Source organism: Falco biarmicus, chromosome Z (assembly GCF_023638135.1).
Source record: "Falco biarmicus isolate bFalBia1 chromosome Z, bFalBia1.pri, whole genome shotgun sequence".
NCBI lineage: Eukaryota > Metazoa > Chordata > Aves > Falconiformes > Falconidae > Falco > Falco biarmicus.
The window spans coordinates 69,687,157-69,809,052 of NC_079311.1; the positions used below are offsets into that span (position 1 = coordinate 69,687,157).

Genomic DNA, 121,896 nt, shown 5'->3' on the forward strand with positions numbered 1-121,896 from the left:
TTGAAATATTTGCATTTACTGGACCTACTTTAAAAGACAGTCTTTGATAATTTTGTTTACATCTCCCAGGTCTTCGGAGTGCGTGTTATCTTGCATCAGGTTCTCTTGGATTCAACAGATCAAACTGAGAGATTATGAGATGACAGTAGTCCTCTCCCAGCTGCTTACTGTGTTTCATGTTCGGGTTCCTGTGCATTCTTTTAGGAATTGAATTAGAAATAACTACAACTAGTCATTCAATCAAAAAAAAGCTTTCTTCCCTGTTATTGGTACATGAAGTATCAAAACCACACTTGAAAGGTCTACTGTCTGGTACAGTTTCATTTATCCCTGAACCCTGACATACAAAAAACATTAAAAAAAAACACCTTACAGTTTCCAGACCTTCACTTGAGTGACTTTACACTCTCCGTACCTAAGCATTATTTTTGACCTTTGCTATTTTGTACCTGGCAACAAAATAAAATCAATACTTTCTTTTCAGTAAAGTCATCTCAACATCTTATTTTGTGGAAGAGATTACTACGGCACATGGCTTTGTTTTCCCTGAAAATGTTGGCTTTTAAAGCTCTCTTTTCAATGGGTTTAGGTGCCTAAAGATGTAGCTGGCTGCATCTGAAAACTGATTTGAAGAATCAGTCAGCAATATGCAGGCGAGCAGAGGTTATCTTTATTCGGCAGCGCTGGGTGCGTGGGGGATCGCTCCACCAAAGTTATGCACACAGGGGGGACTTTTCAGTCCCTCCCCCTCCTTTACACAAGCTACTCATATGTTGGAAGAAGGGTTCGCCGGAGTCAAGAAGACGCTCAATATGAGTTATGCATCTTGCTCAACTCTGACACTACTTATATAGAACCAATACACATGCATATTTGTAAAGCAGAAATATAGTTGGTTAGTAGTCTCTAAGCGCGCGGTTTCACACCCCTAATTATCATGACTAAAATAAGCATTCTATCCATGTAGCTAACTGAGTTGCTGTGCTTCAGCCTTGTAGTTTGTTACTCCCTATTTTCCCATACGGGTCCCCATCTTTCTTGGCCCTGCACCTGCTTTCCCAGCAGCTGTATCTTGTTACAGCCACGGCCTGTTGGCACAACATAATTACTTGGTCTCAGGATTCAAGAATAGCTCAAGGCTACCTTTCTTGTTAACTTCAGCACAGCAACTTCAGTGCAATTCTGATTACAGGCCTGTTCTAATACCAGGCCTGGATTGTGCAGATCTTCAGAGATTCTAAAGCCATGCTTCTGCAGCCATTCTTCTGCACTCATACCCATTCATTAGTTTTCTGGGAAATAGTTTACATATTCATTACAATTCTGAGAATTCATTTACATATCTCGTGCCTGCACAATGTCCTTGAGGAGTTGTCTCTGCGCAGACTCTATTCCTTAGTGGCCATGTTTAAAGTCTTCATCTTCACCACGTTGCATGTACAACAGGAATCTAAGACAAAATGTCCCTTCTAAAGATAACCAACCCAAGGACTTAGCAGTCTGTGCACCCATCATGTGGCAACAAGCGTCCTTGGACATCTCCTGACTTTTAACTAAACACAGGTGCGTCATCCTTTAGATAAGCGGTACAGCATTCACTATTCAAAACACCAGTGAGTATGTCAGTGACTTAGAAGTGTAGCTCCCATTGAATTAAATCCAAATTAGGCCTGTAACTAATATTCCTGAAAACTGCAATAAATTCACTCTTAAACGGTTTTAAGAAACATCTGGCTGTTTCATTTAAGAGTTACTAACTTAACCTAATATGACAGTGTCTCTCTCTCTCTAGGAGGCTTTATAAAACAAAGTCACAGAATTGCTTAAGAATTAATGAACAGAAGCAAAGCATTTGTTGGGTCTATTGAGACAAAACCAGCACCCTAAATTTGATACACTGGCTTAAAACTAGAAGGTGAGTCATCAGACTGCAAACACTTGTCTTTCAAAACAGTACTGGATTAGGAGATCCAACCCACTTCCACACAGCTGAAAAACAGTGTCAGGGGCTCAAATTCAAACCCCTTTTTTTATCAAAAAAGGCTAGATTTTAATGAAGAAAGGGGAAGTGTGTTTGTCCTCTCACTAGCAGCATCTGAGCAAGTTTGAGCATGTTTCTGCTGCAAGGTTATTCTCAGTCATGCTGAGGTTCTTTGGTAAAACAATTTTTATTAAACTGACCTCTCCTTTCTCAGCTTTTCAGTTCTAAGGTTTCCAAAGCGCAGCATCCTTTTTGGTTTATTAATCCAAATTACTGAATACAGTCTTGACTGAAAATCTCACCGGACAGATTGGTTAAACTCTAGAGCCACAAAAGGAAAATGACGTACATCCCCACAAGCTGGGCTAGGAATAGTAGCAATCACATGTCTGGAGCATAATTTGGTTAGAAGACTACAAATTAATTACCTGAGAGGTTTGAAACCAGATTCACCGACAACTTTTATGTTATTACTGCATCTTTCTAAGAAATTAATATAAACCAATTGTAGTCTGTTGCAATAGCACTATAGGCAGAACCTTTCTTGTGAAGAAATAATAGTAATTTTTTTCTACAGTGTTTCCTTGCAATACACTCAGTGACAGCAAAAGCAGATAGGAGCCTCATAAAGCTGAATAGAAATAATGCTATTGACAGCAATTATAAAATAGATTGTACTGATTAATAAGAAAAAGTAGTAGATCTTAGGCTATAAAAAATTAGTCATCAAACTCATCTGCAAGAAGAGGATGTCTGGACTCGATGTAAATTTAAATTAGTATCGGGATCCAGAAACATCCTGAGGAGGCAAATACATTGCTTTTAGCAGCATAGATTTGATAGCTGTTCTCTGAATTTAACTTCAGATATTTATTAAAAAATTGGGACTGCACTGTGTCCTCAACCACAGTTTAGACTTCTCAAAATCCAGCAACTGTCTGTCACATTGTACCTTTTATCTTTCCTTCATCATCTGCAGGCTGTAATCTTTAAAATGCACTTCAGTACTGACACAATAGGAGAGTCTGGTTAGAATTTTATTGGCTTTAGGCAGTTAATTTGGTGGAGGGCTTTTTTGCAAATACATGATTTTAAATTAATAGCAATGATTTCATGCATGTCTATGTCATACTATTTTCTACAACACAGAAAGTTAATGTCAAAGACTATGAGATGTCATTCACCACATTGTATCATGGGCCATGGTAAAGAGAGCAATAACATGGATTATCTCCCCAAGCTAATCTTAAATCATTTAGGTACCTTTTTTGATCAGATCTGTGAAGATGTAATAGATAAGAAGACTGCTATTTGCAGCTGCATTTATTGTTGTCTACACACCAAAAAAAAAAATTGCAAAAACCAGTTGTGCCTTGGCCATTATGAAAGAAAATATGCCATTTATCATAAAAAACCCCACCACTACCATGTAAATGCAGGCTCAAAGGTGAGCAGATTTAAGCTGTCAGGAGCAGCAAGGGCAGGGTGCCCTGCAAGGGTGGGTGAGCCAGGAGCTGAGCACAACAACAACAAAGCAGGCAGGGCAGTGACCTCGCCAACAAGTGCCCAAACTCTCACAGTGTCCAAACAAAAAAGCAAAGCAGGTGATGGCAAGCAGGGTCAGCCAAGAAGGCAAGTTTCCGGACAAGTCTGTAATCATGAGCAGGTCAGAGGTGAAGCTGGGAAGTCAAGTCACTGGGTCAGGATCAGCAAGGAATGTAGCCAGGCACAGGCACCCCCATGGTGCCGCTCAGGCAAGGGCCCAAGTTCAAACACAGCTCCCAAGTGAAGGGGAAGAGGCTACTGTGGAGGCTCCTTACACCTCCTTGTCCTCCTCATCACACAGCTCTTTTCACTGCAGCCTCATCCAAAGCTACATGAGCACATTGTACCAGAGCCAGCCTAACACACAGGCAGCTAAGCCCCCAGGGAGCAGGGAAAGGGTTGCAAGGTCTCAGCGTACACTTGCAGCTCTAACATGAGCTCCTGCAAAGTCAACAAGATGGACTGTTTTATCTCCTCCTGAGCATCTGTTCTTTGCTAAAGCTGGAACAGTCCAAGTACCCTGATGTCAGGAAACATTTTTCTACCAAAGCACATAATGAAGGCTGGCATTAGGAACCCATTTTGAAGTCCAGAGGAAGGACACAGTTCTGTTTTGGGGTAGGAAGGGAAAAGAAGGAGGGATTGAAGTTTTAGCTTTCCAGAGCATAAGTTCCACTCTTCTAACAAGAAGTTCATTTGGTCTGCAAGCACAGAAGATAACAGTGTGTATACATGATGTGACTATGCCATCACCTACCAAGTTTACATTTTGTCAGTGTGCGTTTCCAGCATTACAAATCAAACTGGCTTGTACACAGGCTGGCATAAGCTTATCAGAAGACTGCAGGGTAACATCACGTGCAAACAAAACTTCTCCCAATTTCTCTGTAGTATTTCTCAATCCTTGCACTACAAAGAGTTACACAAGAAATCCCTGATTTTACATGAGGATAGCGTAACAGTTACACGTTCAAAACAGATTAAACAAACAGGGTAGGAGTTAACACTTTCAGTGACAGTTTTTCCCTTTCTTTTGCCTTATTTTTACCTGCCCTTAAGATGGTGGAACTAACAGGGTTATTTCCTGATACTGTGGGAGGTGAGTGAGGTGGCATCTTCTGCTAGCTGTAGCAATCAGATGTCACAGAACCCGATACCAGCTGCTAAGGGAGTATACTTCTTTGACTTGAGCAGCGTTCTACGACCAAATTATGCAAGCTTTAAAATTTGAATGTGATTTTAATTGAGCAGTTTCCCATATGCAACAAAGGTTTGTACTCCCGGTACCGGTAGGGAGGACTCCTCTGGGGACGCCCAGTATCTTGCGCAGCAATGGATTAGCTGGATACAAATCATCACAGGGCCTAAAGGCTACAGAGGCTGGCATGAGAAACCCATACATTAGCTAACTGTCGACTTGCCAGATAACAGTAACGCCATGAGACAGGGCTTGGCACACGGTGGATTTAACAAGATGGGAAGAGGCTGCTCCAGGAGGATTTGGGGCAGGCAGGACAGGGCACCGCATCCTCCGTGAGGCAGTTTCCCCAGCACGGCCTCCGTGCATGCCCCAGTTCGAGAGCCCCGTCCGGGCCGGCCGAGAGGCAGGGCTGCGGGTGGGTGTCACAGGCAACGGGGGGGCTCACAGGCCTGGGCCGTGCGGCTGAGCTGCCAGCGGCGCGCCACCTGCCCCACGGCCTCCCGCTGGCCCGCAGGCCCCTGCCCCGGACTGATGCCACCCCCAGCAGCCCCGGGGCTCCTCGCGGCCTCGCAGCTGCCTCCCGGCCCCTCACACGCGGCCCGCCGCGCTCGGTCTCCCCGCCCTGGGCGCCGCCGGGACCCCCGCGCCGGGGCCGGGCCGGGCGGGCCTCGCCTGCCGTTGCCGGGCAACCGCCTCCTCGCCTCGCCGGGCCCAGCCACCGTCCTACTCTCACCCGCGGTCGGCAGCGCGCTCCCATTGGCTGCCCCCGCGCTGCGCTCGGCTCCCATTGAGCGCCCGCTGCCTCTGCCGCGTCCTCATTGGCGCGCCGCCCTCTGGCCACGCTGCGTCACTTTCTCACACCATTCCCCCCGCCTTCTCCGCCAGCTGCGGGCCGGCCGGTGGGCGGGACCTGGGCGGCTGCGGCTGTGATTGGCGGGGGAAGCTGCCGCTCAGGGCGCGGGCCGGCGCCCGGGCGGCGGGGCTGTTTAAAGGCGCCGCACGCCGGCACGCCGTACCTTGTGCTGTGTGTGCCAGCGGGTGAGCGAGCGAGCGGAGCGACACCGGGAGCCATCGCCTCCGACAGGTGAGGGCGGCTCGACCCCTGCAGGCCCTCGGGCTGGGCGGCGAGCGCTGGTCCCGCCGCTCACCTGCACCGCGGCGGGTGTCGGGGCGCGGAGCCGTGGGGCCCGCACGCGTGGGGCTGCGGCGCCGCTGGCGGGTGGGTCGGCGCGGCGGTGTGGGTGCGGGGTGCTTTTGAAGTGCCTGCCGCGCGGCGGGGGGGGGGGGGGGGGGGGGGGGAGAGAAATAAGAGGGGGAAAAAAAGGCAAAAAAGAAGAAAAAAGCGCAGAGAGGCGTGTCTGGGTGCCTGTTACCGTAGGTGTTAGCCCGCAGGCCCCGCCGGGCGCTGCCCGGAGCATCGTGGAGCATCGCCGGTGGCGCGGCGCAGCGCTGCCTGCTCGGGGCAGCCGCCGGTGCCGGCCGCCTCCCCAGAAGACCGGTGCGGGGGCTCCGGGTGCGTCCCGCCCTGGGCGAGCCCCCGGCTGGGTGAGCTCTGCGGGGCTGCTCTGCCCCCGGCTTGGGGGCCTCAAAGAAGCTTGGAAGCGGCGGCGCCCTCTGCGTGGCCCTTAGTCCCCTCTCAGTGTCGCGACAGAAGCGCCCAGCCAAGCCGGGGAGGGCGGGGCGGGCGTGTCCCCTGCCGCGCACATCCCCACCCCGCCATCGCGGCGGGCGAAGGGCCGGTCCGGACCCTGCGTGCGGCCCCCAGGGTGCGGGCATCCCGACAGCCGCCGGGTGTAACGGAGCCCCGGTCTCGGCCGTGCCCGCGGGTGGCGCCCGGCATCCCCGCGGGGGGCACGGCGGGCGGGGCCGCACGGCTCACGCACGGTGCGGGCTCTGCGGTTTGGCGTTGCGCGGTTCGCTCGCCTCCCGCGCAGCCCCGGGACGGGCAGAGGCAGCGACCCCCCGCGGCGTGCGGGGGTCCGGCACGCTCGGTACCTGTGAACCCTCCCGTTCTGCGGGGATGTCATAGCAGGCACCGCCGGGTCATCACGGTTTAACTTCTGAAAAGCCGCCTGAAGTGGCCCAGCGGCCATCAGCAAGGTCTGTTCCGCGGGTCCTCCAGGGGCGAGGCGCGGGAGGGAGTTACCGGGTGCGTTGCTTGTAGCAGACAGTCGGGGGCTTATTTTCCAACTTTCAGTCAAGTGTTCTATATAACTGAAAAACTGAAGCAGGAAATAACGAGGTCAATTTATGGACAGTACATTCTCAAGTTCTTAACAAAGACAATGAAAGCCACCAGTTGTGGGAGAATGTATTTCTGGCAACACTAGCAGAGAGCAGGGGCTGCTCTGTGGTGCTCATTCATTCCCTACAGGATCCTAAGTGGGCATGAAACAAAGCAAATTTCTCACTTCTTTATATTAAAGCATTTGGGGTTCTCTGCTTTCTAAAAGAACTCGTGCTTTTGAGAAAGCTTTAGTTTTTGGTAAAAAAAAAACAAACCAATGATGGAATATTGTTTGCCATTTGACCAGGAGCACAAAAGTCTGTTTGTTTTATATCAAGTAAAAATTTTTTTCCCTGTAATGACTGACTTTAGTTATCATATGCCCTATTTCTTTTAGTGATCCAACCAAGCTTATAGAGCAGTCTTTTTTTTTTTTTTTTTTTTGGCGTGATACAGCCTGACACCCCGACTGCCACTGTATGAGACATATTTAGTGAGCCATACACTGTAGACAGAGCCTCCCTTTAGCTGTCCTCTGCAGAAAGTTTTCTGACGAGAGAACTGCAGCAAGTAGGATGAACTAAATGCTGATTTTGGCCTCTTGAGTTCTGTAAAGACCAAGGGCAGAGCAGAGTGTTTGCCTCAGCCCTCACCAACAGTGCAAGTCCTTTCGGCACACTGCATTTCCTAGTAATTCACTGACTGGTTAAAAGCCACTGCTGTTCTATAGCTATTAAAGGTCAAGTCCATTATGGGCTGCATGCATTGCCTCTTAGTATGTAACTTAAATAAAATTAAGCCCCTAAGATTCTCTGCAGCCTCTGCTTTTCAGCTTTCTGGCTCTGGCAGCAGAAATGAGCCCTGCTCTGGGGTACAAGGCTCGCCCTTGGGGTGGCTGCCAGATGCTGAGCTGAGCTGGCAGCAGTCTGTACACCCTTTTTGTCCACTTCTTTCAAAAGTGAAGCATTTTGTGCTGGAAGGAGCTGGACCCCAAAGTCCTTTTCCCAGCTGATACCTTGGGATCTCGCTGTTGGTGGCGTACCTGCATTCTGGAAAGCATCTGCCTTCTCCCCTGCAGTGCCTGTGCAGATTTGGGGTAAAACGCAGCTCTTGGAAGAAGTTCTGAATCCCAGGACTGCTCTGTGCCCCCAGGAGATGTGTGTGACTTGCTGCTTGTACTGCCAAAAGGGGATGTGAGTTTGTCCTGCAGTTCTTCTGCAGCCTGCAGACCACCGTGCGCTGTCCCTGGCTGTGGCTTTAGGAAAGCAATGATGGCCACCTCATTTCTAACAGTGTAAACCTTCTGCCATGCCATGGCAAATCCTAGTGCTTGACCACAAGATTCCCAGAGGCAGAAATTTTCGTTGCTTTTTTTTTTTTTTCAATCCAGATGATTTAAAACAAGATGTGGTACGGCTCGCTGTGGTGTAGGCATGCAAAAAAATTAAAACTTACAGCATTGGAGAAATGCAAAAAAAAAAAGCAACAGAAATGATGTGCCACCAGGATGCCCGTGGCCAGGGATTGTCAAAAAAAAAAAAAGGTCGAAAAACCCCTCAGACTGGGGGATTTTGTGTGCTGGTGGGTTTCCTTTGGAGGGGTTTTTTTTTTTGACTGTTGGTTTTGGGTGGGTTTGGGTTTTTTCTCCGTCACGGTGCTGCTGCGTTTCATCGCGCAAGGCGCTGCGGGCGGGGGCGCGGGCGCGGCGGGGCGGGGACGGGGGGGTGGGGCGGGCTGCCCGCGCCTGCGCACTGCCCCGCCGGGCCCCGCGCGCATGCGCGGCACTCCGCGCCGGCAGCCGGCGATGGGCTTCCGTAACGTGTAAGGGCCGGGTCGCGCTCGCTGGAGACGGGGTGGCAGGGGGCGGCCGGGCGCCGCGGTGGGCTCTGCGCCGCGCTCCGCGCTGCGGGTGGGACGTGGCGTGCCGCCGCCGTGCCGCCCCGGTGGCTCCTCGCCGTCTCCTGGGGCCGGGTCACGGGTAACCTTGAGGCGTTGGCGAGGGGGCGCTCGGCGCCCTCAGCGGTGGCGGCGGCCGCCTGAGGCGAGGGGCTGCGCGGCAGGGCGGGTTACGGGAGCGGAGGCGCCGGCGGCCCACGGGCCGGGCGGCAGGGTGCGGGGACAGCGCAAAATCGTGTTTTGTTTAGCTGAAAACCATGGCTGTGCCGCCCGGCCGTACTGCAGCGCCCCGGTGCGCGGCCTCGAGCTGCCTTTTTCTCCTGTCTGCGCCGCCCGAATATGCACGCAGGCTGCAAGAGAAATACTTCACAATTAAATAGGTTAATTCAGGTACATCGTAGGCATGTTGAAAGATCTTCGGTGGTGATCGGAATGAATGGTCAGCCGCGTGCTCGTATTTTAGGCCTGGCGTAAGGCTACCTGTAACAGAAAACACTGCCAATGTCTTCCTAATGTTTGTCTTTATATACATCGTGTAAAGGCACCAGTCCTGCAGCAAAGGGCTCTGTGCCGCTATCCACCTGACTGGTTTGATGGGAGAAGTTGGGTGCTTGCAGCTGGGCACAACGGGAGAACGCTCTGTGAAGCCCTGAGTGAAAGTGTAGGAATGCGGTGCCTGCCTGGGTGATGGAGTTAAAGTAATAGAGTGTAGTGACAGTAAAGTTACAGGATTGAAATAAGAAAACTTGGTCCACCAGGGAGGATCCCTCTGTATTCATTTCAGCCTGTGGAATGTTTCTCTAGGTCTGGTGTTAGGAGTTCCACTGTTCTGGAGTGGCAAAACAGTATGCTGAAGACAGACAAAAACCCCAACCAAAAATACAAAAAGAAACAAAAATAAAAACACAGCAAAAAAAATTGCTATTTTTGTTCCAAGTGTAAACAAAATGGAGCAACTTAAGTCATTTAGTTTAAAAATTAAAATAATTTTGAAAAGTCCTGGCCTGTTTCAAGGCAGAGCTTTCCTGGGAAGGATAAATTTTAAACTTAGGTTCTCGGTGAGCAACATTCAACAAAAAAGCCCCCAGTGTTTCTAGCTTGGCTGTATAAACTTGAGACTTTGCATATAAGTGAAAGTAGAACAATGAACATTGAGACTTTTCTTAAACACTTAACGCTTGTTAAGCATGAAATAACTTGGGTTTAACCTACATCTGTTCGCTTCCAGAGCTGAAATCTGTATTTTTGCTTAAAAGTACTCCTTAATGTAAAATGTTACAAAACTTCTCATGATGTTTACAGTATACTTAGACCAAAGTCTCCCCAGGGACAAAGGCTTACCTTTTGCAAATGACCTTGTAAAATACCTGAAATTTAACTGTTTCTGTAAACCTACAGAAAGTGGAAGTAGGTCTCTTCAAATGGATGTGAATAAGTCAGCTTGTTTTGTGGTTTTTGTTTTTTTTTCTTTTTTCTTAAAGATCTGCCACGATGCCTGGGTCTCTTCCAGTGAATGCTGAATCCTGTTGGCCCAAAGATGTTGGAATTGTTGCACTGGAAATATATTTTCCCTCTCAGTATGTTGACCAGACAGAGCTGGAGAAGTATGATGGTGTGGATGCTGGGAAGTACACCATTGGGCTAGGCCAGTCAAAAATGGGGTTCTGCTCCGACCGGGAGGATATCAATTCTCTCTGTTTGACTGTGGTTCAGAAGCTCATGGAGAGGAACAGCCTTTCCTATGATTGTATCGGGAGGTTAGAAGTTGGAACGGAGACAATAATTGATAAATCAAAATCTGTAAAGACTGTCCTGATGCAGCTTTTTGAAGAATCTGGTAATACAGATGTGGAAGGAATTGACACCACCAATGCATGCTATGGAGGCACTGCTGCTCTTTTTAATGCTGTTAATTGGATTGAGTCCAGTTCTTGGGATGGTAAGTTGAGGGTATTTTCCTGCTCAGCTCCAGACTTTCCTCTTTTTCCTTTCTTTCCTTAAGCATACTTCTTTGTGCACCACTCTCATGAAAATCGCAGTAACCCATAGTTACCATGTATTTGACCTTCTTATTGAACTCTTGCAGGGATGTTATCAAATAGAGATATGGTTCAGTAACTAGCGGCATTTCTAGCGGGCTCTCCTTAAAAGTATTTGAAATAAAACTGACCATTAAAAAAGAGACATATTTTCCCAGTAACCCTCAGCAATTTGTTGTGCAATATTCATGTAACTGAAATTTCCAAGTCGTCACCTAATCCACTTCAGCAGTTCAACAAAGCTCTGAGAGGTTAGAGCAGAAAATACATTACCAATAGAAACAGGGTTGTTGGTTGGTTTTTTTTTTCCTTTTTAACATACCTTCATTCTTCCCTTGTTTACATGCTGCATGTATTCAGAAAGATCATTTTTTGGGGGGAAAAAAAGTTGCAGCTATATTTTTGGAATTTAAGTTTTAATATAGCAGTAGAGATGAGAAAAACCTGTAGCAATTCAGCTTCATGCCCAACAAGTGGGTTTTTTTATGTCATCCTCTGGTTTTGAATAGTCTGCCTTACAGCAGTGACAGTGTTGATGTTTAAGCATGTAACACCAAGAGGGTAAACTTCTTTTCCAGAGTCTTTCTTAAATGCCATGGCTGTTTGCCACTAGTTCAGTTACACTGAAAAAATAATGACATGGCTAATGATCACTGGTCTTCTGTTAATTTTGGTGGCTGCCAGGAAACTGAGATGTGGCAGAAAAGACAGGATTCAAGAGCCCCATAATTTTTGCATAATCTCCTCTGTAACTAAAGCCTAAAAGTTGCTGATGGTATTAAAATGTGCTAGATTCTTGGTTATTTCTCATTGTTATTTCTGTGTGTTTTTCACAGGGCGCTACGCACTTGTTGTTGCTGGAGACATAGCTGTGTATGCCAGTGGAAATGCCAGGCCAACAGGTGGAGCTGGTGCTGTTGCTATGCTAGTTGGTCCAAATGCTCCGTTAATTTTTGAGAGAGGTTAGTCCAGTGAGAAAACATACACCATTCAGCCAGATAACTGGATCTGCCCTGAAGCCTGTCTGCTGGTTTTTGTGCTTTGCTGGAGGGCTGGATTAAATCCCACGAATGTCAGAAATTGTACTTTGTCTCCTCTTGCTCTGGGTTAATTTGGGCAAGTCCTGTTAATAGGAGGCAGCAAGGAACAACTAGAGATGATCCTATCTGTTTATTTCCTTGGGCATTCTACAGCAAAATTGACAAAAAGCAGACTCCGAGCTGAATAACAGAGCACTGTACTTTCAAGGTGAAATAATGAAAATAATTTGTTACTTGTGTTTGTCCTGCTTAGTCCTACCGTGCTTAACAAGCAGTTGAGAACTTACGAAATGTTACCTTAAAGGGCCTGAAGGGCTATGAAAACCTGCTTGACTAGAGCCAAATATTACTTCTTTCCCCACAGATGTTAAGTGATGCATTTAAATTCACTCAAAGCAGCTGAATAAACTAATTCTCAACTTTTCGTAAATTTCTGTTCATCAGGGTTACGTGGAACCCACATGCAGCACGCGTATGACTTCTATAAACCAGATATGGTCTCTGAGTATCCTGTAGTTGATGGCAAACTATCTATACAGTGCTACCTCAGTGCATTAGATCGCTGCTACACTGTTTATCGCAACAAAATCCACGCCCAGTGGCAAAAAGGTATGTAGCTTCACCTGATACTGCAAGATCTAGCAAACGCTGAAACATCTAACTACACAATGTATTTAGTGTCCAGTCTGAAGACTAGTATATGGGTCCCTTTCTTCCTGTTTCTGTGTTCTTTTGATTGAAAGGTGTGCTCTCTTGCGTAAGAAATGTGTTACTACTTTTCTGTTGTCACTAAGTACCTGATAGTAAGCAGTAGTCTCTGCAGCTTTTGTTGGTCTAATGTATAATACCTTGCTTCAAAGTGTGTCATTCCCCCCTCTACTCAGGGTCTTAAGTTACTGGCATTAATATTTAAATGTTATGTAACGATGCCAATACTGATTTGTTTTTACCCTATGTATTTAGTAGATGCTTCACTTCATTTAACTACCTGCTCGTCATACCTATGCTTCTTAATAGAAGTAGACTATTTATTACGTCAAAATGCTGGGTAAAAATATGAGAGTCTTAATATAAGTTAAGCTTGCAGCTTTCTCTTCTAGAAGGGCAGACATTGTTGGTGCAAAAGATCAGTAAGAAACCAATTTTTAAAGAGAAGTAGCAGCAGTGTTTAAAATGAACGGGCCAGCAACAGTTAGTCTTATGGTTGTCTCTTGTATGCTGATCCATTAGGATCACGATATCCTGCCACCCTCATACGTTACTTTCATAGTTGAAGCAAGTACTAAACAAAAGTTGTAACACAACATTTCTTCCACTTCCAGAGGGGATGGACAGACATTTCACCTTGAATGACTTTGGATTCATGATCTTTCATTCTCCCTACTGTAAATTGGTACAGAAATCTGTGGCTAGACTCTTGCTGAATGACTTTCTCAGTGACCAGAACCCAGAAACAGCAAACACTGTTTTCAGTGGTCTGGAAGCTTTCAGGTGAGAATGACTGCTGTCTTCCTTAATTACATAACCTTAATTTGTTGCACATCCAAGGTGTGTTTTCACTTCCTGGTATTTTAGTACCTGTTTCTGAACTACTGGGTTTTTTTTCTTTCTTATTAATAGGGATGTAAAACTTGAAGATACGTATTTTGACAGAGATGTGGAAAAAGCTTTTATGAAAGCTAGTGCAGAGCTCTTCAACCAGAAAACCAAAGCTTCGTTACTCGTATCCAATCAGAATGGGAATATGTATACCCCTTCAGTCTATGGTTGCCTTGCCTCGCTTCTAGCCCAGTAAGCATATAACTGGAAAAAAAAAGTCATAGCCCTTTATATGTAAGGTCATAAAAGGTTTTTGTTTCAAAAAGTCTTTTGTAAAAGCACCATCTAGCAAACCTTTTCCTGCCGGATTGCCTGAAGCAGAAAGACTAAAGTTAAATTACCCTGCACACACAATCTGTTCAAGTGACAAGGAGACTCAAAATTTCTATCAGAAGCTGGTCTGAAACAACTTGTTACTGCCTTCCAAAGTAGGATCTTATTTGTAAGGTGGTGTCTCTTCCCAGCCTCAAACCCTTGTCCCATCCCATGTCTTCCCTGCCCCTCCACAACTTCTCCCTCTGTCCGCAGCCTCCCAAGAAAAAACCCAAACAAAACAAACAAAAAAACCCCACCAAAACAAAACCACTGTAGTGGATCAGAATGCCTTTTTCTCTGTTTTGCTGTAGTAAACAAAGCCAAATTAGATCAGTATTTACATAACTTTTTTTAATGACAGACTTTTAAAAAATCATGTTAAGTTTCAATTAAACTATTTCTCTTGGGTCCTTTTTTCTTTATTCTGACTTTGCCTTCCAATATGTGGTCATTCATTTTAGGCTTTAGGTGACTCCAGAATGAAAAATGGCTGCCTTCTAGATAATCATATTCTGGGCAATTCTTTGCTCTGTTTTCCTTAGGCAGCTATTACAACAGTGTTAGAATCTGTGGTTTTAAAAGTCATAATTTATGCATTTAGCATGCTAAATGTGTATTGTCAATACAGTTTGCTGGCTGCTCTTTTGAAGCTAGCTCCACTTTCTAGTTAATTAAAATTGGTGCCTTGGCTTCATTCTCAGTTTAAATAACTGTTGCTTGATTGGCAGGTACTCCCCAGAGCAGCTTGCAGGACAAAGGATTGGTGTGTTCTCATATGGCTCTGGTTTTGCTGCTACGCTGTATTCCATCCGAGTTTCACAGGATGCCACTCCCGGTGAGTGAAAGGAAGAGATGACAGTTAACTCCTTTGCACAGCTCACCAGCATAAGTAAACCTGCAGAGCAATGCCTAATGACAGTAACGCTGAAGGGAAGATGTTCCTGCTCCAGGAACATTTAAGTGTCGCCTTGGGCAAATAATATTCTTCAAACTCGGTTAATGTTTCGATTGAGTAATAAGGAGTATTTTTAAATGACTAAAAGTTTAGCTTCTGTAATTCAAATTATTTTGAATGGGCTTGAAATGTGAACATGCTAGTGTGCAGCTCTCTGCACTGGTGCTACCTTACATGATGATTTTATATTGTAGGTTCTGCATTGGACAAAATAACTGCCAGCCTTTCTGATCTCAAGATAAGACTTGACTCAAGAAAATGTATTGCTCCTGATGTCTTTGCTGAAAACATGAAGATTAGACAGGAAACACATCATTTGGGTAAGAACTTCATTAATATAAGTCATTCCTAGTCTTACAGCAAAATGCTTATCACTTAATTCACCTGACTTTAAATGACTAGGGTGTAGAATGAAGAAAATATCCAACCCTTTCTGCTTCTGAATGGTTTGTGTTCATTGGCCCAATGAATGTGGCTGAAATGAAAATGTTTTTTCTGTCTTACTACATCCAGATTGCAAAGGCCTGTGTTGTGTAAAACTCTTACCAGGAACCAACTAACTGTATCTGTTACTGGCTTTTTTACAGCCAACTATATCCCACAGTGTTCAGTAGAAGATCTGTTTGAGGGAACATGGTACCTTGTGCGTGTGGATGAAAAACACAGGAGAACTTACGCGCGGCGCCCACTCATGGGTGATGGACCACTGGAAGCAGGAGTTGAAGTTGTCCACCCAGGCATTGTTCATGAGGTGAACACTCATCACTCTTTTAAAGTTTGATATAGGTGGTGGAACAGTTATGTGTTTGTCTTAGCATGTGCATGTATGTTAAGAGGAAGCGGTTTAACAAGTTACATGAAATACTTTGTTAACATATGTAACATAGCAGCCAGAAGTAAAAAACTGAACATGAGACTTTTAAAAGTACATTTCATCATAACAAGAAAGAAACTGCGCAAGACTGAAACAAGAACAAACTGGCTCTTTTCACATAATCAGTTGGCATGAAGCATGACCGATTTGATTGACTTAAGACCAAGCCGTCCAAGTGTAGCATGAATTGTTTTGAGAGTTGGACTAGCCTTGAAGTATGAATGTCTGATCTAGAAAATCTTATTTAATGATTTTTTTCCCTTCTTCTTAGCACATCCCAAGCCCTGCTAAGAAAGTGCCAAGAATCCCTGCAACAACAGAATCTGAAGGCGTTACTGTTACTGTTTCCAATGGGGAGCACTGAGATACCTCTGTGAGGTGGGGAATGAAACAAGGTGTGAGGGTAGGGTGAAAGAGAGGAAAAGGATTGCAGTAGCGCTGAAGTTTCAGTGTATGGTAGTGCTTCATTGGAGTATGGAAAAATTGTTTAAGCTCCTTGGAAAGATTTGTCACAATATGGTATGGTGATATTTATAGTATTTTCAGAACACTAAAATCATGAATATACTGGAGGTGGAGGGTCTTTCTGGGGTGGTGTAGATTCCTTAACATGTCTGAATTTTTTTCAATTGCTGAGCAGTACCTGTAGTCTATTACAAGGTCTTTGTACTTAGGGGGAATCTTCTGTTTGCTCTTTCCATGTAAAATGACTTGAAACTTACGCTGTTAACTTCTACTTCTGCCACACACACCATAGTCCAAGCTTTTAATGTTAGGGTTCTCAGTGCCTTGACAGTAAGCAATCTTCTCAATACTGCACTTCATTTTGTCCCCTTTATCACCTTCCCTTTCTCCTCCCAGTCTACCTCCCACCACCCTGTTTTGGGAAAGGTTTAGAACAAAGTAACATTCATTGGTGGAATAGAATCTTTCTCCCCTGTCAAAATGACTGGATTGAGAATGGCTAGACAGGCAGGTGGTTTTCTTGCAAGAAGCTCTGTGACCCACCGTGTTGATTACTACATAATTGCTCCGAACATCCATATTACTGGTTTTATACCTGCATTATAAATCACAGCAGCCTGGGAGGAAAGAGGAAGAGGGGAGGTAGTAATTTTTTCTTTCAAAAGAAATGGGTTCATGGATTTGGCAACTTTCAGGATCATTTAGTAGAAGCATCCAAGGCAGCAGACTTTGCAAATAAAACTTCTGGGTATTATAGAGCTGGTTTAATTGGCAAACAGAGGAAGGGAGGAAGATCACTTTGGAGCTCTGGCCTCTTGCTATTATTTATATAATACATTTCTGAAAGACGATAATTTTGGGTTTGGCTTTGTACTTTTGAAGTCTTTCTCGCTATTGGTATTACTGTAGGAGTGGAGTCTTCTTTTTCTCTTACCCCCACCCCCCCAACATGCAAGCTAAAAGCTATACATTTTGCAAGTGGTAGAAACACAATGCTAATGGGGATTCCATTCTGGGAGTTTTTTTTTTTAAAGCCCAGAATGAATATTAACTATGACATGAGCCTTCTAAGCTTGTAATATATATTTAAATTGAGCTAATGTACAGAATGAAGTTTTGTTGAATTTATTTCTTTGCTAATTCTACAAAGCTACATTACCTAATATAAAGTAGCAAAAAAAAAATTGTCTGTTAAATTACAATCTTTTTTGTGTGTAATGAAGTGTTTGTGTTATCTGTCACTAGGATTTGCTAACTTGCTGTATTTGTACAGTCAAGCCTTGGTAAAAATGGTTGTTTATTATAAACTGATGAGTACTAATCTGTTCTGCTGAAAATGATGGAGCAATGATGCATGATGATAGTGTTTGCAAGTATTTTGGTTTAGGTTGCCCTTGTGAAACTTACCTTGGCACCAGGAGACCAAAGTGCCATGGAACAAAGTCCATTGCTGGCAGTGGACAAGCCGGGAAGTGAGCTACTGGCACAAAGTTAACCACAGGGACCTCACAGGCTGTGAGGCTGATCCTTCATTAAAATAAAGTTTGAGATATTTGAGACCCATTGGAGTAGTGCTAACTTGTTGGGTTTTCAGGATGCATTTTTCTTTAACAGGAAAGAAAAAGGAAACTGGCCCTGTGAAGACCTGAAGTTGTGGGTTCACAAACTGTATGGACCTTCTTTCTTTATATCATTCCATTGCAAAAATGGAAAGAAAGGGTTGCTTAGGCTGGTGCAAAACCATTGTTTCAGGGCAGTGTTTCAAAGTAACTTAAATGCTTTCACATGGAAACTGTTTAAAGAGGAGGAATTGATTACCAGCTTATGAATTTCAATTTATCTTCATTACTGTCTAATAAAAGCTGGTATTTTTTTATCCCCCTCAGAAAATCCATGAAGGGGGATTGATTCTTGCTTTGTACTTGCCTGAGCCTCGATGAGTCCTGTTTCCCATGGCTGGCTTGTCATTCTGTTGCTCACTTACGTTATTTTCTCCCTTTAAATTCATCATGATCTCTTCAGTCCCCACAACAGATAAGGCATCCTGCCCTTAAATTTGAAAGCACCAGCTGTACCTCTCAAACTTGTATTGGATTACTTGCCTTATCTAAGACTATGTGGGCTCCAGCTCTTAGCTTAGTCATGTTAGCTATGCCTGTTCGGAGGACAGCTACTGCACTTTTACACTGTTTGCATTGGTGCTGATGGTGTTGAAGATTAAAGTATAAAATAGTCAGTTAAAGCTGAAAATCAGAGTATCTACATCTTGTTGATGCTCAGAATAACTGGAGTTGTCAGGCTATCCAACTTTCAACTTGTAGTGGTCAAGAGTGTCAAAATCTGCTTTGTGCCAGCCTTTGCCAAAGTAGTATGGCAGGAGTTAGTACAAGCCTGTAATGCGCAATGTATAAATGGATTTTGTTACAGGTTGTGTTCCACATACTGATGCCTAGTGCTAAAGCAAGAATTTAAAACTACGTGAGTTTTGGAGTATGCTTAAATCTTTACAGGAGTGCAGCTGGAGTCCAAGCAGTTCTAGAGTGTTATAGAATCATGCAAGTAATGGAAAGTGTCAGAAGGTTAGTAGATGGTAGCCCAGCCAACGATGCACTGGGAATTGCAACCACATGTGCAGGGTAAAAGAGCATATCCTAACTTGCTTCTCTTGAATTGTGATGAATGGGGAACTGTGGTTAACAACAGCATTGTTGTTTCTTCAAATAAAACTAAAAAAAAAAAAGCTGTGATACACACTTTATCATGTTTAGTTTGCTGAAGAAACTTTAAAGAAGAATTTGGAGTTGTTTAGATTATGGTCTGGTTTCTGCTTAAATGTAGTCCTCTGCAAAAATGGTCCTGGTTTGCAGTGGTAAAATTGTGTCGAGCTGAGGTATGATTTGTTCAAGAAGTCAGCTGTCACATGCCTGTACTGAGAACCTTCTGTGCGTGAAATGCAGTATTACTTGATCGTTACTGAAAGGTCACCTCCAACTAATGATTCCTTACCTGTGTCACTTACTGGGGTTCTTGCAGTGCTGTACTGTGCCTCTGGAGCAAGGCACAAACAAACGCATGAGGGCTCTGTATTTGAGTGCTTCAGTGTGACTTGAGACATACAAAGGAGATGAGGCATTTTTTGTTTATTCAAAAATTACAAAAAAAGTAACACCAGAACTTGCGAAAAGTGAATAAAACCCTTTGTTAAATGTGCAGAGTAGAAAGCCTGCAGCGCAATTTATAAAATACAGCACAGCTTGGATGTGTGCTTCACCCTGCTATAAGAATGGGTTCCTGTCCTCAAGTCTTGTTCTTTGGGGTCTGGATGGGACATGATAGGAACACATTCAAGTGCCCTTTTCTTCTGGACTTTGTGTAAAACAATCCTGTAGACCCCTGTTATTGAGCTGTGTGCATCTCTTCCCCGGTTATTTTGAATGTGTTCTTCTGTGATGCCCAGATCTTCCAGAATATTTTTCACTTCAATTTCTTCCTCTTTGAGTGTACTCCTGTCTGATAAATACTTTGGATCCAGTTTAAACGGCTCTAAAGGTTTGGGGTACTGTATTCCTTGCATCCATTCACTGTTCATAATAAGTTTGACAGAATATCTTTCGGTTGGTACTGGCTGAAGGACTCCTTTTATCAGATTCTGGCAATCTTCTGAGAGGCAGGGAGGCAAACTGTATGTCCCTTCAAGAATGCACTTTTTCAGTTTGGCCACTGTATCTGCCCGAAATGGCATGATACCTGTTGTCATAAAGTAAAGCAGGATCCCCAGTGCCCAGATGTCTACATAAATACCAATATAGTTTTCATCTCGGAAGAGTTCAGGAGCAGCATAAGGAGGAGAGCCACAGAAGGTATTTAAAGTTTCATCTCTTTTACTTACTGTGCTGAATCCAAAGTCTCCCACCTTAACACAGGTGTTACTGGTGTAGAAGATATTTTCTGCTTTTAAGTCCCGGTGAATGATATTATTCTCATGCTGTAGAACAAGAGGGAAATCTGGTATTAGCTTGTTTACAGGAAAGTTAAGTGACTAATTAATTACCATGCAGGAGAAAGGGAGTTACCTTGGACAAAGTCAGAAATAAGTATTGCAATGAAATTGGGAAGTTAGAAGTATTTAAACACATTTTATCTATATTTAAACAAATATTTATCTCAAATATCTCTACTGATACAAAAACAACAGAGTAAGTGAAGACGGGAAGAAGGATGCTGGGTGTTGTCTTAAGAATAGCAGTCTCAACCTGTTAACCAGTATCAGCTACTGTCATGAAGCAGATCTGTGATGGCATTGTAGTTAATCCTACGAAGTTAGATAACCATGCACAAAACCTTTTTTCAGGGTTCAGAACACTTGCTTTTGCAGTTACTGTAATTCTGTAACGATACAAGTAACTATTCCATTTTTGTATACATCGTAAGGTTGTGGACTTAAGAAGTGAAGGTCTTCAGTTCACCCAGTGAACTTAGATAAAGTAAGAAAGTTGCAATTCTGTTGTGTGCTCTGGTGTCCTATGAGGAGCTGGTGGTGGCAGGAGAAAAGGAGCACACACCTGTGCCTTGTGGTATTTCATGTTGTTGCAGGGCACAGAGTTCAGTCGTGTCTTCTAGTTTTATAAACCTAAAATAAATACATGTATCTTGTACTTTTTTTTTCTCCCTTGGAAATGGTAGTGGTAACTAAGGACTCAAACTGAATTTGCTTTGCTTAGTGGCAATATACCTGCCTTGACTAGTTAAGGGTTTAGCTTCATCTTTTAAATAACTGGGAGGAGTAGACGTGTTTGAGCACTCTGCCCAGGCTTTTAAAGTAACCAGGTACAGTATTTGGAGGTAATAAGGAAACCTTTCAGCACCCCAAGATTTTTAAACTCATCAGTAACAGGCAGGGATCTTCTGGTTGTGTACTGGTGGCAGTGAGATGGGATTTCAGTAGCATGGACCATATGGTATAGCAAAAGTAAAATGTTTTGCAGAGGTCTTTGTGTATGAGTAAAGATAGATGTGGGCTGGCTTGGTAATCTGGTTTTAATGCTGAGAAACGGATGCAGTCTTGGAAGTGTAAAGTTCATTCCGGTAGCTGTAGAGTACCTGTCCTATGGAAAACATGTTGAAGTTAATCCATCACTTAGAGGACATATGGTGATTTTATTCAAAAGATGTAAAAAATGCAATGTTTATATATGCCATGAGCAGTCTATAATGCGGTTTCTAGATGTGTAACCTGGGAACACCCTGGCTTTTGACTTTGCCTGAGGCTATTACGTGGCAGGAAAACATGAGCCACTGGAGGGCACCCTGAGCCAACTGTAATGAATGCTGCTATTCTCAGATTTCCAGAACAGTCTTCCTGTGTTTTTATGCTGTTGTTTGAAGTAGCTGTAGTTAACTGTGCAAGGTTCAGAGGAGGTGGTACTGAAGTAGTGTAGCTAATTGCCCCTTTTCTGCCTTTACAAGATGCTTTGGGTTCTGGTAAAATAGCAGCATCCCAACCCTGAAGACAAGGCAGGGAGAATGTGTTGCTGGGTGTTAACTTCACAGATTTGTGCCAAAGCAAGGACCAGGAATTAACTGTCTTTAAGTGCCGGTCTCCCACATTCATTAATAAGCAAGTGGCTGCACGTTTGCAACATTTAACAAGCCTCTTCTCTGAAACACTTTCTTCAAGGAAAGGAGTGACTGATCCTGTTTTGAAATGGCTGGAGGGAAGAAACGAAGCCTTGTTAATGGCTGCCTACAGCAGCTCAAAGCAGACAGGAGAACGTTAAAGGGATCGTTCCACCTATGAGGTGTTCCCAGTCCAGTCTCCTCCAAAAAGCTGTCAACAGAGAGGCAGTAACTCCAGGTGGATGAGAAAGCTCTCTCGGATGCTTTTAAGACAGCTCTTGATCTGTTTTGCTCTTCAGAAATGTGAGCCTGAAATCTTGGTAACAGTTAACCTGCTAGGTAAAAACCAAAAGATACATTGATGAGTAGTGAGGGGCAACATGCCTGGGGAGGAAAAGGAACTTACCATGTGCTTCACAGCAGACACAATCTGGGAGAAGATTATTTTACACTCTGTTTCTAGCAGCTTCCCTTCTGTACTGATTTTAGTGAAGAGCTCCCCACCTCCTGCATACTCCATCACAAGATGCAGTTTTGAGAGTGTCTCCACCACTTCATACAGTCTGATGATATTTGGGTGGTGCAGTTTTTCCATGTTGGATATCTCACGAGATAGCAAACGTTGAGTCTTCCGGTCCAGCTTTGTCTTGTCCAAAATCTTAATTGCAACTTTCTCTGAAAAGAAAAAGACTTTTCCATGTTGTTAATGCAATAGGTACAAATGATGATACTACTTACAACAATGCTTGGTTAGAGTAGGGCAATAAAATTTCACCTCTGATCAGTGCAAGCTAAGCTGCAGAGGCCTACTAAGCCCTGCAGTCTTTCGCACACCCCTGTGTCCCTTTCCATCTACAGCATAAAGGCTGCTCGAGTTATTGCAAGAGCTAATGGCCTGCTGTCTTAGTGTGCTCTGTTGCCACCAGGCTAGTACCTGTCTGATGGCAACAGTTAAAGCAGCTGCTTTTGGTGTGTAATGCTGGTAAAGTCTGCACTTTCCTTGCTAACTCAGTGCTCTTCAGGTGGGCTAGGTCTGAGCCTGGTGAGTCTGGTACTTGCAGACTGATGGAGGTGTTAAGATTAGGTGCTTTGTTTCAGAGCAGATAGACAAACTGGGGGTAACTTAGGGGCTCTGGCTGTAGTCCTGCAAGTAGAGTGAATAAATGCATCACAGTTGCCTTTACATTTCTGTATCAATTGGCAGGTTATGGCTTTTCTCTTCACTCTAAGCAATACAGCTGGTATTTGAAGGATTAGTCTGGTTAAATTAGGTTTATGGTGGCTTTGTATAACTAGTCAGGACAGTAAAACTGGATCATGGCAATAAAAACAACTGTTTATTCCTGGGAAGGTTTTGTTTTTCCCCCAAGAATATCTTAGTCAAACACCCCGAGTGTTTGACTTTTATCATTTTTATTGAATCTTTCAGAAAAAAACTTCAGTTTCTAGTACATGGGAGTAAATGGAAAAGTATTGTTTACTTGTTGCATAAGAGAAGAGCGAGAAGGCTATTATATTTGTACATGTGTTCCGGTATAAAAGGATTTAAAATGTTTTTACTTAATATTACAAAGGTATTTAACTTGAGTTTAGCATGTCAACATACCTAAAGGAAGTGTTAAGCATATGTGTGCATACATCTGTACAGACCAAGAAAACTCCATGTTTAGTATATTTACCTTAATAACATACATAAGTTGATTTCCCTACTGAAATGCAGCAGATATTCCAAGCAAATGTGATTCTTGTGGAAGGTGCTGAATTATCCCTTGACGTGCCTATTTTCAGAAGGAGCCCGTGCTGAGTATAGGGCAGTCTTCCCCACACTGCTTCTCTCTGACCTGTTTTGTACTTCCTAGCAAGCCCCTTAGAAACGCGGGAACCCACTCTGGCGTGGTGTGGATGGTGGCATGGTGGATCGGGAGGAAGTGTAGCTATTGCATGGTAACAGCATGTGACACTGATCGGTGGCAGAGCTCTGACTGCTGGCCTGGGCGTGAAAGACTAAAACCCTTGTCATGTCGGTAGCATATTGATCACCTAAACCAAGAGCAAAGAGCATCAGCTCGCAGTAGGTAACATTTGCACAACTAAATATTTAGATATTGCAGGGATAACAATTGTTACAACGTTAACTATGTAATTGCATCATTACATCTTAATTTATAGAAGTTGGGGGCATTTGGGCTTTAAAAAAAAAAATCTAGGTTAAATTCCTTCCCTTTCCTTTTGCTGGACTTCAGTATTCCTCCTGGTTGGTTCTTCTGCAGAGTTTTAAAGGAAAGAGGGGAAAATATTGCAAATGGTTTAGCACTGAACCATAAATCAGGACTGAGCTTTAAATCTACATCACTGCAGTTGCATATGTGTGATATGCAAAGAAAACCAGCCCACCTTGAAGTGTGATAAACCTGACACTCTCCTTTTCTTTTTTTAAACTTGTTTCCCTCTGCTTCCAAAAAATGCTTGGTTTATAGATCCTGTACTAAACTTGCATGGCAGCAGTGCTGAACAGGAGAGCATTTTTAGCAGACAGCTCATTTACTAAAATATTTAAACTGAGTCGTGTGGGATTTTGATTGACTATATGCAGTGTATGCAGAGGTTTGGGGAAAAACTAGCAGAAATCTTTATAAGAGAAGTCAGAAGGTTGAGAAGTCATTTCAGGAAGAAGTCGTGTATGCTATGATGGCAAAAGGAACAAAATGCAAATGGAACCAAGTTAAAAAGGCTTAAAAAAAAAAAGATGTCTGAATACTTCTGCCTTTGCCATTGATGTTTCGTGTTAGGCTGGCTTTTTACTAGCTGTAAATTTTGGATGCTCTTAGTTGCATCTATTCAGCTCTGTTCTCACGCTACATTTGTCAGCTGGCAGGTATGTAAAATAAAGGTTACAAAGTGCTTAGGACCATAATAACCCTTAGCATGCAACTCTGCAGGTCTCTGGAGAAAATATCTGCCAAAATTGAGGTTAATAAAGTGGGCAACACTCCTGCATAACCCAATACATATCACAGCACCAACGATTTTCCTGTATTCTCTAAGCAACCGAGATGGCCTTATGAGAGAAACAAGGTGCTCTATCCAGTTTTTTCCTCTCTCCTTCTAGAAAACTTTGGTCCCTCTAGAAAACTTGTCCCGTGTTCTGCTGCAACATCACAAGGGCTACAGAACAGCACACATGTAATTGTTACAAAAACTCATCTTATAAACAGCAAAATTGTTACCTTTTTTAATATAGTGACATTTAAGAAGAAAGACCATACTTAGAACTTAACACTATGACAATAACTGAGGAGCTGAATATCTGCCAGACACATACACCTACCCCTACAACAGGGACCCAAACAGCATTAGAAATACAAAGGCTTCATTAATATAAGCAGGAGGGGAAAAAAAAAGGAAAAAAAAAGCTTGTACTCATTAGCACCGTGCAGGAACATCATTACCAACACAATGATGTGCATCTACTGGAAAAAAACAATCTTCTTGGTGGGGGTGTGTGTGTGTGTGTGTATGAATGTATGTATGTATGTATGTGCACATGTGCATGCCTATTCTTCTGTCTACATACTGTATTTCATGAGGACAGATAAGCTCAGAGGCAGATAAGAGTCCAAACATGTTTATCCTTTATCCTTCCTTTCATGTGATGGTTGCAAACTTAGTATTGAGAAATTAACTCCTTGCCTGGTGAACATTTTAACCAAAAATCTACTAACAAACCAAAAATAATTTGAGAGGTCTCTGGTGAAAAAGAACCTTTTCAAGAGAAAAAAAAAATATCATAAATTTGCCCAAGCTTACTATATTCAGTGACACTCAAAATTTTTCAGTCAGCTCTATTCAAATGCTAAAGTAACCTGTCAGTTAAGTTCAAGAGGTCAAAGTTCATCCAGATCAAATCTGTAACTTCCTTTCCCTAGCATTCCCCCCTGTTCCCAGTACAGGAGCAGCATTTCCTCCAACAGTAAGCACAAGACAGTTTTCTCTGGAAGAAAAAAAAAATTGGGGAAAAAAAAAACCCACAGAAGAGGAAATAACTTGATATGGGCCAAGTAGAATAGACATGCTTTTCTGAGACAAGCAAAACCAAAAAATCCACACCCAGTTAGGCATAGGCAGACTTAAATTTAGGAAAAATAAATACTGTCAGTTCCCTGCTTTTATTCCCAGTACAACAACTGCTGCACACGAAGGATAAATGTGAGTTCCCACAGCTTTGCAGTCTGGGCTGAAAGAGGTGGTTAGAGAAAATAACAGATGATACAACATGAAGGCTTTAGGGCATATCTCGTTCTCTCACCTATAAGGTGATGGAAGAAAAGACAGTCAAAGACTATAAGAAAAAAATCAAGGCAGTAGTGTACAAAGATGCAGGGAATACTCACCCCGGGGGAAAACAAGAACAGTTTCTATTATTGTCAGACAGAGACAGAAAAAACAGGACAGATGAAGACCAGTTCTCAGTTATAACTTCTGTCTTCTCTTCATGCTACCTAGCCTTTCTAGTCCTTCCTAGAAGCGGATATAGGGTGCTTTTCTGTACTTAGGTAGTTGACAATTCAGCACAAACCCTGGTTTGGCTGTACCTGAGCTGCACTTGCTCAGCAGCCACGTCTCAGCTTTTTACAGTAATGAACCACCTGCAAATGGGTCAGTAAAGCAGGCATAAAATTTCTCACCAAAATGACTGTGATCAAATGAAAGCTTCATCCATACTAGTAAAATCTGTGATGAAACAAAGGAAGCTGTGCTAACTGCAGGCAGCAGCATGCCTAACCAGGCTGCCCTGGGGGTTTACAACCTCTACCCGTGCAGTCCATGAGCTGGGGCAGGGAAGAGGAAGAGGCAGAGGGACAGGACGAGTTGAGGGAGGGGAGGCACAGCACCATGCTTGTAAGTGTGGAGTGTTTGAGCCATGGGATGAGATACATTAACTCCATGAAGTGCGGAGATTAACTTCTCTTGCAATAGGTGCCATCTAGAGAAAATGTTTCTGGTTTCTTTAAAGCCTAATCCAAACCTAAGCATTTATCTGTGACCATGCCTATAGATTTTGCTCAACAACAAAAGAAGGACACATACAAACTATATGAGTAATTAAAGTTCAGACTGCATCTCTCTTTCCAAACAGGGCCATATGTATACCTACAGAACTAGGGTGCTCAGCATGCAGGTGACCCACCCACCCTAACCTACCTTTGGTTAGGGAATGAATTCCAAGCTTCACTTGTGAGAAATTCCCACTTCCTATTTCTCCTCTGACTCGATAGAAGCCAAGTCTCTTTCCCAGGGTTAATTCTTTCACAACTTTTTCATTCTGGGACATATCCTGCATTAGTTTCTCAAATGGGGTCAGCCTGTGCTGCCTGCCCTCTTCATCGCCTCCATAGCACTCTGGATGCCCATCGTCTTCTCCACTGTCCTCACGATGCCACTTGGCATAGCGATGTTTTCCAAGAATTCCTCCATTCACATATCCTGTTGTCATAGTCTGTACAGTAATCACTTATTTCCCCATTTAACAAGATGGCTGGATAAGGAGTTTAAATGAAATAATTCTGTATGAATATGCAATCCTGTGCATAATGGACACAGTGACAAACTTAGCAAAAAACCCAACCAGCTTACTGAAGGTCCATCTTTGGAAGTTATTTCAAAAACAAATCCAGCATATCTACATATTGCAGTTCTGTTCAAAGCCAGAGATAAAACTGGAAACTGTTTACATCCGTCCCTGACTAACAGATTTAGTATATCAGGATCTTAATCTACAAGGTAAAAAAGGCTTTGCAATTAAAACTGTAAACTTTGTGCAAGAAAGCGCCGAGCTGCTCACTGTCTATGCAGTACATTTGACACATGCAAAACATTTGACATGAATTTTCAGCCTTTAGCTTGCTGCTTTGAAAACTAACTTGATATATAAAGGTCAAACAAATAGCTGATTAACTATGCTGAATAAATCCAGATGCTTCCAGTTCATTTTGAATAGCTGACCTTAAAAGGGTAGTCCTTCTTGACTTTGGTACCAATCCAAGAGCCGAACGTAAGGTTTGCCTTTGATTCATTCTTCAGCCTGTGAGCTTGTCACTGTGCCTTGGAAATGTCACTGTGCCTTGAAGCCTTGCTGTAAAAGGTTTGTTGCTGCTCTGTTTCCTCCTCAGGGCATGTTTAACAAAGCAACTGATCCCAGAAGATGACAGGAAAAGCATACTCTGTGCAGCGGGCAAAAGAAATGCTGTGCCTCAGTATCCCTGCCAGTCACATGGCAGGACAATACAGGATTAAGTAACTGCAATGTCACATTAACCCTCCTTTATTTAGATGAGCTTTCTTTAACGCCTTGAGCCTTCTCAAAATTTTGCCAGACGCATGGTGTTCCTAAGCAGACAGATGAAGAAAGTCATTAAAACATTTACATAACAGCATGACAGCACACCACATACCATTTCACCAACTTAACTCTGGCAACACAGACGAAGAAGTCTTCATTCTAAATACACAAGCAATCACATTTAAAGCAGTAGACTATTTTTTTCTTTACCTTCCTTCTTTAACCTTGAAAAATAGGAGTTGATCAGCAACTGCTAATCATGCAGCCACGTGCCTGAGGGTGGTGAGCTGGGCACGAAAGCCGAAGGTTGCAGTGCTCACCTCCCCTGCTCTCAGCACTGCCCAGCTGACAAACTGAAGGCACCTCACTGCCACCCTGCACAGATTCGCCACACTGAGGGGAAGAGAATTAGACAAGTAACTCAATGCCTGGAGCTTAGGGAAGGTAGACAGTCACCTAAGGTGCCACACTAGAAGAGGGCATGTGACACTGACAGGTGGGGCTGCCCTCTAAACCCCAATATCCAGTGTAAGCAAGAGGATGAGAGGCCAAAGGCACTGCATACACAAAGAAAAGGCAGCCGGTGGTGATTTCATTAAATGGGAATTGCTGCTTCTCCAGAGGGGCCGAGGCAACAGACCCAGCCTCTGGGAAGCTCCTCCTTGTCCTGATGCATGTGAGTGATTCTGCAAGTCACTTCACCTCTCCATACTGCAGCCACACTGCCAACAGCTCTGCCCAGTGGAGGTAGAGAACCTGGCTTCTCCTCATCCTCAGGGTACAGGAAGGTCCGTCACTTTTCCCTGTCACTTCCCTGAGCCAGGGATGCTCCCTACCGTGCATACTGCAGACTTACAGCTAACACAGTTTATAAGTGGAATGGAAGGAGAATGTACTTGTTCCAGGATGCCTTTGAACTCTTAGTTACTCTTTTTGGTTTACTCTCGTTTGAAGAAAAACACAGTTTTCATGGTTGACAGAAGTATAAAACAATATTAAATACTCATACATTATTCTGTGGCTTTAAATAGAGTCAAACTCCTGACAAATACTGTATGTGTGCAACAACTGTTGGCCAAATCCTGGGGAGGGTGGCAACTGAACAAAGTCTTGATTATTCTGCCATCAAACCAGCCTCACTTAGCACCAAATATTCCCTCTAACTTTTCCATTTGATGCCAGGGAAGAAACATCTATGTGGAAGGATACCCCCTCCCCAAACAAACCAAAACCTCACCTAAATCCAAACCTTACATTCTCTATTTGTTCTCCTCCATTTGGAGAAAGGATGATTTCTTGTAGGATTGTCTAAATTCTGGCCCATAGTTGTTTTCTGTTTTAACCAGTCTCACGTCAGAATTTTAAGGGTGTTTTAGGCAACAAAAAGCTTGTTATATGAAAATTAACTGTATTTCACAGTTTTAATGGAGGCCAGCATGCTGGCAGAGCAGGGCTTTTGGAAGCCACTTGTCTGCTGTACAGCACCACAGTGGTTCAGGTATTAAAGAGGCTGAGTTCTGTTCCCATTCTGCTGTTTGGTCTTCAGGAAAACTACAGAGCTCAGGTTGTCCCTATGAAAAATCTAGAAAACTCCATAAGCAATGTCAGATGTTACAGTTACAAACAGTTACAAACTGTTACTTAATTATCTTTGGATGGGCAGAGACATCCTCATCACCTTACTAAAGAAGAGGTGTAGCTTATGGCTATAGCCTGACACTCCAGAGTGCCAGGTATGGACAATTCTGCTCTTTGCAGAAGCAGAAACAGAAACACAAAACTGCTACTAATGGTGGGGGGGAAAAGCCCCCAACAAACACGCCAGGATGCTCTGGATAGCTGTTTTACAAATGCCAGCCTATTCATCATTAGAAGTCACCCAGCTAAAGACCATCTTCTTCAAAAATCATCAGAGCCTTTGCAGTTAACTGGCTGTACAGAAAGGGCTAACTGCGTAAGAAGGATTTCCTTCAAACAGACCTATACAAGCCCCTCCTGAATACATTTGGCAAAGGCAGAGAAGGCAGCTAGCCCAGTCTATGTGAACATTTAGTATCACAGAGACAAACACACCACATGGGAATGCCAGGACCTTGTGGGGACAGAGGTGTCAAGAGAAAGGCAAAACTGCATTAAGACATCAGCACATGGTTCTTCCAGAATTTGTCCCTGCCAAATTTCTCCTGGGGCTCAACATGCTCTTTTTTAGGGCACAGCCTACCACTAATCTCCCTTTCAGGCTTCCCACTAATCGTCAACCCTGCAATCTCCTGGCACTTGGCTAACTGGCTAGGTTTCCCCTGTCTTTTAAGACGAGCTATTTCAGTAATCTTGGTGTTAGCAGAATGTATACCATCTATTTATGGACTGCATTCCTTCCTGTAATCTAAACCAGTACAATCCACCCTGATATCACACAAAAGGGCACCGACTGCAAAGGAAAATAATTCTAAGACAGACAGGAGAAACAAGGAAATCAGAAGTCATCCAAATACAATGATTATATTTTTTTCTCCAGTCTGGCTGGCTGGTGACCTGAAAAACTTTAGGAGAATTTATCTGACCAAATTATTACTTTAAAAAAAGAAAAAAGCAAAAGAAAAAAACACTTAAACAAGCAACATAAGACAGAGTGAATAGATGTATCAGTCCTTAAGACCTCTGCCAGCCCTGCTCGTGTTTAACCTTGGTTTTCAAATATTTCCAGGTACTGACATTCTGGTCCTATTCTACAAAGTGCTAAATACCCTCAGGCTTCAGATGCAGGCTCAGCTTAAACCCTGGATCCTAGCTCTAAGGAAATTTAGAATGAAAGGAAAAAGGATCAAACCAAAAGAAGAGATCACTGGATATACAGACTTTGATTCCTAAAATCCCATCTTGGCAGGTATATAAAAGTGACCTGGTTTTAAGAAGCTTTGAATGGAGCACATGGAAACATAAAAACAGCAAGACCAGGCCTCCCTCCAAGCACTGCGCTTTGCAATTTGGTCTTTTTTATTAAGCCTGTCTATCGGAGAGGCAAAATAACATTCAGCTTTGTGTGCTTAAACTTCTGCAGTTCCTTTTCCAGTGAAAATTAAGGAAGTCACACTGGATGGTCTCCTACTACTCAAATCCTGAGTAACTGGGGGGTTTATGAGGATGCCATTGGGTATTGCAACACATTCACTAGAGTTCCCTTTTCAGCCCCTCTGCTGTCTAGCCCAAGGATTTTGGAGTTATTTCCCTAGGGTAGGGAATTAGCTTGATTTGTTTGACTCCCCTTGAAGAACAGCTTGTCTCCTGATTAGTATATTATACACACCACGAGCCAACTGTGGAACTGAACAGAATTTGAAGCAGCAGGGATTTTTTTTAAGTCGTTCATAAGAAAAACATTGACTTTTTTTTAACCATAGCTTTGAAAGTTCGGTTATTGCAAGGAAATAACAACAACATAGCATATTCCTATGTTTAGAAGACTGATCTTTTATAAAAGATGAGAGCCCAGCAAAACTCATGGTGATGAGTCCACAAGACCTGTACCACAGACTGAATATGACACAAAAGATCTACTGTGCAGACACACACCCTGTTCATCAACACAGGGAAATTAATAGCTCCACTTCTGTACTTCTACTCAAGTAATACTGATTCAGTGCACAGCTGTGGTGGCCAAAGGAAAGCGATGTTTGTTCAGGGTTTGCCCTGACCACATTTTTTGGATTTGAGTAAGAAGCACTCTCAGTGTTATTTCTGTGAATGCCAGAAAATGGAGTGACTATAAAATATGCACCCCTGAGCTTTTGTATTGGTTGTTAGAAAAAAAAAGATTCCAAACACACAATATAGCACAGTTACAGGCTGAACGCAGACCTGTATGTTCCCAGCTCGGGTAGGAGAAAATATGAACAGTGGTTGTGGAGAGTTCCAGAAACAAGTTGCTCTCTCTGCCCAGGCCCGCATGCCACCCATTTCAGTACATCCCAGAATTACTACTGTTAGTTAGCATAGCATTCAGTTTGCCAATTATTGTTTGATGAAAACCAGATGTGATCAACATAATTCTTGACCTTATAAATATCCTTGCTAAGACACATTGTTTTTCCACACATGGAATATTAACATACGCAGCAATCCTGGCCAAGGCAATATAAAAAAACACTGAACACACTTTTATAGCCATGCAAGTACAACCAGTGTTGTGCCAGATGGAAATAACTGTTGTTTAGGACAATGAAATGGGAGATAGGCCATGTACAACAGACTATGCATAAGCTCTATTTGCATTTTCAGTTAAATGAAAGCCTATCTGTTAAACACAAGATGATACACCACAAAACTGTAAGAAAATGACTGTAACAGGTGCTATAGTGAGTTAAGCACTCACTCCTTTTATCACCTCATTTATCACATTGTACATGGTGACAAGGCACAATGGTACCAACATGTAAGTGACTACATATGGGCCACACTGTAATAGCAGATCTTCCGAGGGTCTGACACAGCACTTGGAGGGCATGTCACCTTCACCTCTTCCACAAACCTCCCAGTGCTGCCACACAACAATGTGCAGGCACTGGGATAATCCAGTCACTTCTGGCAAGCTGTGTCAGCACACTAACTAGAGTCAAGTCAAAGCACTCTGCTGTCCTCTGTGCACATCTTAGACCACAGATGCAAGACTACCTTCAAGATGACAAAGTGAAAGAGAAGGCTAACAAAAAAGAATATGAAAGATCATGTACTCTCTCACTGCTTTCCTGCTTTCTATTCTTTCCTGCTGCCCATTGCTTGGTGAAACAGAACACAAACACCTTCAATGGCTTCCATGCAAAACCTCACTGATCACCAAGAGGGGAAGCAGGAGGAGGTAAAAAATGGTTGTATTGTACTGACTCCTTCGCAACAAAAGGCCTATTCTACATGCTGATGCCAGCCCAAGAAAATAAGAAATCCTGATGTAAAAAGGGAAAAAAAAGCCAACCAAAAATCTCCACCATGGAACACACTAGCTCTAGCCCACAACCTATAACACAATTGTAACTAAGAGGAGATGACAGTGAATGTTGTAACCTAAATTCAGAAATTTAATAGGCCTGAGCCCTGCATACTGAGGCAGAATACAGGTGGATGCTTGATCAAGTGTCCTCCCCCAACCTCACCAGGCAGTCTGAAATCCTCATCTTTTGGGTTGATCCCCCACTCATTCTGGGATAGACTCCTAAAGACAAACACAGATGTTTCCTTGATGGAACCTGAGCTCTGACTAGCCAGCTCCCACAGCTGCTGACTAGAGACAGGCAGAAGCACGGAGAGCACCACTCCACACAGGTCACCATGGTGGAAGATTATATATTCAAGCAAGCTCCCATGTTCATTTAGCCCAGCTTCCGTCTCACCAGGAGCAGAGAGAAGAAATAGAGGGGTTTTCCTAGGTGTACCCTAATCAGTGACCCACACCTAAAAGCTCTCACCATGATCTCTAATAGGCATCACTGGCTGAGTCCAGGGAGTGCTACAACCTGGCCCACAGAAAATCACCTAACAGGTGGACCATCAGGCTCAGCCAGCATAAGCACAGCAGCAGCTCAGAGAAGTCCTGCTGGGCTACTGACAGGCAGTCCATGCGGTACTGGTGTTGGGGCACAGCACAGACTCACCTTTCCACCTCCCCAAGTGTTACCTGCTGACAGGCTGGAATAAGCTCTTGGACAAGAGCATCAAGGAAGACAGGCTGCACAGACCTGTCAGTGTTGAGATGTAACCCCCAGTCCCAGCTGAGCTGATGCCAAGTTGGGTACTGCCCAGCTGGTGTAGTCTAACATCAAATCCACAGTCTGCAGATGCATGGGGTATATTGAAAAAAAAATAAATGCACAACAATCAAGGTAACACTAACTACACTAAGCTAATACATTAGACCTGTGAAGTAGAAACTAAAATATGGGGGGTGGGGGGTGGGGGGGGAAACCTTTTCATCCTTTTGCAGATCTGCATGATAAAAACAGCTAGAAAGAGAATTAATTAGTCTTTGAATTACACAGAAACTTACATTAAAAGCAAAGACAAAAGAAGAATTTATTAGCAGAACTCATTGATTTTCCAGGTCTTTGAAATACATGGGAGGGATTAATTTGAAGTCTGACTGTATTTTGAAATAAAATTCACCCTCTCAAAATTTTAACCTGGCCAATCTCTTTTATTTCCTTAATGAGGTGTAATAAATATTGGTCAATTTGCCACAGAATTGTTCTTCCAAGGTAAAACTAGCTTCCATTAAACATGTACTCTGAGGCAACAGAGATGCAACAAAGTCTTTATTAGCCTTTTAAATAACAGGACAAAATTTATATCTAATTCAATTACTTCACTAAAAAATGAATTTGATTCATAGGCTTTCAGCAAAAATAAAATAAATTCTCTGGAAAAATCAAGCTATAGTACAAGAATTAAGAAGTAGGCAGTACTTTGAGTCCCACTGAAATCACTGAGAAAATCAGTCTTTACTTATTTCAAGAAAGTGACTGTATATTTAGAAATCACCCTGCTGTTATTTGCAGGAAAGAGAAACCTAACATGTTTCCATACAAGTGAAAAAGGAAAAAGAAAATGTTCTGGTTTATAATGTCTATCACAGTTTTCTTTCACTCTTCCCCACTTATTAGATGGGCTGTAGCAAATAGAAATAACTCTGGTTACCTTTTACAAGGTAATCAAATTTAGTTGCATCAATATTATATGCACTCCTCAAAAGTACTATGTAGTAAAAGCTTAACTATTCATAAGGCAAATTTTAAATGGAACTGGGCAGAAGATAAGCAGTTGCTATTATTTTCCAGGGAGGTATTTGGAAAGATACAAATCCTGCATTGCACTTTGAAATGTACTTTATACTGCCTGGCATTTCCAGTTTTTCAGAGTAATGTCTGAGACACTTGAGATTTATCCTGAATCAACATTAATAAAACACTGCATTACAGTAATTGTATTACTAAGCCTGACTAAAAGAAGGTGTAGATGTAGACATACAATACCCACATAAAAGTGGTAGGAGCCACAGAGAAACAGAGCAACACCATAAAGACTGTCTGCTTGGTTTTACAAATGCTGAAAAAAATACCTTGAAAGTGTCGTTGCAACAGTCCTTGCCAATTTTAAATGGCTCAAAGTGACTGCAGTACTGAGAACTTTTAGAACGTTTAAAGAAAAAAAAAAAAAACAACTAGAAAGCAAGACACATATTTGTGCTTTTTATCTAATTGACAATTAGACTGGAAATCTCTAGAACCTATCAGAAAATAACACTGAAATGGGAACCAGTCCCAGCCACATTTCTGCAGCAATATATGAGCATGCCACCTTCTCAGACCAGTGTGGTCCTCTCACCATGACGACCACTCACTCCTCACACCAGCTCCTGCCTCTGAAACTGTATTTGGACACCATGTACTGACAAACCTCTGCACCACGTCTGCCATCCTTAAGCCCTCCCCAACCTTTGCAGGCACAGAGCCATGCAGGAGAATATGCAGAAGCTCACCAGAATCACTGAAGCGTCAACTAACCTCTGGAAACTGCTTAATGCACAGTAAGTCTTCAAGACTCGGCAAGAAGCTTAGCAGGAAGTGGTCTGATCTTATTTGGCATCCTGCAGGCTATAAGTTACTAATCACAGAATCACCAAATGGCCAGCATTGGAAGGGACCTTGGGAGATCATCTAGTCCAAGCCCCTGCTAAAGCAGGTTCATCTACAGCACACTGCACAGGATCGCATCCAGGCGGGTTTTGAGTATCTCCAGAGATAGAGACTCCACAGCCTCTCTGGGCAGCCTGTTCCAGTGCTCTGCCACCCCCAAAGTAAAGTTCCTCCTCAGATTCAGGTGGAACTTCCTGGGTTGCAGTTTGTGCCCATTGCCCCTTGTCCTGTCACTGGGCTCTACTGAAAGGGGCCTGGCCCCATTCTCCTGACGCTCGCCCTTAAGATACCTGTATGCATTGATCAGATCCCATCTCATTCCTTCTGCAAGCTAAACAGGCCCAGCTCTCCCAGCCTTTCCTCAGAAGGGACATGCTCCAGGCCCCTCATCATCTTCACAGCCCTTTGCTGGACCCTCTCCAGTAGTTCCCTGCCTCTCTTGAACTGGGGAGCCCAGAACTGGACACAGCACTCCAAATCAGCCTCATCAGGGCTGAGTAGAGGGGAGGCTTACCTTGCCTGACCTGCTGACCATGTTCCTCCTAATGCCCCCCAGGATCCCACTGGCTCCCTTGGCCACCAGGGCACACTGCTGGCTCATGGGCAACTTGCTGCCCACCAGGACTCCCAGGTCCTTCCCCGCAGAGCTGCCTTCCAGCAGGTCAGCCCCAGCCTGTGCTGGTGTGTGGGGTTGTTCCTCACCAGGGGCAGGACCTCACACCTGCCTTTACTGAACTCCATCAGGTTCCTCTCTGCCCAACTCTCCAGCCTGTCCAGGTCTCACTGAATGGCAGCGCAGCCTTTGCCGCTGATCACGATCCTCCGAGCTCTGCCATTCAGCCAGTTCTCAGTCCCCATCACCATCCACTCATCCAACCCACACTGCCTGAGCTTACCTATGAGGATGTTGTGGGAGACAGTGTCAAAAGCCTTGCTGAGGTCAAAGTAGACAACATCCACCGCTCTCCCCTTGTCTACCCAGCTGGTCATTCCATCACAGAAGGCTGTCAGGTTGGTCAGGCATGGCTTCCCCTTGGTGAATCCATATTGACTACTCCTGGTAACCTTTTTGCTCCACATACTTAGAGATGACCTCCAGGATGAGTTGTTTCATCACCTTTCCAGGGATGGAGGTAAGTCTGACTGCCTTGTAGTTTCCTGGCTCCTACTTGTTGCCCTTTTTGAAGACTGGAGTGACATTGGCTTTCCTCCAGTCCTCAGGCATCTCTCCTGTTCTCCATGACCTTTCAAAGATGATGAAGAGTGGCTTGGCAATAACACCTGCCAGCTCCCTCAGCACTCAGGGGTGCATCCCAATGGGGCCCATGAATTTGTGTGTGTCAGGTTTGTTTAAGTGATCCCTAACCTGATCCTCCTTGACCAGGGGAAAGTCTTCCTTTCTCCAGACCTCCTCTCTTGCCTCCAGGGTCTGGGAATTGTGAGTGCTGGCCTTGGCAGTAAAGACTGAAGCAAAGAAGGCATTCTGTAACTCCACCAGGGCATCCACCTCATTCAGCAGCAGGCACACATTTTCCTTAGTCATCTTCTTACTGAGGTACTTGAAGAAGCGCTTTCTATTGTCCTTGACGTCCCTTGCCAGGTTTAATTCCAACCAGACGTTAGCCTTCCTCATTGCCTCCCTGCATGCTCTGACAGTGTTCCTATATTCCTCCCAAATGGCCTGTCCCTTTTTCCACATTCTGTAAAATTCCTTCTTCTGTTTGAGTTTAGCTACAAGCTCCTTGCTTATCCATGCAGGCCCTCTGCCCCCTTTGCTTGTGTACCTCTGCATATCAAAGAAATGCTGCCCATTAGAGACCCCCCCCTTTCACTGGAGTGAGAATAGAAGTGAAATTAGGACTGGTATTTTTAAAAATAGGATCTAGAAAAACAATATAATGGCAGAAAGCAACATTCAAGACCGCCTACTGCAAATTGAACTGTTCTCTCATCTTCAGCTGCTCTGGTGCATATTAATGATCCTAAGCGAGGGATACTAACCCAAACAAGGTGAAGCACAACTCTAGTTTTACTCTTCTTTCACAACTTTGGCTTCAGTATTGCAGCTAAATGCTTTGACATTCATCTCACTAAAATAAACCTTTTTTTTCTCTTCAGCTTGTCTGGGTTTGGAGCCCTGAAAAGTTCATAATATTGTCTCTCAAACCAAATATCCAATACAGTAGTGTGTGTTGAAGAGCCTGTAACCCAACACTTTTAGGCAAGTGGCTTGTCCTGTTGCAAGGATCAGTAAAGGAGCCAGGGTTTGAAGGCAGGCACAGAACAATACTCCTCTGGCTGAGAAAGTGCAGAAGAGGAACACCTCAGAGGTTCAATCAATACCCAGCTTGTTTATGATCCACTGAAAGCCAGGGTGATGCTAAAAAGTTGCCACATCCCAAATGCCTAAAAACATCCTTGTTTTCACACTTGAACAGCAAAAGTTTTCCTGACCTGAATAAATGTTAATGCTAGTAAATCTGGCTAGTATATAATTTCACTAATCTTATTGAGATTCATTGAGTATGTGTCCTGGACCATGTACAATTAGTACTATTATTTTTGTCAAACTGAAGACTTACATAAACTGCACTCCATTAGAAAGAATAACGCAAATCTGAGTATCCAGCAGCATTAGGAAACCAGTCACTGTTCTTTCCATTTAATTTTTCTAATTAAATCCACTGGAAAAGGAACTGTTGTTCCAAAGATTTTTGGAACTGCTAAATACGTATTATGTGGCATTTGAGCCTCTGTACAAAAGTTTGTAAAATTTACCACACAGAAGACTGCAAAACATGTCAAAAGCTAAGACAGATGATACTCATTAACATTTTAACAAAGTAACACATTCAGTGCTCAAGACTGGGGACTAGATTTTGACAAACCTGCAAAAATGGAAATTAAGAATAAACCAACTCTACAGTATTACACAGATACAAATTCCCTTCTGTGATTTCAGGAAGTGTAGGTTCACTAACAGAGCAAAAAGCCAAGATATGCAAAAGTAGAGCATTAAGTTATTTTAGGACATCTTTAAACCATAATATTCCCAGCAAACACCTGCTCCCCCTGGTGCAGACAGTTATGTGGCATCTCTCAGAACCACCATTCACATTCCATGATCCAAAATCCCATGTTTATGCTAAACTCTGTAAGATACTCCAGTTTCTCACCTTCCCTCAATTTCCTCCTTGATGAAATCTGCAAGAGAATTTCAGATTAGAATCCAGAAATGTATCTGAGAATACAGACACCCAGAAGTCTATAAGCCATTCCTATTAGACTAAAGTTCTGAAATAGCAATCTATTTTTAAATAATGACAATATAATGCTTCTAGCATTTCATTCACTGACTAATCTATCCTGGATTTCCTTAATGCTCAACCCCTTTCTAACAGCCTTCTATCAACAGAAGAAAAGACAGCTGCCGGAGTGCAGCAGAACTCAGTGATGGGGAAAAAAGCTCTCAAGTTTCATTTTACTGTGTGAAGTGGAAGAGAAACAACAGGAAATCAATCAGTGGAACTAGGTCAAAATTAGTGTTTTAAGAAAAAGAATGAAAAAAGAAATAAAATTTAGAGAGTAAGAATATTATAATAGTTTGCACTACTTTAATGGTGATAATTGCTTGAGAAAGATTTTTTCCCACTTATCGTTATAATTAAATTAGAGAATCTATTGGGTGGGGGTTTTGTCAAGATACTTAAGAATGAAACTGCTGTTTAAGTGGTATGCACATGAAATTATATGCCAGCAGGAAAACATTCTGACAAAAAAGAGCTGATTTTGTAACCATACTAATACTTTTGTATAATAATAAAGGCAACACACAGAGTGTGCTGTTCAAATGGCTGCACATTTAAAAATATAAAGTTATAAGACCTGCTAAGGTTTCTAGAATAGCTTTTGCAAATAGAGGAAAATAGGAACAAGAGATACAGAACCACCCATACAGATTTTCCAAATTCAGCAAACGAACACCACAAGGTCAGCAAGATGAAATGAGACAAGAAATGCTTAACATTGCCCATAAATCTGAATGAAGTGCAGCTGACAATCCAGAAGGTCACATTTTCTCAGGACAAACTCTGGCTTGGCCAGGTGCTGGACAGGATGGCAGCCTGGGCATGGCCAGAGCCTCCGGCAGTAAAAGGCCAAGTTTCCACATGATGGATGCATCACCCCTGAGCTCAGAGACATGATGGCAACTCTTTTCTTGAAAAGGGCATCCTTCCACCATCCTGATTATTGTAATAATGAATGGTGAAGAACTGTAAACTCAAGACCAAAACCTTTTATGCTTCACAGCAGTTTACAAATTACATTATGTCATTTTAGCACCACAGAGTGATAGCAGAGAGCAGGTCTGGAAACGAAGACATACAAAGAGTTGCAGTATGTGCAGTAACAGATAGCTATATTTACAGCCAAGCAGGGACTTTGACTTGTTTGATCCCTTATACCTTCAGTCTAGAAACCATGTTCCACTAAGAGTCCAAAACCTCTCAGGAAGCAGACTCACGATCAGCTCCTAAAGAGACGTATTGGAAGCAATTCTCCAGCAAGCAGCTCAGAGTAGACAGGACACCGTCTTTAATTTTGACTGAGGATGTACCACATGTGAACAGAGTCAACACTGCCTTGAGCTAGAACTGCCTGCTTTACTGGCACTAAGCTTTTCAGCCTCTAATGTAAAGATTCTTCCAGCTCCTCCAAAGCTTGGTCTCCGACTGAACCTCCATCAACAATATTTACTCCCCTGTCTCTCTATGGCAGCAGCATTTCTCAGTGCCACAGCAGTAGGTGAGAGAGAAAAAGAAAGAAAATGCGTCTCTTGCATCCTCTTCATAAATCTAGCACTTAAACCCAGATAATCACACCACTTAATCTGGTGACAACATGCAGAGCTCAACAGGAATGGAAAGAGTTTATTCTCATAACCTCTAAATCATACGGCTGGCATGAATGAACAGTTTCTCGTCACTGTTTACTAGAAGAAAGAACTTCATCCATTTTTGTTTCTCATTTGTAAACCTGGGGGTAGCACAAACCACTTAAAAGGCAAAGATATAGTCATTTACCACAGTGATCATGGTAGTACTGAACATAAAAAACAGAGAACCATTATTCTGAAAGCCTGCTCACACCACAAAGCCAGCATCAAACCTGTATCTTGCACTCGCTACACTCTCCATATAGAACTCCAGAATTTTTCACAGACATGATACAGAATTGAACATATACACCAGTTGTGCAGATTGTTAAATCAAAAGCAAAGCAAAAAGACAACCTCTCCTTCCATGCTGTGCTTTCTTCTTGTTTGTGACTTACTGCTCACTCTAGGCAACGTCACAGTTCCTGTTTACTACCCTGATGACGATAATCCTGACACTCCTTTAAGATGTCTTCCTTATTTTCTCATTATAATAAAAAAAATGCACAAAATTACTGTTTGTATGTATAAGTTACTTTGGAGAAGCAAACAGGTTAAGCCAAACAGCTTTAGTGAGTTGTTAGTGTATGCTTAAGACACACACACACAGATGACCACAAAGTTTCATAAACTGTGGGAAATGAACTTGGAAGATTGCTGGAGGAACCAGACTACTAGCCTGACGGCTGAGATGCAAACAATGGAGTCTCATTTCTGATGAAGACTGAATCTGTTCAACTTCTCTATTTTTTTACCAACATGGAGTTTCTCACCATGTAAAGGAGTCTTAGCAATACATTTGCTAATTATGAACTCATTGTATCACAACACTAAATTTAAGATAGAATTTTGCACTTTGAAAAGTTCTGTAACATTACTGAAGCAGATTAAAAACATTTATACTGGGACTTTTAATACGGCCCGATGAAGCTGAGTTCTCTTCCTGCAGCCCACATGAGAATTCCAGTTCTAGAAAAGTTTTCTTTCAATTATTATCTTAGAGTAACTTAGATTTTTAAAGTCTAATTTCTTACATACTAATTCAAGGAAGAGAAAAAAAATAATGTGAATAGAGGCATTTTTTCATCCTTCCTTAAATGGTTTCACCAGATGACCTACTGTTTGCGGTCCAAAATTCAGATAAAACACAGACATCTTTTGAGTGTCTCCTTATTCCTCCTCTACTGAAACACATCTGTCAATCTCTCTATTAGCAGAATGTCTTAGACATATGAAAATTATGGTAGTAGATGTAAAACTTGCCTACAAATACAAACAGAATCAGAGTCCGAATCAGCTTTAAAATTCAGAAGGCCTTGGCAGACAGTACCTTTTCACAGCATTGAAATCCTTTACATACACCATGTTGTATTTACTGTTAGGAGAACTAGTGGAGACTAAAACCAAAAGTGAACTCTCACTGTTAAAGCTGCCAAATTTATGGAGTCTTCACAAAGCACTTCTGAAAGATAAAATTTCTGTGGAGGTGTATTGCAACTAATTGTCATCTCAGACTCTTCTTCGGCACCATTTTGTGTAGACTACCCACCAGCCACAACCTCAAGGTCATTGTTGAACCTGCAAGACTTCAAAGCCCAGACACATTTACTGAATGCATTCTCCAAAACTAGCTCTGACTTTAAACTTTTCTATGCATTCCTCCTCACATTTGCAGATAATTACACTCGTCTCTAAGGTGACCTGAACTGTGACATCAAATCAGAAGAAAGCCTTTCTCATTGTGTGGACACACATGTCAGAGAAACATCTACTCCTTCAACAGAAGCAGTGAAATAAAAGTGGTGTCAGATGCAAGTGTGTAACCTCAAATGTTCAACTTTTTTCCCCTCTACTAGAGCCCTGAATTCAACATTTCCATTTCACATCCTGATTCCAAATTCAACTAAATCTTACAATACACCTATCACACAGACACATAATTAGGCGGGTAGCCACCACAGACTCACATGTGCAATATCCAAGGAAAACCACTAATTGCTAGAGAACCGGGGGTTGCTGGAATTCCTTTTCCCTTGTCAGCTCTGACCACTATTGAAGCACCCACCGCTGCTATCACTGGCTTTTCACTCCTGACAAACTGTCAGTGCTTGTTCCTCACTTGCCTGAAGAGAGCAAAGCATGGAGTGGAGGTCAAATGGAAACAGCTTCTCCCATTCACTCCCAGGTGTTGTAGAGCCAAACAGCTGCAGCACTTTCCAACTAAATATTGCTGTCACTGTGGGCAGCACATACAAAATCATTTAATGTACTCATCCAGCCATACCAATGCTTTAATTAATAAGAAGTTCTCAGGTCAGACTGAACAGAGGAAAAATAACGAAGAAGAAAATCAGGAAACTGCCAAGACAGGCTTTTCTCTGAAGGAAAAATATTCTGCCACATCACATATGTTAAGGAAGCTACATTGTCAGCTAGTGATGCACTGGCTATACTTTTAAGTGCCATTGATACCAATATCTTTTCCCTATGAATAGCATAAGAGTCAACATTCCAAGTGTGGTGGATTGACCTTGGCTGGATGCCAGGTGCCCACCAAGCTGTTCTATTGCTCCCCTCTTCAGCAGAGCAGGGCAGGGAGAAAGTATGATGGAAAAAACACTTGTGCATCAAGATAAAAGCAGTTCAACGAAGCAACAGCAGAATATGTCATTTTCTACTTCCCATCAAGCAGGCAACGTTTGTCCACTTCATGAGAAGCAGGGCTTCGGTACATGTAGCAGTTTGCTTTGGAAAACAAATGTTGTAAATAACAAATACACCCACCTCCTCCTTCTTTCTCTTGGCTTTTATATCTGAGCAGATGCCATATGGGACGGAATATCCCTTTGGTCACTTTGGGGCAGCTGTCCTGGCTGTGTCCCCTCCCAAGACCTTGCCCACCCACAGCCTACTGGTGAGAGGGGCAGGGGGAGGTCGGGCAGGCAGCTGGGTGCTGTGCCAGCGCTGCTCAGCAGCAGCCAAAACAGCGGTGTGTTATCACCGCCTTTCTGGCTACCAGTGCAAGCACGGCACTGGGGGGTCTGCTGTGGGGCTCAGCCAGACCCAATACACCAAGGCAGTTTCTTTTTTTGTAAATGCCTCTGATGTCGGTTATGTAGAGCAGGCAAAGACAATTCAGTTTCTTTAAAGAACCTGAAATTATTCTACATCTGGACTAAACCAACTTTCATATGTTTTCAAACAGAACAAACAAAACCAACAGAACTTAGGTCAGAAGGGCTACCACAAAATAGCCTCATGCCTGGAGCACCTACTCAGACTTGGTGGTGTATCTGACTCCCGGTCCTAAACCATGAAGGTTTTCAGATGCAGCCTTTCACCACACAGAATGCTGTCACTGCTCAACTATTGTACAGGCATGCCTTGAAAACCATAAGCAGCATTAAAGCAAGTTTCCAAAGGGACAGAGAGGGAGAACAATTCATTGACTGTGATGCAAAGCTGTACAGTAATTTATATATGAAATTTATACACCAGACTTATCACCCCTTCATGTGAAGAAAAGTAAAAAAAATAGTTTCTCAGCATCAGGCTTGTGGGAATAGCTCTATGCAAGATACCCAAATGAAGTAATGTGATGTTTAGCAAGAATTACGCTTCAGTTAAAATGCATTTGTTCTGAGTATTGAGTACAGAAGTTTTGGGAACTCCAGTCTATATTCTCATATATATTCAGTGTATTTTGCTTGATGACTACACTTTCCTGTGAAAGGTAAAGCTAGTTTCTAAGTGTGTCTTTAACTTCAAACTTTCATTTTTCTGGCAAACACCTCCTCAGGAGGTTGTCAAATCCTGGGTCACCAGAGACAAAGAGCAGCAAAGAGGATGACATAATCCACATCTGGGAAAAAGGCCAAACCCAGCTCTTACTGATACTCCAGCACTTTTGATTCTGAAAGGAAACCTGTATCTTTTTTTCTGCTTAGCAAGATACCAGCTGTTTCAAGTGGGATCAAGCAGTTAAAAGGGGTCTAGAACACAAGAAACCACAAGGAATTAAAAAAAAAAAAACCTCAAACACAAAAAAAACCCAAGGAAGAATAAGCAAAAAGGCTTTGAAATAAAATAATTTTTAAAATCTTCATTACTGATGCAAGACGCTGTCAATGTTAATTACAAGAGAACTGCTGTCAAAAGAAATCTCCACCAAATGGAGCTGATTACACTTCAAATTAAGATAAAAATCTGTCTTTGATATGCTGCAGAAGAGCTGACACTTTGCGTTAGCACTACTTTTGAAATGCTCTCCTTTGATGTTTTTTAAAATTCGGATCCTGCTAGAATCTGAAAGTTTTTCAAGATGTCATGAATGTCCTAAGCCTTAGGGGAGCCCTCCATGTGTACCCCCAGCCTCTAGACGACACCTGTAGAAATGCGGTTCTGTGATAAATATGAGTCCTTAAAGAGGAAAGTGCAGCTGCCCTCTCCTGTTGCTGCATCAGCACAAATAAAGGAAGCCTACACTGAATTTAGTTCCTTCCAAGCAGAAAGATGCAATACATACCCACAAAGATCTGCAATGCTTGTTTTCAGTGCAGTGGCGTAGCAGTGCAACGTACCCATACGTATAACAAGCTATGGACCATGAGACAAGGGGTAAGTTGTTGGTAAATGCCTTACAGCCTTTCCAGGCAGCTCTTCACAAGAGTAGAAAGCACGACACTAAGGAGTGAGTGATGACTCCTGGAAAACGCAAATCCCTGTGCCCTTGTGGCATGCACTTTGGTAGCTCAAACAGCCTCGTGCAACTGCTGAGAGTAAGTACTAACGCTCAAGGGATTTACTGCCTGGCTTATCCTAATGCTGTGCTTTTCAGGAGGGGATAGAGTTGTACAGTAGAGGCCTAAACAAGAAGCAAGCACAGCATATGCCATTTGCTCTGAAGTTTTAGCTCTTTACCCAGACAACCTGCACACATTATCAGCAGCTACAATCTTGCACTTCATGTTCTTCATAACGATGGTCTTATAAAGGTAACACCAATGAGAACCTACTGAAATGGAAAATATGAAAGTGCAGCTGACATTGTGTGCACAAATTAATATTTACACCTTCCAGGCCATTAGAACCTTTTAAACACTATTTTCTCTTTCACTCCCAAAACTACTCTCCAGCAAGACATGTTAGAAATTCACATCAGAGCTACAGAGAAAACAATTGTCCGAGAACTGTTTTCTCCTTCCACCCCATTCTCAGAAAGAAAACCCTAATTGTAAATGTAGAAACCAGAATTTAAGAAAAAAGATTACAAAATTTCATTGCTTCCCACCCTCTACTTCCCTCTGCAATTTAAGGTAGGATAGGAGCAATCACTTACAGTAGCACACATCTCAGGGTATTTCCAAATGTCAAATGTAAACTATATAGGAGAAAAACATATATGCAAACACAAGTATGTAAAGAATACCAACACCTTAAAAATATAATAAAGAAATAAATCATTGATACATACTGTGCTCCAAGAGAAGAACTAATTTAAGAGGGTGATAAATAGTTGTCTGAAGGATAGATATGTCCAAATATGTTACAATGAAGCAAACCAGTAATTACAAAATCAGGCCTTTGGGCTGTGGCATCTTAGTGCCTACCAGCACCCAAAAGGAAACAACACTGACACAGAGAAAATAACCTTACAGTTTTTTATTTACAAAATAGAAACTATAGAGCTAAATCATATCCTAGACTTGAATACTGGTGCTGCGAGAGCAAACACAGGCCTGGCTGCTGCACGTGGTGACCCATGGCCTCAGGGAGCCATGCAGCTACTGAGGTGATGGGTCTACAGGGGCATCCAGAGACTGACCCTCATTCCAGGCACAACCCCCAGCTCAGGAGTGAGGCTGTAAAACTGTGAGACTGTTCCACCATATGGTGTAGGAGAGTTGGGAGCAAAATGATAGGCAACCTCTTTTTTTTTTTTAAAAAAAATTTGTACATTTTTTGAATAATAAATGTATAATCTATAAGGACAAAAAATCAGCAGCAAGATCAAGTTACAGATGAAAACGTGATATTAATGGCTGACAGTTGAAAGTTTTTTGCATTCTACAGATCTAAATCAAGTACTTCATCAAGAATGTTTTCTTATGCTTAAGGTCAAGAAAATAAAAATATTAAAATAATTTACACTTAATAAAAATGAATTGTTAATGAATTAATAAAATTAACATGGGTATGAGATCAGTGATGTCTGTATGCTTTGTGGCTGAAGCAAACATTGTGTGGGCAAACACAGTGGAAAAAGCCGCCTGGAGGCATCCTCGGGAGCCTCAGGGAGAGCAGCCCAAGGCCACCATTACACAGTGTGGCATGACACCCCAGGGAAGTTGGTGGAGCGGGGAAAGAGAGAGGACTTGCAAGCTTTATCACCAGGCTGGGGCAGCAAGCATATAAACTGTTTCATAATGTTCATTCCTGCTCCATTTGTTTCACTGTATTTATAAAACCAAGACTTATTAAATGCTAATGAAAACGACCCACCCGGATTTATACACTGACTACTCATTTTAGGTGTTTCATTTATTGATGCTGGTAAGGAATTAGTTCTCCTCTGATGCAATTATGCCATGCTTGGCCAGAGAAGTGGAACTTTATTTATAAGCAGAGCCCCAGGCTCAATTCTACAGTGTAGGTTTTGTACTTTCTGAATATCGGACAAGACATGAGTGGACAGAGACTCCAACTTGACCTCTGCAAAACCAAGTTTCTAAATAAGGATTCTCTAGAACCTGCAACCAGTAAGAAAAAACAACTTACATAACTCTGTTGTGTATAAAAATGGAACCAAAAATGAGAAGTGCTGGTGGACTCTCCCTTTGTAACTATTAGAGCAGTTTCATGCTCTCCCTCTCAGCCCAGAATTAACTCAATTCACAGTGGCCTAGCAGGACAGAGAAGACAATCGCCAGTATGGTCACTTCCTCCAGGACTCAGAAAAGTTCGTTCTTTCAGCTGTGCTGTACAGAAAACAGCATTATATATGAGCCTATTGTGGAGCAGAGGCCTGTCATTTTACACAAATGCAGCATCACAAAGAGGCCGCCTTGCACACGTGAACTGGACCTGGCTACCTTGACTTCATGAAAGCTTTCACAAACACTGAAGTTCATAAGTACAACTCAGCAAACTATAGGAAATACCATGGAAATAATAACATAGTATTTGCAAAATAATAAAAGAGGGATCTATAACTGAGGATCAATTCAAACAAGGAGTAGTTCTCCTGAACTGTTTAGTGCCAGATGAATTTTCAAGCAAGCTCCAATTGCCTTGCAGGGAATACTGATGTTTTTCGCATTTTGGAAAGTCCTTTGAGATTAATGATTTTCTCATTTTGCAACAAAAGTTTTAAAAGTCATGACAGTATCAGCACTCATTGTTGTACAGTGCAATAACCAGATTATCTTAATGAGGACCTGAAGAGTCCTTAAACTTGTGATACAATCTCTAAAACAGAAATGACATAATAATTTAGGCTGAGAACAATGACTTACTACAAACACCTGAAAAATGCAGGGCTTGGGACAATAAGCCAAGTCATGCACTGCTATTACAGCAACAAATTGCTCCATTGTTTAACACGGTGTCTTTCCTAGAGGATTGGAAATGCATCAGTTGGACTCTGGGCACTATTTTAAAAGAAGGAAATGGAGAGCATTTAAACCAGCTGTTATATAGCAGCTCAATATTGATGATCTAATTTGCAAACTGGATTAAGCTGCCAGCTGCATGGATTTATGGTTGTCATGACAACCAGCAGAAAATGTATCCCACTAATCCTCTCAGCAGATCTGTCTCTATGCAGCATTAACAAGACTTATCACTAGCACAGACATACATACAGTGGTTTCACTGCAGGTATCTAGATTGGTATAATTTCTTGACTTCCTCTGCATCTTAAAGTATCAATTCAGAACCAGGAGGAAAGAAAGGCTCAGCTTGTAAATGAATGCTGGAAGGAATGGAATATCCTTGGATGTTGTCTGAAATGCATAATTTCTTAGAAAATATTAGTGTTTTCCAATTATTTTTCCAGGGTACTGAGTGGGCAAATATGTATTTATTTTCTAAACATAATAAAGTGACTATTACCCCATGCTTTCCACATTAGGCAGAGCCCTCTCAAGCAAGAGACATGCTGTTGTCTATTCTGCTGTTACCTTTCTCAATAACTTGTTTTCCTTGCAATAACGAGAACAGTCTTTGGTTTTATGCTTCAAGAAAGAAAGTCAGGAGGCTGGACAGTGTTTTCAGTTCCACTACTGGCTGCTTGCAGAATTATTTACTCTGTGTAATCATAATAACATATAGAAAATGAAAAAGAAAAAAAAGGAAGAAGAAAAAAGCCATTCACTTACTTCATAGGAACAGCCAGAGGCTGAGCTAATCAGTATTTGTCAAGTGTCCTAAAAGAGAGCTGTCTACGCATGAAGGACTGCTTTTATCCAAACACACAGAACAGTCGAACAGCCATGCTGGAGATTTTCTCAGTGTTAGCTGAGAGTTTCAAAGGTTGAACTTTATTCTCTGCCTCATAGTAAAAATCAGGAAGAGAAGCAAACACTCCCAAATTCTAAGGCTTCAGAATAACACCAGAGGCCAAGACTGACCATGCAAAAGTTGGGTTAGTTCCACCTGTAAGGGGCTAATCCTATCACTTGTCAGTATGGTTCAAATTCATGTGCTTTCATTTTTTATGTTCCCCACTCCAGTGTAACTTTACTTCCAAAAATAAAAGAGCAAAACCCCCAAATCCCCCCCCCCAAAGAGCACCTTTTGAACATTTATCTTATAACCTATCTATGTCACTCGTGCTTCCCCCAGGTGAAGTGTTACAGCTGCCATGTTGCTGTATCTGCTTGGGTCAGCACTCCGTATCTTATGGAGCAGGAACTTGCAACAGCTCTGCTCCAAAAAGCATCTCATTTCCGCAGTGGTGAAGTCCAGAAAATCCTCCCATGACGTACAAGGACCCAAAGAAAAATCCTTTTTAGCAAAGGGTTAATTGATCAGTTTATTGTAACAGGGCTATAATATGAGCAACCAATTCTCTTCCAGTGCACCTTAATTGCCTTGAAAACATAATCACCAGATTAGAATGTATGATAATGAGTTATTTGTATTTGCAATAGTGCAGTCCGTGTGTTAGTTTACAAAATATTTTTGAGTATTTTCATACAACAAAGCTAAGGACCCCACAGCTGGACAACATTTTTTTAAATACCCCAGAAGCTGCAATATTTGAAACACTCTCAAAAGAACCCAAACAAGTAACTGTAAGAATAATAAACCGGGCATATTAAGGCATCTTTAGTTCCTAATTCCCAAAGAGACCAACTGCCTAGGACTACTAAAATCCTGAGGTCCTTGCATCTATTTGTGGGGTAAGCTACTATTTAGGAAAGAAGCACCAGTTGAATTAAAGGCACTAGAAGATGGATGACAATATTTAAGTGGATAGGAAAAGTAAATTCAACCAATGCGCTCATTTACAGACATGGGATCACTCAGGCCCTAGAACTGGTTTAGATCTGAGAAAATATTTAAAAAGAAACTACCCAGTGCAAGAAAAAATACTATATATGTAGCTCAGAACTCTTTTTGATAGAAGGATACTTTTTAAATTCATGTTTTTAGACACACATGCACAAACATCCTTCTCTTCCTGAAAATGAGTGCCTGTTTTCAGTTTTCCTCCTGAACTCTGGTGGAGGACAATCTAAACTCACTATAACACACGTGCGCCCATGAGGTCAACAGATCCATTTGGTGTGAGTCAGTCAAAATGTCAGTCGACACCCTTAAAGGAGAGTCCTGAAACCACAAATTTCTTGTGACACCCACTGTTACACGTGACAGTAACTGTGCCAGCCACTCTAAAGCCATATGAACAGATTACACTATCTAAAGAATAATACCCCAACCCAGAAAGCACCAAAGCACGTCCTGACTCCTTCCGTGGAATTAGCCATATATTTTGTATGTTCAGCATTTCCGTTGGACTGGGGTATTTTGTGGCTTCAGAATGTGTTTTGGCTTTAGGCTCCCATGAAGTCCTAGCATAAGGAGAGGGGGTTGCACGTGCCTCTCAAACAACCTGCACTTAATAACAATTAAAACCCACCGCGTGGGCACCCAGGGCCGCCTCTGCATGCGCCCAGTTCCCGCCGCCAGCACCCTGCTTGAGTTAGGTGTTTCGAAGAAAGGTCAGAAATCTGAAAAATGTGGGATGTTACACCAGTAGCGTTATCGAGAAAGATAATTCCCTTTAGCCGGTATTCTTCCTCTAGCCAAATCAACATACAAACAGCAGCGGCAAGCTGTTACTGAAAGGATTAAGCCTCCTCCAGCAGCAAAACCAGAAGCTCGAGGGGAGGCTGGTTCACCCGGGGGGTGCCCCCGCCGAGCCCCGTTAGGCGCAGGGAGGCCCAGGAACGAAAGCTGGGCGAGCTCCCCGGCACAGGCTGCCGCACCCGGCCGCGCTGGAAGAGCCCGTACCTGAAAGCCGGCTCCCTCCCGCCGCGTCCGGCCCCAGCTCCGCAGGCCCTCGCCGCCCCTTCCCGCCGCCCAGCGGACCAGCCCCGGCTCGCGGGCCTCAGCGCCGCCGCGGCCCCCACCCGCCGCCCGCCATTTGCTCCTGCCAGGCGGCCCGCCATTTGCCCGCCTCCCCCCCTCCCGCGGCAGAGACGGGCTCCCGGCCGCACCGCGCCCCTCGCCCGTGCTGGGGAGAGGCGCGGGGCCTTGCGCGGCTGCCGGCCACCCGGCTGAGGGGGACGGCAGCCGCACTGAGGGTGAGGGCGGCCCGTGGTGAGAGAGGGCAGCCCCGCTAAGGGGGAGGGCAGCCCGTGCTTGGGGATGGCAGCCCCGTGAAGGGAGCGGTCAGCCCGTGCTGAGGGAGGGCAGCCCCGCGGAGGGAGCGGGCAGCCCCGCGGAGGGAGCGGGCAGCCCGTGCTGAGGCGCCGCCGCCCCCTTTCCCGCCAAACCTTGGACAGCTCCGGCGGCGGCGCGGCAGCCGGCCCGGCCGGCAGGCACAGCACCCCGCACCCCACTGACACCCTTCGGGTCCTCCTGTCCCCCACGCTTGAAACCTGCACCCCAGGAGCTACAGGCTGCACCTCCCTCCTGGCTGAATTCAGGGCTTTTAGCGGTACCAGTTATTCCCCCAAAAGGCCGCCAGCCCTCACGTAAAGGAACGGGAAAGACAAGCCCCAGCAGAGGCAGCTGCAGATGTCAAGGCTCCAGGTAGCAGAAAAACCCGGCAGGCAGCAGGTACCAGGGGGCTGTGGGAGCATCTCTCACGCCTGCACAACACCACGACGAGGACACGAATCTTAGGCACACTCAAAGTTGAGTCCCGCCACGGCTGAAGCTGCACTAGGTCTGAACTGGTTAATCAGGAAAGGGCTCCAGCTTCTGCTGTACCTGCCTGAGCTGGCAGTTGTTTGACAAGCTACAGATTATTTGTATTTTTGTTATAAATGGGTTGCTTTCATTTTAAAATTACTTGCTAGCAGAAAACACTACAGCTGAACAACAACAACAACAAAATCTAACAACACATAACATTTTCATGATAATCCCTGTAGAAAAGATACTTCAACCTTTAACAATAAGCAACCAAGTTAAACATCTATTAAAAATGTTTTCTCACAGGAAATAATAGTTACAGAATTTGTGTAAAAGAGTACCATATGCTACACTGTTAGCTAATTAAAAGTTGCACTACAGTCAGGTGAAGCAAAGCAGAAGTACACAATACTCCTTCAGTGACCATTTCACACAGAAAAAACATCCAATTTCATTCATCCTTGTAAGCCTGCAGATGAAACATGCCTTGGCTCGGGAAGACTGCCTTTCAAAAAAAAAGCAGCTAGTCCTTTCTTACACTGCCTCAATGACATGGCATCTCTCAAACTATTGAGCAGCTCCTTTTCCCCTCTCTGCTTTTTCTTCAGAAACAGCTTGTGGCCTCTCAGGAATATCACATATAAATCTACAAGTCTGCCTCTAACCTCAGTCTCAATATTTGATGCCCAATTTTATTTTGTATCCAAACACATCTTACGGGTTTTTGTTCATTCCAGCTTTTCCACTTCCTACTGCCTAGACAACTTGCATGCTGCCCCATTGCAAGCTACAGGCCAGTACACGTATAATACAGGGCTCTGGGACCAACAGTATGTATGTATTTAGAGGCAAGATCTCCTCCAATGGTGCGTAGGTAATACAGAGAGGTCTGTGTGTCTATACAGACGTTTGGGGCAGAAAGAGGATGACAATGTGGCTGTTCCAGAGAGCAGCCCCCAGTCAACCTTCCCTCCTCCAGTATCAGCTGTGCAGTAATGAGGCATAAGGGACTCCACTGGTGGGAGCAACTTGGGCTTCAGACATTTGGGAAGGAAACTGTAAGGACAGGGTTGCAAAGGGAAAGGGTCTCCACTGGAGGCATTACTTGATGACAGCCTTCCACCCTGTCCTTCAGGGTAAGGAGGGGATTGCTCATGGTGCCTGCATGCTCCCACCCAGGCTGTGGCTGGGGCAGCACTGGGTCTAACAGCAGAGCATTGTTACTCTCCTACCAAATTAATGAATTGTTATTGAAAAGGGGAGAAAGAAATAGCCCAACTGTGCTTCCCAAACCACAGCCCTGCTACCGATTACCACATGAAATGCTCAATTTGCATTGGATTTAAATTACCTAAAAGTTAGTTTCATTGGTTAGACACACAGCCAGACTGTTCCTTTAATTCCACAGATATAGACCTTGTGCCTATACACTCAAAAACATAAAAAAAATGAGTTATACAGCTAAGTAAGCAGGCTTGTCCCCTCCATGTTATCAAAAGATTGGCTTGTTATCAGAAGCTAGGCATAAATACAATAACCAACTTTTACTTTCATGCTTAACACTGGGCCATGTTCTTCCACCCGCATAGAATCTCATCACATATTACTTGCACCTCAGAAAACACAAAACATAATAAAAAAGAATGTAAGTTACACTAATCAAATTGTTTGAAATTTTAATTGAGCTCCATGTTTGTTTTGCAACATTTTCTGAAAGGCTACGACGAAACGCAAGATTCATTTTGAATGAGACTAAATTAAAGCACAAATCCCAGGAAACAACCCTGCATTTGGTGAAGATTGAAGAGAAAAGCCTGATTTTAACCAATATCTACATGACTAACAGCCGTATTAGGGAACGTCCTTGCAAAATTTCCTCCCTTCAATTAAGGCTTTGAAAAGAAAATTTTTCAGAAATATGGAGCACCTCTAATCTCAGGACAATAACTAAGAATTAGAAGTTCTTAGCATCCTTGAACATAGAGCTAGACAATTATTTCCTAAATGAATCTAACTTTACAGTAAAGAGTAATCTTATTAAAAATGAGATTGATTCTTACCACTGGGAGCTGGCACTGTAACTGCCAGTCACTCAGCTGCTCCTAATTTATTGGATGAAACAAATAATGCAACTTTTCATGGTTGGTATTGTTTTATTGTCCAATATTGATTAAATTATTTACATTCCTACTTTTCAATCCACAGTTTAGCACTCATACCTATGGCTTTTACTTTTATGTTTAGCATATCTTTGTGTCAAGTGTCAGAATTCCATTTCAAAAAACCAGGAACCTGATACCATATAGACAAGTCTCCTATATATTTATGTTTAAACATATTCATTTTTAAAAAGGATGATTTATAAAATAAAGACTTTTCTGGTAGCTTTCTTTCAGCTCATGTTTACCATAGATTCTACTGAGCTTTTCCTATTTCAATATGTCCCTTTTAGAGTGTCAAGCTGACTCAATGTGGAATTGGTTTCTTCCCTCAGCTCCCTGCCACTAAATTTAACGCAAAAAAAAAAAAAAATCAGCAGCTGACAATATTAAGCAAAAATATAAAGCGCTATAACATAACCTACATTGCCTTTTACTCAGCTAGGTTGTTGGATAGTCTAGGAACTTTGTGGAAATTTGACCAGTCTGTGTTGAACAGGCACAGAATTTTTGTGCTCAGAGACCTCCAGCAACAATGTTTTTTTCCCCAGCCTCAAAGTTAGGGACCACTGTCAGGAACCAGCAGTCAGTCTGATCCAAAAATTCACAGGTATCCAATTGCCAATTAAAACAGAACCCACCAGATTTTACTGATTCTTCTGCCACAGACACCCTGCAAATCTATAACAAGACTTTGCTTCAATGGCAAGAGGAAAAGTTACTCTTTTTCTTTTCTTACGCAAGGATGCTGTAACAATGACACAAGCTATTCATTATTAAAATCCTCACAAAGCTGTCCATGTCTGTGGCAGTTTCTGTTTCATGGTATTACATGAATGGAAAAGTTATTTTCCACATGAGAAAAGTTTAGTAGTACATGAAGAAAGCTAATTTTGGTCCACTTGTCCAGCTTCCTAAGGACAGCATATTGGAAAGGTGACCACCAACAGTTCAAAAAACAATGTAAAAGTTAACAAAAATAATTTGGTATTTCATTCCTAAACCCACAGTGTGGTTATCTGTCCTAGTCATGCACCTTGTAATTCTGTGTGTCCACTAACTGTTGAGTTTTTAAGTCTTCAGCTTGTTCGTGATCTTCCTTATCTGCATCCTCTACTTGATTATGTTCCTTTTCTTCTGCTTCTCTCTGATCAACACTTTCATATTCCACTTGTTCAAGATCTGTTCCATCTATAAGTTCTGCCTGTACTTCTTCCATCTGTATTTGATTTACATGCTCAACTTGTAACTGCTCCACATGAACTTCAGCACCTTGTTCAGTTTCAATGTGTTCAACTTCCAAGTAACTAATTTGCACTTGTTCTTGCAGTTCATCCATCTGTGTGCCTTTCACTTGATTGTCCTGTATGAGATCCTGGTGCATCTGTTCCACAGTGACCTGTGCAGGATCCACTTGTACCTGAATTACTGGTAGGACATGGACTTGTTCCACTTGTTCTATTATAGTCATTGACGTTACTGGTTCAGCTTCCACTGGCAGAACCTCTTCTGTCACTATTCGTTCTGCAATATTGTGCATTTCTTTGAGATGCCTTCTCAGCTCACTGCCTTGCATAAACCACAAATCACATAAGGTACAGTGGTTGGGTTTGTCACCAGTGTGTATTACCAAGTGATCTTTGAATTGATCCCAGCTGTTAAACACGCTGTTACAAACCTGAAACAAAAGACAGAGTGTGTTGAACAGTGCCAAGAGAAATATGACAAAGTATAGTGCCTATTTCAGATCATGACTTCACATAGTGTAGCTTCTTGCTACTTGCATTAAAAAAAAACATATACGTTAGAGGTAAAAGCTTAAAAAGCTGAGAAGTCAGCTTCAGATCACCAGAAAACCTGGTATTTAGAAACAGCGTGCTACTTTGAATTGTGCATACACAGGATACCTACAAAATTTGTCAGTGAAGCATTTGAAAGCTTTCTTATTTTAACCTTATGTGAAATTCACATACAGCATCATGCCACAGTAATTGTCTGGTGCTAGTTTTGAGTGGAAAGCTATTTATGTAATAATACTGTAAAATGAAAGTGCAACACAAACTGTCCTTTTACTGAAGTTCTACTAGCTAACTCTTCCTTATCAGCTTTCATTTGCTCATGGCATCATGAGGTTTAACTGGCTAGACTGAACTACCCTATTTTGCCACTTCAAAAAAACACTTGAGTGATTTCAGCAGATAAAACTCTCTTAAAACTCCATCCCTTTTATTGCCTTCCAGCTAAAAGTACTGCCTCAACTGCAGACACATTGTTTTCACAAAGTACATGAGCACACTTCCTTCCCTTCAGCTGGTGCTAAGTTAAGTAGCCTGAAAACAACACAGAGGCTGCAGAAATGAATGAGGTGCCAGGGTAGCAGAAAGAGAACAGGGTAGATAGAGTCAGACTTAGAGCAGAGAAAGAGGCTCAGGACTCTTTGCCCATGCAAGTGTTCTTGGCTGCTGGCAAACAGTTTTGAAACTGAATTCTCCATCTTGTCCATCAGCCACAGCACAGAAGGATGATGAAATATCTGACAGGGATTAACTCAAGAACAGGTCTGTGTAGTGGAGCTAAATACTGCAGTTTTTCTGTTGAAGTCTGTTAAAACAGGTTTGTGATGCTAGTGCCATGCCTTTTTTTCTTTCCCAGGCTCACTTCAGAAAAGTTGCACATACACTTTTATAAATATTAACCTTACAGATAAGCACTCAAAATTACTTAGTCGCACATAAAGATAATGACTATCAGTCATACCCAAGCACGTTAAGTACTGTTCTTGCACATGGAGCTTAATTCAGTACTCAAGGCATACACTGAAGATCACCAAAAGTGCTCATAAAAGAAGCACAATTTTGTCTTCTCTTCTTTGTCCAGTGAGACAAGATTTATTTACTGAACACTACTCAAATTTAGTTCTAAAGAGAGAAAAATTCAAGAAAACTTTATCCAAGAATTGCTGTAGTTTTTGCAGGTTGAAGAAACACTAATCCACATTCACAAGTTCTGTGAGAGGATGTGGTATCAATTTAGCAAAAGAAAGCAATGACACAAAGTGATTAGACCAAAGGGTCACAAAGACAAAGCAGTATGTTCAAATGAAGCTGTTAAGTACAACTTTGTCTTATACGGTAATTCTCACATTCAGAACAAACTTATCTTTAAGATGAAGGTACACTCCCGAGAATTAACTTCAGAATAGTGTAACAACTAAATAGTGCAACGCCTCAGTGAAACTTCTGATTAAATGATTTGATTAGCAACATAAAATTAACTCATCTACTGCAGTATTCAACACATTCTGCGAATAAGATTACTCTCCTTTGGAACAAATAAAGCCAATATCCAGCCATTCTCTTCACTGCACAGTCCGATTTAACCTCAAGCCACAGCCACTCTGAGAACTGAATAATGTGAGATCCTTAAGGGAGAACATATGAGAGAGCATGTGAGAAACTGAGAGAGTGTGCACAAGAGAACATAAGACCACACACAATATAGAGCATGAGAGCAGCGTGTTTTATTCAAGACCATCACAGCAGTGGGGCAGCAAAAGAGCAAAAAAAAAATTGCTACAGCCAGCCTCACCTCTTGTATTTTCTAGCTTTTCAGAATCAGCTTTTAAAAGCTAAGTAACATATCTGAACAGCTTTTCAAATGTCAGTCACATATAGTGACCAAGTACCCTAGGTATCCATCTACAGCATTTATATTTGATTAAAAGATGTTACAGATTGTCATTGTAAGTTGGAATGACTTTCCAGACAAACTCAATTATGTTTGGTATCAAACAGAATAATAACAACAATAAGGGGAATATTTTCTATTTTGGACTCTTAAGTGAAGCATGCTTACAAGTAGGAAAGGCCTAGGTCAGTGCATCAAGAACCTTGAACATGAAGTAGAAAGATCAGTAAAATGCAGATGAACACTTACCTACCCATAAGAATCCCTCTGAGTATAAGTATTATGAGGCTTCATATCAGTAATTCCTTATTTAAAATAGAACTACTTAGATATAAGAACTTGTCTGCATGTTGCGGTTGAATGTGATCCTTGTATTTATTTCACTAGAAATAGCTCTTGGAGACATAAGCCCACTCTCGTTGCCTTTCCTGCTCAGTACTCCCACACTCCCTCGGCAGAGGAAGGAGGTATCCCGCCTCAGACTCTGCTACTTCCATTACCCACCTGGCATTCATACAGCTTCTTTCTTCCCTTTTTAGCTCCAGCTCCAGACTGACAAGCCGTCAGGTGACATTTAAGCGTGCTATTCCTGGCAAAACGTTCATGGCAGTTTGGACATTCAAATGGTTTTTCACCTGTTAAGACAGACACAGGGATTTGTAAGTGTATAAAACCAGCCAGTTTTCTGTCAGCTCTTTTTCCCCTCTCACCCTTTTGCGCAGGCTGATAAATATGCTGTAAAGGATGTGGCCACCTGGATTGTTCTACAGAAGAAAAGGAAGACATTCTGTGCAGATCTAATAAAAGGGCAAAAACTTAATGTGGACTCATAACTGTCATTTAGAAAAAAACCCATTACTACTGCTATTTATGGTACATTTAGGATTTTATGGAAATTTGATTACTATGCTGACAAAAGATCTTGAAGAAATAGCAGCTATTTCTCTCTTTTTATCTGATAATATTTACAATGAAAGAATCAACATTAGTAAATACCCAAAGTGACACATTAAAGAAGGAACTATTTAAATAATACAAAGGTTTACTTTCAAGAACAGTAACAGCTTATGCTTCACCGCTGAAAACTGAGCTCCAAAAAAAGAAGCTGGCATGGAATGAACACAAAATAACAATGCACCAGTATTAAAACAAACACACACCACCACCACCCCTCCCCACTCCAAAATACAGTGATGAGAAAGTACTGAGGGACATAAATGCGCACAAGTAAGATAAAAAATGCCTTCAGTTTGGCCACTTTATTTCAAACCTGGTACTAAATACAGAAGCCAGCTAAGGACAACAGCAGGGGAGGCTGAAAACAGGTGGTTTTCTCTTTTTCATTCAAAGTAGTATATTGTTATTACTGTCTTTAAGTAGTAACAAAGAACAACTGATGTCTCTGTTTACTACTTTCATCATGCATAAACACAATGAAATTCAAGGAAATTAAGTACAAAAAATTAGGAACAGTGTGTTTCTTCTGAAAATCTGGTAATTAATCTATGGAGGTACTGACACCAATATCACTACTGAAATAAATGGCTTAATGAACTCCAAAAAAGGCTGAGACATTTCAGTGAATAGCATAGGAATCCATCCTAGCTAGTTTAAAAGCCTGCATGTTCAGAAATGCAGTAGTTACTGACTATTGAGATGGAAAGCCAATAAATCTGTATTTTCAGAAATACAAAATTCTAGAAGTTCCTAATCAGCTTTTCAAAAGAAATCTACAAGTAGCCTATAATTCTCACTTACACACCTAAAGGCTACAGAAAAATGTTAAATGGTAGGCATATTCCCCCTCAGTGGTTACAAAATACTTTTTGAGACTGTTGTGCAGGTAATGCAGAGGATGCTGAACTGTCATCAGTCTTGCAGGTCAATGGTCACAGACTTGGCCCAAGCAACCGATGGATACTACAGAGCAAAACTCACACCACTTACCATCACTTATCCTGTGATCTGGTCCCATCTAAATAATTACTTAAAGGCACCAGTCAAGGATGGATTTATTCTATTCTTACTCAAATTCTTCACTAATCTTCAACATATTCTGCCAGAAATGTCCAGAAGTGACAATACAAAGATAATGGTGGCAATATCCAAAGGCCAAAAGACATTGTATGACTTTTTGCACAGTGCAAATCAATGCCATGACCTGGGCGGCACCAGTCAGTGTTACATATCTGCTATTAGTTAGAATTAATTAACCACATTTGATTAGGAACATAGAGTTTTAAGAAATATTTTAGTGGAATTTGTGTTTGCATAGCAACCAACAGCTACTATGAAATCCTCTGTACAGCCCCGTACCAAGGGTCAGAATCACCTAGTAGGAACGTTTAGAACTTAGGGAACAGTTTCATGATTGAATGCAGGATTGGATACAGTGATAACGTGTAGCCTAGGAGAATGTATTGAGATGTCAAAATGTAGAATTAATGGGAACTGGGGAGAGTCGAATGAAGCAACTTGTAGTTACCTGCCAAGAAACAGTGAATGTAGGTAAAAGGTAATTCTGGCAGGGGGTATTGCGACCACCGACTCATGTACCACCCACCTGAATAATACCCCAGACCCATTTCTAGACCTTTCTAACCTTTACTGCGCAGAATCAGATATGGGAGGGGAGTATATTAATGATTTTTGGGAAATACTATGTTTATGCATGAATCAGACAAAAACCCCTCCCTCCTTCTAGGTTCTGGAGATGATTTTCTTAATAGTTTGAGAGTTACATGACATGCAAGACATTTTTGAGGTATTTCTTCAGACACTCAGAAGCTGCTTAAGGCACTGTATGCATAAGTAAGAGAGAAACTCTGTGGATCTCCTTCCATTCTTTTATTGAGACGAAGATAATAATCATTAGTAACATCAAATTACTACATCGAAAAGAATTACCAACACTGATCAGGGCTCTACTTCTGCCCCACTTGCTATTTTCATGTATTTGCTAGTGTGATTAAGCAGCAACAGGATCAAATACTCTGTAGGACATTTTCTCCCAGGCCTTTTAATTTCATTTTAGCATTCAATCAATGCTATACAGAATTCAGAACTTAGAAAGACTTTGACTGAATGGGAATTTTTCCACTGACCTTAGGAGACCACAGTTAAATGTAGTATCTGTTTTGATTTTAAGCTTAAAGCTTTTCAAAATGGTAAACCAGAATTAGGTGCCATGCATTATACTTCTTGTAACAATATATATTTAGAAAGTACTCTGTACCTCCTCTGTGATGTCCCAAGTTCATTTGTGCCCAAAATCCTTCATTGCAACTGCAATCAACATATTGTGGTATTGGGGTTACTCTGTTAACCTGCCACAAAATTGTCTCTGAAAAGACTTTCGTAAAGTAGCTTGTATTTAGACTGCTCATCATGCAGAAACATTCCCTGCTTCGTGGGGGACAAGGATTTGCCAGAGTGTTTCTAAACGGAAGTTTTACGGGGCTCTTTGGAAGAGACTGGACACAGTGTCATATATCAATACTCTGTGAAGTCCCATACCCATATGTGGATAACTGGCTAGCTGAAAAGGGTCACATAGACATAGTCCAGCTGGCTGGACAAAAATGCACATCGCTCTCAGCTTTTCTGAAGTAAAGCAAAAATACACTATCCTTGGCTGTTCTTGTTACACAGTAACAGGAAGATCGCGGTGGGAAAAGAATGTTACAGGTGGGAACAGATAACTACAGAAGAGAAACTAGGGGCGGGCTTGGTATTTAGGCAACTAACCAATAATGAGCTTAACTTTTGTAATACGTATGAGCTAATTATAACAAGGCATAAAAGGTGACTGTAAGGCACAATAAACGAAGTCTGCTGATCACTCATATTGAGTGACTGTGTCTTCCCTCCGTTGCGACACCCATATGCAAAGAAATTCTAATTAAAAGGCTTTAACAACAATAAAAAGCTGCAGAAGAAACAGGGATGCTACCTTTCATTAAATTCTTACTGATAAGTCATGACTGATGTATTAAACAAAAACATCTAGAAGATCAGGACTGCATACATTTCGCATTCAGTTATCTGTATAATGCTCAGTATCTGTTCAGACAGTAGGCTTTTCAGTGAGGTGAAGCAGTAGCATCTTAACCTTCCATATTATAAAGAAGGAGCACAAGTAATTTTGTACTCAAAAGATGCCATACCAGATTTCAGAGGCAGATTTCACAGTAAAAAAAAAAGTACATACTACAGTGACTAGAAATGTTTTGCTGTGTTAATTAACAAAGAAAAATCAAATCATAAAGCAAGAGTGAAACTTTCCAAACAAGATGGATCCATAGGCATTTGCTCAGAAGTTCTGTTAGATACAGAAACCCTCTAAACTGAGAAGCTCACAGTTTAGACTGTATTTCAACAGAAACACTTACTAGTAAAATTATAACAATATAAGTAGCTCCTCAGCTTGGTACTTTTGAAGAAGGAAACATGCTTTAATAAAGATTTTGAAAAAATCTTTAAGATTTAATAGACTTGAGAGAGAAGCCTCATCAGTGCTTCCTGGGTTTAGGCACCTATTTTTAAGGCCCTCAATCCCTCAAAAGTTTACATCAATGGGAAACAGAACAAAACAAACAAAAAGGCAAACCATCATTTTAGTTGTAACTAGAAGCCAAGTGCTCAGGACTCGTGTTCTCTTCAGCACATTCCCTATTTCCCCAAAGCATGCAAAAACCTAAAATGCTAGAGCTAAGGTCATAACGACAGGACTATAGCAGTACTTTTACCTGTGTGCTTCCGGAGGTGCTCTTTAAAATGTCCAAAGTGGTCGAATTGCTTATTACAGTACTGGCATGTATGTATTTTCTTCCCAGGTCTTTGCTTCTTGCCGGCACCACCTTCATCAAGGTGGTAACAGGTGAGGTGCTGTTTCAAAGCACTCTCTCGTAGGTACCTTTTATTGCATATGTCACACTTGTAACTCTCAGTAGAGTGTGTTTTCATGTGTTCCTTAAAATGGTAAAACAATTTAAACGAACGGTTACATTTCTCACAGTGGAAGAAATTGTTCACGTGTGACAGCTGAAGTTCCACAATTTCAATACCTTCTACCTGTTTGCACGAGGGATCAGTTGCACTATCACCTTCTTCTTGGATCTGGCATTTTCTCTCTCCCTGACGATACTTGCTGGTGATATCTGCCAAAAGAGCCAAAGCAGATTCATCTGATGTATCTGTTGTCTGTATGTACTTTATGGATTGCTCTGCAGAAGCTACTTCTTCAAGTGTTTCAATGCTGTCATCTTCTACTTCAATTGTTCCTTCAGCAATCTCAACCTCAATTTCAACAGGCTCTGATTCTGCAGATGGCAGTGTTTCTGTGATAACATTAGAGGTTTCAGCTATTTTCCTTTTTTTTGGTTTATTTTTACCTTCTTCTTGATTTGATTCCAAGGGTGATGAATTTTCTTTGTTCCTGTAAAACATTCACATAAAAATGGTTAAGATCCATAAGCACTGACATAACAGATCCTGCCTAATACTGGCTTCTGAATCAACACTTTCTAGCTGTTTCTCAAAGACACTGAATGATTAATGACCACATAATCTGTGTGAATGTCAGAAGCTAATTTGCCCTTAACCTACACTCCTTAGAGCTGTAAAACATCATGGTTAAAGCTGCAGAGCCTTTGATATAAGGCTACAAAAGTGTTTTAAATAGCTTTGTTTGAATGACACAAAGCACCTATCAAGAAGAAAGGCCAGTTAGCTTAATAACATAAGTTTAGCTAAGAAACTCATGAAATTCTGTACTTTGAAAGAAAACTTCCCTGAATGAAGGAGTTCTCTGGCCTGCCTACTCAGAAATAATATTTAAGTCCTTCCTAAGGTATTCACCTCTGTGGTGAAAATTTACTAAATTGATGACTGCTTATGAAAAGTATTTGTCTTTAATTAGATATCGCTTAACTTGGACAGGGAGCTCAGGCAGCTCAAGGACAACTTTAATGAGTGGGTGGTGTTTGTCTTGAGCCCCCTGAACCAGCAAGATATGAGCAGGACCATCCAGACAACAAATATTGTGTGCAGCTGTGTCACGGTGGTAACTTCACCATGCTTGTGTGTCTGGCCAACGTTCCTGGTGTGCGTGAACCTTACGAATCATGAAATAGTGCACGCCTGCACTTAGCCTAAACATAAAAGTTTACACACACTGGGTGCGTAAACTATTTTGGTTTTTCACTGAGTATAAAGGCAGGCAAGCTCCAGGACTAGGCCAGAAGGTAATAAAATAAACTGCATTTATTCTTACATTTCATTTGGAATTCATTTTTGCTTGGTATCCAGTCAATCAGCAAAACAACCTCTTAAGCTCTGGAGCGTGTGCAATTGCCTGCAGCACTTACAGCTTGTTAGAAAACACTGCAGCTGTGACTTCACACGATAATTATTATAATATCTTGTACTTCAGGAAAGCACACAGCTAACAGCTGAGGTAAAAATAAAAGCCATTGGGATGTGCAAAGTGTTCTAGTTTAATGTTCTGGGCTTAAACACAACCCCCAGCTCTGTTCCTGTTCTCCCTGCACCATACACCCACAACCCCCTTCCTCTAAGATGTCAGGGATGATATGACATCTCAAACATAGAGCTCAGTGGGCCAATGCTTTCAAGTCACATCCTCAAGATTATCCACAGCACTTATGTGCTGGGGGTTTTATTACTGTTTATCAGTGTTGAAAATGAGTGGTTGTCTTCCCCTCAAATCAGACTGGCAGGAGTAAGCTGTGCTTTCACCTGCCTTTGCAGTCTGATGAACCCTTTTATATAATCTACTCCCCATCACTTTCACATTTTCTAGTAATAGCAGAGAGAAGGTTTTGCCCAGTATCTATATGTGGCTAATGATCTAATGCAGCACATAGCTCATTAAATTGCATCTTACTCTATTCAAACAGAGACAGACAGCAGAGGTAAACTTCCAGTTTCATCTAGCCTGGATCTCTGATGTCTAGAAGATGACAGTTACTTTGGACATTACTGCAAGGAGCTCCAGGATTGCATACCAGAAGAATGATCTGCTCAGCAAAGAGAAGATCATCATGCCTGACCACGCTGCATGAAACTTTGATTGGGGAAACACACGTACACCACAACTGCACTTGAAGGAATAACAGCTAGTTGTTTTCTTTCTAGTCTACATTATGCAATGTGCAACTCTTTGTTGCACTATACAAATAGTTCTATAATTATCTCTACCTCTGCTGAATTTTCTGAAGCCTTCCCCTTTCAAAGCTCTAACTGAGGCACTGTATTGCAGCTCTCCCCATCTTATTGTGGGGAACACAGACAGCAACAGTGGTACTCAAGTTTGTCTTTCTAACGAAAAAAACCCTGAAACAAACCAACCCAACCCCCACAAAAAACTTTTCAAAATCTACAAACAATGGAAATAACTCTAAGAATAGACTGGCTTGCATGTGCATTCATTAGGCAAAACAGTTTTGTCCTTGTAACACAAGAATTACAGCATTCACTAGTGACGCGTAACCAACAGACTGAGTAACATTATTCAACAGTGGAAAACAACTGCAGGCTGGACATTTCAGCTTGATGGATGGATCTGAATCCTGTTCACCGGCTCTGTCAGTGCACACTGACTCAAAGCGATACTGTTTAGAACACACTTCTTCATTTTCAAGTGTTATTTTTAAACTCCTCAAGCAGACAGCTAAGGTCTGCTTTTTCTCCTGAATAAAAAAACCATAAAGAATGTTTATTTCAGCGGTACCATACTTAAAAAAAAAAAAAAGAGAGGTGTTTGTGGGTAGGGTAGGACTACAAATGCGCAATTCCTTATCTTTCCTATTAAAAAAAATTACTACTTATTCAGTTCTCCTGCAAATCCACAGAATAAGCACAGAATAAGTTAATTTAGAAATAAATACTGATGTCAAAAAACCAGTTTCTAGTGCATCATGCCGTAGAGGGTTTTTCTAAAAAATAAAAATAAAATTTAGCTGGCTACTAGAGGAATCTGGGGCCAATGCCACTCTCCTTGGCTAATGTGTCTATGGGGAGACAATAAGGAAGCAACAGTCTTTCATCAGCTTGAATGCAAAGACCTTTCAGCAGGTCTAGAAGAGAAAGCAAAGATAACTGTAATGCTGGGAGCACTTATGGCCCCTCCTTCTGCTTCATGCCAGCAGAACAGTGTAGCATGCAGAAAGAATGAGAACATGACAGCACTTTGTGAAAGTGAGAGGGAAGGAAGGGGAAAAAAACCAGCATGATGGGACTGGCACCTGCTTTTCTCAGGTTGGACTTCGGTGATGGAGTACAGTTCCTGGCAGCGGCTAAAATGTGCCACAGCAACATCTGATTAAATACTGATCCTGTATAAAACTGATCATAACAGTTACATTCATTCAAAAGTTGAGACGTTAATTTTACAGCAAGAAGCTCTAAGATCACTGATTATTCTCCCAGAAATAGAAGAAAGATGCATGAAACCAAAACACTAGCATAAGCTTGTTTATGTGGTCTAGTGACACCTGAGGTACATCATCATCTAGTTACCTGAGGCACGTCACACCCAGCTGTCAACCAGGTGTGGGCCGTCAGATAGTACAGAGACCTGATATTAGTAATCACAAAGTCACAGCCCTACAATACCTGCAACACTGACCAGCCATGTCACTTTTCATTGAGTTCCAGCCCAAAGAATGTGACATTCATTTTTCAGCCTGTATAATTCTGACCCATATCTTATAATAGGAGAGTATATAGTCCCACACAAGTTTAGCAGATTCCAGGATAAGGAACAGCACTGCAAAATACAGGCAGCCAGCTCTCATAAAAGGATTCTTGTGACTCTACATTTCAGTGGTGGGAAGAAAAAGAGGTTTATATGCTTACCTGGTTTCAAGTGCTTTGATCGCTTCTAACATTTGTAGATACTCAGCTGCCTTCCAAACATCATTTGCTTCTTCCTCACCTTGGACCATTAGTTTTGCTGTATAGGTGAACTCAATTAGGTGACGAAATGCCATGTTACTTACACCTGTATAGAGGCAAGAAAAACAACAGTTTCTTTTCAAAATTCCTCAGTCTCATCTATCTGATGAATCTTGCACGCTCGCCTGCTCACCATTTGGCTCACAGTATTGTACCTGCCAGTTTCATGAAGATAACACCCTTAAAAGGCTCATGCTGGAAAATAAAGCCTACTATAGAAACATGTGAATCTGGAGCAACTACAGAGTTATGCCACGACAAAGATAAAAGGAAGGATAAAAAGGGACAAAATGTTGTTTGAATAATAAAATGTACAGATTTAAACAGAAAAATATAATATCTCTCTCAAGAGACCTCTGAGCAGCAAGTTACTGGAGGCTGCTCCAGGAATTTGCTGCCTGCCTATCAGGCAAGTACTGCTCCATGTCTATCCTGCTCTTGCATCCCAAACAAGGAATCTGCCATTGGCCATCACAGGTAGCCTTTTCCATCTGACTGGAACGGCTGTTTCAAGGGAAAAGATTGTATGTCATACTGCTAGTCCTAAAAACATACAAGGTCCGCCTACCTCTGTTAGTCATGTATTGGGGGGAAGGCAAAAAAAAAAACCCAACCCCAAAAAACACAACCCACCCACAGAACCTCAAACTTTCCCTTCCAAAAGATTTAATTCAGGACTGTTCTTCTTAATTTTTCTTCAGGGGATGCTTTTTTCCACTGGTGGTAGCCGCCTTAGAACAACACAAGAGCTAAGATCTGGAAAGCTAATTGATACGACCAAGCATATAAGTAAGCCCATACAAAGGATACTACATTCATTTCTAGCTTGGGCACACAACTCTGAAGGTTTTTATTTGCACAAATCAATTACCTTCGATCTCCACCAAGGGCTCCTGTGTGAAATCTTGGAAGAATTTGTAGAAGAATTGGCTACAGGCAGCAAGAACAGCCTTATGAGCTTTGAAATGGTGACCTACAAGGAGAGACAAAAGTTTTGATTTAGGATAATACCTTCTTCACTCACAGCGCAGAATAAGTGCAGATGCAGAAAAGAGATCACTTAGTCTACAAATTTATTCCAGCAGCACCTAGTCCCTTAGTATGTCTCCTTGTAACATGGGATACTACTGCAGCTAGCCTGTCCCATCTCATGCAGACCCTTGCTGGCATCACTGACCTTGCTGAAACTCTGCAACTCAACCAGCTGGAGGACCCACTCACTCTAGCATTTCTCTTCTCACATATTTAAGTTATGCGAGTCCTACACAAACTTTGTTGCTGTATTCCTTTTTCTTGGGCTCTGGTCTCAGGTTTTACCCAGGTCTTCCTTGTTTTTTGTCACTTTTACAGACTGTAGGAGACCAATGGGAAAAACAGTCAACTTGACACCATGGAAAGCTCAGAAAGGTGCAAACACCAGCAGGAGATGAAATTCCTTAAGGGAACAGGGGGTGGAGATCCCCTTAGCCTGTCCCAGGAAGGTCTCAAAAACTCGAGTAACATCTCCAACACTTTCAAGATCAAGCAAAAGGTTACTTTGTATGAACTAAAGACTGTTAAGAGGGAACAGCCTGCCGAAGGGTAAATAATGGCCCAAGAAGCAGCGAACAGAGTCAGCAGATTTCTGCAGTAGCTGGAGGAAAGGTAATATGGCTCAATTCAAGACCAAAAAGACTTGCCGAACCACACCCATAAGGAGCATGCATGCTATGTTACATGGCAAGTGAGGCTGATTCTCATAAGAGATGGTCCAAAGAGGAAGGCAAGTGCCAAATAAAAGAAGGGACTTCAGGATGAGTGCTCCTACACAAAACATCCCCCATCGGCAGCCCCAGTGCTGGATCCAGGACTGGTGATCTCTCTCTCTCCCCGCCCCCATCCCCGTCTATGGAATAAAAGTCTGTTTGCCTATGGACCTCTGCTACTGTGTATACCCTACTCCAACCAAAAGAATCAGTGAATCAGAGTCACTCCTCCCTCCTTCTTGGTGAGATGTGACACAGACTGATGTATTTTATCACTATTTCTGCCAGCATAAACACCACTGCAGAACAGAAGCGGTTCTGCTCTGTTCTTTGTGTTTTCCAGACTACATATCCCCCAACAAGGCAACAGCGTTCTCCCAGGCACAGGCATGGACAGTCATAAGGCCCCATGGGACTAAGGTAAGAGAATTGACATAGATTAGATCTACACAACAGCTTTGAGCTCAACACATGGATCTGGCAATGCCAGAGCAGGAACAAACATGCAGGATAAGTTTTGTGCAAGCGCTGTCAGTGAAACTATGGCAGCTTCTGAAGAGTAATTTTTCTCTTTATTGACTTACTTTTTTCCAATTTGTGTTCTGTAGAATCCTTTTCCTTCAAGCAAGTCTTTACTACCCTTTTAAAGATCTGGTGGTACTCCTTTAGCTAAGCCTGTCCTAGTGGACACGGCCTGTTGTACTTGAACTCATCTGTTCTAAGACATGTTTGGGATAAGAAGCAATCTAGGTAATCCATCAGACACCATCTTTTCTAAGGAGATAATAAGCCCTTGTATCTCTGTCATCCTTTTAAACTAATACTTTTGTCCTTAGAACACATAAGAGAAGTGAGTGCTTCTACCCTATTTTAACTATATCACAGAAGGCTGGCATTGGAAGGGACCTTGGGAGATCATCTAGTCCAAGCCCCTGCTAAAGCAGGTTCATCTACAGCACACTGCACAGGATCGCATCCAGGCGGGTTTTGAGTATCTCCAGAGATAGAGACTCCACAGCCTCTCTGGGCAGCCTGTTCCAGTGCTCTGCCACCCCCAAAGTAAAGTTCCTCCTCAGATTCAGGTGGAACTTCCTGGGTTGCAGTTTGTGCCCATTGCTCCTTGTCCTGTCACTGGGCTCTACTGAAAGGGGCCTGGCCCCATTCTCCTGACGCTCGCCCTTAGGATACCTGTATGCATTGATCAGATCCCATCTCATTCCTTCTGCAGGCTAAACAGGCCCAGCTCTCCCAGCCTTTCCTCGTCACAGAGATGCTCCAGTCCTCTCATCATCTTCATATTAAAATAGTAGGCAGATACCAGAGAAGCAAGAAGTAAATCTTATTTCAAGGTGTGTGTGGGGTTGTGGTGGTGGGCGTTTTTTTGTTTTGTTTTTGTTGTTGTTTTTGTTAAACACAAGTTTGTACAAGTTCTCTGCATGCAAAACATTCAGCTCAAGTTAGGGAAAAATATGTTAACAATGTTTTGGAAATCCTTAACATGTTAAATGCCACACAGAAGTTTCAAAGTGGGCTTCTGTCTGAAAATATTTAGCCCCTCATTTGGAAAAGCAGAAGCAAAATTATTAATCACTGGATTAATTTATTAATAAAATTATTAATCACTTCTGGAGACTCTCTTCGTCCCCAAGATTTAAAATGAAACTCTGCAAGAAACCCCCACACTGGGACAGAACCAAGTACTTATTAGCAGCCCTGTTTGACAGCTGACCTGTGACAAACCAAACAGCTTCCCAGCCCAGCCTTCACAATTCTCTGTATACCAACTGGTTCTCAGGTGTGTACGTACCATCGACAATCAGAGTGATATCTGTAAACTGGTCCTGCTCACGTTGCTCATTTAGTCTATCCAGAATAACTTTATAGTGTTCAGGGAATTCCTGGATACATTCCATCGTTTCTTCAGCTTCCATGGCAAAAGGCCTCGTCTGCAAAAGATGTGGTATGACAGTAAGAATACCGCACCGCTCAGTAAATAGTATGCATAGTCAGGCTGGTATACAAACATGAAGTAACTGGCACTTTTCAGGGACTACGAAACCAATAGAAACACTAAACTGTCTTGGTAACAGGTTTACCTGATTTTAGCTGACAGGTAGGAAATGGTAGGGTTAATGAAAATACAGTCAATGTGGGTAAGTGTATTGCTTTATTCTACAGATTCAGCAGGGACCCACCTTCCTTAGAGAAAATATAGCAGGGATGTAACCTCTCCACAGCAATTCAACACCACAGCAGCATAATATCAGAGTATTTGTAGTTACTTCTTGGAATTCCACCAATCCACTTGGTGGGAGAACAGTTCTTAAAAATGGTCATATTCCAAATCAGATTTTGTGCCTAGTGAACACAAGATGTTTACTTCTTTACAAGATTTTTACTTACAAGATGTAAGGATGTAACAAAGCAGCCCTTTTCAGTCTCTGAGTACATAGGAGTTGCCAGCGGTTTAATGTGCTATCACATCCAAAACTAAAGAGCATCTTATTCACCCAGCCTACTTCTCCCCTGCCAGGTGAAAGATTCTTTGTGAACCTTTTGAAAGAGGCACATACGCTTGTGATCTGATGGCCCTTCCCCCCTTACTTATACAATAAACATAGCTGGGGGTGGGTGTTGCAAAGGGTCTCAGACCTGAAGAGGTTTAGCAGAATTCTGTCTGTGGAGGAAACGCAGATGTTAAGTCTGCTGTTTATGCAAAAGAACCTCAGGAGAGAGCCCCAGTGACTCAATGAAAGCATTTCACAAATGAAGTCCAGGCAAAATGACTTTAGATCTGTGCAGTAGCACTCATCTTCAACTCCCATGGCTCAGACCGAGAACGGCGCAGAAAAAGCAAAGATAGGTCAAAGTCACATTAGCACAGAAACATTGCTTGCTTACACAGCCTAATCCACTTTGAAGAACATGGGGTTTCTGACAGGCTTGCATGAATCTTAAAGGAATTTGAGACATACCCTTCGCTATACTGTTATACCTAGTACGGAGAAAAGGAAGGAAGTTAGGAGAGCAGGTAGTATCAAACCAAACATTGACTATAAAGACAGGAATTTCTGGTGTGACAAAAAAGCTTAGTTGCCAGCTGGGATTAAAACATGACACTGCTGTTACAGCTTTGCCAAGATGCTGAAATACCTATCAGGGTCTTAAAAGGAACAGAGAAGATCAGCCTGTGAGGGCAAGAGGGAAGGTGAGGTAGAAGGCAGCAGATGCCTTCAACAACAAAATTTTGACTTGTAACTCTCAGGATTTCCACTTACCCAAATGCAATTTACTTCCAAATGTTTGTAGGGGTATCTTACCAAAACCCTCATCACAATAATAGAGTAACCTGCCCCCGAAGAAATCCAAGAAATTTTAAAAAGCCTTTCTCAGAACACTCTAAAAACATGAATGACAAAACATAGAGCTTATGATGACTACTTTGTCATGAATTAACACAACTAAAGTGTGAACTTAGTGTGTATGTAAAAGCAGTTGCAGCATTGAGTATTCTCATTTTAAAAACTCACATTGCAGAAAAAAGCCCAATCGAACCATACGTATTCAGTAAGAGCAGGACTACTTTGGAGGAAGAACTGAGAGGTACAGTCGAGAAGACCAAGAAGCCGTGCAAGACAGAAGCGAGATCCAAGTTGCCACTTACGAGTAGGCACATGGCCATGTGATGGGAACTGCACTACTTCAGCTGTTTAGACAACTGATGGGAACTGGACTCCTTGTTTACCTTGATTTTCTTGGAAGACCCAGTCAACTACTGACTTAACCTTAACCTTACCAGCTTGTAATGGGATGCATCTCATGTGATGCACTGCGATCTGTACATCTGTTTTTATCAGTCTACCTCAATGAAGCCCTATTATCGTTATCCTCCTGGACTGCCACAGGGACTCCCTGCATTTGAGGCACTAGACACGTGCTTTCTTTGCCTACGTGGCCGATACAGGAACGCAAGCAGTCAGAGCAGTGTCACGGCAATTCGGATGACCCAGAGAGGCAGAATAAGCGCTGGCCAAACGGCCGCCATCTCGCTGCAGCCGTACAGGGGCAGGGGGATCCGAGGGCTGCCTGGCGGGGCACCGCAGCGGTCGCCTCCAGGGCCTCCTCGTGCGCTTCGCCGCGCGCTTTTCCCCAAGCGGGAACAACCGCAGGGCAAGGACGCCCAGCCAGCCCCGGGTCCCCGGCGTCGCTGGGGGGGGCAGCCCCGCCACAGGCCGGGCAGGAGGGGTGAGGGTCCCGGTGCCCTGGGCGGCCGCCCCGCCCGCCCCGCGGCTCTGGCGCGCTCCCGCAGGCCCCGCCCCCGCCCAGCCCCGGCTATCGCGCCCCGCGGCGAGCCACGGGCCCCCCGCACCCCCGTCGCGGCCCCATTAGCGGGCGCTGATGGCAGTCAGCAGAGCCCCCACCAATCGTAACGCGGTGGCAGAGCCCGCCCCAGGCCGAGGAGCCAATGAGCGGCCGCCGAGTCCCAGGAGCGGGAGAAGGCGGAAGGCCTAGCCAGCGCCGAGTGCCCGCCGGGCATGGGCGCTCCGAGAGCGCTGCGAGCGGCCGCCGGCGGGCGAGAACGTCCCATCGGGGCGCCCCCCCCCGAGGAGCGGGACCGGCCGGTGCCGGCCCGAGCCGCCCGCTCGGCAGCACCGCCGCCTCGTTGGTCCTTATTACGTCATCAAAGCGCGCATTAAATCGATCCTTTTCAATTCCCGGCCGGGTCGCGGCCCGGCGGCGCGGCGCCCCGCGGGGTGGGTAGGTGGTTCCGCTAAGTACTCACCGCGAGGAGCCGCTCGCCCCGCCGCGCCCGCTCCGCCGTTACCGCTTCCTGCTCGCTAGCACGGTGGAAAGCAGGGTGAGCGCCGGCCAATCGCGACTCGCATTCCCGTCCTGCCCCGCGCGAGGGAAGTGACGTCAGGGTCACCTTTCACACGGCGGGGCGGGGCGGGGCGGGGCGGGGCGGGGCGGGGCGGGGCGGGGCGGGGCGGGGCGGGGCGGGGCGGGGCGGGGCGGGGCGGGGCGGGGCGGGGCGGCGCCGTGCGTTCTGGGAGCTGTGGTCGCTGCGCCCGCGCCCGCGCCCGCGGGGCGGTGCTGCCGCTACGAGCCGCGGCTGCGGCGGGGGCTGCCCCGCTCCCCGCCCAGGGCCTGCACCGTCCCGGCGCCGCTGGGCAGCCGGTAGTGCCCGCGCCGGGTGGGGGCGCCGCGGGAGGCGGCGGCTCCGGTGGCCTCCCCGGGCCGGAGCAGTGCCGCGATCCCCGGCGGCGGCGGGAGGCGCCGTGGCGGCCGGCAGGCGCCCGCCTGGGGGCGGTGTAGCGATGGGGAGGCGGCCGGGGCAGTTCCGCCGCGGCGGGGGCGCGTGGCGGTGGAAGGAGCGCGCGGCTGGAGCCGTGGTGAGGCCCGGCGCTGTGCGGGGCGAGGCGGGTCGGTGCAGGCGCCCCGCAGCAGGGGGCTGGCGGCCGGCGCGGCCTTTGCTGCCACGGGGGCCGGGAACGCGGGGCGCGGCCTGGCCCTGATGGCGAACGCGCGTTTCCTCTGCCGGGCGCGCTCGGTCCGTGCGTGGCGGCGTTTGGTGCGAGTGACCGCGCTCGGCGTGCGGCCCGCCGGGAAGTTATCGAGCGAGCCCTGCGGTGGCGGCCCACAGGAGCACGGGCACCCCACCTGCCGGGCTGTGTCACCACGGCACTCGGCACCCCTGGGATTCTGAGCCCCTCGTGGAGCCAGCCCCCTCCGTTACACAGCCTCTCTGTCAACGCAGGGCACGCACACCGCGTTGTTCGCCTTTTCCAGTTTAAACAGAGTAGTACTCAAAATAATCATCATGAAGTGGCGTCAAAAGCTGCACTGAAATACCGCTTAGCAAGGCTACTGTTCCTTTCTGTGGTGCCCAGCTCCCCCCCTCTAACTTCAAATCCCAACAGATGAAGAAGAAAACGGCCAAGCAGTGCCTAAAAGCTAGAGCACAGCTGCTGAGTGACTTGGCTGAGGCACCTGAAGAAAAGGTAACAAGTGAGTGGCCCCTCTGCTACCCTGTCTGGGTGCTGGCAACGTGAAACTTGGGTTCCTCTTCTAGGCCAGAGTATTCAGGGGCACCCCTAGTCAGTCAGCCTTCATGTGTTGTCACCAGATGAAAACATACTCATCCAAATAAACCAGTGTAATAATTTAACTTGTCAAAACAGACAATGATTGTCCCTTTGATGGCCTTAATGTCAATCATGATGACAGAAGAGTTGCCGCATGCGATGGCTATTTGCCCATGTAATTCATGTGAATTAACTTTATGAACTCCACTGCTTTTCCCTGGTGCCACATCTACATGACTGGGTTTGCTGTGTTCATCCTCCACTAAGAAGGGTAAATGCCCATGAAGTTAAGGCAGCCTTCAGCATAGAAATCCTGCAACATAAAAAACCCTCATAAATAATAGACATTCAGTCAAGTTAAAATTAATTGTTACCTAGTCTTTAATACATAAATCCCTAAGAGACTGTGCAGTGTTTTATAATACAGTAATAAAAAAAGTTTTTATCAGTATGGATGTTTTCTCATGTAATATAAAAAAGTTTGAAGTCAAGTTTATGTCCTTTTGATTTCTTCATGTTACTGCTTGATAGCCTTGCTAATGTAACAATGCTATTGTTCTTGTTAGTAGTTCTCAGACAATTGTTTTCAATCTAGGAGTTGTCTGCCACACACGTTCTTGTTTTCTGGTATAGGGCAGTACATGAAGAATGATGATGCATGTTGCATTTAAAAAGTACAAAGGTTCACTTTAAACTGTTACAGGTCTAATTTTTAGTTGAAGAACTGTATCTCCAGTAGCCTGTAATTCAAATTGAAATATTGCTAAAGTTACCACTGCAGGACCAAAATACAATGCAAGAATTAAAAATGTCCATTCCAGCACCTTCTATCTAGACAATGTTGGTGGCTTGCTTATTTTTCATTAATTTATGGGTTTTACTGACCATTTGCTTCCCCCCCCAACCCCCCCGCCATTTTTCATAGTGTTTTTTTCTCTACTTTTTTCCTATTGCTTCACCCATCTCATTGTACTGTCAGGTTAGATGGGAGCTTTTAAATGAATGGTTCCTGATTTGTCCTAACAGCTTTCAAATACAAAATCAGACTGACTGAGCTGTAACTTTTGAGGTTCTCCTTTTCCTCTCTTAGCAATGGGTGTGATGTTTCCCAGCGCTACCTCTACAATTTCTGAGAGTTATGTTACAAAACAAAGTGGATTAATTCTAAGTCTCAAAATAACCTGGTTTATAGTGCATTTTATTTACATGAAGAAAGTAATGTTATGCAAACATCCAAACGATCTGTACCCATATCTCTAGTTCAACCTGTACTAGCCATTTGTATCACTAAAATTTCCCAATGTTTTTTTTTTTGCTTGTAAAGAATCATCTCAGTGACACTCTATTCATTAAGATAACCTGATAAGCCTTCTTGACACAACATTCAGCTGAGTTTGGGAGTAATACCAAAGTGTAGATGTTCTCTTTCGGCTCTGGGTTTCTCATGGCAGTCTTGAAGAAGGCAGAGAATATCCAGCCAGAGTGAGTGTTGGTAGCCTCTCCCAGGGAGAGCTGTGAAGTAGCAAACAGACAAAAATGAATACTGAACTAATCATAGAAAAGCGTGAATTGTACATTTCCCTTCCTTAATAAAGAAAACTCCTCTTGTGTGAAGAAATGAAGGAATTAATAAAGTGGAGATGTGAAACCAAGGATTAGAAGGGATGCTTATGTGCAGCATTGAGTAGATAACTATTTTCCAGAAACAGTTGATTCAGATTATAAATGAAGGTCAAAAAGGACCACTAGATGATCTAGTGCAAGACTATCCATTTGGCAGACTGTGACCTACACCCAGCTTGCTGGAGAGTTCTGACTTGCTCCCCAAAGAGTTTTGAAAGCTGCTTAGTGAACTTGTTACACACCCAGATCTTCTACCACATTGTCCCACATCAGGACCAAATGATTGACCCAAGGAGGTGCAGAATTCAGATAGCTACAATGTGGCCTTTTCTGGTCTCTTCTATTAAAACAAGTCTTACGAAACCAACTGCTTATTCCTGTAGTGATATCAATCATTTGAAGAAATCTTCTCTGTATCAGACGACTCAGCATGCCTCCATTGCACAATGACTTGTTCTGTGCATGAAAGGGCTTTACTGTCATGCCTAGGGCAAACCAGATGTGTGCTGTTATGCAAGAGAAAAACATTTCTGCAGAGCCCTTTTGATAGGTATGCTAATGAAACAATATCAGTGACTGACTGTAAAGTTTTAAAGGAAAATAAATATGGGCTGTGCCTCTGACAGAGAACTGCCCTGTTAATCCTCCTCATCTCTTGACTGTTTCAAGAGGGAAAGGGACAATACAAGGAGTTAAAGAAAGTCAGAACAATAGTGGTAACTGTAAAGTGCAATGTTTGAAAACTGTAATGTGCTGAATTGTGAACTGATACTAACAACCTTTAAACCTTACATCTGTCACATAAAGATGTCAGCTTCTTCCTTTGTTATCTTTATATTTTCAGAGGAAATAGCTAGAACAGGATGTATGTCTGTATCTACTTGGTATTATCTGCTGCCCTACAAGCTCCACACAAGTCTTGTCTACTGTGTACAAGTTTCATATTTTTATGACCCCACAAAGATCAGCTGATTGGCGAAATCAGGGAGATCAGTGTCTGGTGAACACTGCAAGAGGGGGTGGTTGAATTCTAGCATTCTTATCCAAATATTTTCTTTTTTATTATTTTGAATATCTGGAAGAAGAGGCAAGTCTAAGAACTTGGTATCTATCAGTTACATAAACCATAGTGACTGGCATTCTACAGAATTCTGAGATGTGTGCCTAGAAGATTTGTATAGTGGCCATTCTATGATTCTATGATACTTTGCTATTTTTTCCTTTTATCCCAGAATGTAGAATCACAGAATTACGGAACCGTAAAATGGGTTGGATTGGAAGGATCTGCCTAGTCCACCTAAGGACCCACCTAAAGGCCACCTAGTCCAGCTCCCAGTATAAATTCAACGGCCTTGGCTAGATCAGTACTTGTCTGGGAAACCTCTTCAGGAAAACCTCTGTTAAAAAAGTTACCTGTATTAGCTGTTTAAATACATATATTATATATACCATGCCATTGTGTGGGTATGCATTGTGCGTCATGAATAAAAATAACATACATACATACTGTTTATAAAGACTTCATATGTGCAGATATTGCCTCTTTAGAGGTAACCCAGATTTTCACAAGGAAATCTGTAACGTGATTTGCAAAAAAATATTTTTGTGTGTGTGTTTTTTTTGATAAGCAGCAGTGCACATAGCATGTCAGGGCATGAAACACCACAATTTTTCTAGCTTTCTTTAATAATCCACAGAAATCCACAAAGTCTGGAACGGATTAGTGCTAAACTGAAAGAAAAGATTTTGACTTATTCCACTATTGGTGATATAGTTCCATGTATTACACATGCACAATCATTAACAGATAATTTTAGATTACTCCTTCTTTCAGGCCATGTAATCTCCCTAGAAAACCATAGACCAATGGGACATACTGTTGCTGGGAGAAATAACATCTGACCAATAGGTGCATAAAATGTTCACTATAGAAGAAAGTTTACTTCAGAACCTGCAGACAATCAGGTAAACGTTCTGCATGCAGTTAAAGTTATACTAAAAGCAATAAAAAGTTGGAAAGTTGGGCAACCTAGATATAATTCTTCCCAGTACCTATGGGAAAATTACCTTCCTCCAAGAACTTTTTTCTTCCTGGCACAGCCTTCTGTCCATCCATCAAGTGCATCTCCTATTCATGCAAGACCGTATGTGCGATCTGGCGCATTGACTGTAACTGTGCTGATTACAACAGCAACTTGAGTGCTCCCTTTGCAGATACACAGGTGGAGCAGCTACCAGAGCACATGTCCTACTGAAAGAGCACCTGGCCTCTCTCTGTTCTGTCTTTCAAGTTCTTAAGGCCAGCCTTATGCATGATCCACACTCTAAGGCTCGAGCACTGCCTGAGCCGCTGACTGCACAATGATTTGCCTGAGCAATGGGTAAGTCCTGCATTTGGCTTCAGGACAACTAGATGTCTGAAATCCTGCGTAGTCCTTTAATTATATATTTACTAAACTACCTTGGGCACAGGTCTGTGTTAAAGAACCAACAAAAATTTATCATTAACTTAAAACATTTACAAGCAAGACATCATGAAGTCTTTGCAAAAAGGGAAATATAATTAAAAGCATTTATTGTTAATTATTACTGTTATTGCAGTCATGGGATTACTTATGCATTTAGTTTTATGGTCTGTCTCTCCTGAATGCCTGCTAACTTTGTTGGAGAGAATGTTCTGCAGCTTTATTGCCATGATTTTTAAAGTGCTACAAGTTTTTTTCACTTCACATTCATATTTTGTTTCCTCTTCTTGAGCTCTTACAGGAAATCTGGCAATGATCATGATGCAGGATCAGCATAAATCCTTTATTTTTCCTTTTTCTTTTTCTTTGTTTTTGTTTTTTGTTTTTCCTGACAAGAAAGAAGTTCAGAGAAACTCAGCTTGCAGTTTAAAGGGTTGGATAGAACACGGGTGGTCAAAGGCAGGTGTGGGAGCTGCTCAGCTGTTCCACCATGAGACACTGACTCTGGGCTGTACTGCACATACTACCACCTCCTTAAATTCAGTTCTTAAGACTATTGTATGACTGATATGTAAATAATAACTAGTAAATAATACAAGGCATACACATGAGTAATATTTTGAACATGCCTTCCTGCCAAGAGGTAGCCTTTAAAAAATAAAAATAGAGGTCAGAAGCTACAGATGAGGACTTACCAAAGTAAAATGCCAACCTGGGACTCATGTCTCCTGTTGTTCTACAGAAGTCCTTACAAATAAGCAGCCATGTAAACCTTTATTGACTGGAGAGATGTTGAGGCACAGTGTAATGACTATTTCTTGTCAGGACCAGGACTCACTTTTCAAGCTCCACAAGTTGAGCCAGTGCTTTTGGATTGGGATGAGGAGACTCAGAGTGGGTATTGTTGTTATTGCCTGTAATTAGAGAACATGATATGAAGCCTGCTCAGTGTGAATTCTCAGACAAGCCAAGAGGTCCATTCAAACACGTGTGAACATATGAAATAATGGCAATTTCGCAGAAGCAAGCAATAGCAGCTGCTTGAATTTTGCTAGGCAGAATGTCTCCTGTCTTTGCTATTCGCAGTGATGTGGAGTAGCGTGTTGTTCAAGTGACTTCCAAAGGTGTCCTCAGACAAAATGTTGTTGTACCTTCTCTACTCTCACTTCTCTTTCTTTCAAACACTGAGTTATTTCCTCTGGGTTGCATACTGCACCGCTTATTCTGGAATGCTATTGCAGTTCTACTACTTTGATTTTGACTTGTTCCTCAACCAGGCAAAACCTAGGAGACCAAAACTGTAGGAAAAATAGGAAGACTGCCAGTGTCAAGGTAGGGCTGACATGTTTGTCAGATGTAATGGTTTCCAATCTTTGCTGGCCTGTTGTCAATGTAATACAGAAATAATCTGTATGAAAAAGTTTATTTTGCCTTCATGGTTATCTTAACAGCCGCATCTGTGGAAAATAAAATATAGGACTGTAATATCAGAAGATTGGGGACTTCTGTTATACATATTTCATCTGAAACACACAGGAAGAAATATATATTAGTTAATAATCATAATTTTCAGCAAAAATATGAACCCTTCAGAATAGTAAATACTTGGAAATCTGAAGCTAGTAATGGTCTCTGTTTCCCCCCACCTACACACACCAGTTAATAAAAATTTATGACGGCTACATTGTATACTCTAGTATTAAAGTTATTCCAGCCCATTCAATCAATAAGCACTCAGCACTTCCACAAGGTGTACTGTTATCCAGATGACTATAGGCATACTCATTACATCTGGAGTGTTGGTTGCAGATACCAAGTAGCTGTATGTCAATAACTGGTACTGTAGCTGTTGAACATTTGACAAAGTACTATCTGCCAAAGGCACAACTTGTAAGCCAGTATAGCTTTGTTAGCAGAAGTCAAATATGGCAGGGGCTGAATGCTGGTCACTGTTGCTGACTCTTTAAATAACGACACTGGCAACAACAGGACAGGTGTTACTGTAAGATAGCTGCTATAAGCCCTCCTCACATATCAAATGGTGTTTCTTGATACAAATCAGAAAAAGATCTGACTTTTCCAGGTTTCCATCAACATTCAAAATACAGAAGGAGGCAGTCAGTCTGTTCAGGATTTGATTGTTGTGGCCGTATGTATCAGCACAGCCCTCCCCCTGCTTTTATATAGGACACATTTAATAGAGTTCACTTCTTCCAGCAGTCCTCAGAAGGTCAGTACTGCTTCACAGTATTTATCTACAGAGACCACTTGAGGTACTTAACGTTTGGAGTTCATTATAGTCCTAGGAGGCCCCTTTTTTTGTGAAAATAGTTTTTATTTATGGTGGTAGTAGATGGCTATCAATCTCAGTTTCCTGTGTGCTGCAGCAGCAAAGTATGTTTTGTTAAGTGAAAACCGTCACTTAGACCTGCAAATTGTTTCAGCGGTTCACAAACAATTTGCTACTTCAGAGTGCTTGATGCTGAAACAGCAGCTGTTTTTGAATTTCCAGGATGGACAGAACAGTAAAAAGTGGTTGATTATCCAGTTATACCTTCATTACTGGTGCTGGTGGCACATTCACATACTCTTAGCCTAAGAATGGCATGCACGATTTTTTTTCACAGTTCAGCATTCCAGGACTATGCTATCTGAAAAGAAGTATCATCAACAATCAATCTTCAATGCCATGTATTTGAAGACATAAGTATTTTAGTTTGTAAGACTCCATTCCATGCAGAACAATCTCCATCTTATGCTCAGATATCCAAATTTGTCCCTAAGCTCTCTTAACATCTCTTGCAAGACCATGATGTTTGCAGCCACTGCTGTACTCTTAGGAAACTAAAGCAACATAGGGCCACAACAAGAAATTTAGCAAAAAAATATGCCATCCATTTTTTAATCACAATTCAACAGTTCTTGAAAGAGAACTTTTTCATACAAATCCCTCTTATTCATTAACTGGACCCTATTTTCACTTCAGTTTTCATGTAGTTTACAACAGATAAATAAAGAACAGACTTGAACTTCCTGTAGGGTTCACTGTATATTGTCACAGAATCCCATGTCCTGTGCTGTCATAAATTCCATTCCATGGCTAGGGTTCAGTGCAGTGAACTATGCTTGGATGACCTGTTATAAAACATTAACAAGGTCTTGCTTGTACAGATATTTCTGGTGAGGAGCCTTTAATGTTACCAGGAATGAACTGCTGTGGATTTAGCTGATTAATCATTTTCTTCCATATCTCCTAAGGAGAGTTATTGGGTATAAAGACTCTAATTGGAATTGCAGGTATTGCTGATGATACTTCTGAAGTTATGATTGCAGTTACACTCTCTTGAAGGCCTGATCTGTTATCATAAACAAAACTGTCTGAATATAGAAAAATCAATGGGTTTGTTTAATTTTCTTTGTATTCATTGGCCTAGATCCCTAATTGCTTTTGTTATGCATTGACTCAGTGCACTGTATTGGAAAACCTAAAGCTGCCTGCCGAATTCCTGGCGCAACAGCATCATTCCTGTAGAAAAAGGATCACTGATCATTGTGTAGGATATGAGATCCATAGATACTCTGCTTTGGGCATTGCATGATTACATTTGCTTCTTCATGATTTTCTATCCCAAACACCAGGACCCTAAGCAGAGTCAACACCAAACTGAAGGAATTTTCAGTTACTTCTGCAGTGGACTGCCAGGTATTACTAAATATGCTGAAAAATACAGAAGTACAGAAGATGTTGTACTATGATCTTCTTAACAGCCTCTTGGGTATCCTGAGGTAATCTGTCCGTTCTTCAAGTGATAAGGGAACCATTGGGTTTAGGCCCACTGAGGTGATGTGGAAAGCTTGCAGGCTGATAGAATTATTGCAGGATATTGCAGCCAATAAGGAACTCAGAATACATGTAGGCATTCAGCAACTATGGTCAGTTTGCATTTGTAATCTGTGCAATGATTATAATTTAGGTCATGTCTGATAAAGATTTTTCTTGCTAATTACAGTCTGCTACAGATAGGTTCAAGTAGAGAAAGATACTTTATTATTATAATAGAAATTCCAAAAAGAAGACCGCAACATTTATCTACTGGATCAGAGCTCTTTTAAGTCTAATTTTGTTTTCAAGTAGACAATTGCATGTATCAGTTATTCCTTCATTCACTGAAACAAGCTCCACGCCTGTATCAGAGGATGTCAGGTTTTGTTGCTTCCTTTGAATCCTGATGAGTATGCATTTAGTTATCTTATGCTGCTCAGGATGTCACATGAGAGGAGCATGAGACCAGTATTGCACCATCCTTCTTTCTGGAGTTACTTTAATGAACTTGTGGTTCTAATTATTTTGCTAAATTTACTGTAATGTATCTTCTTAGCCTTCACTTAAATTACCATTTATTTTCAGGATTTAATCAAGAGTTTAAGGCCTCATGAACAAATGCAAATCTGTTTATGTAAGCCTTAAGTAAACCTCAACAGCCAGTTTTTGTTGCAATTTATTTCATTATAAAGTATGAGTAACTCCACTGAGTTGACACAGTTACACTGCTATAAAATGAGAAGACATAGGAAGAATCAATTGAGACTTACATTCTCCAATGGACTTTGAATTCCCTGTTTGTAACATCTAGCCACAAGAGCAAAAAAGACACTGAAGTCCTAAGGTCTCATGATAGAATTTATGCTGGATCCATGCTCTGCCTCTGTCCTCTCATTATTTGCATGTTGCAAATCACTACAGCAGACTTTACCAGAATATAATTACTGACAGCCTCATAATTTCATGTCCATTTGAGATTTTTTTAAAAGAAATGTTTACATTACCAATCTAGATAACAGAAATAACAAACAACAGTTAATTTCCAAAGACACTGGTATTTTTGTGCTGTGATTCTTTGAAAAGTTTGAAACATGTCAAAATAGGGGATAGTTTATGTTCAGTAAGAAGGGAAGGAGGCCGGTATTTCCACCAGGACCATTATTCCCTCCAAGTATGAAAGAAAATTAGTGGAAACAGGATGATAATTATAAAAATTACTGTTTGAAACTGAAGGCTTGTCCAAACTAGAGTTCATAACCACCTCCTGCAGTGAGATTGGAACATACTCAACAACTAAGCAAATACTTTCAGTGGAAAGCAAAATTAAGTTTTAAGACAATTATTTCTTTAAAAGCTATGGACAAAGGGCTACAGGGGCCTATGAATTCAAGGGGGATTAATATAATAAATGGAATGGTGAGATTTTAGTCTGTAAATTTAACAATTATTAACATCTTTATGCTACCATTTGTAAAAAAAATGGAAATGCTTTTTTACCAGTCAGAAAGGGTAATGGTTCAGACTGAAGGTTAAACATGTTTAAGATTTATACCTTTCTGAAACAACTGAATTAGATCTATCTAAACCCACAGCCAACACTGTAATATTCCCTACTACTTGCTTTAAGGCAAAGGAATATCTTTCCTCAATAAACCTTGAGGCAGAACAATGATCTCAGGTAAGGTGAGTGTTATGAAAAAAGATGCTTGTGGCTTATCCCTATGAGGGTAGTTAAGCTTGCCTTAATATTATAAAGGTTATAATATATATTTATAATAATATTATAATATCTGTATATATGTAATATAATAAAAAATAATACAATAAATACTATTTATTTGGCACAGTGATAATTGCTAACTGTTGCTTCTCATTTCTCTGTGAGGGAACTGAGGGTCTACAGGTGTTTCTGCATACTATATGGGAGGAAATGCTAACTTCTCAGCAGTGGCCACGGTACATTTCCACCCTCAATGTGCTTTCCATAGTAAGGTAGCTGTTTTATAAGTTAGCTGCTTCAGCTCCATTTACTTTCTCTGGACACTTTATTCTTCAGCACGTGTGAGCTGCTAGTCTCAGCAGCGCTCGGTGCCATTACACATAGCTTACAGGCTCAGCACTGTAATCAAGCCCTGTGCACATCCCTCTCCACAAAGCTGGAAAAAAAAGGGAATGCAATATTGCTCTTTATTTGGTAGTATCTCCACCTGTGTTGCAATAACTGGCAAGAGACCAACTGTCAATCACTACTGAGCTGCATTTTATTTCTCTCCCTTTTAACAGATCTGTACCCTTTCCATTTCATTTTGGCTGCTTCAGTGCTCACTTAGGAATTGACACATGATGCATACCAAATAGTTAACTTCCAGCCAACCTTGCAGGGCTTTATTACCCCTGAAAATCAACACCCTATACTGAAGCAGGAGGCCCAGCAAATAATCTATCATTTGGAAGAGTAAAGGACATCATCACAATTATGGGGCCTTGGTCCCAACCCAGCACAGAACACAAGGATGTATTTCCCTAACAATATAAGGAATGCAAGCACATTCCACTTTTTTTTTAAAAAAAAAAATTAGTCCCAGTCTGACGTCTGTCTGTTTTCTGCATTGTGTCCTCCAAGACTATTTAATAAAGCTTCTTTCCGTTGCCTTGAGCACAGAACTTCCACAGGATAAATCCCAAGGTCAGCAGTTCCATTTCTCACACCAGAAGCACAAGGCTCATCAGTGCAGGAGACAGTCTCAGGCCATAGAACTAAGCAATATAAATCACACCACCTTAAACTCTGAGTGCACACCCAAGCTTTTAAACATTTATTTCTCAATAAACACACATGCCACGTACATTGAAGGAAACCAACCTCAAGCAAACTGCTGTCAAAATGAAACACACTGTGCTTAAACCGTTCTCTCACTGAGGAAAGAGAGTGAGGAAACAGTTTAACCTGGATGTCTGCAGCTACATCAGTGATGATAGCGTTAAGAAAACAACAGAGTAATAGAGTTAAGTGGCTATTGCCAGTTGGTAGAGCTTCATGGCTTTCATGTAGCTACCTCAGTCTAAATGGCTGAAGATCTGGGCTCTAACCTCCAGCAGAAATTGATAAACTGACAGGTTCTACAGAAACCAGTTTTAAAGCTGAGTGACATAATCGAGAGCAGCTGGGCAAAAGGAGCTTTGTACTGCACATGCCCTCAGACAGGGTACACCATTCTCTAAGGCAGAGCTCAGATAAAGCATAAGACAGAGAAACCTGCTTGCTCAGCATTTCTGTAAATAGAGAAGGACCTTCCCCCTCTCCCTGTGGTTACTGCTGTGTTCAGAAAATAATGACTCTTTGGCCCACCCCTGTTCCTCTGACTGTACCACTACCTCCGGCTGACTGGGGTGACTGAGAAACTTTGTAACCTGATATTCAAAGTCATTGTATTACAAATACCTTCTATTTTGCATGATAAATGGTTTCCCCTCCGTATTAGTTAATGGAGAAATATTTTGGCTACTTTTGCCGAAGGGGTTTGCTTTGCTTGCAAGGTCATTCAGAATGGGCTCCCTGAACTTTGAACTGTATCTGCAAAGTGAGATAAACAAGAGCCGTATAAATACCACAGCCCTTTTCCCCACAGTGTTTTCTTCTGCAGCAGTTAGGCAGAGCTTCCAAGGAGAGAGAGGAAGAAAGGGTAAGTGTGCTTGTTTTGCTATGTGAGAGCTTCATGACTTAAAACTTGGCAGAGTGTGTGCTTGTTTCTTTGCCTGAAAAGGCTGACTGCAGAATCTTCTGCTGGAAACCAACTAGAAAGTCGAAATGCAGAGTGGCATGCAAAACATAGCTGTCACCTAGGTCAGAGGGCAGGACCGTTGCTGCTGGTGCTGTATGCCAGTGCTGCAGAAGGCTATAAAGGCACAAAAGGATCTCAAGATGTCATAGGACTTTCGTGGGCTTGTAATGGATATAAAGGCACACAGCTTTCCAGATGTGTGGGAAGAGTAAAAAAAACATGTCCCTGTTGCTATCTGTTGGTCCACAGTTTAATCTTCAATGTACTATAGCTAAAATGCTTTCGGTAGAACTGCAGGAAAGAAACGTTAAGGACAGACGGATTTCACAAGTGATGTTGGCTTTGCAGCAGCTGGCTCTTGTTTTACAGTAAAATGTTCTCATTTTTTTAGAATATCACAAGATTGATGAAACACATGTTATCAGAACTTAAGTGTTCCCAGAACATGATGTTCACTGTCAGACTCTGATGTGAGTGGTAAAATTACACAATTCCACAGCCTAGGACATGTTGGGGAGCATTTTATAATTCTATGTATTTCTCAATAATGGGTGTTTTCTGAAAATACTATGTCAAAATTATTATGTTAATAGAATAAAAGGAAAGGATAATTACATAATTTCTTCTATGTATTTTCATGAACATTAAATAGACCAAGTGTGGGAAGGAGATTTTGTAAGATCTGAGGAATCCTGAATCTCAGTTTTCATTCTAGTGCCTGTGTTCTTAAGAGATTTTTCTCAATGAGTTCCAAATACTACAGACTGACTTGTGAAAATGCTTAAGTCTTCTCTGATTCCTGCCAGGTTCTTTTAATACTTGCTCTGTACTAATACACTATTGGTGCAAGTACTTTTTAAGTCAGTGGAGTTACTTGGGAATCTGGAGTGAACTTGTCTGGTGTAAACAGAACTTTACTGGTGTAAACTGGTCCAGCACAACTGATTTCAAAACAGAAGAAACAAGGCCGCCTATAAAATCACCAAAGTGTTAAGAACATTCAAGAAGAAGTTACAAAGAGGAAGGAAAAACATAGATTAGTAGCATTAAAAGAAAATCCAGTTATTCTGAACACTTCATCTGTTTACATACCACAACAAAATACTGCCTGTTTAATATAGGGGAACTTAGATGCGAAATGAAAGAAATATAATCAAGCAGTAAAGAAAGTAGCTCAAATATATTCTTACAGTTGTGTGTTTGGTTGTTTTTTTCTTTTAACTGAATGGAGCCAATAGCCTGCTGTGTTTTATTATGCGAATTTCAGAGTCTGAACTTTGTGTAGGCACTGATTTAATTTTGTTTATTTTCTCTCTTTTCAGTTAAAACCCAGCCATGTGGGCCGGGCTGGGACTAGTTCTGGCTCTCTGTCTCCTCCCAGGAGGAGAGACAGAGAGCCAGAACTGCAAGGAGGCCCCAGAATGGTATATTGGGGAGGAGAACCCAATGCTGAACTCTAGGGGCTCAGTGACAGTGGTGGCTCTCCTCCAGGCTAGCTGATACTTGTGCCTGCTGCAGGCTTCCAGGTAAGCGTAAATCTCTTTCCCATTTTCTGTTAAAACATTGCTGGTCAGTTTTTTAATTGGGGGATAACACATGTGCCCAACTACAGATGCAGTCGTTGAACTATAGCTTCTTCAAATGCTGCCATCCCCGCTGGCATGTGTGACCCAGAGACCAAGGCTAACTCTCAGCAGGAGCTTTCTGTGCCAGTGGCTCAGATTCTTTCTTTCAACTTGGCCCTGATTGGCAGATCATCTTCTCCAGATTGTATTTGCATCATAAAAGTATGATCAAGTTGACATTGATAAAACCCAAAACACATGAAAACCCAACAGAAACGGTTCCTCAAGACTGTGCTTCAGTTAGCAACAGATGATTGATGTAGCAAAGATGCTGAAGCCAAGAAACATCATAATTCTTTGACATGGCGAGAACACCTGAAACGGAGAGATCTGTGATCACTCATTTCTTATGTAAGATCTGTAGCGGAAAAGGAAGATCAAAACATGTACTTTTAATGTGTTTTCCCAGCCCCCATTCAGAGTTCCTAGCTGGAAAAAAAAAAAAAAAAAGGGAAAAAAAAAATCCAGAAGAAAAGGTAAAGACTGCCCTTTCAAAAAAAAAAAAAAGATGAAGCATTCAAAGGGCTCATCAGTGTTGTATTTTCATACAAGACCTGGGGCATTGGTGCTCTGGTTTCTAGAACCTACCTCTGTGCAAATAATTAGGTATTATGACAGTAACAGCAGCAAGAATATAATTTTCAGCTGACCCAAACAGGAACTGCATACAGCCCTTACCTTGGATTAATTTAGTGATTGTGAAATCGTTTTGGTTTAAAAATTTGTAGTACTGGCTTCAGAGCTTGATTTTAGTGACTTTAATAGTAGTTTTCCCCTCTAGGCTGTGTAACTTCACATCATATAGTCTTTGGAAGTTTTTTAAGAACTAGATTTGAAGAAGTGTTAGTAAATGTCTGGCTCTATCAAAGTTGAAAGTGTGCTTTGTGGTTGGATTTTGAGGTAGTTGGGTTTGATTCTGTACATTTTAGAAAGGTTTTAAGGAATCTTTCAAGCTCCAGGCTATTTCCTGAAACTGGAAAAATAAAAAGTTTTCTGGGGCAATTCAATGAGAAGGATACAAATGAAAGGGAAAAAAACCCAACCACATTGTACATCAAGAAAGCAACTTGATGTACTGTAGGACAAAGAAAGACTTTTGTGGTGGGATACAGAAGGGAAAGACTAGTAACTGCTGGATGGGTCATGCACACATTTTATAGCCATCCTTTTTGACCCAGTTGGTATAATATCCTTTTTCTGGCTGTTAAAGAGATGAGCAGGAGAGCTATCTGCCTTTTACTTTAGGTTTGCTTTCTTGATTATTCATCTTCCTACTGTATTTACAGTATGCATTCTTTAACCAACTATGTGACCAAAACCTCCGCATTTAAATAGAGACATCAGATAACTAACTGTGTTAGACCATGAAGAGTGTAAAAGAACTGAAATAAAAATAGCACCAAATTCAGTCTAAAAACAGATGTCTGCTTTATTTGGTACTGCATTGTACTTACAAGGACAGGACCCATGGCATATTAGCTATTAGAGTCTGGTTTGGTGACAGTATAGTTGATAGTCATGGCAAATGGCAAGAATGTTTCAATGGTGTTAGACTGATACCATTAAAACTGGGAGACAATAACATGCACTGAAATAAAAGCAAGATGGAGCATATTAACTTTTGTTGAACATGGCAAATCTTACCATTCTCTAACGATTTATGGTCTTACTCCTTTACATTCTCCGCTAGGCTGGAGGACCTGCGAGTCAAGTTAGAGAATGAAGGACTCGTTAATATCTCGTATGTGGTTGTCAACCATCAGGGAGCTCATTCCCAGAAGAAAGTCCACCTACTAAGAGAAAGTGTTTCAGAGCATATCACTGTCTACCAGCAAGATGAGGGGCAAGCTGATGTTTGGACTAACTTAAATGGAAGCAAAGATGACTTTCTCATCTATGACAGGTCTGTACTTAAAGAGGAACACAAGGAAATATTTGCATTTATTTAGAGTAATGCTTTGTAAAATCTATATATCATTTCATTGAGTTGCAGATAAGCTGATTACTTCCTAACAAAGACTTCAAAATAAATTTCTGATTTGCACTAAGTAGAGCACTTGCATTTACTGGAAAAAGGAATCTACTACAAAGGAGAAGTCTGCTTTTGCTTAAGTTAAAGTTTGGGATAAATAAATTTTTCTTTATATTTATTGTAGATTTCGATTAACATAATTGAATGTAGAATTTAATGGCATGATTCTGGTCTTACACTGTTTTTAGTTTCAGACAACTTTGTTACATCCATGCATATGAAAGTAGAATCAAATGAGAAAAGCTGAGTTCTCATGAAAACATTTTGGCTGGAGTTGTTGAAAATGTCATGTAGCCTTTTGGAAAAAAATTAAGTCTTCAGGTGAAACTTTAAACTTTCGAAGAAAACAGCTTTCTAATCATAAGATTCTGGGACATGTATCTTGTGGCAGAACCAGTAATAACTCTTTAATTGAAATCCTGATTTTTCAGTTTTGATGTGATGGAAATTATTTGACAAGTCCTGCACCTCTAACATGACTGTCCTAATTACTATTCTGTTATGAACAGTCTCAGTTCATACTGAAGCATAATTAAGTTTATTAAAGAACTGGAAAGTTAGTAAACTTTTCTGGTAATACGATGAAATTTAATGAATTAGCTAAATTAATCTTGTGGGATGAAACTTGCACTGGAATGTTCTTTAGAAAGCGATCGCCCGTTACAGCAGCAAATACACCTAAGTGTGGGAGGTTGCTGTCATGTGACAGACGGAAGGCAGCTGTATGTAGTCCTTGGAGGGGCCCCAAAGCTGTTGTCTGGCCCACAGCATTTGGAAGGTTGAATGTGCTGTCGGCACAGGGGGTACACCTGCGCTATGGATTGGTTTAGCACTAGTTTGGCCATGATCTGTTACAGTTCTAGGAATGTATGTCCTTATTGTGCCTCTGTTGGCAATTAGTCTTTGCCTGTTGCCGGTCCTAGATGTGCACTGCAGATGTGTAAGAAGCTCAGGCTGGAGGACCGTGTGTTGACATCACAGGTGGGGCACTTAACAAGGTGCCCTTGTGTGCAAGTTTTGCATTTACTACAGCTCCCTTTGAATGTACCAGTTGTGTAGCCAAGTGCATACCGTAACACTCAAGCACAGATGTGGGACAAACAGGCACCATAAAAAACCCCTCAGGCACACTACATCAGTAATGCAGGTGCACTGCAATGCACATCCCAATCAAAATATTACATTGCATAAAAACATTCTTTATACGGATGCAATAACCATGTGGTGATCTGTATCACTCTGCTAACAGCACTCCTCATTAGCCAGGTAGGTCTGTAATGAGTGTACCTTTGCTAGTCTGCATGCCACTAAACTAGAGGCCTCCACTAGCAGAGTGAGGTCAGCAGGAATCATGCTTCACACTACTGACTGATGCAGCTGAGTGGGAAACATCTGTAAGGCAGATACTGGTTTTGCCTGTAAACTCCTTGGACAGAAACAAGTCTCTGTGGGACTTGACGTGTGTGGACTGACGTGAATAAAATAAGGTATGATATGAAGAGATACTTAATTTTAGATGTATGTTTATGTATATGTAACCATAGAGTTTTTTCTCTCCTTAGATGTGGCCGTCTAGTGTATCATCTGGGTCTGCCCTATTCCTTCCTGTCTTTCCAATATGTAGAAGAATCTATTAAGATCGCATACTGTGAAAACAAGTGTGGAAACTGCTCTTACATGGTATTTTCTTGTTTCATTCTATATATACCAGGAAAGGAAACTGGGTTTGACTCATACTTAAAAAAAAATATTTCAGTGTGATTAATCCAAAAATACATGATTTAGAATTTACACATTTCATGTGTCTTGACAGAGAACTCTTAAACATTTTTCAAAGTGAATTAGATCTAATTTACAATAAACTGATTATATGAATTCCTACCCTTGATAGAAAGGCAAAGCATTTTCAGAAATCTAAATGCAATCTTGGATGCAATTTCTGGAATTACAGCTAGTGAGCAATTAGCTACTCTATTTTTGGGAAGGGTAGGTACTTAAACAAATAGCTGTTTTTTATTTAAACCTGAGAATCAAGTCCAAGCTGGTTTGAGTTACTGTTCCTTTTAGTTTACATTGAAACACAATATACAACAGTTACTTTGAAAAAGTAGTAATACAAGGTGACAGATTATTATTACCATTATAAAAGAAGGGTAGCTTTGTTTTACATATAAATAAACAGCAAAACTACTTTAAGAATTATCAAGAAATGTATGTACATAGACATGAAAGTTCAATGAGAATAATAACTTTTGATCCCATCATACAATTTTTCATGTCAATGTAGGCCTCAGGCAGGTCAGATGTGGCATCCTAGAAAAAGAACACATTTTATCGGCAATTACTTGAATTATAAGTTTACATTAAGAATATTAACTGCCTTGTTACCAGTGGTGTAAAACAAGGTTCTTTTAGACACATTCATATCTTTCTTCGGCAAAGTAACTTAAAATCGGGTTTCTGGTTCTGCAAAAATGTTAGGATATTATTTTGGAACGAGTTTAAATAAATGTCTTGTATTTAATACTACCTTCTGTTTTGCAGGAAGCTGATATTGATGGTATATGTGAAAACATCACTAAAAAAGCCGATGAAAAGCTAGCAGAGATAGAACCCAAACCAACTAGTCAACGTTCACAACACCACAGCCTGCATAGACACAGACACCACCACCACCACCACCATCATTCCAAAAATGCAAACCATCAGGCTCCTCCTGAAACTCAAAGACATCATCCTCACAGTGGTCGGCGTCATAGAGTTTTTGGCCATAACAGACATGATCAGACAGGTAGTCATGAACAGGTAGAAAGTGTGGAAACTACACCAGATAAAAAGCTATGAAAAAAAGGGAAAACCAGCTGTAAAAACTCATTAACTTGAAACTGGCAGACAGCATCAGACTCAACTTCTAGTAGCTGATGCTGTCATTGTCGACACCTTTTGTTTGAAGAGCTAGGAAATTCTGTCACTTGACAGTGTCGTGGAGCACTTCCAAATTCTTGCAGATGACATGGCCAGCTGTCAGCAGAGGACATCACTGAATCTTGACAGTGACGTCTGCTCACTGCTGCCTGACAGTCACCAGCAGCAGAAGCAAGTGAAACTAGTGACACCTGACAATGACAAGAAAAGGCAAGAAACTGAGCCTGAAAAACAAACTAAGCACCTTAAAAATGGAAGGGGGTCCTGCTGCCTAAATTCACGTAGCTGCAAGAGTGGAAAAATTAACAGACCAAATGTTTTTATTGCCCCCAATTAAAAATTACAGTGACAGGCGTGTAGAGTTAAAATATTGCGAAGAAGTAGACTTTCAGAGCAGTGCTCTTAGATTTACACAATACCTGTCAAATTCCATCACTGAAAAGCTTCATAACTTAAAGGAATTTAATTGACCCATAGTTTGTTTTTCAGTTGCACTGGGAAGGTGTCTGCATTCTTGATTAATTTGTCTTTCTTGTTTCTCTTCTAACATTCTGCTTGCATTTGTGAGGACAGGAGCATAAACTATGACCTAGGGGCTCCTGTCTGATGTGTTGCAATCAAGAATAGAAGATAAACAAAACAGATATTTTAATCATTTTTTAATTAAGATGATGGGATATATTCAAAAGTTGATTTGGTTGGTTTTTTATTTTCCTGACCTGGGGATACAAATCATGTACAAAAAAGCTTATTCCTAAGCAACGTGCCAAAATAACTTTCTATCTTAAATGTTAGATACAAGCAGTAATTGCATTATTTTTAAACAAGCTTGTAAGTTTAACTTTGTGGCTTAGATACAGCATCAGTGTCCATTAACACACACTACTACAGCTTGTAAAATCCCACCAAATCAGTAAGATCATGCCTAAAGTGAGAAGCAGTGTTAACAACCCTTCATGCAGAATCAGTATCAAAAAAGAGGGAGGGGTAGAACAAGTTTAATGTTTATCTTTGTTAATAACAGTGCTGAATTTGATAAATCTATAGTGATTAGTAAGGTAATATACCACTTGTATAACTTCTCTGTCTGTAGCTTAGCTTTCCTAACCTTTGATTAACTGAGTTGAAATAAAAATATAGTTGTTAGAAGGATTCCTGGATGAAGAGAGCATTCAAGAAAGGAAAACTGCTTTGAAAGCGTACACCATAATTAATGATGGTTTAATAGGGAAATTATTATTCCTACCAAACCTGAATCTTTTTATTGTGAATGCTGATTAGCAAGAAAGTAGTCTTGAACATACAAAGAATGCATGTCTTTGGAATATTTGAGAAGAGTGTTTTCAATAAAAAAAACACCTGTATTTCTTCCTATCTTGGCTTTACTTTCAGGTGCACAGTTTGAAATATACTATTTCTCATTGTATGTACTACTGAAACTATGTCATTTACTCAATACTGCCTCTGTTTGAAAGGCAAGTCTTGGCTTTTGTTGAGACGTTGTTCTAAGTCTCTTATGGTGTTTCGAAGAATTTCAATTTCCTTGTTTTTCTCCTCCTGGAGATGCTGCAGCTTCTGTAAAAATGAAAGGACAGGCTTCAGTGTTAAACATCACATAGCATTATGTAACAATACAATATGCTGTGACTAATGAGAAATGTTCTAATAAGAATGCTTTTCTAAGTATGTTGTATCACAAAATTACAAAGATTACTTCCCCAGAACCCTATTTTTGTGACATCCCAAAGTCCCATGCCTACAAAAACAATAATGCACACACATAATTGATATCACAGGCATTTATGTCAGTTCTATCTTAAGTTCCCAGGTTAACAAATCTATTCTAAAACCACTTAACACGTGGGCTTTTGTTGTTGAACCCCAGCTGTATCAATATCAGTGCAAAGATGTGGAATTACTTGCCTAGAGGTGGGAAGGATGTGTTGGGAGAGTGAGTTAAGATGGACCCCTAAGGCATGAAACTCCACACACACGGAGTTTTGTTGCAGTTACACACAGTAAAACCCCATGGAACAGCCTGTAACAGTATTTAGTATCTGCAGGCTACAGGCTATTTAGCACATACCCTTCGATAGATACTCTGTGGCAAGACAGAAGCCTCTGAAAATGATTTTGTTGTTTTATTCTGAACTCTTGCTAATTTAGCATTGAACTGCAAGAATCAGGACAAGAGGAAACATTAAGAACCAAAAAGGAAAAAAGGGATGTTAAATAATACAATTATAATTTCCACTTTTTTAAAATTAGATTTTGTACCTGGAAGTAGTAATAGCAAGCTTATCTACTATTTAAAACTAGGACAATGAAGCTACTTTATTTAAGAAAGAATGCAATTACAAGTTATGTTTCTTAAAAAAACGCCTGAAAATATCACAAACAGTAAATAGTACAAATATGGTGAACCAAATACATGTAGATGAACAAGATGATTACCAAAAAGAATCTAAGGCTCCACAGCCACATGTCTGCAGGGGAATATGCAGAGGGTACTAAAAACCTCTGAAACCATCAGCCTTCCCTCATGTTCCAAGGATAATTCAGCCCAAACACTTTCACTTAGTATGTGAAAGGTCTGAAGTATTTCCTTAATTGTTTCTATAATCAGAGCAGCTTAAAACCTGAGCCATGAAATACATGTTGAATTCCGTGACTGAAACCTCCACAGATTCGTAAGTCTTCAAGCTCTTGGAAGTTTATTAAAAAAAAATAAATATCTTCCCACCATTCAGAAATCAAGAATGAAAATAAGCAGAGAACCTTGTTTGGTTTTTTTTTTATAGCTTAACAACTAGCAACATTTTCAAAATACTTTTAACTTCAAACAAGAACACAGCAAACTTCAGTCTCCCTATACAGTAGGTAGAACTCAATTCCTGAGCAGAAGCAACTCAGTTACCATTATGGAAGGGAGAACATGCCACTGATCTTTGTAAAGACAATAGATTCCATAATATTACTTTGTTAAGAACTGATTAACATTTTTCACTACACAGTCTCTTCTAAGTTTACCCAATGCCCAATTGATCTTTAGCTCAGCTTTGTAATGCATACCTCTATCTGCAGTTTAATTATTTCATTCTGCTTCTCTTCATTCTGAATTTTCAGCTGTCTAGTCAGCTCTAGTATTTCCAGTTCTTTTTTCTCTCTCTGTTCTCTATACTCCATTTCCTTTACTTCAACTGGTAACAGAGCAACACCAAATACAATGACTATAGAAGATACTTAGATGGAAAAATAGCATGATTTCCCAAATATTAAAACCTTCTTGAACAGCAGGTCATCATTTCATGGGAAAAAGAATTTCATTCAAGCAAAAAAATACACTTTAAATCTATGTGAAAACCACCCTGTTGCATATGAGTAAGATGGAGTGTCTTTAAAGAAGCACCCCATTTTATACAGTTGTCTGGCTTTTTTCAGCTTTATGGATGACAAAAAAAACCTCTTCAAGGCTATTCCAGTACTGGAAAAAATTAATATTGAAATAGTTTTTTCTTGTTGCAGTATTATTTATTTGTGAAAATAATGTCCTACTCTCCTGAGCATAGCTGGAACACTCTGAACAGCAGTCTAGCTTATAGTTCAAAGCAATTTTCCAAATTGTGTGACCCAAAATTTCATTCCTTCAGATTTTTAGGTTCAAGTTCCCAGTATCTGTTCTGCCTGCTTAGGAATTCCTGCTCATTCTGCGTTGCTGTACTATTGCCTCATTGCCACTGTCTACTCTCTTGAGCCAAGACAAAACGCAGTTAAATACTGCCCACTTCTAGCTTTCATATGTTTCCACTAAGAAGTGGAACTTGTATTTTTCCTAGTTGAAGTACAGCTGCTACAGATTACAAGATATTTTAGCCAATGCTATAGCATTCAGTCTTCAGACAACTTACATTTTTTTCTTATATTGCAATTCAACTGTGTTATTTCCAATTTGTGGTCTTCCTCTTTGTTTTTAATTTCTATCGTAAGTTTCTCGATCTGATCTTTATATTCCTGCAAATGTAAAAAGGCTTCATAAAAATCTTGAGGTTTCTGTGCTTTTAGCCTTCTGCAAAGCACAACATCCATGTAAAAATGTACAGTACTCTGTAATTCAGTACTTGCTTTAGCCTCAATCTAGTAAATTCAGAATGCCCATTTACATTTTATACAATCTAGCTGAAGTCCACAGATGAAAAATGCAGCAGATTTCATTGTATTACAGCTATCAGTTAATGTAAAATTAGAAATTGTACTTATTAGGAGAACAGGCAAATAGAGAGATAATATTCCTTCCCCTAACCCAGGATCTGATTCAGTGCTGCAATTTGTTAAGTGACTACAGTTTTACTTTTGTGGATTTTCAGCTGTAAGATTGTATAACAGAAATCATACTTAAAGTATGAGTTTTGTTAGTATTGCTTATACCAAGGGCTCCGCAACTTCATACTGGCAGCAGCAGAAGCATTGGTGATACAAGAAGTTGTGATGCTGGTGGCAGTGATACTCAAGTGAAGAGTCTGAGCATGCCTATTTAAGTTTGCTCCAATAACTGATCCAGAATTATCAAGGAATTGGCTGTAGCTGCCACTGTAGAGGTGCTTACTCCAAGGCTGTTGTCAGAGCTTTCTAACAAAGAGGTAGCCACTCACCAGAGCAATGCTCAGAGGCACTCTCAAAGGCAGTTACTGATCAGTGGTAATAGCATATATGGACATAGTCAAGTAAGTGCCTTCAGAACCACACTAGGAAGTTCCACCATGCCCATACAAGTATATAAGGTATAGAATCATAGCTTTCTCACGTCTTTCAGAAGCCATTACTTACTTTATTCTCAAAGATAACAGCTCTATTGGTATAAAAATTCAATTTTAACTCATTAGTTAATACAAACGCAGGCAAAGAAAATCAGCAGTGAGATTCCTAATCCTATACAGGTAACAGATCTGCAATCTTAGCACAGAGAACTAACAAAACTTGTGACCAGCTCTGCTGGTGTTACCTCCTTTCCAAAAATGAGTGGCATAGATAAGAAGTAGAGAGATGGTAAATGGAACTTATTGTGAGACACAGATAAAAAGTAGAGACCTATTATCTTTCTAGCACATAGCAAAGAAAACTATAGACAAAATTCAGACAGCTCTTGATTCTCTGGCACTACAGTAGGCATTGTTAATATCAAAACCTTATTTCCACAGAAAAATGTACATTAATGCAAGGGATTAGATTCTAGATTGTAAAGCTGAATGTGAAGATAAATACAGCTAAAAATAAAAAGTTTATCTTACACTGAGCCAGAGTTCTCAGCACTTAGTAGTTTTGACCTCTTAGTCCCTCTAACACATTCTGATATTGATATTGTCATGAGAACAACTCTTCCTACACATGATAGACATTAGAAGGGCAACAATAGTGGTATCAGTAGCAAACCCAAGAATATAAAGATGTATGAAGTGCTACAATAGAGATAAAATATTATTTCTCTACCTAAAAAATGATCATTCGTGACATACCTGTTCACAAGCCTTTAATTTCTCTTCCAAGATATGAATGGTACCCTTCAGTCTTTCATTTTCATCTATGTAAATAAAAAACTATATGAAATACTAAAAAGTACATTTTGACAGTATTATTATCAGGAAAGCAGAGTAAGGAAATTACATTTTTTTACTTGTCTGAAATTTAAGACTGTGGACATGATAATCATCATTTAAAGAACTACACAATCTCAGTCTCCATTTTTTAACAAGAAAATTAATAGTTAATCATAATATTTGCCTAGTACTACTACTCTGAATTGTCTTTAGCCTTCTGATTACTGGAGCATTTAAGAAAATCTAGATGCAAAGTTCTTTGGCTCAGAAAATAGAAGATTGTCATCATGCCTACAACATTTTCAAACTGGAAGATGCAACTTTTTAGGTACTTGTTTCCCCAAAACTAGAAAGTAGTATCTCAAAAACAGAATTTAGAAAAAAACAATAATGCTTTTTTTGATTATTAAAAGTCACTTTGGGTATTAAAAGCCACCGTATACTTCAAATTTTTAGGAGCTTATTAATATTTATGCTAATATGCCTTGAACACACAATGAGTATAAAATTAACTACATACTGTACAGCTAAACTGTGTTATAGAGATATAGAGTCATAAATTTTATTTTAAAATAGTCATAAGTAATTGTCTAGTATTTATGGATAACAGCTAAATTTTAGTTACACCGAGAATTAAGACTCTTTGGTTAACCAGAGTGATAAAACTATGCATAAACGCTGCAGTCCAACAGCTGAATGATACCTTCTCACTTTTTGTAAGATTGCCTGTGCTATGCTGAAATACATTTAAAGCCCAACTACTGATTTAAGAAAACTTCACTGAGGGCAAAACTTCTTTTACATGTGGATTCCAAGTAGGATATCAACAGACATTCATTAAACATATAGACCAACAAAATCTGCATGATTGATTTTAGATATTTTTTTTCCTTTCTGTTTGGCTGCCAGTGAGTTTCTCTCTCTGAAAAACCCAGTAAATATAAACAAAAAAATTAAATGTCTGCTCATTCAAAATTAGAGTACAGTATATATATGTGAATATTTTTGCTTTTACCTTTCACATTACACTGGTTTTCAATGGTTTGTGTTAGACCCTTTATCACATTCTGTAGAGTAGTATATTCTAAAAGAAATGAAAAATCCAGTATTTTTGAATAATTTCTTCAGAACTTTAATTTTACATTTTATCATTTTTTTCTGAAATGTTTTATAATAATCTTGATTAAATATTAGTCCTAATCTTCTTACTGACTATAGAAATAATTCATTATTATCTCACAGTTACTGCTTTATTTAAGCTTTTAGTTTTGACAACAGATTAAAACCAATTTTATCAAGCAATATGAACAACTTCATTACAACCATCACATTTCTGCTTCTAGCCAGAAAATAAGGATGTTATTGGTTTTGCGCAATTACAGAAGCTTTTCACAACAGCATTCCAGCAATTTGATGCAACTGAATGCAAATTAAATTGAGGTTTACTCTCCTGACAGCATTGTTGCCAAGATTCTTTTTAACAAGACCAACACTATCCACTCATTGCAATTTCTCACCTTCTTTTTAGTGCATATGAACATTCATCTTATGGCTCAACATAAACTTGCAGAGATTCAGAATACGCTACTATAACACCATTATCTCATTTTAAGCAAAATAATTATGTGTGTGTGTGTATGTTTATACATGCAACTTATTATCAGTTTACATATTTGTATTTCATAATTTCAAATTTTTAATTTGTATTCGAAATATTTGAACACCATATGGACTGCCTGTAATATATAACATTTGGTATTCATTAAATACAATTTTTATCCCTTATGTTCCTTGTAACCTTCTCAGTAAAGTTACAAAAACATTCAAAGACTGGTAAGGCTGGGGGCACTAAAACTGAGGTTCCTTACTCATAAATTCTTTCTATTTCCAGAGTACCACTGCATTTCTTAAGTGGCTTTTAATTTCCGCAACAGATAAAGTACACTTAATAAAAGTTACTCATCTCATAAGAGCAAAGCTCTGTCGAAAACTGTAGATCATCTAATTAAAGCCTACATTACAAATAATGGAGTCGGGAAGATGAATTGAGAATCCAGCTCAGAGATTCAGTTTTCCACTCAATCTTTTTTAACTTTACTCTGTTCTTCCATCAAGTCTGCTTTTCATGCAGCCAAGTACGCTAGCCAGCTGTGTTCTCCCGTTCCATGCTTCCAAAAAAACGGTAGAGGGAGCACGAACCGCACAGAAACGATGCCTGCCCTCAGTTCCTGTACTGGATCAAAAGCATTTGTGGAAAAATCCTATTCAAAGTCGGAAGCCCCAGGTTAGCCTGGCCATTTGTACCAATTATTTCTACCAGAAACTTTCTCCTATTTGAAAATGTATGGAAATAAATCCAAATGTTTGCAATTCATGCACAAATTGGAAAGGCATCTATGCATCTGAGTAAACAAGAGGACAACAGCTAGTCTTACAATGAACCACAGCTATTTTAAGTGCAAGCCACTCTTTTGTCCAGTCCCAAGAATATCTGCTTATCTTTCTTATCTTTAAACTATGAATCTTAGCAAATCTCTTATGTAATTACAGTTGTGACTGCAAAAATCTATTGGGAACCCACAAGTTTTGCTTGCTTACATTAAGGAAGAAAAAGCAAAATTTTGTTAAATGGTTGCAGCTTTGTAGATCACTTCCATAGCATCTTTTATGGATTCTGTGTCATTCCTTCACTGTAAAGAACACTACTTATATGCAGAAAGACTGAACAGCCTAAGTGCTCTTTTTCTCTGTTTAATATCTGTAATTTATCGCAGTTTCTTCCACATGCATTTATAATTGAAACTATTAGCTTTTTAAATAGGGCAATTACATCAACCACTTTTTCCTTTAACACCTTTGAAACACTAAATCAACAAATATGCGGTCCTGAAGATGCTAAATAGATGCTTAAGTGTTCCATAGACAATAATGTGATTGCTTTCTTTTTAAAAACAACACTAGATTTTCATTCAGAATTGTAGCCTGCACCATAAAAGTCCATTTAGTCACCATAGAAAAGATCTAGGAGCAGGAAAAAGAATGCCAGACTTGCATCTGACTTAAAGCGGATCTCCAACGATACATACTAAACACAAACTGTGGTCCTGAATTTCACCTTTGTTTAACAAAGAACAAATCAAGACAAAACAAAGCTCATTTATGACCTTTCAGAACATGTATACACTTGCCCAGTTGCTCATCTTTTCCCACCTTACCTTTGGTTCAAGTATTTCACTCTCCCCCTTCCCTTGAGTTTTACAAGTTTTCTTTCTTCTTTTGTGTTTCCTTCAGAATTCCTAGTCTTCTTTTACCTTGAACAGTTCTAAAGAGAGACTTCTGGCATCAAGAGTATCAAGGAACCCTTGGGTTCTCACACTTGTTGGCGGTTTCTTGGGGTGTCAAATGTTATTCCTATGTCTGTTTCTTATATTAACAAGGAGCTCTTCAGCCAGCATAAAACTCCACTTCCTCCACCCCACCACTAGTAGCCACAAACCATCAGGGCAGAGGGAACAACAGCCTTTCCTTCCATAGTGCTCTTTCTGCTCCTTTGCTGTAAGCAGCATGTTGGAATCATATGCAAACCATTCACTAGCATGTATTCTCTCATGTATTTTCCTTAGCTGTTCCACAAACTGCTTTGTGGTCCACTGATAAGCCTTACATTCTAAGGCTGAGTTGTCTACCTATCCTGTAAATCCATTTGCTTTTGTTTTACATTGGTAATAGGATGAACTTGAGAATACTTCTCAACTTGAGAATGTACGTACATTAAGATTGTATTGACATTTTAAGATTGTATTGACATTTTTCATCAAGCTATTGATGCAGCCACTCAAACCCAGCAATCACACTTGTCTTTGGACCAACTCTTCAAATAATACTTTCAGGAAATGTAGCTGACCTGGGTTCTGGGAAACAGCTTGGGACACAAGGCTAAGAGAAATCTTTTATTCCCAGCCACAGCTGGCAATATGACTGTATAAAAGCCACTCTCACAACTACAGTCTGTTAGGATAACCTGCCAGAGTAAGAATGGAAGTATCAGTGCTACATTTCATCTCTGGCATCTTCTCCAGTTCTGCACAGCATTCCTTTATAACTCCATCAATAACAAAACAGTGTTTTTCTTAATCCCACAGTGCTTTGAATTTCAAACTCATTTTACAAGGAATTGAATTGTTAGAAGCAACACTGATTCTGAATACACAGTATGCTGTTACTCCTTCTGAAGGGTCAATGTTGCAGGTAAATTTGCTGAAGTTGCAAAGACAATTTCTACTAAAAAAAGAAAAAGCAGAATGCTTTAGAATAATTATATACTTACTATAATTTATAATCACTACACTAACCATATTATAGAATCATAGAATGGTTTGGGTTGGAAGGGACCTCAAAGATCACCTAGTTCCAACCCCCCTGCCATGGGCAAGGGACACCTTCCACCAGCCCAGGTTGCTCAAAGCCCCATCCAGCCTGGCCTTGGACACTGCCAGGGATGGGGCATCCACAGCTGCTCTGGGCAGCCTGTGCCAGTGCCTCACCACCCTCACAATAAAGAATTTCCTCCTAATATCTAATGTAAATCTACCCTCTTTTAGTTTAAATCCACTCCCCATTGTCCTGCCATTACAGGCGCTACCAAAAAATCTGTCCTCATCTTTCTTTTAAGCCCCTTCTAGGTACCAGAAGGCTGCAATACGGTCTCCCCGAAGCCTTCTCTTCTCCAGGCTGAACAACTCCAGCTCTCTCAGCCTGCCTTCATAGCAGAGGTGCTCCAGCCAGACTCTGATTATCTTCGCGGCCCTCCTCTAGTGTTGAGGGCTCCACAGCTGGATGCAGTGTAACATGTTAACCTAATAGAACAGTCATGATAACTGTCTTAATTTCTAAACACATTCTATCACTTTAGCATCTCTCATTTGCCTTTTGCTTCCTTATTAAGTAGCTTTCAGGACCACCTCTTGGATGTCCCATGATGTTCCAAGTTTCTGCTTTTCACTTTTTTTTGTTACTGCTACTAACAGCTCTGCAATCTCTCTTATTCACTGACCAGAATCTTTATCTTCCAACAATTCTGCCTCCTATCTATACCCATACTAATTTGTTCAACTACGACTTCAATATTATTTAGATTTGGGTTTTTTTCCTGACTATCCCTGCAGCTAAAACTTTGGTTTATATTCCATGTGATTGCTCTGATGTTTTTACTTGGACTTCTGCTGTCCACATTTTTTTTTTGCATTATATGTTTCAAAACAACTCCAGAGGTTATTATCTTCAGTTATATCAGCATAAGTATCTCCTCAAATCATCTCAGTCTTGCCTCATCAAAGTGAGGCACTACTATTCACAAAGCTCAATTCTTTCTTCTGACTTCCATCTGTTTTCAGTCCATTCTACTTCCACAGTCGTTGCAGTCACCCCACTGCTCTGATTTCCTGAGTTGTCTCTTTCACTTTTTCTTCTATCTTTCATCCCGCAGGTTTTATGGTAAGAACAATTTCTTCTTTTTGTCCACATCTTCCTTCCCCTTTTTAAAATCTATTGTGTATAAACTCTGTCTTCTCTGTTTCTGTCAATAATGAAGCCTCTTGATCTGTTTCTGAATTACTGTCCTGCATTGTCTTTTGTACTTAACAGAGAAACAAATGGCTCAAAATGAGTCAACCCAAAAGTTCCATGCAGTACACTATCCCACTTCACAATACCCCATAGAAGATACTTCAAGAAAAACAAAAAGCTGGATAAACACTACCATCAATACATCCTCTCAGCTCCCAAAACACAAAAATTAGGGAGACCTGAGTGAGAGGTACTGTCTTCGTGTTTAATAAATGTGTTAAGTTTTGTTACATGAATTTTTCTGATTTTCTTGCACTAATCTATACTTCTGTATCCACAAGCTTCTGTGGAACTGATTTAACAATGTTATTTGGTAATGTATAGAAAAGTTCCTCCTTTTGTTTGCTAAATCAATCAACAAATTTGATTTCAATCTAGTTACATTGTCTTATCATATTGAACAGTGAATATTCATTCCCTAGCCACTTTCTCTATGCCATTTGTAATTTTAGAGCTACGAGTCACATCAGCTCTACTCTTTCTCTTTAGGCTGAAAAGTATCCAGTCAACTTAAGTCTTTCTTTAGATGTTCCAAAATTGTGACCAAACCCGTGAGGGCCCCAAGTGCATTTTCACCTACCCATCTCCTGGGTGTTTGGCTGGGCTCAAGGCCAACTTAGAAAGAGTACAGCTGGTGACCTTGAAAAAAATTGTTTGAAGAAAGCTGGAAGAAACTCAGAAATGCCTGCCACTTCTTCCCTTGAGAGCTGCTTTTAAGCTGAGGCTTTTGCCCTTAGCCTACCTTCTTGCAGCCACATACCATGTAGATCTAGACTCTGATCATGACCTAGGGAGTGACCTCCTGGCTTGATTTCAGACCTGCCTCATCACTAGGGTCCTGCTAGTGATTATTAGACCACGTCTGGCTCTTGTTACCATATATGAAACTGATACTGACTCAACCTCCTGTCTTGATCTTGGACCTGTTCCATCACTACATACTTGTTTGGTAATGTGGACTTTTGGCTGATGCTGGAAGCCCTCACTGGGCCAGCTCTGCATGGGTAGAGTGTGAGTGAGTCCTAGCTGGTGAAGCCTCTACCTGTGTGGGCCTTGTTATGTGACTGGTTCCCATTTCCCTGTCCTTTGTTCCTCCCTACTATACCAAACCTTTCCACCTTCTCTGTTATCTTTTCTAGTTCTGGTATGTCCATTTTGAAACATGGTGACCTGTCGAGTAATGAAGCTGGGTTAATTAGCATTGATAATGTACAACTGTGGGCTGGCTTCAGGGGTGTTGGGCTGGTTGATGTAGATAAGGTGCAGCTGTGGCTGGTTCTGTTAAGTGGTTGAGAGCCAATGAAGAGAGAGCAGCCGGGGAAGAAGCAGAGAGGGGAAGAAGCAAGAGGAAAGAGAGTGGGCCCTGGATGAAGTGAGGAGAAGGCAGCAGAGGGACTGGTATGAAGACTATGCTGGTATGAGATGGTAAAAGACCTTGCTGCAGCTTGATAGTTTGGAGAGTGCTGTGACAGTAACCAGAACATTACATGGATATGAGATGTTTGTTTCTCTGTTTCTTCCATAATCATGCATATCACTGTGTTTGCTTCTTTGACCACTGATATTTTCAGAGAACTGTCCAGAAGGCCACGAAGATCTCTTTGCTGAGAAGCAGCCTATTAGGGCCAACCACTGTTTATATAATATGCCTCCTATATGCACTGCTACCAGTTTTCATCTCCCCTGTTTATCGCCTGTCATTCAGTATCATGAGATTCTTAGTATAACTGAACAGATTATCATCATCAGCCAACTTCTCTCACTTACTCAAGAGCTCTTCCAATTAATTTCTGATTATGCTAAATTATTTAAGTCCCAGCAAATAACTAAGTGAACACAACTGGCAATCTCACTGCAGCATGAAACTAAGTTTACTCCTACCATATTTCCTAACTTTTAGCAAGCTGACTTGTCAAGAGACCAAAGTTCTATGAAAAGATTCACCTTTCAGCAGCTCTACAAATTCAGAAGAATAAGCAACCACAAATCTATGCTAAGTACTAGGTATTATTTCTCTTTTCAAATACTCATCTGAAAAAGATACACTTCTAAAATAAAACAAATAAATCTTAATTTAATAGTTGCCTCTTTAATTTCTCCTTTATTTGGCAACTTTTTTATTATGATGTAAGGGCTTATAATTTTGACCTGTAAAACAGGAAATGCCATTTCATTATTTAGCTTCCACTGGAGAGTTTGAATCCTCTTAACATTGATATAAATTATTATTGCCATTCATAACTACTTAGCACCATCATGACAACATACAGAAGTGGTAAGAGCTTAATTGAACTCAATCTTGAAGGATTATATGCTATTCCTAATACTTTATAAGCAAGTTGGAAATGTCACTGAGATAAAATCTTGATGACATTACAAACACAAAATGGGCTGTCCCATTGTTTAATCTGAACTCTTCAAAGATTAAATCTCACACAGATAAAAAGTATAAGAACTTTGGACAGTTTTTCAGACCTCACTGAACAAATGCCTAGGCAGAACTAGACACCGAGATACCACCAATATTCAAGATCCTTACAGAATTAATTTAAGTGAGAGGGCTGAGCAATAGGCCCTGAGCCAAAGTTGACCTCTAGATGAATGCACCAACCGAACATTATATATATATCTATATTTAGTATCCAATTGTTAGCAAAATATGCATGATCATTCATGAAAGATGTAGCTTAGATAGAATTTAATCATTAGCAAACATATAGTGCCTCCTTCCTTGCTTAGAGGCAGGTAGTCAAGGGTGTGAAACCAGATACGTGGCCTAGTTATCAAAATGGTGGTTAAAATCAAGTAGATAAGGAAGACTGCTTTAGCCTCTCCCTGAGTCCTGGCCAGGCTTTGGTGGGATCTAAGAGCAGAGTGAAACCAGATGTTTCTGCGTTTGAAATTAGGTGAGCTTATTTATTCAACAATATAAAAGCTGGACCCTCTTACAGTGACTTTGGAGACCTTGCCTATGAGTGGATGCACTGTGTAGGACCTCCCAGTTACTAGGAAAGGCTCTCCAAATCCTCACTGTAACTGGGGCTCCCCAGTGACTGCAGATCTGGATGATGATAAAGTATTAAGGTAACTGGCGATGTATCTTTCTTAACCACTATAGTCTGTCATATGTAGTAGTGATTAGGTGCATTACCTTGCCTTGTTTTATTCTTGCTGTATCATTTCTCTTACTATTCTGTTGCGTCAAATGTAAGTAAAGATAAACACACTTCTTTAACTAGATGTCTGTTTCCTTTGTGCTGACCCTGTCTATTGGCAAAACAGTGAGCAAGATCTGAAGAGGAATATCAAAACTTCAATATAACAGTCAGCATAGTACAGTGAAAATATATTCCTAACTGCAAACTGGGCTGTAAGATTCTCCCCAAACAAACCAAATCACACAAGCAACTGAGAAATATAATTCTTTGTTATTTTGGAGCACCAGCCCCACCAGTCTGACGCTATCTCCAATTACAGGCAAGCTTTGACATTTCAGAAGGCAGCAAACTATGCATTCAGGAATGCATCTGGCTCATTTCTCATTGGGCAAAACATTACTGGTGACCAGGTGAAACAGAACATTTGTCATATTGATACCAAAGGAACAGCTCAGCTGGGGGCATGATAGTCTCAGTGCTGACCTTACTTTTCTCAAATGTTGACCCTACTGCTCTACACAGACATCTGAGCTGCTTATGGACTAATGTAAGTCACAGGCTAGCACTTCAAGTAAAACTACTGATGTTGGTTTGCTTAAAAATGCTGACTTCGTGAACTGTTCACTTTGTAAAATTTGTAAACAGTTCACTAGAAACTATAGGCCTGTATGTATGGGAAAGGTAGACATCTGGGCACAACAACGTTATCAGGTGTACCAAGCTCATCTGATCCTCTCCTCCTTTTCCTGCCAATGCATTGTTTCCTTGGAAAAGGTGATAACATAATCAAATGAAAAAAGTCAAGGAAAAAATGAAAGAAAATACAAAATGAAAGTTCTTCTTTCATGGGTACTGCATGCACTCAAAATCTCTTAAAGTGCATGGATACTAACAACAACTGGAAAATAGTTACTTTAACACAGTTCCCAAGATATGTTTGTGGATTAAAGTTATCTGGCTTATGCAGATGAGATGGATTCCATTACACGACCCAAGATTAAGCATTACTGTTTTTCAAACAGTATCTTAGATTCTTGCCATTTTATTTTTGTATTTTACATGACTGAAAATAATGGATATAGTTCTCAGAACTTCCTGAACACAAGCAAAAACCATACAGTTTTTAAAATCACAACTTACCTTCTTTTACTGATTCCTCCATTGATTGGCTTAATGTTAACAACCTGTTACATTTTTCCAGCTGAAGGACCAGTAGGTTATTTGCTTCAGTAATTTCTGATATTTTCTAGAAAATTGGGAAAAGACTAAAATTAATATATTTCAAGTTTTAAATCTTGGGTTTAAGATTAATATAACATTTAATGATTTCACAACACTGCAGTCACAAACCTGTATTATTTGCAGTTCTGGAAATTCTGTTACAGAGATGATGCTAGACTTGAGAGCCTGTGCTACTGTGAGTTTACCCTGACGAACTAAGAATGCCAACTTACATCACTAGTTATAAACGGGTTTCTTCTTAATTATGTAGTTTGCAGTCTGGACCAATCCTCAGCAAAATTCTTTCTATTGCTTTGCACATGAGGCTGTTAGTGCCCTTGTTGAGCACCAATGTGGTGTGAATAGGATTTGGTATGTTTTTTGCATAAGAAATGCTATACTTATTTCAGGTGCCCCTTTTATATTGTGTCTAGTATGGACTTACTGATTAGGAATTCAACAGAGAGCTGGCCAATGTGAGTCTAACAGGAAACAGAGTACTGATTTTCCTCAGTGGACTGATCTTTTAAGAACTGACACACACATAAAATAAGAGTCCAGTGCATGTGGAATATAAGAACAGATGCTCCTGCTATGGCAATGACATTTTTCTGGAACAAGGAACAATTTCTGTAATAGTGCAACAAAGCTGTGTAATAGCTTCAATAGCGGCTACTGATACACAGGGACACTTCCATGCCTTTCCTGAGAAGCCAAAATTGGCTTCTGCACCATTACAAGGCATATTAATAAGGATAAGCTGATACCACTTAGAAGAAATTCTAACTTGAAAAGGTTATTAAAATCTCACAAAATATTTCTAGGTAGCAGTTTCAACATTTTTTACCTTCTTCACTTACCTTTTCTATCTCTGAGAAGTTATCTAAAAGTTTATCAAGGTTCACCACACTGATTTTCTTCATAGTTTCTTCATGGCTGTGATTCATTTATTTCTGGACCATACAATCCAGTGATCACTGTATATATAGAAAATAGCATTTCTCATTCATACTATGTCAAAAGATTTAATACGCACAAAGGTAACGCAGAACAAATACTTTTTTACAAAAATTAAAACTATTCTTACACGTAAAGCTAAACTTAAACCAGCCTAAGATCTTTCATTCCTAAGAAACCCAACGAATTTCAGAAAGCCCAGGCAAAATCTATCAAACCAATAGATTATATAGATGAATTTGTTATTTTTTACTGCAATCAAAAAAAAACCCCAGACTTGAATCCACTTTCACAAACACAATGATTCAATTTTACCTAAATATGTTAGTGGTCTGCACATAGGATGCTTTTAAAGCACATGACAATTTCTCGTTAGATATGCTGTTAAAAAAAGACTGGTCTTCCTGTCCTCAATTTAAAGACTAGGAAATTTAATCAATTGAAACAATTACTCTCTACTATGCATATTTTAGAGGCAACAGATGATATTTTGTTAAGTCTGGTTAACCTGAACATGTTACTTAAGTAAATGAGAGTTTAGCAGGCACACATTAATGCAGGGTGTAGACCTTTTACCTATGTAGATGCTCTAATACTTCACTACTCAGGCTTCAAGTTACTTACTCATTTTCTTATAAACAATTTGCATTAATATCAGTGATGACAAACAGCAGCACATAAACCCTACCATATGAGTAAAAAGACAGTATTTTGAAAAGCACCCATATAATTCCAAATTAACACAATTCCTATTTTTTTTTAGAAATTCTACTTAAAGAATCAACATACATTTGCAAGATGGGTATGAAAGACACAATATGAATTGTATTGAAACTAAATAAATTGAAAAATATTGAAACTACCTCTGAACATCAGGCTCCATGAAACAAAAATTCCAATACAAGATAAACCATGCATTCCAAACAAAATCATCACTTCTGTGTGGTAATGTATGAACTGCTTTTTTACAAATAACAAAAAAAAACGAGAGACATGAACCAGAAGTTAAGAGTGTGTGCACTGCCCAGAAACTGAATGGATTTCCAGACAGAAATACTGACAGAGAAGTCAGGGAGAAATAGAGAAAGAAATGAACAACTACTAAGCAGGAACCAAAATAAAATAACTATTTTCTCAGTCATTCATTATTTACAAGTTTTACATGCATGTAACTTCTTGACAAAGCAATAAGAGGAAGATGCTGGTTCTGTGTGTTGAATACTCATTTTTCTCTTGTACCCACTGTTTCCTCAGAGGGACTAAAACTAATACCATTAGCTAAAGCTAATTAACTTTTTTTTTAATCAACAATTTCTAAGACTATATGTAACATTAAAGAACTAATGCTTCTAAGTTAAATCAGTGATTTTTTACTGACTGAGCAATCTGAATTACTTTTAGCTATCATAATGCAATGATTTGTTAAAAATGGAATTTAAAGTATTTATTCAGGACATTCAATTCTGTAAAACAATTACATGTCTTAATATTCTATTGGTTGATAATGTAAACGTATTCTATGAATGCCAGGCCCTGATCTTTCCAGTCCTTATTGTGGACAGTGTCTTATCGGTTTGTCAATCACCATTTCTTTTCATCATGCCTTTAAAACTGTGTTTCACTTTCTAAATCTTAACTGAGGATGGGAGTTTGGGGAGCTACCATGTTGTGTGGTGTTTGGTTTGTGCATTTTCTTATTCCATGCCATCATTTATTTTCTCAGAAGACAGGATGTGCTCAGCACTTGGCAGGATTAGGCAAGTGCCACTGGGAATAAAACTGCTGCTGAACTGAAAGCGGTAAATTAAAAATAATATGTTGTATTATTGTTTTTCCAGTAGGAAAACTCATCGCTTTCATTTTTGTGTGTATCATTATTATATATGTTATGTCTTCCAAAGCCATTTCTGTTAAGCCTCCCACCCGTTTTGAACTATGATATTTCTTTGACTAGGGGCGAAATTAAAGATTTAAAATGTATTTTTGACTGTCATAAAACTGACACCTTTATTTAATTTCTCTTTAACCCCTGATGTCCATGCTCTTGCAGTATCTTTTTTTAAGTATTGCCGCTGATGATCTGATTTTGGAATTTAAGGTTTCATTTTTGCTTCAGATAGCAGTGCAACCTGTATTTCCACCCAAAATAAAATAAGTTTATATTAGCTTGCAACTGCGTATCTCAATTGAATATAGTAATTATTCAGTAATAGGCACTTCAAATAGACTCATTTTGCTGAACGCCATCCTTAAGATGGGCACCTGACATTTGCATCGACTACAACCTTGCTTTAATTACTCGGGTGGTGGTGAGGTGTATTTTATTCTTTTTTAATTACTCACCCTGAGCACACATAGAACATGGCTTGAAGATGAAAATTATCATTGGCTAAGTGGCACCCGCAAGTGGGGTGAATCCCATCCCCTCACCCGATTTCACTGATAACCGCAAGAGGCCCGAGCCACCAGCTGCCCCACTGCAAACCCCACCGACGCTGCCCACCGAGTCCTAGCGACCCTCTCGCCCTCACCCACCCCTGCAGCTTGTCTACACAAACTGCCTTGGGTAGAACTAAGGCCCTCCCACGGTCTCGGGTAGACAGGACACTCAAAGCACTGCCTTTCACTCCGCAGTGCGCAGGCACAACCGGCAGACGGAGCAGGGTAACAGCGTTCCCCGCACCGGCGCCCACCCCGCTCCCCACGGCCCGCGGAGGAGGACCGGCGCGCGCGCACCCGAAGGCGGGAACCCCAGCTCCGCCGGCGGAGCGTACCACTACCGATCCTGCGGGGGTCACTTTAGCTCCCCTTCCCGCCCGCCCGCGGGTGGGCTCGCCCGCATGCCCGCGCTTGGACCGCGCTGTGTGAGGCGCTGCAGGGCGGCGCCTCGCCCGGCGGGGGCGGGCGGGGGAGGGGGCGCGCTGCGGGCGAGGCGGGGGCGGTCTGTTGGCACCCCTCGCCAAGTCTCCCCGGGGTGGCCGGGGGTGGCGCCTGCCTGGGGGCAGGGTGGTAGAGGAATGCGGGGCAGCGAACCCCGATGCTGTCTTGATAAAACCCCAAGGACAGCGCCGCAGCTTACTGCTCCATCAAATGAACACCTCAGCAGGGCACGTGTTGAGGCCCTGATCTCACTCCTCCGTGCAGTACGTGAATTATTTTATCAAATGGTTCCTTACATGGATCTTAACACCAGCTGAGGGGGCACTTCATGTGCGGATGAATGTTCCTTCGAGTGGCATCAAATAGATGGATGGGAGCACTTCTGTGAGTGAGAGATTCAGCCATTCACTTTTGATGCCAAAACGCCACAGAGTAACTGCTCAGAAACAAATTTTGTCTTTAAGCTGCAAAGGTATTTATTTTATGCAACGTTGGGGAGCTAGCCGATTCGCACCAGACAAACTAGCTCCAAAGTTTTCAGTGAAAAGTTAGGTTTTTTTAAAAGCTTTTTTTTTTTTTTTTTTAAATACAGCTTTCATGAGAGGTTACACAATGTCTTTACATACATACTCATTTGATTTTGACACCTAATAGTTCCATTCACAGTAGGTGGGATCTAGGTGGAGTAGACCTTTCAATTTTCTTTGTTCAGTGATTTCCTGACTTGATAGTCTCCTTATCTCCTTCAGGTGCCCAACTTATCTTTTCTATTTATTCAGAGTACATTCAGTGGAACCTTTTCGAATTATTCAGAGTACATTCCTTTCTCAACACAAACAGAGCATCACCCAGAGCGTTGTACCAAACTCATCTTGACTCATCTTTTTTTTTAAGACCTTGTTCTGTTTCAGTTTATCACTGGTTTCTCAGTATTCATGCTTCACATCACATGGCTACTGACCAGTGATGCTCCCCAGCCTACCATTCATTTTTCTGAGGGAAATTGCCATGAAGGGCTTCTTAGGAAAGCTTCCAAGACACCCACCTCAGGGGGCACACCCCCAGGCTGGAGGCTGTGTAGCCAGGTGGAGGCCAGGACCTGGGGCTTCCTGGAGGCCACAGGGGTGCTGGGGTGCTGGAGGTGACGGAGGGTTGTGCTGCTGCTTTGGGTAGGCTGGGAAATCAATGTTTTGCTTAAATCGTAAAAGGAGCCAGTTACGTCATTGTTTTTCTTTTCTGTTACGGAAATTTGGTAGCCAGGCCCATTAAAATTAACTTGTCCTAAGGTTTTGTGGGTTTGTTTTTTTTTTTTTTTTGAAAGAGACATGTAGGACTCGTAGGGACCCATTGCATTGCTGAGTAACATCCATGTGAAATCAGAGGTGACCAAGCCCATGGTCCCACAGGGAAATGAAACAACTCCCCCTCCTACAGCTTCTTCCCACCTTACTAGGTATGAATTGCTTCTTTTCTAGGCTAAAGTTGGGTTGATGATCCAGACATACCAACCTCTCTTTTAATCGTGCCAGGAGTGTCTAATGTGAGGTTTAATATCCTTCCTTACCATGGAAATAAACTGTGCTGAGACAGTGGGGATTCTTCAGTAGTTGGGTTCGTATCAGTGAATGTTGTAACTGTAGAATAGGCTTCTTAGCTAGGTACCCTAGCTGAAAACTTCACAGAAAAACATCAGCCATTTTTTCATTTCAGTGATAATAACTAGGTTTCAGGGTTAGTAGTGCTGAGTGAGTGAGAGTGACTATTTGTCATAGTTAAGAGAATGACTGAATACTTTAGTTTGGAAGAGGCTTCTGGAGTTCTGGGTTCAAACAGCTTCTGCAGACAGGGCCGGCTTCAAAGCTAGAATGGGTTTCTCATGGTCTTGTCAAGTTGGGTTTGGAATATCTTCAAGGAGAAGATTTTTATGGCATAATCTGAAGACACATTGTTTTACAGGCTTGGACTCAGACACAACTGTTAATTTACTTTACAGACAGATTTTTTCAGACACAGGCTGTAAAATTACATTCCCAGAGCTACACCTGCATGCTAGAATAAATGGACTTCTTACAAATGCTAAGTATGCCGTAGCGTTCTCAGATGGTCTTGGTTTTGTTTGTAACAGAGAGGGGAGCTGTTACACCTTGAATGCTTGTTGATGCTGTCCTCAGAGCAGAACTGCCTATCGTGCAGATCAGAAACTGCGCGAGCATGCAGGACTCTTCATACCTCAGAACATCCAGAGAAATATCAACCTACCAGTCATGGTCACGAATGCTGTTTGCAACCAACTGCTTTATCAGAATGCTTGAGAGTTGCTGTCCACCAGGACAGTGGTGATAAAAATAAGCTTTGTGGGTAGAAGATCCACAGCTGAGATACAAGCAGGGAAAGGACACACTGCGAAGCATGTCATAATGACAGATAGTAAACAGGGGAAGGGGTATTCTGGTGGCCATGTCCCAGGGAACTCGGTACATGCTGCTCATGTTGTCTAGCTCACTTTCCTCACTTCACTGACCAATTTTCACAAAATCTGTTACACACTTTCAACTGGCCTTGTGATGCCAGAAGTTTAATGTATAACCTTAGTATAATTATTAGATTGTAATTGAGAAGTCCTTGTATTAGTATAATTATTAAGATTATGATCAAGAAGACCTGGTATTGTATGGACGAGATTTATAATCCAACTTGAAAAGAGCATCTGAGATGAGAAAGAACAACTAATTAAATATTGAAGGAACATCTAGGATGAAAGAAAAGAACTAATGGAATCTTATGGAAACCTAGAAGGTTTTGCCAAGAAAACATTGTAAAAGAGGACCAAGATGACCAGGTCATGAAGTATCTAGAAACGGATTTAGGTTGGTGGTCACAAAAGCAGCCCTTTGACTCAATTCAGAAGAAAACTACACATGTGCAAAAGAAGGAGGGACTAATATAAATGAATTCTGGGAAACAATAAAATATGGATGGATTTTGGGGAAACAATGCATATGTATGATTATACAGAATCTAAGGGACATGTATTTGAGGACAAGGTTAGCATGTTAGGATGAGATATTCCCCCATGCTCCCGGCACTGTAATAAAGAATGCCTGCTTTCTAAACTTCAAAACAACTCATAGAAAGTTTCTTCAACCAATCTTTTGGTAACACTTGTAAACTGCAGCACTGCCAAAAACCTGTTCAAAAGGTTATTTACTTCAAGAAAAAAGTTCCAAGTTTAATTTGTTAGAGATTTTTAAAATTTATTTTATTTAATTCCAAGTTATTTGTTAGAAAAGACTAGATCAGCATTTTAGTCAAAGTGAAATGTCCCAGCAATATGTTCTTGTCTTAGATCCAGAAAAACATGCACAATCACATGCACAATTGATTGCTATAAAAAACCCCAACAAACTGAGTGGTGAAGATTTTAATGCACAGTAAACCACAGTGTATTGCACACATTGTTTTTTCTGTTGATTATCTAGCGGAGGCTTTATTTTATAGATTACATTCACAAGAAGACAGGGAATGAAGACTGAAATCCAGTTCTCATGATTAGGCAAAATTGTTACCCTGTGGCCATATGCTATATTTGTAATTATGCTATGGTAAATGACTTGCATGTAAATACGTCATTTAACCTCTGGGAAGGTGATAAGTATGAGCAGACTGGGAAAAAATACAGAAAAAAAACCGAGGGAAAAATGGGTGAGGTATTTTGACACAGAAATACATAGAACAAAAACCTGTAAGACAGGGGTAAAACATTTAACATGGCAGGTTTAGCTGTCAGCAAATATTCTTTTGTTTTAGGTTTTGAAAATACGGCTGCTAAAGTAGTAAGCAGTTTAGTACTGCAAACTTCTAAAACTATGAGAGTTTTTCTATAGTTCATTTGGAGTTCGTTCTATTTTTTTTTGCCTTTTTATATGACAGTAACTTGTCTGGCAAGATAGTTCAGGTCTGGTGGTCACTGAAAAAATGTCTGATATCCACTGTGTGTTAGGCAAAGGAGATCTTTTCTGGCAGAAACTGGCAGGTAGCCGGTTGATGCTGTATTAATGCAGTACAACCTACAGAGGGTTTCTAACACAAATAGAAAACAATGGCCTTTTATTGCCACTGTGAGCAACCCTGTAAGAGAAACTTGTGTGCCAAAGACCTATAACATGGCAGTCCCACACATGTTTCCTATTCTGCTTCTCACAAACAACATCAACTGTGTATGTTGAAAATCTCATGGTTAGGCATAGGCTTGGGTGATTTCTTAACGACCTTCATGCTATTACTACATTTTGGTGGTCTTTAGTACTCTTCCTTACAAACTCAGCCATACCAGAGGAAGGTGTCAGTTGCATTTACACAGTTAAGATTTGCAAGGTTCAACTCAGTTTACAAAATTACTGTTTTCCTCTTCTCTGAAGAGCACATGGAAGGAAGAGCACAGGTTTTAACCTGCTCTAGACTGCTGGAGCACTCATCACAGTGCTTAACATGCTATAGTGTTAGGCTGCAGGCTAGCTTAGTAAGATGGAGGATAGATTTTACTATCATGCATCTTGGGCATCAGCATACTGTTTGCTATGTTGTATTCCTCTTGCTAGAATTTATTTTTCTGGTTTAGGAGATGAAAGATGTCTGTGAGGAGGGATTTTTGATATAGAAGCACCCATTTCTGTTTCATTCCTCAAAATGTTCTTTATTTGTCCAAAGGATGAAAACATACAAATACATACAAATACATGTTTATTAAGCAGGGTAATATACTAGAACATATATATGTGTATACAGGAAAATATATCCATTAAAACAATATCTGTAGCTATTAAAATGACCTCAGTAAAAATCGTTGATTGCATGTTACCATCCCTCATGCATGTTGGCTATGAAAAAAAGCCAAGAAGAAAAAAACACTGAATATGTGACCTTATTCTCCTAACTGGAGCCACCAAACAACATAAAAAGCTGCTTAGTTTCAGCATATTCACAAGCTGTTATTTTGTTCAGCAACAGAACAGAAATATTCTTCCACAAAGTTTTTTCTTTGTCCTTGTGTCCTTTTGCTTGGCAAAGAATGACCTAATCTTTGCTTTAGAGGTTCAGTAATTGAAAAAATAATGGCTTAGCATTAGTGCTTATGGTGTATCAAAATACAAGTTTAAATATTTGTAACAGGACCTTGGTGGGAAGTAAATTTCTGATGTCGCTTATATAAATTCCATATGCTTGTAATCTTAAGGAGCGTTCTGTGACGCAGGATGAAGTAAAATGAAAAGGAAGGTAAACACTAGGTAAATTGGAAATGAAATCTCCTAAAATGTGTATCATTCTGTGACTCTGTAAAAACCTGGATTTTGTTGTCTCCAGGAGTCATTGGGGTCGGATCTAAAAATCACACAAACTTCTGCATTAGCTGTACCACATGTTCAACTTAAAATGGCTTTGGTTTGCCTTCTGAAGTAACTTTCTAAAGTACTACACATGGAAAATCAGCTCACTGTATCATGCTGTCTACGGGTCTTTTTTTGGAATAGCCTGTGTTTGCAGCATAACATTTAGTAAAATATTTAGCTGTACAGTATTGAAGGTACCACAGCATGTTCTAGCACTTTATTGTATAGACAGACTGGTACGTGCTGTTCCCAAGAAGAAAAAAGCCGCTTATATGACATTAGAGCCTAAGAGGCCTTTGCAGTCATTTAGCTTGTTAGAACAATAATTTTGTTTTAAAAGTCTCAACCATCACCCAAGGAGTGAAAACGTTAATTTGTAGCACAGCCCATTTGCTCTTTGTCTGACACACATGCTCACTTATGTTGGGCTTTTTTAAATTTGCTCAATCATACACATACATATGCATGCCTAAACAGAAATCACATACTTAGGCTAAATAATGTAACTACATTATTACAAAAGTTTAGTCTGTAGTACAGGGAAGAAAGTGTCTATCGGTACACAAGCAGATGCAGATGTTCTTCAACATGAGTTCTTCAGTAGTCAAGTATTCTTCATTAGAGTGTACCAGTATCATCCACTTGGATTCAGTTTCAGAGAGAACATACTTATGCAAAAATATATTGTTGATTTTTATTATTTGCTTCTGTAAAACTTCAAGTCACTAGAATAATTTTCTTCTCAAAAGGTTTTCACTTTACAAATTACTATTTACTATTTATACTGCAGCCATGTCAGCCTTCCAGCCATGCCAAAGCTCTGTCCTGCAACCCGTGGTGCAAGCCCACAAAAACCAGGCTTTGCATGGAAGCATTTAACAAATAGGTATTATGTCCAGTTTAAATAGCATATGACAAGGATGACTGCTGAACCTCAGGGATGAAGAGTAATAGAGAAGGAAGGACAAAGTCAAGAGAAGTAATTGTATTGCTTCCAATGGCTTCATAGGTAACCTAGCCTGCATTTCTTTGCTTTCTCTCTTACATCAGATTTATCTTTCTGTTGATGTACTGATGGGTCAAACTATTAGAATTTCAATTTTAAGCACAATTCTAACGATTGTATTCTTATAATTTATTTGTAATTCTGGATGTCCTGTACGTTTAAAGTAATGCTGAACTTCTGATGTAGTTTTCTTGTACTCCTAAAAAAACCCATCAGGGTGGTAGTGAGTGCCTGAACCACACAAATGTGTACGTATGTGTCAGATTGGCAAGGAGCATAGTTTCTTAAATATATCTACTAGACTGTAAGAACATACTGCTTTGAAAGGGACTACATTTTCCAGAGATTATCAAATCTTGTCTGATTGATCCTATGCAAAGGAGTCTATTTAGACAATGTTTTGTTTGTTTTATTTTGTTTCTTAATTTTCCTTCCATTAACTATTAGCCCTTCTCCTATGGAAGTTAAGCAGTTGGGGGTAGTCTTGTGAGAAACGAATGCTTGTGCCTAAAGCCTCATTTACTACACCATGGAAACAGGAAGACAACTTGTCAAGACATAGGCTTCTGTTTTCTTGTACTTCCGTTTGTGACAGTGCTCAACTATCAGTGCCAGGCTAAAAACATGCATTTGTCTTCTAAATAGTCATTTAATACATTCCTCAAGTAAGTTCAGAAGGTCGTTACAATTGATTGATTAGCAGAAATCAGCTAATTAATACTAATCACATTCTGAAGAAAGTGACACATTTGCCATTATTTACACTATCAAAGCAAGAGACTTTGTGTCCCTAGAGCTTTTTATAAAATAGGTAATTCTTTGCCTAGTCTTTTCTTATAGTCTGAATACTGCTACAAACTGTATCAACTACACTTGAGTAAAATTTTGCACTTTTGAATACTGTACGCTTACAAACCTAATTGAAGTTAACACAGGTCCTTGCCCAGAGTTGCACATTCTTCCATCAGTAATTTGGCTCAGGAAATTTCACTTAAAAGTCTTCATGGCATTTAAAGGAACTAGCAAATATTTCTGATGCCATCAAAACAATATGCCATGACAGAGAAAGAATTCTAATGCATAGGGAAGAAGGTAGTTTAAGGAACCCCACTAGCCAGGCCACAGCTTGAGGACAGGGTGCTCATGGTGATCATAGTATCTCTGGATAACAAGCCTACAGAGATCAGACAGCTGTTGAAGAAGGGTTGGACCCACTCATTTGGTAGCACAGTTTTGCTAGGAATCACATTGTCTTTGGTAGCTTTCTGAACTTGTGCCTTACTCTTCCAAGGAAAGTACATTTAGTTGGCTCACAGAATTAGCTCCTGAAGAAGTTTTCCATCCAGAAGGGCAAAACTGGTATTTCTTTTGTTTGTAACCTGAGGCTGTAGCACTGTACGTGCTACACAGATAGCTGCTGTGAAATAGATCAGAAAATACTCATATACTGTTCTATACTTTATGGTTTTCTGGTATAATATCATAAGGTTTCATATGCAAGTGAAAAAATATGTAAAATACATGTCCTTTTAATTTTATTACTGGAGAAAAAAGTGTAAGGATTGTTTCCTGGCATGCCTAGGCCTCAGGTGTCTCTTATGGAACAGATTGTATTTCCTTCACCATGAGCTCAAAAGCAGACCAAGGGCAGTGGTGGAAGCATCATTTATAGCATCTGTGACAGGAAGCTACAGAATGTTGTCAGCTCTTCAGCTACGCTTTTGCTTCCACTAAGCCTTCCACTTTGGAGGAGGGGAGATCAGCTATGTCCTCTCACAATTTGCAACATGATGTGGAAGGTTCCCCTGCTTTGTCAGACTAATTTCAGGAAGCTAATATATGATTACTCAGCTAAATTTCATATATTAGGATAAATAAGTTTGTATTATGCAAAGGAGATATCAAAACCTGTAGCAGAAAAAAAAACCCTGTCAAACATTTGTGTCAGTTTACTAAGTGCATCAATTTTAACAGCTGTATCTGCTTTTCATTACAACTACTGACTACAGTTGTCATCCACACCACTCCTACAGATCCTCCTACACAGCTGATTACCCTGCAGGTTGCTGAATCCTGGCAGCTGGTCCACTGCACCTGTTCTCTTCCATCTGTTTCTGAATGTTGCCTGCTCTCTCTAATAATCCTGATTAGAGAAGGTGAGGAAATGCTTGCTCAATACAGTTATGACAGAGTGTTTAAGTAATATTCAAATCACAGAAATGGATTTGAGCTACATTTTGCTTCTCTGTGGCCTCAGGGCATGGTTTCTATGGTGGTTAAAGCAGTGACTGTGTGTGCAGTTAATAATGATTAGTCAGAAAAAAGAATTTGTACTGTAAAATTACACTTAAACCAGCAGAAGTTCCAAGAGAGAAATACAGCCACTGGTATCTCCTCAAAGTCAACTGGCTATAGAAGCTGGTTAAAATCTCACCAATTCCACTGTCTTGGTGAACTAGGATTTTCTGAATTTGAGCTGAAAAATAGGTAATGAAAAAGTAATATCCTGTAGTGTTTACATCTCTGCCTGCCCCCCAGGTTTGCATTGGGTAATGGCTTTAAACTGAAAGAGGGTAGATTTAGGTATTGAGAAGAAATGCTTTACTGTGAGGGTGGTGAGGCACTGGCACAGTGTGCCTGGAGAGGCTGTGGGTGCCCCATCCCTGGCAGTGTTCATGGCCAGGCTGGATGGGGTTTGAGCAACCTGGGCTGGTGGAAGGTGTTGCTGCCTGTGGCAGGGGGGTTGGAACTAAATGATCTTTAAGGTCCCCTCCAACCCAAATCATGCTATGAGTCTACAGTTGGTCCTTTAATAAAGAATAACAACATGCTTTAAACTTTTTCTCCATTTTCCTCTCCAATTAGGTAATCTGAGTCAAGCACTCGTTTTTATAGAATGTGTGGTAGTAAGTCCCTGAGACAGCACATCTCACTGCAGGAAAAAAGGTTGACTCTGGCTACATGTTGTATAGTTTTAAGTTTCTCTTTGAACCAGAGCATTGTTTCCCATTCTTATAACTGCTGGTCCATACACAGTTATATATACTAAGCTGTGAATGAGT

General features: G+C 41.2%; 5 protein-coding genes across 12 annotated transcripts; 2 read left to right on the top strand and 3 right to left on the bottom strand.

The window, feature by feature from the left end:
• Positions 1-5,663: 5,663 nt before the first annotated feature.
• HMGCS1 (3-hydroxy-3-methylglutaryl-CoA synthase 1) lies at positions 5,664-24,661 on the top strand. 3 transcript variants are annotated; one of them, XM_056324256.1, is made up of 11 exons: positions 5,664-5,811; positions 10,332-10,789; positions 11,726-11,851; positions 12,374-12,538; positions 13,252-13,420; positions 13,550-13,720; positions 14,572-14,678; positions 14,993-15,118; positions 15,386-15,549; positions 15,944-16,050; positions 21,815-24,661. In XM_056324256.1, the coding sequence occupies exons 2-10, from the start codon at positions 10,342-10,344 to the stop codon at positions 16,034-16,036; spliced, it is 1,569 nt and encodes a 522-aa protein (XP_056180231.1). In that variant the 5' UTR covers positions 5,664-5,811; positions 10,332-10,341; the 3' UTR covers positions 16,037-16,050; positions 21,815-24,661. The 3 variants fall into 3 exon arrangements, with proteins under 3 accessions (XP_056180231.1, XP_056180230.1, XP_056180229.1); XM_056324255.1 differs by lacking the exon at positions 21,815-24,661 and adding an exon at positions 17,752-19,288; XM_056324254.1 differs by lacking the exon at positions 21,815-24,661 and having other exon boundaries at positions 15,944-17,700.
• Positions 19,373-51,290, bottom strand: NIM1K (NIM1 serine/threonine protein kinase). Of its 2 annotated transcripts, XM_056324258.1 has the most exons (5): positions 51,230-51,290; positions 27,757-28,140; positions 26,956-27,289; positions 22,160-22,428; positions 19,373-20,122 (listed from the first exon to the last, which is right to left on the bottom strand). In XM_056324258.1, the coding sequence occupies exons 3-5, from the start codon at positions 27,245-27,247 to the stop codon at positions 19,373-19,375; spliced, it is 1,311 nt and encodes a 436-aa protein (XP_056180233.1). In that variant the 5' UTR covers positions 27,248-27,289; positions 27,757-28,140; positions 51,230-51,290. The 2 variants fall into 2 exon arrangements, with proteins under 2 accessions (XP_056180233.1, XP_056180232.1); XM_056324257.1 differs by lacking the exons at positions 27,757-28,140; positions 51,230-51,290 and having other exon boundaries at positions 26,956-27,742.
• Positions 51,291-53,740: 2,450 nt separating this feature from the next.
• ZNF131 (zinc finger protein 131) lies at positions 53,741-73,583 on the bottom strand. 4 transcript variants are annotated; one of them, XM_056325228.1, is made up of 8 exons: positions 73,432-73,583; positions 70,456-70,594; positions 67,775-67,876; positions 66,805-66,949; positions 62,998-63,361; positions 62,673-62,895; positions 58,429-58,559; positions 53,741-55,915 (listed from the first exon to the last, which is right to left on the bottom strand). In XM_056325228.1, the coding sequence occupies exons 2-8, from the start codon at positions 70,577-70,579 to the stop codon at positions 55,262-55,264; spliced, it is 1,743 nt and encodes a 580-aa protein (XP_056181203.1). In that variant the 5' UTR covers positions 70,580-70,594; positions 73,432-73,583; the 3' UTR covers positions 53,741-55,261. The 4 variants fall into 4 exon arrangements, with proteins under 4 accessions (XP_056181203.1, XP_056181201.1, XP_056181202.1 ...); XM_056325226.1 differs by having other exon boundaries at positions 62,673-63,361; XM_056325227.1 differs by lacking the exon at positions 73,432-73,583 and adding an exon at positions 70,844-71,708 and having other exon boundaries at positions 62,673-63,361.
• Positions 73,584-86,095: 12,512 nt separating this feature from the next.
• On the top strand, positions 86,096-94,383 carry SELENOP (selenoprotein P). 2 transcript variants are annotated; one of them, XM_056324427.1, is made up of 6 exons: positions 86,268-86,328; positions 86,819-86,897; positions 87,750-87,953; positions 89,743-89,955; positions 91,647-91,764; positions 92,629-94,383. In XM_056324427.1, exons 3-6 carry the CDS (start codon positions 87,763-87,765, stop codon positions 93,247-93,249), a joined length of 1,143 nt encoding a protein of 380 aa, XP_056180402.1. In that variant the 5' UTR covers positions 86,268-86,328; positions 86,819-86,897; positions 87,750-87,762; the 3' UTR covers positions 93,250-94,383. The 2 variants fall into 2 exon arrangements, with proteins under 2 accessions (XP_056180400.1, XP_056180402.1); XM_056324425.1 differs by lacking the exon at positions 86,819-86,897 and having other exon boundaries at positions 86,096-86,328.
• Positions 94,006-112,430, bottom strand: CCDC152 (coiled-coil domain containing 152). Its single transcript, XM_056324428.1, has 9 exons — positions 112,336-112,430; positions 109,465-109,581; positions 108,524-108,629; positions 99,616-99,684; positions 98,520-98,584; positions 96,918-97,020; positions 96,082-96,209; positions 95,096-95,182; positions 94,006-94,584 (listed from the first exon to the last, which is right to left on the bottom strand). Exons 2-9 carry the CDS (start codon positions 109,549-109,551, stop codon positions 94,462-94,464), a joined length of 768 nt encoding a protein of 255 aa, XP_056180403.1. The 5' UTR covers positions 109,552-109,581; positions 112,336-112,430; the 3' UTR covers positions 94,006-94,461.
• Between the last annotated feature and the right edge of the window lie 9,466 nt (positions 112,431-121,896).

Coding starts and splice junctions, on each gene's coding strand:
- ZNF131 (XM_056325226.1), bottom strand. CDS start 70,579: ATGGAAGCTGAAGAAACGATGGAATGTATCCAGGAATTCCCTGAACAC. Junction 67,877..70,455: donor TATCACTCTGATTGTCGATG/GTACGTACACAC, acceptor CTCTCCTTGTAG/GTCACCATTTCAAAGCTCAT. Junction 63,362..66,804: donor ATCAAAGCACTTGAAACCAG/GTAAGCATATAA, acceptor AATGTTTTACAG/GAACAAAGAAAATTCATCAC.
- CCDC152 (XM_056324428.1), bottom strand. CDS start 109,551: ATGAATCACAGCCATGAAGAAACTATGAAGAAAATCAGTGTGGTGAAC. Junction 108,630..109,464: donor ACTTCTCAGAGATAGAAAAG/GTAAGTGAAGAA, acceptor CCAATTTTCTAG/AAAATATCAGAAATTACTGA. Junction 99,685..108,523: donor GGAGGAATCAGTAAAAGAAG/GTAAGTTGTGAT, acceptor CATTTCTTTTAG/AATATACTACTCTACAGAAT.
- NIM1K (XM_056324258.1), bottom strand. CDS start 27,247: ATGACAACAGGATATGTGAATGGAGGAATTCTTGGAAAACATCGCTAT. Junction 22,429..26,955: donor AATTCATTCCCTAACCAAAG/GTAGGTTAGGGT, acceptor TTTTCTTTTCAG/AGAAAGTTGCAATTAAGATT. Junction 20,123..22,159: donor TGTCTGCTGTGAAGCACATG/GTAAGTTCCTTT, acceptor CTTGTTCTACAG/CATGAGAATAATATCATTCA.
- HMGCS1 (XM_056324256.1), top strand. CDS start 10,342: ATGCCTGGGTCTCTTCCAGTGAATGCTGAATCCTGTTGGCCCAAAGAT. Junction 10,790..11,725: donor TGAGTCCAGTTCTTGGGATG/GTAAGTTGAGGG, acceptor TGTTTTTCACAG/GGCGCTACGCACTTGTTGTT. Junction 12,539..13,251: donor CCACGCCCAGTGGCAAAAAG/GTATGTAGCTTC, acceptor TTCCACTTCCAG/AGGGGATGGACAGACATTTC.